General features: G+C 41.0%; 6 protein-coding genes and 1 pseudogene across 15 annotated transcripts in view; 4 read left to right on the top strand and 3 right to left on the bottom strand.

Annotated features, from left to right (window-relative positions):
• sec61b (SEC61 translocon subunit beta) overlaps positions 1-2,127 on the bottom strand; it is a 3,032-nt gene extending 905 nt beyond the window's left edge. Inside the window, exons 1-3 of the mRNA XM_082550919.1 lie at positions 1,987-2,127; positions 1,424-1,521; positions 436-540 (exon numbers count right to left, since the gene is read on the bottom strand). Of these exons, the coding sequence (XP_082407045.1) occupies positions 436-540; positions 1,424-1,521; positions 1,987-1,989 (206 nt within the window). The 5' untranslated portion in view covers positions 1,990-2,127. The remainder of the gene's footprint in view (positions 1-435; positions 541-1,423; positions 1,522-1,986) is intronic.
• A 247-nt stretch (positions 2,128-2,374) lies between these two features.
• On the top strand, positions 2,375-7,057 carry alg2 (ALG2 alpha-1,3/1,6-mannosyltransferase). 5 transcript variants are annotated; one of them, XM_082550917.1, is made up of 5 exons: positions 2,375-2,413; positions 3,211-3,382; positions 3,475-3,612; positions 4,220-4,387; positions 5,328-7,057. In XM_082550917.1, exons 2-5 carry the CDS (start codon positions 3,212-3,214, stop codon positions 6,066-6,068), a joined length of 1,218 nt encoding a protein of 405 aa, XP_082407043.1. In that variant the 5' UTR covers positions 2,375-2,413; position 3,211; the 3' UTR covers positions 6,069-7,057. The 5 variants fall into 5 exon arrangements, with proteins under 5 accessions (XP_082407043.1, XP_082407040.1, XP_082407041.1 ...); XM_082550914.1 differs by having other exon boundaries at positions 2,406-2,518; XM_082550915.1 differs by lacking the exon at positions 2,375-2,413 and adding an exon at positions 2,420-2,536.
• A 22-nt stretch (positions 7,058-7,079) lies between these two features.
• LOC309717998 lies at positions 7,080-8,664 on the bottom strand (annotated as a pseudogene). Its single transcript has 4 exons — positions 8,611-8,664; positions 8,312-8,434; positions 7,936-8,203; positions 7,080-7,179 (listed from the first exon to the last, which is right to left on the bottom strand). The product of its transcript is annotated as an uncharacterized misc_RNA (transcript).
• A 13,818-nt stretch (positions 8,665-22,482) lies between these two features.
• Positions 22,483-26,293, top strand: frrs1l (ferric-chelate reductase 1-like). Its single transcript, XM_082550329.1, has 6 exons — positions 22,483-22,612; positions 22,828-23,052; positions 23,392-23,476; positions 23,742-23,880; positions 25,040-25,286; positions 25,375-26,293. Exons 1-6 carry the CDS (start codon positions 22,534-22,536, stop codon positions 25,545-25,547), a joined length of 948 nt encoding a protein of 315 aa, XP_082406455.1. The 5' UTR covers positions 22,483-22,533; the 3' UTR covers positions 25,548-26,293.
• Positions 26,294-26,476: 183 nt separating this feature from the next.
• Positions 26,477-44,180, top strand: tmem245 (transmembrane protein 245). 2 transcript variants are annotated; one of them, XM_082550328.1, is made up of 17 exons: positions 26,477-29,149; positions 30,247-30,364; positions 30,889-30,984; positions 31,288-31,395; positions 31,745-31,954; positions 32,053-32,222; positions 37,331-37,435; positions 37,517-37,599; positions 37,685-37,775; positions 37,861-37,959; positions 38,051-38,179; positions 38,527-38,649; positions 39,731-39,876; positions 39,960-40,060; positions 40,166-40,340; positions 41,684-41,878; positions 41,969-44,180. In XM_082550328.1, the coding sequence occupies exons 1-17, from the start codon at positions 28,475-28,477 to the stop codon at positions 42,015-42,017; spliced, it is 2,673 nt and encodes an 890-aa protein (XP_082406454.1). In that variant the 5' UTR covers positions 26,477-28,474; the 3' UTR covers positions 42,018-44,180. The 2 variants fall into 2 exon arrangements, with proteins under 2 accessions (XP_082406454.1, XP_082406453.1); XM_082550327.1 differs by having other exon boundaries at positions 26,478-29,149; positions 41,966-44,180.
• An 8,458-nt stretch (positions 44,181-52,638) lies between these two features.
• On the bottom strand, positions 52,639-109,413 carry galnt1 (UDP-N-acetyl-alpha-D-galactosamine:polypeptide N-acetylgalactosaminyltransferase 1). Of its 4 annotated transcripts, none has more exons than XM_082552063.1 (15): positions 108,969-109,413; positions 92,323-92,435; positions 74,047-74,186; positions 73,783-73,951; positions 64,635-64,801; positions 63,914-64,041; positions 63,735-63,814; positions 63,205-63,375; positions 59,947-60,064; positions 59,433-59,613; positions 57,704-57,843; positions 57,507-57,605; positions 57,250-57,384; positions 54,827-54,964; positions 52,639-54,721 (listed from the first exon to the last, which is right to left on the bottom strand). In XM_082552063.1, the coding sequence occupies exons 3-15, from the start codon at positions 74,183-74,185 to the stop codon at positions 54,710-54,712; spliced, it is 1,677 nt and encodes a 558-aa protein (XP_082408189.1). In that variant the 5' UTR covers position 74,186; positions 92,323-92,435; positions 108,969-109,413; the 3' UTR covers positions 52,639-54,709. The 4 variants fall into 4 exon arrangements, with proteins under 4 accessions (XP_082408189.1, XP_082408190.1, XP_082408191.1 ...); XM_082552064.1 differs by having other exon boundaries at positions 109,150-109,413; XM_082552065.1 differs by lacking the exons at positions 92,323-92,435; positions 108,969-109,413 and adding exons at positions 74,282-74,359; positions 74,925-75,019.
• Positions 109,414-119,366: 9,953 nt separating this feature from the next.
• ino80c (INO80 complex subunit C) lies at positions 119,367-122,569 on the top strand. Its single transcript, XM_082552953.1, has 5 exons — positions 119,367-119,656; positions 120,871-120,990; positions 121,095-121,206; positions 121,654-121,721; positions 121,827-122,569. The coding sequence occupies exons 1-5, from the start codon at positions 119,477-119,479 to the stop codon at positions 121,956-121,958; spliced, it is 612 nt and encodes a 203-aa protein (XP_082409079.1). The 5' UTR covers positions 119,367-119,476; the 3' UTR covers positions 121,959-122,569.
• The last annotated feature ends 21,610 nt before the right edge of the window (positions 122,570-144,179 follow it).

The following is a 144,179-nucleotide window of genomic DNA, read 5'->3' as shown; positions in this document are numbered from 1 at the left end:
TGCACTCGATATACAGCACTGTATACGGCGAGCGTGCCCTCCTTCGACTGCTGGAGAGACGCACTCAATAACCACCACAGCACCATTGATCAACCAATGACTGGCTATGGCCAGGAGGCAGGATGCCTCCTCTGCTGTTGGAGGGGGTTGGGCATTGAGGATGGGGCATTGAGGATGGAGCAGAATATAAGTTTGAGAGTTTTCTAAATGTGTACTTTACTCACATAATTACGTGTGTATATACACTCACACTCTTATTAGGCTGAATACATCAACTGCTTTACTGCTGAGTCACGTCTGGCCAATTTCCCACCATTAAACACGGCGAGTGTCGGAAATCCTGAGGATTAGTTTTGGAGTTGCGAGTGTACGAAAGTCAAAATGTCAAACGCTGGATTGGTTTGTGGCTATAAAACTTTTATAAACTATACTTACACTTTGAGTCCCGGTGAGTCTTCAGTGTAGAAGCGCCACATGCCGCCTGTGCCAGCAGATCCCGTGGTCCTGCCACCGCTGCGTGTACCACTGCTGGTAGCTTTCCTGTGCAACACAGATGCAAAACGATTTTTTATTCTACCAATAATCAGCTATTTCTTAAAAAAATTAAAAAATGTCATCACATTACAACACTTTTCCAGAATGGAAAAGAAACTAGATTTTAAAAAACAAGCACAACACAATTTCTGTCAATCATACTGTTGGCAAAGTTCATCAGACTTTAACTTTATTCAACTGTATAAACCAAATCAAAACCTTCTTTTAGGCTGCCATATATAAATCACCAGAAGAGGTGGGGAAAAAAAAAATCAAAAACAACAGTGCGATCTATTATACACTACGGCTTATTATGAATTTAATTTCAGCTACAGCAGCTGTTGATGAAAGAGCACTCTGAGTCATTGCTCCGTCATTCTTTGGATGAGATTAAACAGAGGTTAATGAGGTAATGAAGATGGTGGTAGTAATGGGTAATAATGAGACTGAGAGGAAGCAGTGAGTCTCTGATTACACACTGATTAAGCCAACAGCATAACATCTATCTGCTCTAATCTATGGGAAGGAGCACGCACGTACACACACGTGGACACACACGTGCACACAGACACGCGCACAAATTATCAACACCTATTCACAGGATGACGACATTAATAGATGGGTCACTACTGAGTGAGTGTGTGTGTGTGTGTGTGTGTGTGTGTGGGGGGGGGGGGGTAATTGCAAGCTTTGTAAGGTGTTTGTGCAGCACAGTTATCTTTCTTACAAAAGATATTCTCTCACTGGATGGTGGAAGAAAGAAAATCTGGTGTTAAACTGGGTGTAGAGACAATGAAGGCTGCATTATCTATCAATTCCTCAGGACACCCTCTGTGCCCTTTTGTCATCAGCTTAAAATGCTGATGACATAAAGTGTGTGTATGCATACCTCTGTCTGACTGTGGAGCCTGCTGCACGGGGAGCCACTGTCTTGCTGGGGGATCTGCTAGAGGCTCCAACATTGGTGGCACTTGCTGCTGGTCCAGGCTAGAAAATAACCAGCACGTTTAAAATATACGACAACGTTACAGCGCATTCAATCACAAACCTTCATATCTGTTACATTTTCACACCTAAAACTAACCTACAGCACTCTGTCATGAGATTCAATAAATGCTTCGTGTATAAATAACTTATATTTGGCTTTAAAGTGTATATTACGTCTATATCAGATTACAAAGACTCTGAATGGGTACTTATACGGTTACTATCAAGCATCAAGTACCAAATCTCCTTCTAAAGCAGTCACATATATTTAACATTTACTTAATTAAGTACTACAATAGCCTGAAACTTTGTCTTGAGATCCTTTAATTCGTAGTTAAAAGAGCCACGTCTACAATTGATGAGCTAACGTTAGCATACTAGCTAACAGCTGAGTGCTGAATGAATGCGGTGGACAAGGCTAGCGTGACCAGTAATAGCCGTTCCAGTCAGATCTGAGGAGCTTACCATTTTGTTTTATTTGTCCAGATGCGAGCTAAAACGCTTTGGAGCTCTTCAAGCTGATGTCCACGTCGGAGGAGCGGCACACAGTCAGTGTGTGAAAAACTTGAGAAGAGAGCCCACAAAGCTGACGCTTGTCTAAAAAGGACACGACTGCAAAACACAAGACCAAAGTAGGCGACCAGATAGAAGCCTGAGTAACTGACCGCATTTAGTACAAAAAACACACTCAACAGAACATCATTTCAAGTGTTTATGCATTTTTGAGTTATTAAGTAATAATTATAAAAATATTTATTTCTAATGTTTTGAATTCGTTTATAAATATGTACATTAAATCAAAGGCAAATAATTGATTACCCTCGGTTCTGAAAGAGACGTGTCTGTCACGTCGGAGGAAACGCTAGCCATTGTGGCTCAAGCACGAAGCGGGGTGAGTCTAGTCGTAACGTTTGATTTGAGCCAAGATGGCGTCTAAACGGTAACTTTGTCGGACTGTTGATCGGTATTACAGACAGCTGAACGGGCATAATCACAGGTTGGTACATTTGGACAGGTTAGTGCGGAGACCCGAGCCTAAATTATTTTACCTAAAGATGTGGTTGTGTTTCGTTACTAATTCCGCGGTTGACGGATAACACATTATAATAATAACTGAACAAACGTCTAAAACGGCTTATAATCGTACTAACTGTCATCTAAAGCAAAAAAAAAAGGTATCTGAATCAGGAATAACCTGTTATTAGCTCGACTTTTTCTCTCTGCTATATTGTGAACTAGCTGTTTGTCCTCAAATAGGTGACGGAGGCTGTGACAGTCAGACAGGGTGGTTGCCAGCAGCTGTGGGTGTATTTCCTTGCTGTCAACAGTTCTGAAGTACCTTCAGGGATAAAAGTTATAAATTAAGTGATGGTACAAACCACAAGGACAGATTCTTCAAGTTGGCAACAATGCAGGCCTGAAATCTTTCAAAGATTAGATGCATGAATCCCGGGTACCTTTTGCTGGAGAAAACTGTTTGTTGTTTTCATCAGCATCAAGTTTTGGATTGTTTGAATGCCACAGAAAATGTATTTTTTCTTTAATCTGTCTTTAATCTGTGCCCGAGGTTAACACTGACTTCTTTTTAACCTTAAAGCTGCTCATCTAAACTTTGTACTTCTGATTTGGGAAAATTAGCTATTTGCCCTTATTCATCTCAGTTTTAACTGTATTCCTTCTTGTCTATAGGATGGCACGGGTAGTTTTCCTCCATCCTGACCTTGGTATTGGGGGAGCGGAGCGGCTGGTGGTTGATGCTGCCGTTGCTCTGAAGTCTCAGGGATGTAGCGTTCAGATCTGGACGGCCCATTATGACCCAACACATTGCTTCTCTGAGACCCTCGATGAGGAACTTCCTGTGGTGTGTTAGAGTGCACTATGCTACTAAAGAAAATTATATCACTGGTAAACACAAACATTTTGTCACTGCTCCTGTTATTATTGTTCTAATAGGTGTGTGTGGGTGACTGGCTACCCACCAGTGTGTTTGGCTACCTGCATGCCCTGTGCGCCTACCTGAGGATGATCTATGTGGCCCTCTACCTGGTCTTCCTTAGCGGTGTGGAATATGATGTCATCTTCTGTGATCAGGTGAATTGTATTGCACAATAAGTGCCAGAAACCTTTTAAGAGAGAGGATATAAAAAGGCTTTTTAAAACCCCGTTTGGAGGCAAAGGCAGCATGAATGACTGTCATATATTTTTTCAGTTCTTCTGAGAAAACTGTGTCTCATAACTTACTGTAACTTCTCTGTCACTTAGCTGTTTTTTCAATGAAAAACAGTGAGTGGGTGCTTCCCAGTTGAGCATCTCAAGACGAAGGAGCAGATTTATTTATTTATTTTTAAACATTTGGTACATTAGCTTTAGGATATTTATGAATCCGCACATTTTACTGTTAAAATGGGGTGGAAACTTTGAGGGCTGGCAGAATATATTTAAGCTCTGTCTTGATAAAACACATGGCTTCATTAAATAAGCTACAGTTGGAATTAAAAACCTGCTGGTTCCAAGTGGGTCCAGTGGGATTTGTTTTCCAGATTTGGTGAATTTTATATTGATTGATCCTTGTGCAGTGTTTTAAACACTACAATACCATTTAAAAACAATCAGCCGTTTTATGACTTGCACTTCTGTTAAATGGGCACATGTCACATTTTCTGTATTTTGATCTTATCGTTGTTCCCTTTGACCCCAGGTGTCGGTGTGTATCCCAGTGTTACGACTGGGTCGCCGCAGGAAGAAGGTTCTGTTCTACTGTCACTTCCCAGACCAGCTGCTGACTCAGAGGAAGTCGGCCCTGAAGAAGCTTTACCGTACTCCCATCGACTGGCTGGAGGAACGAACCACAGGCATGGCTGATATGGTGCGTAACATCACACACAGCAATATGGTCAGATTACAGGACTGACTGTTTTATTTCATTTGTATAATAAAAATAGTAAGGAATGTTAACCAATCAGTGAACCAATGAAAGAAGTTCAAAAAACCCCAGCACACTTTTCAATCAGAGTCTGTGGGCCTACCAAAGGCTGATCCGGTGCATATCTGATTACAAATTATTAAAATAATAAAATTAATTTGTAGACTAATGGAATAAAGGGATTGACCATTTTATGTCAAAAGAGTTTTGCTAAATCACCGTGGAAAATTAATCTCTCATTTTGAATTTGATTCTCTCTCTCACACTTTGTCATGTAGATGTACAACCTTGAAAAGCATTCCTGCAGAGCACTAAGTGAATGATTTTATGGCTTTCGTGGGTTGTTTGGGGTGATTTTTGGAAGTCCAGAGACACTATCCTCTCACTTGCCTTATTGGTTTTTTTTTTTTCAATAACTAACTCTGCCGACTTTCACAATCAGCTGTTCCTGAAGACGCTCTGTGCCTGTGTGTAATAAGCAATTATACTAAATACTTACTGTGTAGTCCAACTACAATGAGCCTATCTTTTCATGGGCCAGGAAACTGGACTTTGTAGATACAATTTAATCGGGTACAGAACAGATTACCTAGTGTGAGAGCACACCTAGCTTTTCAGCCTAAAGACGTTTGAGAGAAGTAAATTCTCTCTCCTCGCAACTGCTTTAGCTCTTTAGCTATTCACCGGTGCGAAAGGATTTGATCTCCACATGTAAGCTGGTGTCAGAGCTCAGGCCCCTGAGAGAAATATGATGACATGTTGATTGTACTTTAGACTTTTTGGTGATCAAAGGCCTTATGCTGCTGTTCATGTTATAGGGAATTAAAATACCTCTGATTTATGTGAGATCTTTGTGAACAAATCTCTTTACGCTTTCTTTTAGATTCTGGTAAACAGCCAGTTCACCGCAGGCATCTTCAGGGAGACTTTCTGCAGTCTGAGCGGAGTCCAGACAGATGTCCTCTATCCCTCCCTCAACACGCGTACCTTTGACGAGGCAACCACTGAAGCACAGAGCCTGGAAGGACTGCTCCCCGAGGGAACTACCTGTCTGTTTCTCTCTCTGAACCGATACGAAAGGAAGAAGAATTTAGGCCTGGCTCTGGCGGCTTTGGCAACCCTGAGGAGCAGCCTTCCTCCTGGCCAGAGACCAGGCATTCACCTGGTGGTGGCAGGAGGCTACGATGATCGCGTCACTGAGAATGTTCAGCACTACACTGAACTGAAAGAGCTAGCAGCGCAGCTCCACTTGGAGGACTGTGTTACTTTCCTCCGCTCCCCCTCAGATTCGCTGAAGGTGGCACTGCTGCAGGGCAGCACCGCCGTCCTCTACACCCCTAGCAGAGAGCATTTTGGGATAGTTCCTGTGGAGGCCATGTACTGTTGCTGCCCCGTTATCGCTGTGAACTCTGGGGGCCCCCTGGAGAGCGTGGCAGACGGGGAGACGGGCTTCCTGTGCGAGCCCACGGCCGAGGCCTTCTCTAAGGCCATGGAGAGGCTCGTCAGGGAGCCACACCTCCGCAGGGACATGGGACAAGCTGGGAGGAGGAGGGTAGAAGATAAGTTTTCTCTTCAAGCCTTCTCAGACCAGCTGTATGGATACATTGTCAGGCTGAGCCAGTGATGTGAAAGCTGGAGGAGAGACAGGAGAAAACTTGTGAAGAAATGATCGTCTGCTGAACAGTGAAGCTGAGTATGGATGGCTCGGCACTACAGAGAGTAGGAGCGAGGATGTATGTGTATATGTGCAAGGAGGTGAGGGAAGTATCATGAGGACTTGGAGGACTATTAATCAGCATTCCCCTGGAGAGGTTGCTGTGAGGGGGAAAAAAGGACGGAATTTCTATACCAATTAAGAAAAGACTAACGAGTTTTCCAATCCTATCTTTACAAAAATACCAACCTTGCAAGTGTGTTCTTGTGTGTGAAGTTGAGGATGTGAAGCAGCGTGGCAACCAAGAGCCTCCAAATGAGTCTACCCAAAGGATTGATTGTTAGAGTGAAATGTTTTGCACTGTGTCTGAGTGTGTGTGTCTGTCTGTTGTTTTCTTTTCTACAGCACTCTTTGTCTTTGTGTGTTTTGGGGATGAAGAACAAGAATGTCGTTATCACCGTGTGCCATCAGGCAGCGCACAGTCGCCGATCGATAAGCAGGATGCGTTCCACTACTTCAGCTCGGAGCTTTGTTCCCCGGCGTGTATTCAGAAGACGCCGGCCTGTCCATGACTCTTACTGCTGCATGGAGGTTATTAGTAGATGATAGAGAGTGTTTGGCTTTATTAGAGGTCTGGCTGATGGGCAGTGTGCCTGTGCCTGTGTCTGGGTCATTATCAACGAGGAGAATAGCGGGAGGTCATTGTGTCTGTGCGCTGCCCTCTACAGCCTTCCTACTGTATAGAAATGCTCTTATTGACATTCCTGAAGTCTTAATAAACAAGAGGACACATAGTTTGCTGAGTCTTATGGAGCTTGCTTTGTTGGTAAGTTTTTGGCCTTTAATAGAGTTCACTAAGGATTTTGTGGGTGAGCATGGAGGCACAGAAGCATTCTTAAAGCCATGGATAAATCTGATTGTGCCTCAAGTTATTAAATAAAGCATTCTCAGACAAAGTAGCAGCAGAGGAGTTTCATTTTGCTCATTAGGAAAAGAAATGATAATGCACCCGTTGCTGCATTATCATTTCCAGAATCTGAGTTGTATCCTGGTGGGCTTGATTCTTCTTCTTAAATGAGATCTGAAAAGACTAGATCATTTGATCAGTCAATCAGGTGTACAACTAAAGGTTATTTTCCAGATCATTTGACCATTAATATTCCTCGAAAATAAAATGCAGTCCACTATATTTTAGAACACAAGGTAACATTACCACATATGAAATGTATTCTCTTATCCAAAAATGGCAAAATATCAATTTTCTAGAAAATACTTCTGAACTTTAGAAATGGACATCACCCTTTGATTAATGAACATCTGGTCTGAAACCTCAAGCTGAGACTTTTCACCATCTTGGTGTTTTAAAACCAGATAGTGATTCAGAAACCAAGAACATGGCGAAAAATCAGCCAGACACCGAGAGTCCCAACTCAGCAAAAAACAGCTAAACAATGACGCTATGAAGACTTTTCAATATTTCTGATGCTTGTCATCTGAACTTCACTGCAAAAATCTCTCCAAAATATGTCAGAAAAATGTCGTTTATCGCACAGATTCTGGTGCATAAACTGCAAATAAACAGTGCATTATTTTACCCCAAATCTTTGTGCACGAATGAAAATCGCACTATGTTGCCACACACGCCGATGGGTGCAACAGGTCAGTAATGGGCGATCCCTCACTTGTTAGATGATTGTGTGAACCACTACATCATGGAGCCACTTCATTACTTCATCTTTGAGTATAAAATAAGTCAACTAATCACTGCTTATCAACAACCCAAACCAACTGATTTAATGCTACTCTACTGTATCTTCTCACCCACCTAGTTGAACACAGCGTAGCTGTATTGAACAAAAGTGGCAAAATGCTCACTGTTGAAATTCACCAGGTCATATTTCAACTCCTGGTGCAGGAAACTCTGACAGTGACAGCTTATTGTCTCGGTGTTTGTAGTTGTTGACAACCCTGATTTGGGTTTCTTGAGGCACTTTGATCTCAGTAATGCGTGCGAATTCTGGTCTTCTTCACAATGCTGCCGTTGCTCAACTTTGGAATCATCATCTGGAGGAAGCTGCGGCATGCTTTCTGCGTCACATTTTCATCTTGAAGGGGAGAAAAAAAAGAAGAGGAGTTTAAATAAACGTACTGCATTTTGAGCTAATACAACAGCCAGCTCAACTGCAGTGTGTAGCAGGGAAAACATTTCTTACTTCCACACCCAAAATGGAAAACTTGGCCTTCTCCCATATAAACACTCCAAAGAGCCAACCCAACCATGGGTTTGCAAACTCAATCAAGTGTCCCACCTCTGTTGTGGACACACTCTGATCGATCTGCAGAAACAAAGAGCAGAGCTGGTGCACAGAAATTCAATAAAACCATGAAATTTGGCTGAAAAACAAACAAAAACTTAGCTAATAACTAGGTTTTATACATCCAGTCGCACTGGAAAGCATGACCAACAAACCCAAACTGTTGTACATTTTCTGCATATATTATAAATGTTCACCTGTCTCCATGTCAGTTTGGAAGAATTATAGTTGCACATTCCCATGACATCCATTGCTGCTCTGAGTTGAAGCCAACTGATGGACAAAAGGGCACCTTCCATATATAAGGCTCTGTAAACGGGTTGTGCAATATGTCAAACCTCTTAATTTTTTCCAGATAGACTTGACTCTAAGTAGTTCATGATAATAGGGAGCCTTACATGTTCCATATTAATTTAGTATCTTCTATATTTTTCCACTTTTGTGCAGGACACCGGGGATCTCAGTCATATTCCATATTCAGAAATGTTTCTCTTAGTTTGATTAAGTCGCGCGGTTCGCCTGCACTGAGTTTTCAAATCCCTCATCTCATATTGATTCAGACATTTTGAGTCAATTTCAAAAGCTGAAAGGCAACAAAACCAACAGCGATACCACTTATTTTTCAGAACTTCAAATTATTTGTCCCTATAGGTCCAATTAGTGCTGGTGGCCATGATTTAATTTAAAATAGATAGCAAGGTGTGGAATATTGCAGCGATGCTCCTCGCGTCAATTTATGTATGTGAACCTGATACGTTTGACTTTTGCAAATAGGGTAAAATACATACTCCGATTTAATATTCAGGAATGGTTTAGCCTGAGAAATCCCTGCTTTACACACCTGACATTTGATCTGTTGTCCACTGTTTGATCTGCTGGTGCTTGATTGGAAGTTGATAATCAGTTGGATAGATGGACAATATAAAAAAAAAACATATTTAATGAGTCATTTTTCAGGAAGTAATCAGTCTTTTGCTTTCTGAACTTCTAACAGATATTAGGTAACAGTAAAAAAGGGTTTCTGTGAGACATTTTATGAGTGTTTGTAGCGTGATTTTACTCAAAGGTGTCCACTGTAAGGTTTCCTTTATGAAATTAAAGAATTTTGTTGTTTTAAGATCAACATGAACAACATCTAAAAATTTCTTTGCTTACAATTAAATTACAATTGTGGTTTTTATTTGCAAAATATGTTTTTCTATAAAGAAAAAATAAAGAAGAAGAAGAATGTAAACCATTCATTGGCTAGGAATCAAAAAAGCGTGTGTGTAATTATGTGTGTGTTCATGCTTTGTTTCCACATCCAGAAGCATTAAGAGCAAATGATGAGGAGCGTGTTGCTGCAGTGATTTAGGGCCCCTGCTAGGGTGGATGATAAAACGGTCCTGCGGAGTCCGTAAGCGAGCGAAAAGACACACAAACAAAAGCATGCAGCAGTAAACACTGATCAGGCTCCATTAAGAGTTCCACGTTCTCGCCTACACAGAAACACGGAGTCCGCGGTCTCCCTTCTGTTGCTGTCTGGTTTCCTCGCTCCTTAAAGGTCTTTACCTCAAAGTTGGGAAAGAAGAATCAGCAGTCCCTTCACTTCCCCGTCTCTCTCTCTGCCCTGTGGTGGGGTGGTTATTGAGATCATGGTGTGTCTGAGTGGCAGTGATAACCGGTACCCAGGTGCCAGTGGCACACGGTGTTTAATTAATTAATGAGACCGCGGGGTTGGTTTTCTAATTCCACCTAGCCGGCATCGGGGGTGTGGGGGAGATAGCCGTGAAATGTTTAGGTGTGTGTTTTCAGGCGAGAAAAGGGGAGATGTATGTGCGAGTGCGTGCGTGTCATGGGTGTATATCTATTTTGTTGGCAGTTTGGGAGCTGGCTTCCTTGTTAGTGCGGTATTAAAATATGTATGGAATATTTTTACTCCCACTTTTAATCAAGCCTCTTGATTGGGAGTTAATCACAGGCCAAATGAAGCTGATGATGAAAGAAACACAGTTAGCATTACAGTAATACATCAATCTGAACTCTTCCTCCTGCACAATAACCAGGTCACGGGCCTGAGATATAAACATAATGCAATTACTGGATGGTGCTCAGATGTGTGTGGTGTAGGTTAAGGATCCAATTAAGTAATATCAAACCAAATTCCAAAGAAATCAGTGAGCAAGGATATGAAAAAGACTTTTAAAATAAACTCTATATTAAGACCATTAAATAAAAACAGTTTTGCCAAAACATTTTAATTTACCATGTGCTTAAAGTTTAGCCAGAAAAGTATAAATGATGGTAAAACGTCCATGACATTACAATCAAACATTTTAATGTTATTTAACATTTCAGTGGGAGTTTCTTTTGTGGGGACTCTTGGGTGTTTTTTATTTCTTTCTTAGATGTATGAAAAGTAGCTGTATTCTGCTAATAGTGAGGTAAAATGAATTATAATTAAAACCTCTGTGAGTGAGAGTTATGTCCAAGTGAGATGTGATGGTATTTATTACAAAAAAGAGAAGTCCATCAAAATCCCAGACTGAAAACTGGGATGTTTGGTTTCTTTTAACCCCAACGTTAACTTTACATCAGTAAAAATTTTATTAGATACACCCTGCCAATAATACCCCTTTTTTATTCAGAACTGCATTATTTGTTCATGGCACGGATTCAAAAAGGTGTTGAAAACATAGAGATTTTGGTCCATCTTGACACGATAGCATCACACAGTTGCTGCAGATTCATCAGCTGCACATCTGTGATGTAAATCTTCCGTTCCACCACATCCCAAAGATGTTCTATGGGATTGAGACCTGGTGACTACGGAGGACATTTGAGCACAATGAACTCATCGTTCAAGAACCAGTTTGAGATTATTTGAGTTTTGTGACATGGTGTGTCATCCTGCTGGTAGCAGCCATCAGAAGATGACTGGTACGAAATGTGGTCGTAAAGGCATGGACATGGTCAGCCGCAATACTCAGCTAGTTTGTGTTGTTTAAATGAGGCTTAGTTGGTACTAAGTGAAAATATCTGCCCAACCACCAGCAGCCTGAACCGCTGATATAAGCCAGGATGGATCCATGCTTTCATGTTACTTATGCCAAATTCTGACCCATACAAAATCACAGCAGAAATGTAAACTCATCAGTTTTTCCAATTTTCTGGTGAGCCTGCCTGTAGTCTTATGCTGCTGTAGCCCATCTGCTTCAAGGTTCAGCATGTTGTGCATTCAGAGATGCTCTTTGATTATAACAAGTGATTATTTGGGATGCTGTTTGTCTTCCTATCTGCTTCTCCTCTGATCTCTGCCATCAGCAAGACTTTTTTTGCCCAAAGAACTGCCACTCATCTTTTTTTTTGAGAGCATTCTCCAAACAACAACAACAACAAAAAACAGCAACAACTTGGGATCCTATACTGGAGATGGCAAAGACCAGCCGGTCTAACACCAATAGCCATGTCACATTACTTACTAACTTCACCTTTCTTCCCTATTCTGATGCTCAGTTTGAACTCTCTCGAGCACGTCTTAAGCACATCAAGTCGCTGCCATGTGATCGAGTGATTACATATTTTCATTTTTGAACAGTTGAACAGGTGCACCTAATAAAGTTGCTGATGAGCATACCTCTGAGAGTTTAAAAACATTTAGAATACATACTATACCACCATCAGCATAATAGACCACAAATGATAAGAAGATGCTTTTATGTGTTACAACTGTATCCTAGGAAAAGTTTGAGCGGCCCCGATTAATAGAACAGAAATAGTTAAGAAAGGCAGCTGAAAGAGGTGAGCTCACACAGAATGTGAGGGTCACAGAATCGCATGTGAAGACAGGAAAAAACTGAAAAACTGCATTCAGTGAAAACACTACAAATACCACACTGAAATATGTAATAAGAATTTGTAATTGATGTTTGTAGAGTACTGCTACACATTCAATAGATTTGTTAGAAAATGTAATATTAGTTTTTAAAAAAGGAAAAAAAGAGGTGGCGTGATGAAAAAAAGGTTTATTGGGTTCAGTCTGGCTTTTTTTTTTTTTAAATCAAGCATCTGCAGAAAGAGAATCCATAATCAAAGCAAAAGCACAACAGGATATTTCATTCAGCTTTCTCTGATGCACGTAGACACAAACATTTAATATAGCTCAGCCTTTCTTGTAACTCTAAATATTTTTGCATTTTGCTCCAGGCGCAGGAGTTTTACTGCAAGCAGAAAAAAAAGCTTCCTAGATCATAAATGATAGAATGTGCCTTAACAAAAGAAAAGCAGCATTTGTATTCACAGCTCATCTTTAAGAGCTGTTTTACATGGTACATGTTAACAAATTATGTATTTCATACTTTACTACTTCCATAAAGTACTCAAATATATTAGCTTACACACCGTAAATGTTAACACTGTGCAACTCGTACACTCACACACTGGCAAACAGTCTTAGAAGCTGATATCACAAATGAAGGAAATGATTTATTGACGCTCCATAAAACTCTTCTTTCTGTCGGAGCTCACAATAAAACTTATATAATCTCTGCTAGTGAAATATTATAGATAGGCTCTATAAAAATAGCTTTATGGCTACAGGGGGGAAAAAAGCGCTATAACTTGTTCTATCCTGTATATTGTGGTTTGAAACATCTTATTGCTTAAAGACAAACGAGTCCAACATGAACGATTTCCCAGTTCAGGGGTGGGTTATCACGAAAATCTTGGGAGTCTTGTTTCAGATGTAAAGTTTTGAGTAAAAGTTTAGTTAGAAAAAAAAGCTAATAACACAGTAAGGAAGAAAACCACACAGTGTAAGTTAATGATAATATTTAATAGTAATCTGAGATTTCAAGAGTGGTCGTGTACTGTCTGTATATTAAAGTTTTGCTGGAAGTGACACTGCCCCACATCTCATCGCTTAAAAGGCACAGATTGCCCACATACTATGAACCATCACAGTCATTATTGCTCTTATTTTTGTTTGTGTAGGGACTGAATAAAGAATCCACTTTGATAAAACCAGATATCTTTTCACTTCAGACAGAGCCAGGATACCTGATATCACCAGTTTACAGTCTTTGTAGCCCACCAGGAGTGGGGTAAAATAGGTGAAGGTGTTTTGGGAGCTCCCCCAGCAGCCTGGACCTACAGGATGGCTTCAAAGTCACCTGATCCAGTTCTTTCTCTAAGCTTTATCAAAAAGGAAAGTCTAAGCTTAATTTTAAAAGGAAAGTCGGTGTCTGTCCACTGAATTTGGTTTCCATTGACTTTTACTAAAGTATTAGAGAAACAAGAGGTTTACTAGTTCTCATAAGGATTTAATGGAGATTTCATTTAGCAACTGGCTGTTGTGTGCGTCTTTGGCAGAAAGGTTGCAGGAGCTTCCTCGCAGACTCAAAATGACTTTGGCAGGACGGATACAAAACAAAACAAAACCGCATCCCTACCTTAACACAGCATTACACTAAATCCAGTTGTCTTTTGAGTCCAGATTCATAGTCAATGCAAAAATATGAAATTTAGATCAAGTGTTTCATCAAACTCTCAAAAATAATTGTTGAACTATTCCTTTAACCTGCTAAATGCTCCCTGAGCAGCGATCGATCAAGAAGCTCTTGCACAAACAGCTTTACTTATATCATGAACTTCCTGCTTTAACATCTTTGATGTTAAATTTATACCCAAGTCAAGTATATGCCTTAACACACACAAATACACACACACACACACATCCTGGCTCCCAGGTTGCTCTTCCTGGAGCAGCAGGGTGATGCAGGAGGAGGAGAAAGGGGGAGTGGGGGAGAGCGGAGAGAAGAAAAAGGAAGAGGCAACAGGAGAACAGACCTCCCATTGAACTTGGCTCGCTTCCAGCACTCATTCACCCAGTAATCAGCTGTGAGTCAGTCAGTCATACCGGCTCTAAACAAACACATTAACATTTCAGTGCGCAATACAGCGATGGCTGCTTGCATGCACACAAGCACAGACTGTCACTGCATTAAAGACGCACACACGCACTACCGGAGCACAGTTTACTAACTCTTTGCCTGCATGCGTTTTTGTGAATTTCACTCGGAGAGTGTGTTTTTTTTTCTTTACAGTCTCAGTTTCGCGCAGGTCTTTGATGATCACGAGTGATGGAGAGCTGGAAAGGACAAAGGGTATTTTTTTAAAGTGTGTGGGGGGTGTATTGATAGAGGTGGGGTTGGTGGACTCTCATCAAAGGACGCCATCACTCACCTATGCCCCAAAAGGAACTGTCAGCGTGCAGGTATGATGCCTCGGCACTGCGTGCGAGAAGCTGAGCAGACCCCCGCGCAGCTGGGGAGGATAACCTCCGGTGATTACACTCGCAGGGGTGAATGTCAATCATGCTGGCTGCCATAATGTGTGTATGTATGTGTGAGACAAACCACTCAGTTGTTGATGCAAGTATGCCTTATGTACAACTGTGGATTTTGAGCATGTGTGTCTGCATTAGTGTGTGTGTATGTCTGCCCAGCGATGGCCTGTGAGATTGAGCTGTCAGTCGGCAGGCAGCAGATGAAGATTAATGGAGTGAGCAAACAATAAGAGGCTGGCAATGATCATAAATATGCTAATGGCCATTATCAATACACACTCACTGACATGCATAAGAGACAAAGTATGCAGACGTGTGTGTGTGTGTGTGTACAGTATTCATGCACAAGGGATTTGGGATAGGAGGTGATTTGGGTTACCCAGTTAAAATCATCCTCCCTCCCTTTGGGATACTGCAGCATCAAAAGACACACACACACACACATTTTTATAGTGGGAGTGTGTTGGCTGACTGATGGATCGGGCACCTGAGCTTCCCATGTGTTATGTTTGGGGTGTGGGCCACAAAAGGGAAAGGGAGGAGGGCTCATTGAGTAGATGACATGATTGGTGTCACATTAAAATCTGTTTATTTAGTGCTTGTGCGCGTGTGAGAAGGGCAGCGGATAGTGATGGTGTCTGTGCCAAGCCTCTGATTAAGACTACAGGTTCGGCTAATAGCACAATGAGAAGCTGATTAAGAGCAGATGAGATGGTAAAAAAAGAAAAGAAAAAGAAAGCAGAGAGACATAAAAGGGATAGATATACAGACACATCTATTCACTAAACTGATGATGGGCCTCTTTGTTGTCTCATCCCATTCTGTGGTTCTCTTGGGTCCCTCCTGTGTCTGTATTGCATGCTCATTTTTTAAATGAATACCCTCTTTCTTTATCTCTCCCTGCCTCCCACTCCTTCCTCTTTGTCTCCCTCACCACCCATCTGGGTCACACAGCAAAAAAGAGCAGAAAGGGGTCCCTGATGTGAAACCTGGTCATCCACTTTATCACCTGAAAACACACTTCTTAACCTCCTTCTACCTGGTTGTCTCTTTTCCCGCCTACTTCTCTCTGCTCCATAGGGTATGCAAACTCCACTGGGAGATGTTGAAGGCTCTCGGGGCTCTCCGACCTTCCTTGTCCTTTTAGCGCACACATGCATACACACACACATACACACACACACACGTGTACTCCTGCTGTTACAAACTCACACTCTCTGTCCATTTCTGATGGAAAGCGCAATTTGTGTGTGGCAAGAGGGCGATGGATGGAGTGTGCAAAGTAACACAGGGAAGTGGTTATGATTGGGGCTAATGAGCTCACAGGGGATGCTGGGATAGAGGAGGCGGGCCAATGGCAAGCCTGGTTCAGATACACCACTCCCTGGAGGGTCTCAGCTTAGCTGAAACCCATTTCACCTCATGGGAATTTATTTGAGTATTTGTGTGTGTGCGTCTGGGTAGTTGCTGTTTGAAAATCAGCAGTCCCTGTGGTCATTATACACTCATTCTGCTGAGCTGGTTACTACTGGTCCCCATAGACATCGGTAGTAAAGCATTTAGAAGTCATATCAAATCGTTAAGTCAAGGTCACGAGGACCCGCTTGTTTTTTTCCCCGAGTGTTATTGAGTCTGTAATCTTGCTCTTAGAGGCCAAGCAGAACAAACTCATAGAAACTCAGTGATGATCCTTAACACTGCATCAGTGGTAAGTGTGGGTGTGTGCGAACAGGTGTGTGTGTGACAGTGTGTCATTCTGTGTGTCTCATTACCATGCATGGTGTGTCAGTGTTGTCCAGAAGGCTGAGCTTCCATCCATTGCTCCAGGGGAGAGTTATAGATTACTGGCTGGAGCAGGCAGGGGCCAGGGGAGCCGCTGGAGCCCAGAACCAAGAACTGTAGGCTGGGCACGGCTCTCAGCTCATCAGCCTGTCTCTTGAGGCTGCGGAGCTTAACCTGGAGCAAGGCTCTGATTAACCAGACTAATGACAGTACAGCCCCCAGCTCCCACTGCCAACACCATAATCACTGCTTAAGGCCCCAGCCAGTCGTCATGTCTATATGGAGAGAGAGCAGTGTTACAGCTTAATGGATAAGTCTACGGACAACAAGCATTTTAAGTCAACGGTCAATAGAAGCTTTGAGAGTCAATCGCAGGAGAAGGGACCAATGTATGAGGCTTGAATGAGCTCAAATACTTTTTTCTGTTTGTAAGCTGTATCTATGCAAGAGGCTCAGTATGTGAATATAAATATGCACCACCGGGTTTGTGTGTGTCACCACAGTTGGAGGTGTTTAATGAGCACTGATCGATGTCTCATCTGTGCCTCCTTAGCGCTAATGCAAACATTTCATCAGGACAATGGAACCGTTCAGCCTCTGGTACACACAGAGAACCCAACAGACAAACAGCACAAACCAAACAACGTATGCAAATAAGCCAGACAGTCAAGCTTTTGTTCTTACACTCTGTTACAGACAATTACCCAGTAAGTGCAATAAACACACCACTGGTAACAATTTATATCTTTTTAGCATCTTTGAAGGTGTGAAGGAGGTTGGAGTGCAGTCAGCCTGCAGAACAGGCATGCCAATAGTGCTTACTGTCCTCTGTGAGTAAAGTGATTTCTGACAACTCCTAAATTAATCCCTGCAGCTAGATCACAGCCCCGCTTTATGACTGTTTGTGTGTGTGAGAGGGAAAGTTAGAGACAGAAGTAATAGCTTGGTGTTATAAACAGACTCGAGTCGATAAGTGATCTAGCTCCTGCTGGGTGGAGAATGAGAGAATGATATTCAATTCAGACCCCAAAATAGGTAAAAAAACAAACAAACAAAAAAAAAACTCCTGCAGGTTTACTGCTGCTGCTGCATGAGGGAATAAAAGGATGACACTATTATTTTACTTTTCCTATAAAGCTAATAGCCGCAGAGGTGAGATATAGTTAAAAGGCAAATATGGGGCAGACTTCAATGAAAGGGTACCTGGTTACTTTACTTTCTCTCTCACACAATTTTTTAAAAAGCATTTCCTCATTTAGGACTTCACATCACAGGTGGGGATTCAGCAATATATGAACAACTTCCATCCCATCTCCAAGCTTTCAATATTAACAAAAATCCTTGAATCTGAGGTAATTTTGCAGTTAAAACAGTTTTTATCTCAAAGTCAAAGTAAACTTTACTGTCATCTCTGCTATATACAGTACAGTAGATAGAGAGATGAGACGACGAAGCTCCAGTTCCCTTCAGTGTAAAAGAACAACAATAAATACAGTAAGAGTAAGAATAAGAATAAATATAAAGACTGGGGTAAGGGGAGTATATACACTTTGAGGTAAAGGGGTCAATAACATTCTAAAATGTACAATTTACAATCATGATTTAAAGTGGCTTTGAAGTGGTTTAGATGACCAACATAGCAGCTTTACAGTTTACAGTACGAGTATGAGTATCTGGTAGTAGTCTGGTATCATCATAATTGATTTTTGGTTTCAGGATAGGGCACATACCATTACTGCTGCTAGAGCTGTGACAAATGATCTCATAGGTGTCCTGGACAGTACATTGGGTTGCCTTATTTGTGGATAATGAAGTGTTGATTAAAAAACTTAATAATGCTGGTTTTGGTCCTAAGGCTTTGAAGAAATTCTGAAATCTTGTAAATCAAAATCAGTCTGTATATGCAGAGTGCCATAAATCTGATTTTCTTGAGATAACTACTGGTGTCCCACAGGGTTCATTTAAACAAAAAAATCTGGGCAAATAAAATTTCAGCAAAAATACATCTTTATGCTGACGATATTATCATATTCACACATGCACTCTCTGTAGGGAATGCAATACAAGAGCTTTATTTAAAAACAAAATTTGTGGTATTCACAAAAATTCACCCACAAATCTGACATCTGATGGTGAATCAAATAATTCTTGCCTTACCCTTTTTTCAAATAAAAATACTTGTGGAAGCTACTTTTCTACCTATGATGGTTACAGGGATTCACTGTTTGATATATGGATGTTTCTGCCTCAGCTTTACTGAGCCATACACCTCTATGTTTTATTATAAATGCAATCATCACTGCATTCACCCCTGGACTCTGTGTGATTTGATGGGCTGGCCGTCACTATTTACAAAAAAACAGCACTGGTATATTTTTCTCTGATTCTAAGTCCAGCAGCATACCATATGCTCCTCTAAATGGTTGCTCAGACATAACTAAAGTTCTGACAGATCTGTGGAAAACAGTGTTCACTTACTATGTACCTTGGACATTTAATAATTTCCAGAAAGCAATAAATGAACATGCCTGTATCTGTTGGTGAAAGTTTCATAAGGAATGCAGTGAATGAAACCTGTAGATGTTTTTCTTGTGAGGCCATTCATATTTTATGTAATTGGCATTTTTTGTATTGTATATTATGTTGTACTCCCTGCATTTTGTGTTGTTTATGTGTGTCATTTTTTAAATGTTTTGAGATTGTACAGCATCTACCTTGGCCAAGTCTTTCCTTTGAAAGAAATTTGAATGCAACTTCCTGGTTAAATAAAGGTAATATTAACATAAACAACCGTGTGCATCTGAGATTTTTGGGTCTTTAGTGTATGTGGGAGACTCAAGAATAACTTGCAGTACCCGTATTTGTCCTAATTAAAGACAGCTCTTAAACCTAAAATCTCACCCCTTTTTAAACCGCAGTTGGACAAAAACCTCTATAGGAAATGAGGAATATGCTATATTGAGTTTGGACTACATGAGCAATACTTGTAATATCAGATATATGATCGGTTTTGGCCATCCATAATCCATAGGATGTATGCTATAAGGTGACAGAGGGAAAGAAGAAGGATGCAAGACTTATGTTCCAGTGGCCACTTTTCAGTCTGCAGAAACTCTTATTGGCTGACAGCCCTGACTTAGCCATTCACGTTGCTGCTGATCCTCCATAACATGCAGAGCTTACCTTGTGTGTCCACATGCACAGCTGTGTGCAGCTGCTGAATGGACCACTCATGCAATATTTTCTGTTAGTGTGAGTTAAAGCTGTGGCTTTACAAGTGCTGGTTGACAGCTAAGCAGAAGAAAGATCCAGGCATGCACTCAGAGCAGCTGCGTTTCTGAATGGATCCCGCCGCCATTGTTCTGCTGTCACTAACTCATCTCTCAGGCCCAGGAGACACACCACTGACATTTACCAGACCCACACCACTCCCCCTTCCCCACATATCCTTCCTCTCCTCTCTCATTCTCCCTTTCTCTCTTTCTCTCTCTCCTACCGCTTCCATTGAGTCCCTCGCTCATTCTCTGCGTCTGTCACCCCATCTCTATCTATGGGATGATGTATGGGGATGGATCAGTGTGGACGTGTGTGTGTGTGTGTGTGTGTGTGTGTGTGTGTGTGTGTGTGTGTGTGTGTGTGTGTGTGCAAGAGAGAGTCAGAGTAAGTGTTTGTGTTAATGAGTGGCCCTTTAAGGCTATTAAGCTAAGATTGGTATGCCCAGAATCCCTCATTACCCAGCAAGCAATGCCCCCTACATGGAATGGTAATTGGGAAGGAGAGAGAGAGAGAGAGAGAGAGAGAGAGAGAGAGAGAGAGAGAGAGAGAGAGAGAGAGGGTGAGAGAGACAGGGAGAGAGGGCTGAGGTGGAGGTGGAAATAATAGGAGGATAAACAACGGATAATTGGGCGGATTGAGACCAAGAGAAGCATTTGATCAGGCTGATTTGTGTCTGCAAAGAGAGAGATGATGTGAAGAGCAGAGAGGTTAAAGGTCACACACTCTAGTATGTATGCACACGTATGACACGCACATGCTTTACATGCATGAGTGGTGCTCTATAGACCCAGACCTGACATAAGCTTACAGATACATACATGCATACATGCACGAAGACATACTAAGACATGCATGAAAGATCAGGCTGCAAAAGCAATCTTTTAAAAGGTTCATAGTCCCACAGAAGGTTCATACTATGAAACAAAATTTGAGTCAATATCAGTCTGACTTTGGGAGTTCTGATTTATTTAGAAAAATGTTTTTTACTCTGTCAGGCTGTGCGACCATGGATGTCACTCAGACATCTCTGACAGTCGCTGCAGTCTAGATACACTTTTAGTCAGTTTTACACAGTGATACATCAGCATCACCCACAGGACACAGACATGAACAGCAAAGATTCACAGCATTACTGGTGAAATCCTTACCTGCTGTTGCTGCCAAAAATCTTAAACTCTGATGGATTTCAACTTGCTTTGTTTTAACAAAAACACTGAAGTATTAAATTCAAGTGACTTTCTCTTTTTGGTCTTTCCTTGTGTTTACATTTAGGTAATTTTATCAACCACACACTTGCTGATTTATTTTTAATAAAAATGTAAAATAATACTATCCATTTTGTTTTTCTAAAATAAACTTTAGATTTGCAGATACTTTTGATAAGTGTTTATGTATGGACATAACATTTTGATGTCACCCTTCTGCGTTAGGGGCACTTGGAATGATTTACGGGCATTTATAATTCCCATCTGCTGCAGATCCTCCTGGTTTATTTATTTTTTCGTCTTTGTCTTGTACGTCAGCGACTTGACATTAAATTTGGGACTTACCAGAATTTTTTCATCTGGCTCTTCTTTACAGATTTGTTGATAAAGTACAGCAAAGTAAAGTGTAAGATGCTCTGTATGATTCTATGATGAAACTAAATAAAAGTTCAAAAAAAGAGCAAACCGTGGATTTATGTCGCCATCAAGTGGCAGGACTGTGACTTTGTGCACTCACAGAAAAAACGGGACAGAGCCTCTTTTTCTTTTTCGGTGGGCCGAGGTACCCGACTGTAGGATCTGACTATAGTCAGCTGCGACATAAGATACCATCTGGTCGCCTGTCCAAGGGGAAGTGTCAGGAAGATTACACGGAGTAGACCCAGGACTCAGATACCTGGTAGAAAATGGATGTGTGGATGCAAAAGTACTTGTTATGATAAATTAATGTAAGGTCACATATCTACTCAAAGTATGTCCACGATCATGCCCAGCTAAAAAGTCCCTGCTCACTTTGAATGCTCACTTATATGTAGCTACCTGGACTGACACGTAGTGACATTAAGCACCACATTAATGCAGAGAAAAACAAGTAATTTCCCCATGGGGATCAATAAAGTATCCATTATTATTATTATTATTATTATTATTATTTAGAAATGACGTATAATACTCCCAGAGAGTGCATGTGAACATAGTGGATATGCAACCATTTTTTATGGAACAGAATCTGGACCTTTTAAAAATCGCATATATGCACATATAACAAGCAGAGTGATATAGATTAAAAACAAGAGGAAAAACTGTGTAAAAGGAACAGCTTAAATTCGTGTCTTCAGTAAATAATTTTCGGAGAGAGGAGTGCAAACATGATTGGTAATTTTTAGGTTAGGTTAGATTAGATTACTTCCAAATTTTGGATGAATAAACACAATTTAACGCATAGCTCGTCAGAACAATAGAAGCTCTGTGGTATATTTGGTGTCAGTGACTAGGACTGAAATTCCGATTGCAGCCGAGGCAATAAAATCTTACTCTACAGGCTAATTATTTTACATTGCATCATCTTATACTCCAAACATGTGAAATACTGTGTCAGCTGTTGTGGAAACGTTGTTCAATCTCCAATTGATCGATGGTGACAGCAGCACGTAGCGTCTGCTCATTGGACATTACTGTGATTGACTGAGGAAACGAGAGGAGAGGGCGGCTGGGCGATACCATTCATCCGGCCCAACACCGAAAAATAGCCTATGAAAAGATTAATGAGCTCTAGAAGCCATCAGGACTGCGGTTTCAAAGAGGATTATGGGCGTGTAGCTGAATTCGATGGTAAGATTACGAATCTGGGTAATTTAGAGCTGGATTAGCCTCCTAATCAGACGCGGTGTCCCCTCGCATCCCTGCGAATAAACAGGATGAGGAGACGGTTTTGTGACGCTGCAAGGAAACCTGCGAAGATGCAGAAATTCAAACAGTGATGGACATCCAGTTTTCTTCCAGATCGGTTTAACCGTTTTTGTTTTTTGTATTTATTGTTTTACCAGCGTTCCCTTTTTTGTTGGTCATGATTTTCCTGCGGAGGCTTGTGCAGCTTTCGGTGCTGCTGATCCACGCTGGATGGTGGGGGGTCGCGCCGAGCCCCACCGATGAGGGAGCACTCCGGACTGGCCACGGAGAGCACGGAGAGCCTGGACACCAAGAGCCTCACAAGGACTCCTACAGCACCTTCGCCTCCGAGTTTCTGGAGTCCAGATATCTGTCCGATGATGGTGAGGATGTCACTCAGTCCACTAAAGATGAGCAGCTAGTGGTTTTGTTTGCATGCTTTTTTTCCACACACAAGCACACAGGGCCTAGCACGGGCAGGACAAAGGTTAATATGTGCCAGTGTTGTCTTGCATCCAACCTGTCACCTCAATATGAGGCCTTTCAGCACCCAGGCCAGCACCCCGATGGTAGCTGCCCACCCCTTCCTTCTCCTCACCCACACGCAGAGTGCAGATGGCCTCTCCTCAGTTGGCCTTCATCACTGAATACATGTATCAGCTATTTAGTGTGCAATCAACAAAATTCACGTTATTTATTTACTTATTTGCTGTGTTTCGCAGGTTACCCATTCCCCACAGCACCCCCAGTTGACCCCTTTGCCAAGATCAAAGTCAGCGACTGTGGAGTAACAAAGGGCTGCATAAGGTTAGAGATCCACCTCTGTCTTTCTCTAAAAAGAGCTCGAGTGTTACTGTAATCCCTGGGGGTCCTTCATCCCAGATGCTCCTGACGTCAGAGAGCCAGAGCTAAACATGGGAACGCTCAGCAAGCTAATCTTTCTTCTTTGTAACCTGGATTCAGTTTCTTTTAAAAAGTGTCCTCATTTGTTTAGATGAGCTCTGTCTGCCCAGCTGAGATCTTATCTCTAGTGAATGACTGTGAGCATTTGCATTTATTTATCTGCACTCAGGTACGGGAAGCCGGGGTGCGATGCAGAGACGTGTGACTACTTTCTGAGTTATCGTCGCATCGGGACAGATGTGGAGTTTGAGCTGAGCGCAGATACGGATGGCTGGGTGGCTGTAGGTTTCTCATCTGATAAGAAAATGGTGAGCAGCTCTGCAACATCTCTGACTGCTAAAAGTTACACAGGTCTTGTGTCTTATTTGGGACAGCAAACCATGTGTTTGTATCTTTTGGGCTGCATATAATTATGATTTTTTTGTTTTATCACTTCAGGGTACAGAAGAATTAGCAGTCCCACGTCAAACTCATGGATAAGAATTTTTTTGACTGTAAGAGATTGAACCAATTAAATATGAAATTCAGTGACTCAGCAGGTCTCCACAATAAACTCTCTGTGTCAATGTTTCAAAACTTAAAAAAACATATATTAATTTATTAGCCAGTTTGTTTAATAAAAACATTGTTTGGGTTAAAGTAAACCCTTTCACAATTTAATCCAATGAGGCGAAGCTTGTGCTGTTTTTTCCCCCAGGTCAAAACATTGACATCACAACAGTGCGACTGATACGTTGCAACCACAGTCCTGGAGCAACATTTATGTAACTTTTTGCGAAGACTAAAAGCATGATATTGCATCACATGCAATATCATGCTGCATGCATGCATCACAGTTGCTGCAGATTTCTCAGATGAACATCTGTGATGGAAATCTCCAATTCACCATATCCCAAAGGAGCTCCATTAGATTGAGATCTGGTGACTATGGAGGCCCTTTAAGTACAGTGAACTCGTCATTTTCAAGAACCCAGTTTGACACAATTTGAGCTTTAAGACATGTTGTGTTATCTTGCTGGAGGCAGCCATCAGAGGATAGGTACAGTGTGCCAATAAAGGGATAAATATATTCAGCAACAATCTCAAGAATGGCTGCTCACTGGATATTTTCTTTTACAAGGAATTCTTTGGAAAACATAGAGATGTTTACATGGGGAAAATCCCAGCCGATCAGCAGTTTCTGAAATACTCAGATTAGTCTGTCTGGCACCAGCAACCAAGTTCAAAGTCACTTAAATCACTTTTCTTCCCAATTCTGATGTTCATTTTGGACTTCAGAAGGTCATCTTAATATCTTAAATGTTTAAATGCTTAAATGCACTGAGCCATGTGACTGGCTCATGGGTATTTTTTTTTTAATGAACTGGCCTGGAAGTGTATATTTTACCTTGACTGTATCATAATGGTCAGTTTTTTCAAGAACTAAATTTATGCACATTTTGGAAATAACACTCTTTGTCTCCTTAGGGAGGAGACGATGTTATGGCCTGTGTGCACGATGATAACGGGCGCGTGCGGATACATCACTTCTACAACGTCGGCCAGTGGGCCAAGGAGATCAAGAGGAATCCGGCTCGAGACGAAGAGGGCATATTTGAGAACAACCGCGTCACCTGCCGTTTCAAGCGACCGTTATACGTCCCACGAGAGGAAACGCTTGTGGACTTACACCTCTCGTGGTACTACCTGTTTGCATGGGGACCTGCTATTCAAGGTGAGCGATGAGTTTTTAGCGTCAGATTACACTGCCCATTTTTTTAGCCCTTGCCCGTGACATCTCCTTCATCTTACCTGTCCAACAGGTTCCATCACGAGGCACGACATTGACAGTCCTCCAGTCAGCGAGCACATGATCAGCATCTATAAGTACGTGGACATCTTCATGCCCTCCACAGCTTATCAGACATTTAATTCTCCCCTCTGCTTACTGCTCATAGTAGCTCTCACCTTCTACCTGCTGATGGGGACGCCATAACGAAGCACAGCACAGCACAGCAGAGAGGATGAAGCAGCAATAAAAAAAAGTTTAAATCTGATGCCACATACAAGTGCCCTCTTTGCACAGACTGTGTTAGATATATTGAACATGAAAGACTATATATTCATAACTCACACAGCATCTTGAAGTATTAAAGCAACACTCTAGAGGTGATATGTGCTGATCTGAGTATTAGACAAGAGGGCAGAGTAGTAGTAGTAGTTTACAGTTTTTCTCAAATGCTAAAACACATTTCACAAACGTTACCACCAGGTCCCCCAATGTCCAAACACAACACCCTTCTCTAAAGCTACATAAACACAACCACACCTTCCCACTGCAAAACTCAAACTCCCACACCAAGAGAGCAGCTCGAAGCTGTCAAAACTGTAAACACTATACACAGCATTACACACTACAGCAAAACTATTGAAAACACAATGCTCAATTTGTGAGAAGGTTCTTTGTTTCATAACTGCCAATGCATATTTTAGAAACTATACAGTAACGGATCGTCGTAGATCTCTGCAGAGGATTAGGCATTTAGATTTGTGAGTTTCATATGAGTAGTATAAATCTATAGAAAATCCTGCATGTACGTACACTACTGTAACACAACTCAATGCAAAAACAGAATCTAATGCACACAACAGTAATCTTGAAAACATGAACAGGGTGTGAAGTTTTTTTATTTACGTTATTCACACCACACACACACCACAATCACTGTGCGGCATCATGTCGCTGAGCTGTGGCTCGCATCTCGTCCGTAATGATGGTGCGAGGTTGTCTTGCTCTCCCTCCTGGACCTTCTCCTCTCCCATGTTGGCCTTCTCCTCTTCCTCGTTGGTCGCTCCTCTTCCTCCTCTCATTTGAACTCCTCTTCCTCATTGGCCTGCTCCTCTTCTTCCAGGGCCAGCGCTTCTCCCTCCTCTGCATCAAATTCCTCTTCCCCTGACTCTGCCTTCATCCATTGTGTTTGTTTGGAACCTTCAGCATACTGTGCACTCTGAACTTGCTTTTACATGTGGGTACAGCATTAGCAACAAGTGTCTTCAATTTTGAGTCATTGTGTGTAGTGAATGACGCCAGGTGTGTTCCCTGTGTTCAAAGATTGGTGACTGTGGCAAGCATTTTGCATCACATGGGCTTTCATTTGAGGATATGAGCAGAGTTGTTTTGCAACATGTGTTTTAGCAAGGAAAAATGTGTTTAGATTTATGAGTACAGAGGGTTGTGTTTTGTGAATTGTGTCTTCATGTGACATGTGTTTATGGTACTGGAATATGGTGGCTACATTTAGTAAATGTGTTTAGACTACTGGTCATTTGGGTTACAGGATTGGCTTTTGTGTTTTAACATTTGAGAAAAACTGTAAAATAGGCCAGTCATTTTCAGTGTTAACGATAGCTTCCAGTTATATAAAAATATGAGGACTCCATTCCAACAAATACATCTCACAAGACTTTGAAACCCTGCATGCACTGGAAAATCTGGGAATGGTTTCAGACACCCACCGTGCACTGGTGAATAATGTCAAACTTTGCCAAAACAACGGGTTTCTGAGGATGAAAGGAAAATAAAACAGCTCTCACAAATGCTTCCCGTCTCCTCACCCTGCTACGTTTCTGTGGATCTCAGCCTTAAAAAAATAAAATAAAAATGTTGTTTGCTGGTGTTAGAAATATGGACTGCAGGGTTTCAGGAACAACCCGGTGCATCTACTATGTAAAAGATTTTCGTATACTTTTTTTTTACATCCTTGTCTGATTTCATCATCTCACTTCCTCAACCACAGTAACTGCTTTGTTTATCAGTACTGTGACACTGTGACTTACAGCAAGACTGATGAGAAGAGTTACTACTATTGCCTGTTCAAGCAATAACACGGTTAACAGAAACATTTTGCTCTTATATGAAGTAATATTTTTTTCCCCTGGGTTGCTATTGTAGCTTTTGAAGTGTATTAAAAATGGTTGAATATGTTAAGATGTCTCCCACTGAAACATCTGTCGCTGCTGTGCTTATTGCTAAGAACACAGTCTATACAAAATACAGACGCTGTAGTGAATGCAGAGATTGCCTTCTCACTCTGGAAGTATAAAGCCAAAGGGCATGACTTTAATAGAATGTAACATAATTAGATTTTGAGCAGTGGCTACGTGTAGTATGATGTGCAGCCTGATAAAATGTACAAATTACTCATACATTCACACTCGTGAGAGGCTGGGCAGAAGATAAAATACACAAGAAAGCGCAGAAAATAACAAACCAACAAAAAACACACCACCTTTTACACACCACCTGCTTTTCAAGCACATGAAATGGGCAGTGGGAAAAATAAAGGGGTTGTAGAAATTCTCATAAAAAAGTAAATGAATGTACAAATGCAATGGTATTCATATAAAAACCATTGTATATTTATGCGTGGTTGTTTTGTTTTGTTTTTCTTACCAGTTAACCTAACATGCATGCCTGCCATGGGAAGAAGCTGTAGGGCACAGGGAGAATATGCAGCTTTTGAACAGAAAGACCCCACACAGCCATGAGATTCAAACCCAGTGGAAGTGTAAGCTAGTGTGGTGTCAACTTGAAGTCAACTTACCGTACCATTTAAAAAACAAATGTTTAAAAAAGGATCTCGGAATTTCAGAAAACCTGATCATCATGACTCTAATTGTCTTAAAGACACTTTGTTTAACAATGTAATGTAATTATTTTTATTTATATATTTTAAATAGCTATGATGTGTATTGCTGCTTGAATTAAGTACTTTATAACATCACCTTGTAACATTAATAAAACAATAATAAAAAATAAACCGGAAGAAAATTGGTAAGTTAAAAAAAGAAAAGAAAAAGAAAACAGGAAGGAACGCGCGACATCACCGACACTTCATTGCCCATGAGGCCTTTGGGCATTCGATGTTGCTACGTCATTGTTTTCCTCCCTCACGCGGTGGATCAGTTGGACGGGCTGGCGGAGCTGAAACTGGGAACATGGCAGACGAGGAGGATTCGGCGCCGGATCCCGCCGCTGTCTCTCCCCCAGAGAGTCCTCACGCTGGGCAGCCTCACTTTGTTTCTTTCTCGGAGAGCTTCCAGCCGGCTGTCGGGATGATGAGCCAACTGCTAACCCAGCCCTCCTCCCTGAAGTTTGACAAGAACATAAAACAGGCCTTCTACAACACCGGGGCGATGATATTTGTGGCTATCTGCTGCGGGGCAGCTGTCCTGGTCTATTTCATCCTCGAGGCCTTCCTCCGCCCGCTGCTCTGGGCTGTGCTCTGCGGCACCTTCCTCCACCCCTTCAAATACTCCCTGGCTCGTCTCGGCCGTTCATGGCTCAGCGGCCTGCAGGACAGCGGGACGCCCATAGTGGTGGGGACGCTGCTGGTCCCGGTGTGGTGTCTCAACTACGGGGTGGAGGCGATGGGTAGGGTAGTTCTGGAGAAGCTCACGATACTCCTGGTTATCGGGGCGGGGGCACCGCTGGTTTACTTCCTCTACCTTTTCTGGAGTGTCATCGGTATGCAGGTGATCCTCGGGCACGTCTGTGGGGTCATCGGGAACGCGCTGGACTGTTTCCACTTTATGTGGGTGAGTGACAGTAGAGTGACAATCCTCTCTCTGACAGAATGACAAAGGGCCCCTCTGTCCGTCAGAGTGGGTGCTGTTAGGTCAGCTCTGTGTAAACTGTGGCACATATTTTAAATATTATCTGGGACAGAATGTTAAAAGTTATACTTTAAACGTCAATGATTTTATTACTCGCCTGATTGTGTGGGTCTTACTATAGTAAACTAGTAATCTTACGATAACAAACTAGTAGTCTTTTGATTGTTGGTTGGGTAAAAAAAAAATCAAATATGAAAAGCTCACATCACGTTATTTGCACAGAAAATTATCTACAGAGGGAGTAATAACAGTAATTGTGAATTTCATTCCTACTTAATCCCGTTTTGTGTGTCTGATTAAAATGAACTCAGAATTAAAATGTTGACTGTACAAATGTATAAATGTTATTATCATGTTGTCATAAATGCCATTTAGCAATAGGCAATAGTTGATAAAGAATAATTGGGGGATTAAAGTTGACTGGCTGCTGCAGTGTGTCTCTAATAAAGACTTATTCGATTAACCTAAACAGAAAATGTGTTTCTTGGAATATGTGTGCAAACTTTTATGTAAGTTGATCTAATTTCCTGCAGTTCCAGCATCTGATCGATCGGTACCTCATTCCCAAACAGCTCCAGGGGCCAGAACCCGTCCACCTCATCCAAATTGCATTAAATGTTCTTCTTTCTCTGAATGCGGAGTTCAGCTGACAGAGGGCCTGTGTTTATAAATAGGATGGAGGACACTATATTAAATTACAAAAAGGCATGTCTTTGTGAGGAGCGACACAAGCTGAGATCTTTATGAGCAGTCGATTAAACTTCTAGTGTAGTCTTAAGTGCTGACTGCTAAACAGGAGCAGAGCGTTTGTAAAACTGGATGAGTTTAGGAAGAAAAAACATCAACACAAAGTGATTATCACAAAAACTGTTCAATTATACTTTTTAAGACTCATGAAGTTTAAAGGTTCAGCATCAAATGATGATTATGATGCAATGGAAGAGAATAGAAGTCTCAGTATATTTAATTAAAATACCCTCTGTTTCATTATTGTGCATCTTTGTTTTATTTCGTCACAGGTGGGGACTGTCGTGTTTGGATACTTGCTGGCGGTTTGTTTTAAGTGGAGTCCTCAAACTGAGCGGTACCTGAGGACTCTGGCACTTCCTGTCTGGGCTGTCCTGCTCTTCTACATCGGTGAGTGTGGACAGCGCCCACAGCCAGCCATACAAGCTGCCTCTTTGGACTGCAGGAGATTTCTTCTAGATGTGGTCAATAAGTTGCTGCCTGTACAAATCCACTTGTCTTTGAAACAGAGGGCACGCAGAGTAAGATGAGGATGTCGAAAGTATTTTTAGCACACTTAACACTTGCTCTGAGCTTCAGGCGTGAAGTTTTAAAAAGTGACTGAAAGCTGGTTAAGAAGAAGTTCTGCCTTAAAAGGAGGTTTCTGGGCACATGTGAGAAAATGTTTTCTGCTTTTAAGTTTTTAAAAGTGCTTTCATAGCAACAGTCAACATTGTATGTCATATTTGTTTATGAATATGGTTCAGCTCATCAGGCAAGACTAGCAGAGTCATGCTTGACAAGGAATATACCTGTTAAGCCAGTAATGTCGTCCTGCAGTTTAACTACAACAGCTTTCTCTCAATCTAGTTAAATGTATCCATCCGTAACTCATCCATCTTCTTCCACTTATCCAATTCCTCTATCTGTTTTAGTGTCTCTGACTGGCTCATGGAGAGTCCCCATATTTGTGGTTGTGGTTGGGCTTCTCATCGTGGGCTACCAAGAGAAACCACCTGTCCCTGGCACAGGTGAAAATATACTATCACACCTATACACTGACATACATTGACATTTACCACAATGAGATACCTTTACTCACCATTAACTAGGTAATAAATATGGTCAAATGAGCACAAGTCTATGATGTGCTTAGATTAAGTTGCATTTAGCCACATTTGCCTAAGCCTAGCTTTACGTGAAATATAAGTGACTTGAGGTGACTGGTTGGGCTACGCTCATCAGGCCAGCTTTGATCTTTCCTACTGTGCATCCTCCGCTCTGCCTGCCTGCCTTTGTGTTTCGTTACATTCAGTCTCTCTTGATCTCCCCAGGTGAGCTTTCAGGGCAGGTGCTGTCATTTGCTGCTAACACTATTTACATGGCAATCTCCTGTAGCAACCTTCAACCCAAAACCGAACTCAGTGGAAGCTCCTCCACAGGTAAGCTAGCTGCATTGTATTCAGTCTATTAAAGAAGATCATACAGATGTCCCAGATATCTGGGCTGTAAGGTTTATGAAATGAGAGAACTGGCAGATTGAACAGAGGGAATCAGACCTCTGAACATACTGTTCGATAAATGTTCAGAGCATTGCTAATTGGTCAGAAAAATGTCAAGTTTTAAAACCCAAGATATGCAATTTCAGTTTTACATTCTTTATTTCTTTTTTTACTGTAGCTGCTTTGGCTTTACCAATTTAGCCACAGCGGCTGAAACTCAACTGCTTTGTTCTTTCTTTCTCTTCCTCTTCTGTGCTTCCTCTGTCTGCTTTCCCTCATCCGCTCATAGATGGTGTGCAGTCTGTGGGTCCCGTGCCTTCCACTCCTGGGTTTCCCGGGTTCGCTGGGAGCTCTCGTACATTGCCCGGCCTCTTCCAGAGAGAGAAAAGCTCCCACAGAGCCAGTGATATTTACTTTATTCTGCTGGTCTGGGCTATTGTCTTGGTGCAGGTCTGGCTCAACCTGTGGATACTACAACTGCTCCCTATTCCTGTGGCCGGTAACACACACACAGACATACAAACAGATATGTGCACACTTTCAGTTACTCCTCGTCAGTCGGATTTTACTCATGTGCATGTTGGCTCACTGATCTAGTGTGGGTTCTGAAGAAGCTGGTGGTCCGGTTTGGTATGAAGAGCTTTGCAGAGAGGACTCTTACCTCGTGGTGGACGGTGCTAGAGAAGTTTGGACGTGAGCGTGAAGAGGCACTGCTCCCTGGACCAATCAAAGGCCTGGCTCAGTTCCTCCTACGTATCGACACTAAGGTAATGTAAGAGCTGCCTGTGAAGCTGATGTCCTTATTTCCTCTGCCTTTGACTTTATACTTCCCCATCCAGACACACTTTATCTGCAACTGCTTGATAACAAATTACTTATCAAAATATCTCAGGAAAACTGAAAGTCTCAAAATGCTCTGTTGTTATCAGTCATATTACATATGTTAGTTTCATTTTTAATGTCTAAATTTAGCCAGTGTAAAGATCTGCCAGGTCCTAAATTTATTAAAATGAAATTGGTAAATTCATATTAAATTGCCAAAAACGGGGGCTTTTTAGTTTCCTTTACCTTTAACAGAGGATTTTAGCTGCTGTTTTTGTTTTTCAGCCTTTTAGTTTTGACCCAGTTGCAACAATCTCATCAGTGTCGTTTACGGCAACAGCTGGAAGCTATTTTTAGCAAAAAGCTGTATTAAACCAAGTGTGCGCTAAACTGCCCAGCACCAAATGGTAGACAGACAAAATTAGCACTTAGCTGAGAAACACTTTAAAATCAGTTCATTAAAAAACAGAGCTAAAAGGAGAGTGAATATTAGCCTGATGCCCGCATCACCAGGTGGGCAAGAAAATACTCATGCATCAGTGATGTTGTTGCCCCATATCTGCTGGATGTGTAAGTATGCAGTTGTTTTGTTTCCAATCAAAATTTAGAGGCAAAATATCTCCAAATCTCTCAATATAGACTAAAAATCTCAAAAAACAAAGCAATGCAGAGCAGAATTTTTTGCCGACATATTAGAGTGAGTGACAGGATTAGTGCTACATGGTTTACATTTCTCAGGTTTTATAAATAATGATGTCATTGCTGTAATCTTATACACTTTTCTGCCTTGCCCTCACAGTTTTGGGATGTATTTGTGTTCTGTCTTTGTAATCACATTGATTTGCATCCCACTTGTATTGCCAGTCCACACTCACTGTAGTTAGTGTATCTTGCCTGCCACTTCCTGAGGGGTGTACTACGAAGCAGCTTCCGCAGAGTTTGACTTTTTTGTTTTCATGCATTAGTTGGTCCCATGAAACCTAAAACCTCATTCAAACCTGACGGGTATTTCCAATTTTAATGTTATGGTTTCTGTGACAGGCTCTGTCCTCGCTTACATAAAAGTGGGAGTTGGTGGTGGGAGCATCATTTGACTCCTGTTTAGCACAAAATGGACTGCAACAGCTATACTGGTGCTGCCAATAACTCAAGATGGAACAATTCAGCAGAAAAATATAATCGCATAAATTAATAAATTACTATATTTATTTTACCACTCAGTCCACTCCTGGTGCTGCTATTTAATGTAGAGATCTACAAATTAGAATCATGATGCGTTTCATTATGAAGTGCATTCAGGTTTGACACTGTAATTAGATAACTTTTGTTATTGACCAAATTGAATTAAATAAATTTTCTTAATTGAATAACCTCTGTAATAAATTCCAGTAGACTGCTATCGCAGTAGTGTAAAACGTAGCATTTACACAAGTTCAGTGCCTGGGAACTCCTGTGAAAACACAACATGTACAGTTGTTGTCAGTTTACATTCATCACAGGCATAAACGTCATAGTAAATTTGGACTTTTAACGATTTTTTTGAGCTGTTTTTTTTCCAGACTTGTATTATTGTAGACCATATATGTTTAATGACTTTAAGGGAAAAAAGAAATGGGAGCATGAGTTTGAACTTATTTTAGATTTTCTCTCATCCAAATAGTCTGGAACATATACATACACGCCCAAATGTATACACATACTCAAGTGGTCCCGAAGGTTCTACAGTGCCTTTTAATCTGACAGGGCCAAGGCCTATTAACTCCTCATTAATTATTGACTACAGATGGTAGTTTCTCTTTGCCAGCACAAAAAGGATTTGCTTGGCAGGACTCATTTGATTGACCTCAGACCAATAGGAAACTCAAAGGAGCCCAACCCGAGAACCACCGAGGCTCAAGAACTGGAAACTGTTGGAACACCAACATCACTGTCCACAGTGAAGTGAATTTTACATCGCAGTGGATTGAGAGGGTGTTGACCAAGAAAGAAACCCCTGCTTTAAAATCAACACATTCAAGCTCCTCTGAAGTTTGCAGCTGCTCAAACAGATAAGCCAAATGCCCTCTGGAGAAAAGTTTATGGTCGGGCAAGATAAAGATTGAACTTTTGGGCCACAATGACTAGAAGTATAAACATGAGGAACACTGTACTGAGTGTCAAGCATAGTAGTGGTAGCATCATGCTCTGGGCCTGTTTTGCTGCCAGTGGCATAAGGTACATTACAGAGAAGATTCTTAAACTTGATCTTAAATGAACAGATAGAAGGTTGAAACTTGAACACAGTTGGTAGTTCCAACAGGACAATGATCCCAAACACATATCGAAACTGGTGTTAGAATAGATAAAGTAGGCTAGCATTGAGCTTCTTGAATGGCCTTCCCAAAGCCCCGACCTCAACCCTTTGAATATTCATGGACTATGCTGAAAGGCTGGGTCTGCTCCAGGAATTATGCCTAAAGCTTGTCGATGGCTACCGGAAGCATTTGGTTGACTTGCTAAGAGACATTTAAACAAAATAATAGTGGAGATTTATGTATATATTTTGACCCTTAGTGGATTAGAGAAGAGCCAAAATAAATACAAACAACTGAGTTCAAAGAAATCATTAAAAGCCCCAAATGACCTGTGATTGTATGTAAACTGACCACAGCTGTACCGTTTGCACTGCTGTAACTTAACTGCTAGACTTTGTTCAGTGCTGTTATGTACAGCTTAACAGATTGCATGTCAGCTGATAATCTATATCACTCTTAGGGCAACTTGTTTGGAAAAGAAGTGAAACCGTATCACTTGGAGATGATGTTAGACAAAAACTTCTGAAAATAGCTTTAAAACGAGAGCTGCCCTTCTGAAACCTCTGGCTATAGTCTCAACATACCTTGCTAACACATGAATTCCTCTTTGTAGTACACCGCTCTGACCCCTCAGAGCCTGTACCCACACAGAGCTTGTATTCTTGTTGCACGGGTACATGTGATGACTGCTGCAAAACTCTTTCCAATAATAATTTTCCCAATGTCTCTTTGTCTCCTCCCCAAGCTCTGGCATTGGCTTAACAAGCAGGTAATGATTTGGAGGAGCAGAGTGCTGAGAGAGCGAGACTGAGAGAAAGTGGGCTTGTGTGTGAGAGACATTGAGAAAACAAGGGCAAATAAATAAATAACTTGTATTTATGTGCGGGTGTGTGTGACAGCGTGAGCACACCTTGTAGCGGCTTGGACTGGCATTTTACCCATCCACTGTCATCACCTCTGCCATCCTGTCTAAACATCTGTCCTCTTGCTTCTTTCCAGCTTTTATTTTGACAGTGAGCTACAGCCGGGGTGTTGCACTCAATAATCCCTCAGCCCAGACTCTATCTTCTCTGCTTTGACCTGAGTTTGTCTTGAGTGTGTGTGTGTGTGTGTGTGTGTGTGTGTGTATGTGTGCGAGCTGCCTCAAAGAGTAGTGTTAAATGGGGGGGGGGGGGTGTTTCCTTTTTTTTTCCTGGAAATTTTAATTTTTTTATTTTTTAGGTGTGGCTAAGGGACTGGACAAAACAATGGAAACACGGTTATTCAATGTGAGGAACTAAACTTAGTGAATATATTTGCCACCTTTGAACCATTTGGCTTTGTGGAGCTGGTTATTACCATAGACTGTATATAAAAGATGGAGATTAGCACTGGGCTGTCACTCATTGTTTGGTCTTTGTTGTTGTTGTTCTTTTAGTTTTAAAGTAAGACATCAGAAAAGAGGCTTGGCTCAAATTGAGGTTTTTGTGGAAACTACATGCTCAGTCAGCAGCCAGGACCAAATTTCAAACCCTTTTTTGTCATCTGTTTTACTCTTACATTTGACCATATTGTACAACATACAACATTCTGCTTTTTTTTTGTTTTGTTTTGTTTTTTTGTTTTGTTTGTATTTTAATAAGGCTTGAAACTATTGATGAGACCACAAACTCTCTCTGTAGTTCTCAATTTGAACTATATACAGAATGGCTGTAGCTCCCGTTGACCTCAATGTACCTACAAGCCTGCATTCTGCATCTGAAGGCCACCAGGTCACAATAACTATGGTTGGAAAAAGACTTGCTTTCTGTCTTGACCTCAGTACAAATTTAAAGTGTTTACAATCTATTCAATTCAGTTCGGTTTTATTTATATAGCGCCAAATCACACAAGTTGCCTCAAGGCACTTTATACTCTGATTCTGGCTGTTATTTATGAACTAGAGTGTCTTTTATTTAGAATTATCACAGGTGTTGATTCAGTTCAGTCATTTCTGATGATGTAGTTTATATTTTTAATACAGTGCCGATGTGCTGCATTGGAAATGTAGTGTTTGTCGTTGTGCGGCCTGTGTATAACTTTTTAGAGGTCTCATGCTCCCTGTTGTGATAGTGACTCAAACCTCTTCTAAACCTCTCGCTGCTCAATATTACCCAACTTCTTTAATTTAATTACTTCTTTCAGTATTAAAATCTTTTTGAAGTGGTGTTTCCATTTTTTTGTTAAACAACTGTTTGCTGTTCTTCTTTCAGGTAAGCTAGATGTTAAAGAGGAAGGTATAAGACTCGCTGTAGATTCACTCACCTAAGGTTTTACACAGACTCTTTGCAGAAAATGCCATGTCATGTCACCATCAATATAATAAACCATTACGCCATGGCCTTAGTGCAAAAAGAGAGAGTTCTGCTAACAGAGCTTTGATTTTAATGCAGTTTTGGCGCATTGAGAAACCTGAGTCGAGAACAGAGAGCTCACTTTGAAAGTGATGTCATGTCTGTTTGTCGTTAAACCAACAACCCAAAAAGCCACTTGCATGATTTAATGCTTCAGTGCAAGAATGGGTGCATGCATTGTATGAGTACAGATATGCTGTTATTGTCCTCTGTGAGGACTTTTTACATCTAAAATGACTTTTCACAAGTGATAAGGACACAGGTTTCTCCATGTGCATGTTTTTACCTCCTTTAAAGTTGTACTGATGAGTCTATTTTGCCATCTTCCTATTATCCCCCCCCTTCTCCCTGTCTTTGCCCTCCTCTCCTTTTTATCTGTGCACCCAGATGGTTGTGTGGCTGGAGCGATCTCTGGATAAAATCATCAGTATCTTCATCATCTTCCTCTTGGTCACAGGGACCCTGCTCATGGCTCTGCTGCTCACTGCTATGGTAGGTTTTTGGGTTTTTTAACCTGACTTCACATCATTTGCACTGATGATGGATAAAAAAAATAAACATTAATCTTTGTAGGTTCATCACGAAAGTGCTCACATCATCGACGTAACCAGTAACCTCATCAATGAGACCGTATCTAACCATCCAGAATGGGCCAAGTAGGACAGTCCACTCTGTTTTTCTGTGTTTATTTTTAGACTTTCCTCTCATTTGCTAAAACAACCTTACTTTGTCCTCTGTTAGCCTCCTTCCAGAAGCCCGCGTGGTCCAGAAAGCTCTAAATTCAGCTGCTACTAATGTCTACCAGCATGGGAGAGAATGGATAACACAAAAGGTCAGGACAGTAATTTTCACTGATAATAATGGAATACAGCCAGACAGCGAGGAATGTGACCAATCTGTTTCCTTTGTGTGTGCAGCTTCATAAGATTTTAGGAGATAAGGTGAACCAAACTGCAGTGATTGAGAAGCAAGTTTTAGAACTTTGGGACCGACTGTATCACTCCTGGTTTGTGAAGGTAGTGTCAGAGTTTTGTGTTTAATGTCTCCCAAAGTCTGTTCTTCAGTATTCTTCAGTTTTACATAAAATACTATGGTCACATTTTTCAGAATGTAACCCACTCTGGACGGCATCGTGGGAATAAGATGACTCACAGACAGAACAGCTGGCTGGGGGACATCCTGGACTGGAAGGACATTGCTTCCTTTCTGCAGGAAAATATCGAGACACTACTGTCTGTAAGTATGAACGTATGTAACGTACACTATAATGCCAAGTGTTTCAATCACTTCCATGGCCACAGGTGCATAAAATCAAGCACCAATGCATGCAGACCGCTTCTACAAACGTCTGTGAAAGGATGGGTCGCTCTCAGGAGCTCTGAATTCCAGCATGATACCGTGATAAGATCCCACCTCTGCAGTCCAAGACCATTTTGTTTTCTTAGATCAGGACATCAGCCATGAGAGCACCATGCCAGCACTGCCCCACTAGCAGCATTTGCAAATTTACAACTGTGTGCGTCTTAGATAGAAGTACAGTTTCCTGTGGATGGTGTGTTTATTGTTGCCTCGTCATTTTGCAGATCCTGGAGTCTTTGTGGGTTGTAATGAGCAGGAACGTTGGCCTCCTCATCTCCACCACGACCACTCTCCTCACCGTCTTGTTCCACAGCGGCACGGCGCTCCTCAACTTTGCACTGAGTTTGGTATGAAACGCTGATCACAGCCACGTCGTTTTCTCCATTTTATAAAGTCCAACTGTTTGCAAAATTGATTATCATTATTCTTTTGTAATGCACAAAAGTAAGCAGAAAGTGTTCAGCTTAACTGCAAGTGTTTCTCAAAAATATTCTAATAGATTTATAGAAATCTGAGGCCGAATAATGTCCTGCAGACTCGTCCATAAAAATGTTCTCAGACTTATGTTTAGCTAAAGATCATTCCCAACTGTGTGCTTAGGTTGATTTATAAATAATGCTTACTAACACGTGTCAGTGGTGTGTGCTTGTTTGCTGTGCTTTCTGCAATGGAGGCAGTGCTTCTTTTAAGCATTGTTTAAACTGTTGTGGTACATTTAAACTCCTTCATATTAAGCACACACTCACACTGATGGATGCACTAGGGGCAATCTGGTATTTAGTATCTTGTCCAGAGTCATTTTGAAATGCATACTTGAGGAGCCTGGGATCAAATCGCCGACCTTCCTTTTAGTAGATGACCCGCCCGGGGCACCTCAAGGAGGCGCTATCATTAGCTAACTTAACAAGGCATTCATTCCACTGAAACATCTTCTTAAATAAGTATTTTGCCAGGTCGTGTAAAAAAAACAAAAAACAAAAAAAAAACATGATCCATAACCTGAGATCAGTTTAAATTGATGACACTGGCCTTGAGTTTTTTCTCCTCAATAAATAATGCCAGCACAAATGAGCAGTAGTCTGGAATGGCCATGGACCTTTACAAAGATCAAAATCACCTTAAAGTTAGAGGAGACTGAGGCCAGGAAACATTCACTGGACTAAAATAGTGAGCTGACATTAGAGCCAAACACGCATCCTGGAAGCGTGTCAACTCCACAGTGACCGAGGTGGGGCTTGGACATGTCATCTGTTCCTCAACCACAATACAGGACTTTACTGAGCATTGTTAACTGTGTATATTTAATGGTGTTGCTCTTTCTGTCTTATTTTAATAAAGTAGACCTGCCACATTTACTCTTAAAGATTTAAAAAGCTAATCAGATAGTCTTATATTTAGCACAGCTGCCATTTTTACTCCTTCCTGTAGGTGATTTTCCTGACTACTCTCTTCTACCTGCTGAGCTCCAGTGGAGAATACTACAAACCGGTTAAATGGGTGATCAGCTTAACTCCTCTCTCTCAGCCGGGACCCTCCAGTAACATCATCGGCCAGTCTGTTGAAGAGGCCATCAGGTAGTCGCATGCGTAAAAGCTACAGAATCTAAATTTGTACCTTGGCGAGATTATTTTTGACCATATTTGTGTTTGTTTTGAAGAGGAGTGTTTGACGCCTCTCTGAAAATGGCCGGATTCTACGGCCTCTACACTTGGCTCACTCACACTATCTTTGGCATCAACATCGTCTTCATTCCTTCTGGTGAGTCAGCGTGTCCGCAGCAGATTGTGCTGTCGTTATGTTCGCACCTGCCAAGCCACACTCAGTGTTTTGTCACTCTCTGAATCCCTCTTTCCTGGCCTGAAGCTCTGGCTGCCATCCTGGGTGCCGTGCCGTTCCTGGGGACCTATTGGGCAGCTGTGCCGGCAGTGTGTGACCTGTGGTTGGCGCAGGGTGAAGGTGTCAAGGCCCTGCTGCTGCTCATCTGCCACCTGCTCCCAACATATTTTGTGGATACAGCCATCTACTCTGATATATCAGGGTATGTATGCGTGACCAGCTTATTTGAGCTTCTCTTTATGGCACTGGGACATCTGACAAACAAATCGCACCAAACCACCTGTGACTGTTAACATAATACATACAAGTCCGCTTGCTGGCCTAATGTGGGTTTGAAAGAAAACTGTACAGTTGTACGAGTCTATAAACAGCGTCTCTGTTTGCCTCTGTTTCATAAACTCCCTGTTGTGGACAGATAATGCTCCTGTCTTCGAGCTTCAAGCCCTACTATCTTTACATACAGTTTACATACACACTCAAATGCATACATCAACTCAAATCTTTTAATAAGCAGTGCTGAAGATTCTACAATGTCTTGTAACTTGATAAGGCCAAGGCCTATTAATTTCTCATTAGTTATTATGATTGAGTACATCTGGCAGTTTCTCTTTACCAGCTTAAAAAGGATTTGACTGACAGCACTCATTGGATTGACCAAATGGGAACATCCCAAAAATTCAATGAAGATCTAAGTAGGAGAATTATAGATTTACACTAGTTGTGAAGGTCTCTTGGAGCTATTTCCGAACACCTGCAGATTCTAAGATCATCAGTTTAAGTAGTTCTAGCTAAGTACAAGTTATTCAGATGTGTCACCAGTTTGCCAGGGTCTGGAGGAAGTCCCGAGCTGCCACCCTCAGATGAGAGGAAAATGGTTAGGATGTTTGAGAACAATCCAGGACCTATCAAGGTTGAAGCCTGTAGGAAACTGGAGGCACACCAGCGTCACTTTCCACAGAGAAGCCAGTTTTACCATGAACTGAGAGGATGACGACCAAGAAAGAAGTGCTCAAAAATTGACGTCTTCAAGTTCAACTGAAATTTTCAGCTGCTCACATGGACACGCCAAATCTTCTAGAGAAAAGTTTGATGGTGAGACGTATCAAAGAGTGAGTTTTTGTCCACAATGACAAGAGGTATGTTTGTAGTGAGTGAAAGCGAGGCTTACAAACCTAAGAAGGCTGTACCAGCTGTCATGCTCCAGGGCTGCTCTGCTGCTAGTGGTACTAGTACATTGCACAAAGTGGCTGGAATAATGAAGGAGGATCTCTAAATTCTTCACCTCAAATCAATCGTTGGACACAGTGGTTTGTTTCAACAGGACAGTGACCCTCAAACACACATCAAAACTGGTTGTGGAATGGATAAAAGCTCAAACTAACCTTGATGGGTGTATATAAACTTCTGACCACAGCTGCGGTTTGGGGAAAGCTAACTTTTTAGCCTGTTTTAGCCTTCGGCTGCATCACATGTGTGCACTGATACAGTAGCTGCCTGCCAGCCTTTCCACTGTGTTTTAAACCATTTCTTTTGTCTTTGTCTCAGAGGTGGACACCCATATTTGACAGGCCTGGCGGTGGCAGGTGGTGCGTACTATCTGGGTCTGGAGGGGGCTATTATCGGGCCTATCCTCCTCTGCATCCTGGTGGTGGCAGCCAACATCTACAGCGCTATGCTGATGAGCCCCAGCTCTGCAGTGCCCACACCAGTGCAGCCAAACTGGCCTCCCCACCCTATGAGGTAAGACGCATGAAGAACAAACAGCAGATTAGATGTTTTTAAAAAAATGCAAACCAACCAGTCAGTTGTCTTCTTGTCTGTGATTAGTAGGACCTTTACGGACGCCACTCCCTCTGTCCTGAAGAAGACCTGTGAATGAGCACATGAGGAAACGACATCCAGCTTCCTATAGGCTGATTCCTCAGGGGAATTGCTCCCCTCCCTGAAGCTCCTCCCTGTGTGGCCTGACTCCATAGGGACGCCCTGACTGAAAAAGAGGCATAGCAGCTGGTCACCCATGATGCTATGTGCTTAGCTGAACGGTTTCTCAGAGCGATATGGCACCAGCTCCTTTCATTCAGCAGCACACAAAAACTCCTGTAAGCATGCACCCTAATCCCAAACTTGGACCAATGACATCACATTGGGTTTACGATTGTGTAAGGTGGAGCCATCGATGCTAATCGCATCATCGCTCAAAACTCAGTGCCTAATTTGTTTTGTGATATTGAGAAATGCCTAAAAATTACTGTGTCATTTGTGGTGAACTGTAAGATGATATATTTTATCTACAAGACCCCTGATTTCCAGCCTGCACTCCTTGGCTGTATCTGTGCTACCGTACGTGGTTGTGCAGTATTTGTACTCCCTACCTCTCTCCTAATGGAGGCTCAAGTAGAGTTTGTAGTAAAGGCAGGTTTTCTAAAAAAAAACAAAACTTCTTGCCACAGTTGTTGTCTCATGTGACTCAAGTAACTGAGTAATTAGACAGGGACCTGTTATTATGCTTATTTCTAGCTACATATTCGTATTGTGAGACTATAAATGAGTATTTCGTTAAAACTGACATCACAGTCTCGAAGCATTGGCCACTGTATGTGCAGTGACATCGCCACAGCTCTGTACCAGTTACACCAGCGCCGAGGGTGCAAGGACTCGCTACAGTATTCTCCTGAACGATAGGTGTCGCTACTCAGACAAAAAGTCCATGTCAGTGCTGGTAAGAAGTCAAAACCAGAACCAAAGAAATCAGAAGATTTCTTTTCTCCCTTTCAACCTGCTGTAACATCTCCCTCTGTGTAATCTGTGGCAGCTGCTGCACGAGGTTACATAAGTTAAGCGGTGTAGCACTGGCCAAAACGACATCAAAGCTCGGCGTTGTTCACAAGGGCGAGGAACATAAATGGACCCTGACACAGCTGCTAAGTTCACCTGCTGTTTGAAGAAGCCCTCTTTCTTCTGATTGGCTTCCCCTCGCCTGGCTTCCACACAGAAGCCAGTGCTCATAAACCCCGCCTCCTAATCACCATACAAGGAAATCTGTGCCAAGCTGATGTCAGGAGTTGGCAAAATGATTGCCTCTCATAAAGATTAGTTTTATATACATTTACCTCATTTTTTGATGCACATTTAATATGATCACTGTAATTGGATAGTAGTATAAACACTATGATACACGACCGATAGAAAATAAGGATAGGTCCCATTTAACCGTTTTCATTTTTACTCTTTAGTTACTGTGTTATTCACGATTCCGTGATCGTAGCTGTGACATTCTCAGCTTTGACAACGGTGTTCACTCCTGCTTTACTGAACCAAGCTTTGTTACCACTGTTTGTCTTTTTTTGTTTGTACGATTCAGTTATTATTAATAATAAAAATAATCTATTTTTATTGGCTACAGGTTTAGACTGATGATGATGACTACTTCTAATGGATCAGATTACACATCTTACAATCAGATTTTAGTCTGGTTCCATTATCAGAGGATGTTTTTTATTTTATTTTATTTTGAATGTATTTAAAGATTAAGATTGTTTTGTACACATATGTGTGAAACCAAGTTTTTAATTCCTTACATTCTCTGCTGATCTCTCACCTTTGCACTCAGAAAATCTTGATTGAGTGATTTTGTGAAGCACTTTCAAGTTTTTTTGTTTCCTTTTAAGTTTTTTTTAGGGCTGCGACTGTTGTCCCGGTCACAAGATTTCATTGACAGTTTAGACTTCACACACCTCAAATCCTATTTTAACCTCTTTTGCTCTTGCACTTCGTGCGCCACACTGTAACTCGAGTCAGAGCACTTGTCTGAGAGGAGAGTGTAAAGCAGGTCACTTGAAGCTTTAATAAAGAAGCAGATGACTCGTATGCAATGTGACTGATCAGACATGGCTACCATGTTAGCTGTCTGAGAGTGGGACAGTGTGATGTGCTATGAGTTTCAACCCAATACTGTAGTTTTCCTTTTGTACTGATGCTGTGGTTTTGTTTTTTTTATTAATACTGGACATGCACTGATACAATAAACATGATCTAAACTGCAGTGACTTTGACTGTCTTGTATTGTCCTTTTTAGATTAAATAGATGAAACTGCTTGCTAAGTTTCGTGAAACTGGTTCAGTGTTGTATTTGCCAAAGTGTGGACGCAAGAAAACTGTCACTAATGAAGAAACATCAGTGGCTGTCCTAGCGTCATTCAGCAAGAGCCCACAGCGTAGCACTCGCCGCATGTCACTGGAGAGTGGCATTAGTCGAACAGCCCTTCGGCGGATATTAGCTACTCACAAATGGCACCCATACAAACTCCAGCTACTGCAGCATCTCAACGAGGATGACCCAGATCGGCGCACAGAATTTGCAGAATGGGCAAAACAAAAATTGGAACAGGACCCTCAGTTCACGCAGAAGATTTTCTTCAGTGATGAGGCAAACTTTTATGTGAATGGTACAACGATAGTGGGTCCATTCTTCATCAATGGAAACCTCAAGGCCACTGGATATTTGAAATTGCTACATGATGATGTGTTTCCCTCTTTATGCACTGAAGCTGGCACGTTCCCTGAGTTTTTCCAGCAAGATGGTGCACCACCACATTATGGGTGCCAGGTCCGAGCATTCCTAGATAAACAGTTTCCTGGAAAGTGGATTGGTCGTCGTGGGCCAGTTGAATGGCCCCCAAGGTCTCCCGATCTGACCCCCTTAGACTTTTCTCTTTGGGGTCTTCTGAAGGCAATTGTCTATGGTGTGAAGATACGAGATGTGCAGCACCTGAAACTACGGATACTGGATGCCTGTGCTGGCATTTCTCCTGCGGTGATGCTATCAGTGTGTGAAGAGTGGGCAGCACACAATGGGCAGCACACTAAACACATTTTATAAGTGGTCAGAAACTTGTAAATAACTCATGAAAGAATAAAGTTACGTTGAAACCAAGCAGACCATTGTTTTTCTTGTGACATTACCAATAAGTTTGATGTGTCACATGGCCCTCTTCCTATTGAAAAAACAAAAGTTGGCCGACTTGTAAATGGCCACCATGGTCACCACCCATCTTGAGGAGTTTGCCCCCTCACATATACTAATGTGCCACAAACAGGACTTTAATATCACCAAGCATTACCATTTTATTACCGTGTATCCATATAAAAGGCCCACCCTTTAAATGTGTAATGTTTATCTGAAATGTGTTATCACCAGTGTTGGGACTAACACGTTATTAAGTAACGTGTTACAGCAACGACGTTATTATTGTGGTAACGAGCACGGTAACTAGTTATTATGCCAAAATCAGGAACGTGTTAGTCGTTACTGGGATTTAGATAGGCTCGTTATTCATTACTTCGTGCGGTGGCTGTCGCGGAGCTTCCACAGATTCAGTAACATCAGCAAGCGGTGGAGGCCAGCAGGTGGATGAGGGAAGGGGAGGCAGGAGGAGCAGAGACCCGAGGCAGCCGCTGGTCCAAGTGTGAACTGAACTTCAGGTAAGAAGTTATAACCTGCAGTCCATCTGGGTCAGATATGAACCAAGTTTAGGTGGAGTTTATTTTCGTTATGCTGACTTTTTCATACTGGGTACTAGCGAGCCTGACTGAGTTTCTATACAGCTGGGTGGGTGCTATGATGTTACTGATGTTGAACTTTATTTTGTTCATAAGGTTAATTATTAGAGTTGCCAACCGTCCCCTAAGAGAAAATATTAAGCGTTTCGTATTGAGGTGAAAAAGAATGCAGTTTGTCCCGGACTTCAGCTACAATGAAAAAGACACAAAGCTGGAGTTATTCTGTCTTTGCTGCACAGCTGCCTCTTCTTCTCTCATTCTCTCCCCTCCCTCTCCTGTTTCTACTTCAATCATGAAACTGATCAATGATCAGCTGATCGGCTTTTCTCTCTTGTTTGTTTATCGCCCACTTTGCGCCAGAAAGAATAAACCAGTGGAGGTCGTGTTAAACAACAGCAGCACGTTTAAGCTTGATCAGCTGTTGTTAGAATTTATTTAATATTAATTTCTAGTATCAGCTGATGTTTGCTGGAGCCACAGCTGTAAAGCTGCTGGTCATGATATCGGTTTGGTTATGTGGTGAGAGGGAAACATGAAGATGAAACCAGGAGATGTCCTTACTGAATCATCAGAGCTGAACAGGTGATGGAGAAACAGGTTTACCTTTTAGGTCACATGAATGAGTTGAAGGGAAGTTATGAACTGTTTCTGAGAGACAAATAACACCAGGATCCTTTTTTTATGTAGCTGACAGCTGGTAACTGTGCAGGGGCGGGTCTAGCAAAGTTTTGCCAGGGGGTCCATGTAGGGCATTAACGGGGAGACAACACAAAGAAGTACTTTTCTTTCTTATTCTCATTTAAAATATCTAGCTTTAAAAAAATAATTATCTGAGTTTTACAACAAACGATTGATAGATTGATGCATATATATATACCATCAGAACAGTGTACATCACTGTCACAACAGTGTTTGTTTTCATTCAAAGGCTTTATGATTTTTCCTATAATGGTGAGCCAGTCTCTAGTCAAAATGCCCGGGCCGATTTTTTGTCCCAGTCCAGCCCTGTATGCAGCTCATCTGCAGTCTGGTGTTACCTACATCTTCCTATTCGGAAGGCAGAATTTCCGAGTTCTGAGTACAATCGAAAGCACCACGACTGCAGTTTTTGTGTTGGATGTAAAAGGCGCACATGACGCTGTGACGTAGGCTAGAATCATGGCAGCAGTCAATAATAATGGATTGGATTTATATAGCGCTTTTCAAGGCACCCAAAGCGCTTTACAATACCACTATTCATTCACTCTCACACACTGGTGGAGGCAGCTACAGTTGTAGCCACAGCTGCCCTGGGGCAGACTGACAGAAGCGAGGCTGCCATATCGCGCCATCGGCCCCTCTGACCAACACCAGTAGGCGGTAGGGTAAAGTGTCTTGCCCAGGGACACAACGACCAGGACAGAGAGCCCAGGGATCGAACCGGCGACCTTCCGGTTACAGATGCGATTCCCAACCCCCTGAGCCACGGTCGCCCACAATGACGGTCCAGGCGTGGGATTTCTCTCGTGGAAATGTGCACATTATTTTTTCATTTCTATTGGTAGGTGGCGCAGTGCACTTGTGGCAAGTAAGCAAGCTAGAAGACTGGCAAAGTTATGGAAGAAACACATTAACAAGAGAATTCAGAGTAAAACCAAAGTTACTTTCCCTAGTAACTAGTTACTTTGAAAGTAACGAGTAACTTGAAGTAACTGAATTACTTTTGATAGAAGTAACTAGTAATGTAACTCAGTTGCTAATTTAAAGTAACTTACCCAACACTGGTTATCACACTCATTTTAAAAGCTTAATAATATGTATTTACTCTCACCGGGGGCTTCATTGGGTACATCTTGGTAGTACTGGGTTGGGATTCCTTTTGCCTTCAGATCGTACTGTTACATTGTAACCTTGGTTCTCTGAGTGAGAGACTCTCCACTCTGTTCTTGATATGATAGAGAACTGCTTTTATTCTTCATGGCACAGATTCAAAAAGCAGTTGGAAACATTCCTCTGAGATTGATGGGACTCACTGTGGACTGTGGAGGCCTTTTGAGCACAGTGAACCCACTGTCATGGTCAAGAAACCAGTTTGAGGTGAATTGATTTTGGTGTGTTTTCTGCCGGAAGCAGCCATCAGAAGATGCACACACAGTGGTCATGAAGGGATGGACATGGTTGGGTAGCCTGTTTAAATTAAGCTCGGCTGGCTCAAAGTGTGCCCAGAAAATATCCCCACCACCATCACACCAGCAGCAGCCTGGACTGCTGATATGTGGCAGGATGGATCCATGCTGTCATGTTTTTACACCAGATTCAGACCCTACTATCCCAGTGTTGCATCAGATCAGGGAACTCTTTTCTAATCTTCTGTTTGGTGGTGGGGTGTGAATTGTAGCCTCAGTTCTTAGATGACAGTAGTGGCATCTGGTCTGGTCTTCTGCTGCTGTAGCCCATCTGCTTCAAGATTCAACATATGTGCTCAGAGATGCTCTTCTGCATAACTTTCTTGTATCAAGTAGTTATTTGAGTTTTTGCTACCTTCTTATCAGCTCTGATTGCCAAGGCATTTCCACCCAGAAAACTGCTGCTCACTGGGTATTTTCTCTTTTCTGGACCATTCTCTGTAAACCCCAGAGATGTGTGGGAAAATCCCAGCAGATCAGCAGTTTCTGAAAAACTCCAGTGTGGCAGAAACAACCACATCACGTTCAAAGTCACTTAAATCACCCGGTGCTCAGTTTGAACTTCAGCAGGTCATCTCAATTGTGTCTGTGTCAGAAAGAGTTTTGGGTTTTATTTTGGAGGCTTTTATGGTATCAGTGTATATAAGTGATGAATCATTTAATTTTTAAGCCCTCAAATGAAGTCAGATCTGTTCTTTAAAGAAAATATTTGCTTTGGCTTTTGTTCCTACTGCGTGTGCAAAAATCACGGAGTTCAAGCAAACATTAACTCAGCTTGTGTGGAGGGTTGTGTGATTGCTGAATGAGAGGGCAGAAAAAGATCAATGAGCAAACAGTGTCTGATATTAGTCTCGAAAATTCATGTTAAAATATGTGGAATTTTTCTTTTTTTTGAACTTGTTTTTGTTCTGAGACACATTTGAGAAAGAGTCAATCGCAAGCAGTGAATTACTGGTAACATATGAGTACCTGTCTAAAAAGTAAGATGGGGGGGATTTGCGTGGAAATCAAGTAGCCAAGAAGCTGAAAGAATAAAGTTCCTGAATAAACAGACATGAAATCCTCCCTCTGTGTTTGTGTGAGTTGAGTCAGATCGTGTCATCTGTTCTGTGAAGGCTTTACAGATTGTCAATGTGTCAGCAAAGCTCAGGACAGATGGACAGAATAAATATCAAATCCACACTTTTCCGGCTGCTGCTGAAGCCAACAGTCGGTCTATTTAAACACACTGATTAAATCCCTGTCGTCACGCTCTTAAATCATAGTGAAATCGTAACACTGGTTTTTTCCTGTTTGTTACTGGAAAGAAAAGAAGCTCTTCATAAAATGAAAATATGTAATTTAATTCCACTTGATAAAGGTGGTTTCTAAAGTGTCAGTGTTAAACACACGCAGACCGCACAGCATTTGATGTGCTGTAGCAAAAGGCACAGAGTGACATCTGAAATGACAGCAGATATAATCCCCCCCACCAGACTGCTGATCTTCACTGAAACCACAGGCTTCCAGGGTTTACACTGTTTATCTGTTAAAAAACAAACAGAATTCATTCAGTCCTGGGCCAAACTGAGAAAACAGATTTTCTTTTTCTTACCTTGGTTTAAGTGTTAAACACTTGGTTAAGTGTTAAACTTGCGTTTTTTTTGCTGTCTTTTCATTGGAAATCTCAATATCAGGTCCAAATACATGTCGAGTGCAAGTAAAAGAGACCATCATTAGGCTGACAAACAAAAACTAATTCTGTCAGAAACTTTAAACGAGGCCAAAACAACAATCTAGCGCATCCTTACAAAGAATGAATGCACCGACAAACTCCAAAAGGTCTGGAAGACCACAGAAAACAACTGAAGTGCACAATAACAGAATTCTGGTTAAGAAAAGCAACTTCACAACATCTAACTGAGTCAGCAGCACTCTTGAGGGGGTCTCCAATCAAGAGACAGTGTCATCAGTGTGAATGCAGGAGAGAAACAGCTCATGATGTGAAGCATAACACATCATGTCTGTGAAGGTTCTCAGTCATCCGGGTCATCGTAGTCCAAGGAGCTCGGAAAGAAAAGCATCAGGACTTCTTTAAGAAGTGTCTTCAAGAAACTTAAAGAAGTCCAGACACTTTTTTGTCCAAGATCCTTAGACCATAACACATCATCTGTCAAACATGGTGGAGGAATTGTAATGGCGTGTGCATGAATCGTAACTGAAGAGTTGTAGTAGAGCATGCTTTTCATTTACTAAATACACAACTGAAGACAGAGAGACCCAGAGACAAGCAGAAACTGTAGTAAAGGCCTGGCAGAGATGTAACACAGCACCCGGTGATGTCTGTGAGTCCAAGACTAAAAGCAGTTCTTATAATTATGGTAATTTTCCCATTTCTTATAAAAATGAGGGACTGTGTATAAACAGAGCTGTAATTCCCAAACCGTTAATGCAATTCTTCTTTTGTTAAACCCCTTGAATTAAAGCTGAAAGTCAGCACTTCAATAACATCTGCAACATCTCCCTCTGCATTTTAAAATCCAAAAATGTAGCGTGTTGGTTAAAAAACAAAACAGAAAACAGAAAAAAACGACTCCATAGATAAAAATCAACAAAAGCCTTAAACAAACACATTTGATGAGCAGACTTCTAAGTTAATAAATTCACTCTGCTGCTCAAAGCGCACTTCAATATTCTGTTTTTTCTCTCGGTTTCCCTCTGGGCTTCAATTCAGCTTCACTTCTTCAGATCAAAGACTCCTCCCGTAGCTCCCATGAACTCACAACGCTGCACATAAACTGGAGCAAAGTCTCTGCGAGCTCGAAATCTCCTGAACGGCACAATCACTTCAGAACCACAGCACAGGCGTCTCCTTTCAGGCTGGACCTGACGTGAGCAGAGAGATTTGCTCCTGAGCCTCTGCTTCTCTGACCAGCTGAGAGATTCATAATCTCACTTTTGTCAAAACCACAAAACTTTGAGATGCCGATTGTCTTTTTCTGCTTCTTGAAGACAGAGAAGCTGCGCTATTATGAATTCGCCCCGGTGCTTTATTTACCACAGAGATGCTTTCAGGAAACAAATTCCATCGCCGCGTTTATCAAAGATGAGTATGCAACGCGCTGTTGTCTAATATGTCTTCCTGGTGGCTCTCAGCGGGCCTAATCCTGACAAATGAATAATTCAGCAGATCAAGTGGAGGAATTTAAATAATCCACTCTCCACAAAACACTCTGCAGCCCGACTCGGCTACATTCACACTACCCTGCGGTGTTTATGAACAGGACCGAGGACAGCCTCTTCCCCACAGGTTTATCTTGATGTTTCGGTCCAGACTCACCGCTCCTGCAGCACTTCTAGCAGAGCAGAAATGTATCTTTTCAACACCCACCAGTGTCTCCAGCAGCGCCGATCTCAGCTCAGACCCAGTGAACAGTGGAGTCTGTGAATACGCTTCCATCTTTTAACCACTCAGTTCTTCAAGGGGTTTGGCAACAGACTGTTAATTCAGGATTTCTTATGTAACATAATCAATATGTAATAAAAACTATGATAGCAATAACTAGAATCAGCAAATATTTCAGATACTATAAAAAGGTGTTCTTGAAGGAAATCAAAAACTTTTGTTATTATATTACTAAAAATGTTCAGTTTTAAAAACTTTCAATGTTTAAATCCATAGTAGGATAAGACCTGTAGTCATTTTAAAAGTAGGAGATTTTCTGTCATTAATAAAAACACATTTATTTATTTAAGCCCAAAAGAGTCGTAGTGAGATTTCATTTGTTTGCAGCAGCATTTCTTTGTTATGCAGAGAAACTGAGACGTACTGTTGCCATTGCGCTTTTCTTTCTAATACTAAAATATCTCTTTACGTTGATACAAACAGGACTTTTAGTGGTCAAGTGGCTGCATGTGGCTCCCCAATGTCAAATGAGTTTGACGTCCCTGTTCTAGAGCTTTTGAGCTAATCTATACTGGGCAGCTGCACTAAAACCACTCTCCGCTATCTGTAATATTGTGTGGGTCCCCCTAGTGTCAGTGAATTAGCTATTACCCATCAGAATAAGGGCACTGGGCCTTTGTGAGGTGGACCTAGCCGTTTCCACATCCATGACTCTCACGGACATCAGAGCAGATTTGGATCCAGGAACTCTGGATCATTAACTTTTCCAGAGCACATGACTACCAGGACCCGAGATTTCCTCAGTTTAACAGTAAGAAGTACAGTGAACTCATCGTTGTGGACAGCAGTTTGTGCAAAATACAGTACTGTGCAATGTGTCCAAAGTTTGAACTCCTGTGCCATTTTAGTTTGGGGAACGTGAGGAATTTAAAAAGCAGCTGGCGCTTAAGATCCCACAAGTTATTACCTGCCTTTTCACACAAGTGAGTTATTTGTACGGTGCACATGGCGAGCAATGGAATATTCCAGTGATCAGGAAAAGCATCATAAGAATAAACTGCAATACACAATTCAAAGCAATTAAAAAAAGCCACTTTTTTATAAAGTAAAAAAGAAATATATTAAAGTAAATAAAAATGTGTTTTGGCAGGGGAGACCAACCGTAGACACAAATTTCAAGACACAGACAACGAACCTCCATTTTTGTATATGTAAGACATTACTGAGCATCTGCACACTTACTTTTTAATTAAGTGCTAGATGTTTTTAAACTCTCGGTTATAAATATCATTGTAAAAGTTCAGTATTGGTTGGGCTACGTAATTAAGGGTTAGGGTTTGTGGTGCGTCTGTGGAGACAGAAGGAGGCAGAAATCACCAGGCACCTCAAAGTTTTCTGTAAACGTTTTCACTTTTATTTTCTACATTTGGATCAGCTCAGTGTGGAAGCCTGGACATGTCAGTTCATTTCAAACCCACCCCTTAACCCGACTCCCGAATTTAGAACAATCGATACGCTCCCCCGTCTGTCCTACAATCAAAAAAACTCTCACGTCTTCACCACAGTCACTCGATCAGACATGAAAAAAAACCCCCCAAAAAAACAACCTGTTGATGGCCTCCACTCACTGCCATGTCCATGGCGAAGATGAACTGATGTCGTGTCCTTTGTGTAAACCCTTCCTCCATTGGAGGAAGCTGAAATGTTTAAAAATCCTTTTTTGAAATCACCTCTGGTGCCCTGACTCGCAGCGGCAGAAGCGATTAAAAAAAACAACAACAAAAAAACAAAGAATAAGAATAAAGAAGGCGTGATAGTGGAAATGAAAAAGACACGCTGTCTACCTCTGACTGAGATATGAATAGTGAAATGCTGCAGGTGCGCTTGCCAAGTGAGAGAAATGTAGTAATGGATTAAGATATGTCATCTGCTGTGCTCTCTGTAATCACACAGTTCAACCCTTTCCCTCCTTTTGGCTCTCTACAGCTTTTATTCTGTCCCTGATTAATTCTCATAGCGGTGCCACGTTCCTGCTGTAGATATGTCCGCAGGGGGAGTGCAGGGAACCCGGCTCTGTGTAAAAAATAACAGCGTTTTGCTCCTTTAGTACGGCGGAGGAAGCAGGGGTATGCTAATCTGCTGCCAGTCTACGCTACGGGTGCTTGCTCGTCCAATAGCGAGGAATCGGAGTGCCGTTTGTTCTAGTAAACAGGGATTAGTACTGAAGAAACACACGCTCACACCCACACAAATGCAAACATCCACACACTCCGCTGGAGGAAAGAAGCCCTTGGAGTGTTTTTGTTTTTCTTTAAGAGGTCATTGAGAAGACGATATGACAAAAATGGACTGAAGTATCAGGCTTAGGCAGCCTTTTTCCTATATGTATACAGCATGTGTGTCTGTCTGTGTGTTTATGTGTGGCAATGTAGTGCCTTACTGGGGAGATCCACGTGGTTGAACACTACAATAGGCAGTGAACATCAGTAACAGACTCATGTATCCTCTGAGTGTGTGTGTGTGTGTGTGTGTGTGTGTGTGTGTGTTAGCTCTATGTTAAATATCTTTAAAGACAACAGAGACGTACAGACAAACTAGGGTTACTGAAACAGTAGAAACAGACAAGCCATGTAAAAACTGGACATAGAAATCTTAAGATATCACAAACATCATAATTCTCTATCTCTAGATTTCTGCTGACGGCAGACGTCGGGTCCTCGTGATCGCTTTCTTGTTTTGTTTGTTTTTTTGTGTGTATGCGTCGTCCCTCTGCACGGAGGCGTCAGCCTGTAAGATGAAATGCTAAACTGTAACACCAGAGGGAGACACACACTGCTGCAAGACCATAGGACTGGCTCTGACGCACACGCGCGCGCACACACACACACACACACACACACACACACACACACACATCACAGCTTCTCACACATGCACACGTGCACAACCTTCTTCACAGGAGTACATTTTCAAAATCCATAAAAAATTAAATAAAACAAACATGAAAAAAGAAAGAAAATCAACAAGGAATTCAGTCCCCTTCTCAAAGCATACATTCATCTCAGTACACGCGCACACACACACACACACACACACACACACACACACACACACAAATAAGTGCACACACTCTCGTAAGAGGCAGTCAGTAAACGTTAAGTGATGAGTTGAGCGGTGGACTGCTTTGTCCGGGGGAAGCTGTGATGACTCCACCAGTTAGTTCCTCGTATTCGCGCATGTGAGCGAGTCAACTCTCCGCGGTTAAAATCTCTTTTTTCTTTAAAAAAACCCCCAAAACAAAATGAATGTAAAACAACAGCCATCGTCTCTCTCAGAGGGAGGCTTTTCTCTCTTCTCGCTTTAAGGAGGCTTGTACGCACTCCTCCCTCTGACGTCCGGCAGAGGTAGTACCGTCCAATCTGTCCTCCTTCCTTCCCAAATCCCAGTGTAGGGAAGTCTTTTTCATTCCTGGTGCTGGAAAAAAAAAAAAATCACATCCGTTCGCCTTTATTTCTTATTCTGGGCCGCTGTGTGTGTGAATGTGCGCATTTGGAAGTGTGAGGAGTGTGGTCAGAAGACCTCTGGTAGTGTGACATTGCGGAGCAGCCACTGTTGGGAGCGTGTGTGCGTGCAGTCTCTGACGCTGGGCACCTGGCTGTCCTCCTCGCTGGCCTTGTCCAGACACTGGTTACTGTTGACGTGGATCAGGGTCAGCTTCTGCACAGCACAAAAACACAAATCACTCTTTAGAAAGGTTCATTTAAAGGAACATGTAAATGTCTTTTTGGTTAAAACAGCACATGGACTTTGTTATACTTTGAATATCAAATTCTGCTGTGCGAGTCTATGAGGCTCAGTTTTAGCTCTCTGTGGTTGGGTTGGGTAACGAGTCAACGATGATATATCTCCAAACTGTGGCAAGAAATGATGCTAGGTTGAATTACGTGCACTGGGATTAGAAAAGATTCATTATTTATATTTTAATTTAAAATCCATTTTGATAGATTTGCTCACAGTTAACTGTAAACTGCTGCAAAGCAGCGTGTTTATGTGAATTTACCTGAACATTAATTTGCATTTTTAACAATGTGACTATTTGTTTGTTTATATTGCATTTTCTAGCTTTGGAAAAAGCTCATTCTGAAAGAATCAGAATGAGCTTTTATAACTTTCAGAGCATTTTCTATTGCGGCTCCTTGGTAATGGACTAAATTGTCTTTGCAATTTAAATAGGCTCTGTGAGACTACATGTTGTGAAGAGGCAGGACGCAGGCACAGGTGAACTTAGAGTGAGCTGGTATTGAATGCAAAAGGTAAACAAAAAGTGGAAAACTGGAAAACTAGGAACTAAAAATCAGTCTACACTGGGGAATACAGGCTAATGAGGGAAAGGAACAGGAACACAGAGCAAAACCAGGGATAAACAGACGATCAGACAACGACAAAGAGGAAGACTGCAACTATAAATACAGAGAAGGGTGATTGGGGCAGAGAGGAAACACGTGGGGAACACAACTGAAACTCACAGGGGGGAACTGAGACTGGGGGAAGTAAAACTGAACACTAAACAAACCTAACAAGAGGGGTGATGAAGACTTGACACAAAAGAGAAAATATACAAAACTAGAGACTAACTACACTAAGAACAGAACAATGGAAAAATTGCATGAATGTAAACTCAAACAAAACCAAGAAACATAAAACTACAAAGTCCATAAACCTCAAAACTCACTAGGTTTCAGACCCGGGACCCTCACAGGAAGCTACACTGCCCAATAATATACTGTCTATACCCTTTGGGCTTTGACCCAGTGTGACACATTGATCTCATTTGCTTTTTATTGTATGATGGTCATTTTTACTTGTGTCGTTTTGCACCCTTTAGTTCCATTTTACTGTCCATCCATCCTTGTTTATCGTGCTGGGTGGGCTGTGCCCTATCCCAGCTACCAAAGGGTGAGAGGCAGAGTACACCGTGGACAGGTCGACAGTGTGTCGCAGAGCACAGCAGAGCAGAGCTGTGCCCATTATATTTTATTGTCTTTCTATTTTATTTATTTCTAATATACATCACTGTGTCAGCCGTTGTTGTTTTAAAGTGCCTTAAAAATACAGTTGGAAGGGAATTTAACGTCCTAGGTTTTCCTGCTGTAAATGAACTATTTTCTGTGCCTGTCAAGACCTTTGTGAGAGCTCACAGTATTCAATTTAATTCAGTTTTATTTATATAGCACCAACTCCCAATAACAATAACCTCAGTGTGTTTATACTGTAAGCTATAAACCTACAGTATAATGGTACGACCCTACAGCATTCAGGAGAAAACCCCAACAGTCAGGGAGAAGGAAAGAGAGAGGCAGGACGAAGGACACACTATGGGAGAGAACCAGAGTTTAATAATTACTAATGATTAAATACAGCAGTGGTGAAGAAGACAAAGTGCATCATGGGAACCTCCCAGCATCCTAGGCCTGTTGCTGCATAATTAAGGAAGTCTTCAGGGTCACCTGACACCAACTTCCAGTTTTCACAAAAAGACAACATCTGATGACCTCCTCTGTACCCTTAATGTAGAGTTTCCAAACCTACAGAAATGCTCTGTCGACCATTAGAAATGTTTTTCCCACTGGTAGCCCAGGTAAGCTGTACAGGCAGAGATCACCCTCATTGGCTGTTGTTTTATTTTGGAAGCAGGCATAAATATGAAATCTGACAGAAACCCCTCAGTTCAGAAAAAAGAAATAAGAATTACCCCTAGTAGGCAAAACCTTGATTGTTCAAGGTTTTATACATGAACAGGAAGATTTTAAACTTTGAAGAGAAGCTAATATGGGAGAAATATGATCTTTAACTGTAGTGTTGTGGTTTAACTGAAGGCTTTTCAGGCTGCTTTTATAATAAGATGATAATAATGACTTCTAACAGTCCAGGTGATGAACATATTAACCAGCTTTTCAGAATCACTTTGAGAAAATGCTTTTTTTATTATGTCTTCCACTTACCAGAGGGTCGTACTCCCAGAGCTGGTTGCCTTTGAGGTGATGGCACTTGAGCATCATGACGGGTCCGTTTAGCTTGGACACGTCTAGACACAAGTCATCTGTCCTGATCTCCTTGTTGGCCGTATAGGAGAAAACCTGCACACATCACCCACAGACTTTCTCTCTTTTTGTGCCGAGAATAACTCTGATGTCAACAGTGATCAACATTTACACTTTAATTCATGTGTAGTTACAGCGTTTTGTTATTTCTCTGTTACCTGGTTGCCTCCCATCCCGTGACAGTTGAAAATGCCGACCTTCTCGTTCTCCTTGCGGGCCATGTTGTCCAGACACTGGTTAGTCTCCACATTACGGATCTGAGCCAAACACACAGGAAGCAGGTTCATTGCTTGAATATACACCCACACCGTTTGATCCATACAGATTCAAGTGTTGCTTGTGTGAGCGAGTGTACCTCTCCCAGGGAGTAATAATGCCGAGGGATCTGGGAGTCAGGGTAGATGTTCTCCAGGTACCAACTGAAGGGTTTACACTGAAGCTTTTGCCTCAGAGCAGTGCGAGACGTGATGTCACCGTAGTCTACTTTGGTCACACCTGGACACGCAGACACACACACACAAAAAGGTCAAACAAAACACTGCATGCTGCCATTCCCCCCGTGTGTATAAGCTTTATTTAAACTGTGTTAGGATTGAGCAGAAAAACCCCACATGCTGATCTGAAGCAGCCAAACGTTCAAAACTGCTAAATCGCTTTTTTTTTTTTTTTTTGGAAAAGAACATGAAATACTGTAAGTTGTAACACCTGGGCTGAAAATGACCCAACAATGACAACAACAGTGCCTGATGAAGAGCAATGGAGGTCAATCATCTTTTTCATATAATAACTGATAGTAACTACATCGAAAATGGAGCTAGCACACTGTGGAGGTCCAGTTTCTACTTATGTGTTTTATGCTTACAAATAAAAAAACAAAAACCCTGTAACGCTGAGATGCTACTCATATCATTTTGTTGAGTTATGATTGAATTGTGTTTAGAAACGGTGCGGCCCTTTGGCTTGAATTCAGTGAAGTCTGGCCCGTCTAGCAAGACAGTCCACTTCTTGTTTTTTCAGTACAGTACCTTTACATACTCAGTCAGCAGGACGGGACCATGGGAAATCATGCACTCAATTACTTCAATTATTAGCTTTGTCTTTTAACTTTGGGCCACTATTACAACTATAACTTTCCCTTATATCTGTGCTTTCATGTATCCATTCAGGTTAAAAGCTCATCAAATTTGGATTCAGGAGACAGACAGTCTCTCTGCTTTTAAGATTAGGCTTAAAACTTTCTTTTTTGATCAAGCTTATAGTTAGGGCTGGAGTGTTTCTTCTTAACTTTAATCACTTTTTTCCACTCTATTTCTTTATACACCACTCTGCATTTAATTCTTAGTTATTATTAATCTGTGTCTCTCTTCTGTCCTGTCTTCCTTGTCTAATTCCAACTCGTAACAGATGGCTGCCTCACCCTGAGCCTGGTTCTGCTGCAGGTTTCTTCCTGTTAAACAGAGTTTTCCTTTCCTACTATTGTCAAGTGCTTGCTCATAGGGGCCGTCTGATTGTTGGGGTTTTCTCTCTATTACTGTAGTGTTACAATATAAAGCGCCTTGAGGCCACTGTTGCTGTGATTTGGTGATATATAAATAAAACTCAATAAAACAGAACTGAATTATGATCTCATTGTTATGCCCGGGAACTGATCTAATTAGGGCTGATGCTTTCTTCCAGCTCTGTAAGACCTCTATTATACAACTGGTCAGGTTATTGAAACAAGCGTAAGAAAGACAGAAGAGCGCCCCCTGTCAACAAAAGTGAGAGAGGTATAAATGTGTTCCATGAGGTGCTTCGCATCTAAAAATATTCTTCATTTCAGTAGCTCTGCTTCTCTTTTGGTTGCTTTTCTGCTGCAAGCTTGTGTGTGTGTGTGTGTTCATGCAAGTTAACGCATGCTTTGTAGCGTGAAATTACTCCCCGCCTCCCCCCATCCTGCACTGTTGGGTCACCACTGCAATATCACGCAGTCAGCGGGTTAATGGATAGATCACACCTGTCACAGAGATTAACCTCCACACACGAGCACATACATGAACGCAAACACGCGCACACACAAACACACAAAATGTGGCAAAACTCACCAGGAGAGATGATGTAGAAGAAGTTTTTAAATTCGTCCATCCAAACTTCTGCCAGACGCCGGTTGTTTTTGTTGATGATCTGTCCCGTTCCTCCGGGAAACGTATAGGGCGTCGCCTTTCTGAAGACGTGACCCACGTGAGAGCACGTGACAATCTCTAGCGTCCCGCCACACTGCCAAATCTATGAGAAACAAGCCTTGTCAACACTAATTTAGAGAATAAATTGCAGAGTAGACACACTGTAAGTCCTGGGCGCTGAACGAGCTAAGACAGACCAGTGAACTCAGCTGGGAGATGGATGACGCAGACTGGTCCCGGCTGTGCTGTGCCAGTCTGAATAAATTTGACTCGACGCCAGCCGGGATGACGTCTGACGAAGTCTTAGTCAGGTCAACAATTTATTCAGTGAAGTCAATCTAGAGGTGTAACATCTGTGTGTGTTTTTGAACCCTAGCTGACACTTCTGAATGGAAGAATAGAGTCATGTCAGTTGTCAGTGGGTGTGTTCACTCACTCTGAAAGAGATTTCCAGGTTCTCTCCTCCCCAGATGTCCATGCCTGCGTCATATGTGCCAATCTCCTGGAAATAATCTCTGTCTATGGAGAACAAGCCGCCTGCCATGGTGGGAGTCCTGAACAGAGACATCAGAGAAAAGGTAAATTAGGAGAAAGGCAGGTTAGTGCCACTTAAATCACTGACGGCCGGCCTTTTAAAGGTCATCCAGTATGTACACATTCCATCAGGGTTTTATATTTCACTCCTCTCACTCCCTGTTATTTGCTGATTTCCTGTTTTTTCTCCTCTCTTCTCTGTTGCTGTGACAGTCATGTCAGAGTTAAACGGCCTCGAGACCTCTTTCCATTTTCCCTCCCGCTTACAGAACGGCTTCCTCCTCTTTAGAGCTTATTCTTCTCCACTGCCTGTTTTCGCTTTTGCTTAAAATCTCTTACAAGAACACAAACAGACAAACATATCCTGAACATGCACAGATTGATGGTGTATGACCAGCAATTGGCTAAGAGCGGGAAATAATAAGCAACCCAGAAATGGAAAAACAGTTCGTCAAACAGTTCGTAAAATGTGGCTTTATAACAAAAGACAATAACGACGAAGCCAACACAACAGATCTATGTATCCTTTCCTTTTTTCCTGAAGAGATATCAAAGCTTTCTAAATGCCCCAGCTTACAATAAATCACTTTTTTCTACGACACTCAAACACGTCGCAGTAAAACAAAGAAAACCCACTAATTTACAGCAAATCCTGGATTCTAATTAAAGTCATTTATCTAAACAGGGACCGGCCCTTACGTACATAAAAGCGTGGTTCATCATCTCAACATATCACAAGACTGAAATAAACAAACACTGCCACTGTATAAAGCATCAAAAGGCAGGTAATACTCAGCTTTGTGTTTGAAGCATACAATATCAAAATGACACATTTAGCAAGTTCAGAGAATTTCTTCAGATCTTTTCTGTTTGTTGTATTTTTTTAAAGTCCAACAGTGGCAAATACAACCTTCCCAAGTGAGTAGACTTCTGCACATTGCCGTAAATTACAAGGTAGATGAGCCCATAATAACTAGCTTAGCTGCTGATTTCCTCCTCTGCTGTCAACATATGCAGCTCCTCAGAGAGTGACAGCAAAAGACCTGCAGTTTGCATCGTCTAATGAAGAGAAATTCCCCCAGCAAATGCACGCGTGGAAGCTTGAAACCACATCAGCATTATTCGTTACAGTTTTTTTCATTCTGCAAACTCCATACGTGCAATAATGTGAAAGCGCTCTGTGGCAGAACAGGGTTTTTATGTAAATCGTGTCATTAGTGGAAATTAATTTTCTGCCCTGACACAACAACCCAGTTTTGTTTTTTAGGCCACTTAAAAGACACCCTGAGGAAAATTTTGTCAAGCAGAACTGAGAAAAACAACCGAAATCGGGGGCGCGGGGTGTTACATAAGCTACATTATGTGTGTGTGTGTGTGTGTGTGACCTTGAATATTGGCATCAAGCATGCTTAGAAACAAGAGCAGGAAAAAGAGATGATAGACAGGCAAAAATAAGCTCTTGATTTTAGTTCCAAGGTCTACAAACAACAAAAAAAGCCCCCCAAAACAAAAAACACAATCTTACATAAACATCTTGCATTGAACAGAAGTTGAAAGTTCACTCTATTCTTTCAGTATTCCTGCCTTGAGAACCTCTTATGATGAACTGCAGCAGCAAACTGAATGGTAACATATACACTGTTGTAGCAGCCATAGAATAAACAGGGATTGAAAAAGATAAAGAGTTCAGAATTTTTGTCTGCTATAGGAAGGCTTAGGCGCAGTGCCTAAGTGTTTCTGATTAAAGAATGTAAAGGCCTTTAGGCGACATATCACAATCAGTGAGTTTTATGCAGAACTGGGCAGCCAGGAGCTCACAGTGTGAGCAGAGGTCCTGGGTGGCTCCTTCTCTACGTAAAAGCAGGTGTCAGTGTTTAAAACATCTATGAACGGGATGAGGCTTATCTATCCTTTGAGTCATGATAAGAAAGATTAAAAAAAAAAAAAAAAAACACTTTGCTGTTTGCTTTCAACCGCTGTGCTGTTTCTGTGTCTTTGTGCCTGACAAAAGCGAGTGTGAAATACAGAAATAAACTAGTATCCTGAAACGGTAACCTGTGTTCATCAACTGCAACTTGGAAAAGATAACTGCTTCCTGTGTGTAAACGTGTCCATATGCAATTGCACAAAATAAACTTTTGGCTTTAATGCCGCAATATACTATCGTGAACTGCTGGAAGCAGTGATGAGAGCATAGGTAGACTGTGGTCATAGAGGGACGGACATGATCAGCAACAATACTCATGTAGGCTTTGGTTTTTGATGATTATTAGTTGGTACTAAAGGGAAAACAGTTTGCCAAGAAAACATCTGCCACACTATTACATCACCACCTGCAGCCTGAATGCTGATATAAGACAGGATAGATCCATGCTTTCATGTTGTTCAGACCAAATTCTGATCCTATCATCAACTGAATGTCATAGCAGAAAGTGAGACTCATTAGACCAGGCAACATTTTTCCAATCTTCCAATCTTGTTTTGGTGAACACAAGCAAACTGTAACCTCAGTTTCCTGTTCCTAGCTGACAGGAGTTGCACCCGGTGTTGTCTTCTGCTGATGCAGCTCATCTGCTTCATTCAGAGATGCTCTTCTGCATATCTTCCAAAATACCTTAGTCATTTGAGTTACTGTTGCCTTCCTATCAGCTCAAAGCAGTCTGTCTATTTTCCTCTGACCTCTGGCAACAACAAGGCACTTTCCCCAGATAATTTAAACTCACCGTTTTCTCCTTTTTGCTCTATATTGTGTAAACCAGATGGTGGTTTAGCAGATACTCCTTCAAAGTCACTTAAATCACCCTTTCTCCCTATTCTGATGGGGTGTACCAAATTTAGTGGCTTTTGAGTGTCGGACTCATTTTCAGGTTGAAAGATGGAGCAAACTGTTTCAAAGGATGGAGGGTTGCAGTAGGAGGACTGTGGTATCAGCTGTGACTGTATGGCAAAAGTAATAGTTTACATGGATCAAAGGGTAAGATTTAAGGGCCTCTCTGCAGAATTTAGTTAGGTCAGGACTAGCCCAGGGTCATAGATGTCCTTTGGTAAAATGAAAAGACTTAACTTGAAGCATAGAAACTGCTGTCAGTCTGTTTTATAAGTATGAAAAGGATAATAGCAATGAAATTTAAAGACTCATCTTGCTGTGTGTACCACCCACCTGACAGGCAGCGTGCGGTCTCCTTTGCGTCGGTCCATCTCCCTTTGAGGCACAGGGTACCAGCGGAAGTTGAGCTTCCAGTTGAATCCTCCGTATGTCATGTCAGAGCCTGCCATGTACTCAAAGGTATCATCGCTGATAACGTCGATAATGGGGCACACCACTGTTTTCCTACAGTAAACAGAAAGACATCAGCACACAAACACAGTACATCAACCTGCTGTTCATAACCCTGGGTGGACATCAACCAAGGCTAAAAGCTCATCTGCAAGATGTGTCACCTCCAGAACCAACTTCTCACCAGCTGTCACTCATCTCTCATTACACCTTTGTAAACCCTGTGCGTTTTCTCCATGTGCTGGTGTGAGTGTGTGTGTATACCTGCTTACGGGTAGCAGTAAACAGAGAATGAGTAATTAAGCGTAAGATAAACAAAAGGGCAAGCCCCCTGCAGGCTCAACAATACTTTATTGATTTTCTTTTCCAGGCTTGCCAATGGTCTGCGTATCTTTCGTGTTTGTGTGCCTTACCTGTCTTGTTTGATGCGGGCAAGCAGAGGCTCCAGCCATCCTGTTGTGCATTCACAGTGAGCATCCAGAAAGGTTATGACCTGAGAACATGGAGGGAAAACATAAGACAAATCTACAGTGCAAACACAATATGGAGAGCAGTTGCTGTGGATGTCTCGTATGTGGACATGCGCACACACCTGGCCAGTGGAGATAGACGCTCCCTTGAGGCGTGCGCGGATGAGCCCGGACCGCTGCTCCATCCTCACGACTCTGACGGGGACTTCCAATTTTCTCACATACCTCTCCAACTGCTGTTTGAGGAAATCTAATAAATGCATATATAAACAGATAAGAATGCAAAACAGGCGCCTACAAAACAAAAGCTGGATTACAAGCTGTTCCTCCAACCCACTCCATTTGTAGCAGCAGGGATCAGAGATAACTGTGCGCTTGCGTGCTTTCTTTCACATATGTGGCCTTCTCATACGATACCTCTTGTACCTGCTAGGAGCTTCTCCATCAGCTTGAACACAAGTGCAAACATAAACACACAATCCGTGACCTGCACCATCTAACCTGAGGTCTCGTAAGGTTGCTTCTGCTGGTGGTAGTTGGTTGGGGTGGGGGATTGAGGGTAATAACAGAGTGTAATCCCTGCGTCTGGCAAATTAAAGACCTAATCTCCCCCAAACAGGGATTAACAGTATTGCACAGGGTGGAGTGGCACACACAGCCCTCATACATGCACTGACTCTCTCTTGGGCACCAGCACAGGCACATACACACATGTGCAAAAACATCTACCTACGCAGAATCCAGCAAAAATCATAGCTCTAAAAAATAGGCTAAGCCTCAAACTAGAGAGAGACTGAAGGAATTATCTGCAGTGAGTGTTACTGTGCGTGTGTGTGAGTTTACCTCTCTCGCTGGCATCATCCACCAGAACAATCTCCTCCAGCAGTGTGTGTGGAGAGCGGTCAATCACGGAGTGGACGGTTCGCAGCAGCGTGGTCCACGCCTCGTTGTGAAATACGATCACAATGCTGGTGCGAGGAAGATTATCGGGGTATAACTTGTTCTTGCACCTAAAGCGAGTAATCAAAAACATAGAAAAAATAATCAAAAGGGTCAACTCCATGCTGCAAGAATACAAGAATATTTACAAGCATATTTCTACATATATAAATCTTTGGTTGCAAGTTTGGTCTGCTACCCATATGAATTAAAGCAGAAAGAAAAACTTAGAAGGCCCAGAGACATGCTATTAACTAACTGCATCTCTCAAAGAGATGCCACAACAGAACTGGTCCAGAAGACATACAGTAGAACTGACATGATATTAAAGCCAGAATCTTGTACACAGAATATATGATATCAACCTGAAGCTTTCATCTACTTCTGGAACAACAGATATGATTCAAAAAGAAACTCCTTCAATTTTTTTTAGATGTAGACTCTTGGTCTGAAAAGTGAAGTCAGAAATGCAGAAGTTAAATAAACCTAATGGACAAAAAGAAGTCTATTAGAGAATAGAAAATAGATTGTCTCACGTTGTTTAATACTTCATTAAACATGTTCCTCATGAGTTAATGGTCTAAGCCAAATGTTTAAAGTGACGGTCAAACAAGCATGATGTTATTTTATATTTGTCTGGCCCATTTAGGGATCTACGCTGCTACTGTTACCTAAGGCCACAGGCAGTGGGTAGTGACTGAGAGAATGAGACTCCCGACAGAAGAGGCAGAAACGAGCTCAAATGGTGTCTGGTGTCTGTTCGGGAGGTGCTCAGAGTAGAACGCTCAACCCAAAACAGAAGTAAGAAAAACTAATGAACGATGTCAGAGTAGCTTGGTACATCATTTATTTACAGTATTCTAAAAGACTTTGGGCCAAAAAGTTTGGAACTGGTTAGAAAAAGGTTGATACAATGTATAACAATTTGTATCTATAAAACAGACGGCATTATTTCAGAGATTGAATTATATTTTAAATTAGTTATTAATCTACAGTCTGCTTATTTTAATTAGTTCTAAATTTCAAAAAGCTTCAATGTCACCAAATGCTTTGTGTGTAGAATGATACAAAGTTGCTTAGCACAAGGCAAGCTCATTCAAGGGGGCATAACTGCACAGCACAAATGATGAAACAGCTGAACATACAACATGAAGCAGAAACAACAAAAAATACAAAGGAGCAAAAAGAAAAGGTGTGCGAGATGCATCAAAAACTAAAAGCAGACAAGGCTTCAAAAAAGGCAACAATACAGGCAGTAAGTGAAAACGCAGACTTGATTTTAAACAGACAAACATGAACTTGCAGAGACCGAACAAAGAAAGGAAAAAGAAAAATCCTAGGAGACACATAACAATCCGGGCTCTGTGCGACTGTGAGAGCTGCAGCTACATCGACTTTATATAAGAGTTAAAAAAAAAAATCAACTAAACCACATTAGACAGTCCTAAAATCACTCAGATCATTATTTTGCTTCTTGTGAAAAATCATCGTAATCAACTTCAAAGAAAACTGAGAGTGAATAATAAACGAGTATCCGAGCGTAAATCCCCAGATTTAGACCGAGAAAGACAGAATTAGTGGGTCAGCATGATCACGCTTGATTAGTGATATTAATTAGAGTGCGAGTCATTTTCGTTGCAGTGTTGAGTGCACACATCAAACTCTCTTACTGAGAGACAGTGAAGGATGCAGTTGTCTAACACAGGACAACAGGCACAAGACGACAAATATTAGCACAGTGAAGACAGTCACATCTTTTTAAATATCTCTCCACAGTATTTCCAGAGAAACACTTCATTTTAAATGGTCAAATTGTCAGGTATACACTCCTTAGGCGAGGTGTCAAGCTTATTTCTGTTCATGGCTGGGCCTCACACATACGCAGTTTGATCTTTGATCTCAGTAAAAACATTGCATAATACCCAATTATATATAAAAAAAAAAAAACACCCCCAGATTTGCCCCTTTCTTTTAGTGCAAAAAAGTCCAAACATATTTTGAAAAGGCTCACACTTAATGAACCATCCAGCTATAAAACAGATGATTCACGTTCAGTCAGTCCACTGTCATTACAAAGAAACGCTCCTGTCGTAAATCAAAATAATGTGTGGGCACGGCTCCTTGGCTGAAGCATCCCGCTTCAGTGCGGCATGGCAGGCCATAGGTAATGTCTTTGTCAGGCTGTAAAACTGATGATGATTCAGACCTCTGGCTCCAATTAAATTAACAGTTCAGACAATCTCCCTCAAGACTTGATCCATTTCTAATGATTTATGACAAAATACTTCCTGGTGCAAAACAATAAAAAGTTATTCTCTTCTTATCCGCAATTTCCAGTTCGCAAAGCAATCCAGTCCCCTGGATTGGACCTTTTGTCGGCTGAGTTCTGGCCTGTATGTCTGACGCTTTAGGATTTAGGCACTAAGTTTGCACCGTTTAAATAAATCTGACAATTTCAAGGTTGATTTCAGTTCAGTATGAAAATCAGCCTTCCGATGTCTTCTTGTCAGCCTTCTTGCTTGATGTAGCTACTCCAACACGGTCTCTTCACTGTAGCTGCCTTTATTTGCTCATAACGTTTTATTGCACTAGCTGTAAAGCAGCACAGATACCCGCTCCTACAAATAAACGTTTAAAATGAATTTCCAGAAATTCTTCCACTATGTTTTAGGTTGCCTTGAGTTTATAAAAACCATCAAAATCAGTTTAGGGGTCACATTAAAACTCCTTACTGCTGGCCTTGACTGCTTTACTTCAGTGTTACACAGACTACAGTAAATGCTGCATAGAGGACTACCTATTCATACTACATACAATATTCTTTTTTTAAGTAATTTCTTTACAGGTTTATGTTTACCAAAATTAAGCAACATGTTCCACGAAAATCCCTGTGAATAACATATATTAAGTATGGGTTTGTGGGTCACCTGGTTAGAGTTAGAGCAGACCGAATCATCTGTACACACATCTGTAGGTCAAGCAAAAATCGTAGCCTGCCATGACACCTGCATGCAAGCCCGATATAAAACTGTCTCACACTCTAAGTGTTTTCTAAGTGTTGGAGGACGAAACTGAAAGCAGCCCGACATCCTTCCTCTAACAAATTCAGCTCTTACAAGAGCCAAATGGAATAGGATCTGATTTCCTCCATCTTTATAACTCCCCCTCCTGCTTGTGATCATCCTGAGCGCTGGAATGCTTCCTCGCTCTCTCTGCGGTTGATTCTGACTCAAGGAATGCAAGAGCGACAGAGGAGAGGAGGTCAAGAGTGTATTCTCTCCTGCAGCTGCCCGTGGAGCACGTTAAAAACACGAAGTAATTCTCAGTGTTTGGGGTGTGCATGTTCGTATGCTCGAAAATAGGGAGGTCGATGAGCACACAAGATGATTCACTGTAAAAAACAGAGACAGCCTTTGAGTCTTTTAATGTTTTTCTAAGGCGGCTCATTATTTCTCGCTCACATGAAAAAAACATGAGTTAAGGCATGATCTTTGGTGTGTAGCAGAGGAAAAAGAAGACCGTGTGTCTATACACAGCCAGTTGCAAACATGTTTATTTGTATTAGCATTTTTTTTTTTAAAGAGCAATTGTAGGGAGCCCTGTGCACTCGAACAGTCAGGGTGGCGGAGCAACATTTGGCAACGGCAAAGCAAGCTAATGAGTTACAGGCTGCGTCTTCAAGCAGGGAATTGTGGGGATATTTAAACATGGGCGTGCGCGCTGGCTTTAATTAAACAGCATTATTGTTGCAACATTACACACACACACACACACCAATAAAAGTCTGCATTCTCAAAAAACAACAAAAACAACAATGTAGTCATCACCAAAAAAAAAATCTTTTCTGAAAGGTGTGGTCATGAAAAGTATTTTCACATACTGTAAATCCACCCAGACACATATAGAATTACACACACACAGGCGTGACCGTAACGTCAGAAAGTAGCGATCTTCGGCCGGGGCGTGTGGATGTCATAAGGCCTGCTGCACAAAAAAGATCCAGATCATTTCCTTGGCCGACTACATGGTGCCCTTTAGAGTGACCTGACAAAATATAAAGCTCATCAAATTAAATCTCTTGCACAAGTTTGTTAAAGTCCAAGACAAGAAAATGGTCATAATTCTGCCAAGACTGCATGTTACATTGAAAATGCCTGACTTCCTGTTGGGCCTAAGGTATGGCTCAAAGCTCCAGGCTTTTTGTCTATCTTAAGACAAAACAACATAAATGCAGATTAAATATGGTGCTGGGGTGGCTTCACTGAAATATTGTAGGTGGCACAAAACAGCCATTTTGCCACACTGACGTGTAAAAGCCATTAAATATAAACTGCACGAAAGGTGATTCATGGAGAATTTCCATGGCCCTAGGGTGGACTGCCATAATCTTCACACTAAAGCATAATCAAGGCTTTAAGCGCCTTGATGTAACTATTGTGATTTGGTGCTATGGAAATAAAGCTGAGCTGAACTGAAGACTTGAAGTTTACTCGCAGAACCTTTCAGGTGAATATGGTGAACCTGTGAGGAGTTCATCAAAGTAAAATTGACATTTCCTGTTCCCACTAGCTGGTGCTCAAAATATCATTGACTATTGGGATATAGATGTCTGAATCTTATTAAGTGTCAAGTTTGGAACAGACTGAACAAAAGCTATTTCAGTTATACTATTTTGGCTCCTCGTGGCAGCACATCAAAGTCTGGAATGCCACCAGCGGATCCACCATTTAATAAAAACTCACAGCCCTCATAATAACGTCACATCAACTCTTTGAGGGTTATCTGGTCAACATTTAATGCGCTGATCCTGCCTCGATCAGAGTGTAAAACATGTTAAATACTGTCATATATGAACTCTTATAAATCACGTCAAGCTTGGGGCTAGTTGGACAATTTATGTGTGAATTACACATTAAAATTTAATGCTGAATGACTAAAACTCACCACTGCATCACGGACACGGCAATCAAAAGAAAGTCAAAAGCTTCACAATTTAGCATGACCAAAGTCTTTAGTTCAAGACTGATCAAATATGAAGATGATTACATTAAACTATGAGGAGTTTATTAAAGTAAAATCCCCAGATTCATTTGACAGAAACATAATAATGCAACAAATTAATTACAATATGGCCTTCGCACTGTTAGTGCTCGGGCCTTAAAAAACCATAAGTGAGTTTTTCCCCCCTTTAAAGTATCAGCTAATGACAACCTCATTTGTGATGAATTCAGCCAGTTTCCCTAAACTTGCTGATCCACACACAAATACGCAGTGAAATAGACACAAATGCATGCACTCCTACACACACGCAGCCACACGTTCCCTTGCACGATATTGACTCCGTCTTATCTACTAATTGGAAAAGCAGATAGACGGGGGGAAGGCTGAGTGAAAACACACCTAGTAATCAACTCTCGCTCAAAGACTAAAACCCATTTCACGGATCAAGGTCCTCTTACTCTCCTGCCTGTCTACTGTGCATGTGCCCCTTCCTGTCACTGTTGCGCCTCTCAGTCAGTCTTCCTCTCCATCGCTCCAAAAACCTTCATTTCTGATGCATGTTCCTCTACTGAAGCAAAAAAAAAAAAAAAAGACGGGGGGTGGGGCGGGGGGCTGCTTTCCACCTCCCTGAGCTAACCTTTACATATCTTTTCAGCTGTTGGCTGGATGCACATCGTCTGCCTGTCTGAAGACTGAACAACCTTCAACCTAAAACCGCTTGCACTCACACACAGACACAGTCAACATTGAAATTCTGCTCACATGATATATGAATTACACACATAACTTATATTATAAAAGTGTTGTTGAAAAAAACATTACATCACTAAAATGATGCTTTAGCTGTTGTGACAGGGTTTAGGATTTATTTATGGGCAGCAATTGTGTAAATATGACTGCCCACAGTCACCACATGTTCATTCATGACTTTACAGAAACCTTGCAGAATAAAGGTGCTCAGAATGGTGCTTTCATTCACTGATTGCAATATTAAGACACAATTACTGTTAGGTTGGCTATGTCAAGCAGTTTTACAACACATATAATAAACACAAGCACGGCTCTGCTTTACTTCTTTGTGACCGTGAGCAATCAGACAAAAATCCCTGTGTGATGTGCTAATGAAAACTGTTCTGGTAGCACTTTACCATCAGCTGGATTTAACAGCAGCCTTGAATGAATGAATCGCTCTAAAACCACATGCAGTCCCAAAAAGAACATTTTCACAGGTATTCACACGCAATCCTGTGAAGAACTAGGTACACCCTCACTGCTTCCATAGGAATTAAGAGTGTAAATAGCAGATGGGTGCACTTGATTAACTGATCATCAGCAAGTGTGAGTGTGAGCAACTCGAGTTGTTGATCTGGAGCATTCAGGTGTGTACAATGTTCCCAGGACTGGATACCCAGCCAATTCACCCCAAGGTCAAACTGTGCCAGTGCTCAGAGAAACTGGCAAAAACCCAAGAGTTTCATCTCAGACTCTCCAGGCCTCAGTTAGCATACTGAATGTTAAAGTTCATGACAGCACAATTACTAAAAGACTAAATAAGTATGGCTTATTTAGTTCCCAGGAGAAAGCTGCTTCTCTTTAAAGGGAACATTGCAGCATGGCTTACCGTAATTGTCGGGCTATAAGCCGCTACTTTTTGCACAAGCTTTGAACCCTGCGGCTTTTAGTCAGGTGCGGCTTTTCTGTGGATTGTCCATGATTTTTGTCATATCGTAAGACGATTTGTTTTGTTTGTTCCGCTGTTGTACGGCACTACGTTGCCTGGCGGAAGGGCATGTGATCAGACACACAGTATCGGGGTTCAAGAGTGGTATGTTGGTCACATGTCCATCTGCCAGGCAACATAGTGCTGTACAAGTAGCGTGAAAAACAAACTTCAAAGTAGCGCTATGCGTTCAGCGGGAGTCGTGGATGACGAGCGGCGATAAACTTGCGAAAAGCAAGTTATGCTCAACACCACCGGTGGATTCTGACAGCGTGGAAAAGTGTGAAAACATCCATGATCACCAACGGATTTCGAAGGGCTGGACTGCTGCATGATGAAGAGGAGGACACCGCCACGGCCCTTCTGAGGGTGTTCGACTCTGACACTGACAACGAGGATTTCTTTTGTTTTGAAAGTGACAACGAAGGAGAGAAGCGGAGAGTGGATGACGTAGGCATCCTGAGCCTGTTCGTATCCGACACTGGAGAAGAGGACTTTGGTGGTTTTAGTGCGCAGGAAGATGGTGGTGAATGACTGACTTTTCTTCTTGTTAAAGCCGTGTCGCTGCACCTGAGCCTAAAAGGTAGTCTGAATCTATTTTTCTGGTGTGCTGTAGGTTATTGTTATGTACTACATTTGTTACTCATTTATGAAGCACAGTACATGTTTCCTACTTGTAATTACCGCTACTTGTACATATACCTAAAAAGTTATGCAAATATGTACCCATAACTTGTTTTTCAAAATATTAAAAAAAAGGGGTGTGTCTCCAAACAGCCATCTCTTTCCTGACAATTCCCTTTGTGCATATTCTCTTACATATGATAAGTCAACATTGAAACACCTGCGGCTTTTAGTCAGGTGCGGCTAATGTATGTACAAAACAGGATTTTCCCCTGATTTTAGCTTGTGTGGCTAATATTCAGGTGCGCTTTGTAGTCCGGGAAATATGGTAATTTTGCAAAGTTGCATCTGAGAGAAAAAAACCCACACAATTGTTTTGGAACAATATCTTTTCAACAGGCAAACCAAATGAGGAGATGTTTGACCATAATGGTCACGTTATGTTGTTGAAAACCAAACAGAGCACATCAGCAACTATCAGCACAGCTGGGCTTGTTTTGCTTTAACCGACCTGGGCACCTTGCAGTCACTGAGTAACCTAGAGTTAAATGTGAGGACATCTGTGTGATAGATAAAACTTGTCCCAAATTGGGTCAGGCTAAAGGACAATGATCCAAAAACAGCAACAAATCTACAATAGAGCAGCATTAAAAAAAGGATCATGGTGCTGAAATGATCAAGTCAGAGTCCAGACCTCAACCTGACTGAAATGCAGTGGTGGGGCCTTAAGACAGCTGTGAAAAAACCCTCACAAACATCAATGAACTGAAGCAACATTGTGGGCAATAATTCTTAAACACTGATGTGAGAAACCTATACAGTCATAGAAAAACTGATTACTTCCAGTTACTACAACTAAAGGTGGTCCTATAAGCCATTTAATCACAGAGCCGTGTGTAAACTTTCCTTTTCACATGACTGTATCTACTGTCATGAAATCCTGCACACTGATTCTCACCAGAGCTCAACTGGCAGTTTTGAAACCAACACAAATGGTGCTCAGCAGAGTTTGTTTTAACACAGTGTGAAAGCTCTCCAAAAACATTTGTCTTTTAAATGTTTTTTTTCCATGAAAACCATTTTCAAATGATTTGCAAAAAGGAAAAACAGAAGCTGGTTGAAACTGGAAAGAAAATAATAATATGAATTGTGGGAAGCTTTGTGAACACCACAAAAAAACCCAAACAAAACCCAAACATCATACATCTTTGGAAAACATTCTGCTGTCTGTGCGATGTTTAGGTGGCACTGGATAGATTTGACATGTACAATTTCCTGTTATTAATATTAACATATAATGATTTATGTTTATACTTACTACACAACATAACACAAAGAGGATATTTAGGCCCTGCTTCATACAATATGAATACCGAATTAGGAACTCCTGACTGTTTTTCAGGAAGTTCAAATTCCCTTGAGATCTTTGAGGGCACCACACCCTCTCTGCTCTCCGAGTATCAAAGTTTAATAACTTCCTAATGAATACTCAGAGGTGCTTCTAACCTACATTTATTTTTGTATGTTATTCCATTTTAAGATATGACATTTTTACTAGACATTTCTTTAAATCTCCTATCTAAAGTTTACCTAATTTTGCTATACTGTATAGGTCATGCCATTTAAAAACAATAACACTAATAAAAGATGTATTATTGTTATTATCATGACAAAACACAGGACTTGTTGCTGGGAGAGGCAGCTCACCCTTCTAGGCGGACGTCAGGCAGCGAACGATTGAGAGCAATCATCTCCGAGGCCATGAGGTTGAACTGGTTGATCTTAAACATTTCCTTCATTTTCTCCTGCTGCTCTTTAGGGATCACCACAGGTTTCCCTCCTTCACCAGGCCCATCTCGTGGTCTGGACATGGTGTCTACAGAGGATACATATTCAGCTTTTCAAACTTGATGCTTGACAGTGCCATAAAAATGTGTCTGTGTATGGGTTTGTGTGGTGATACACCCTCACCGTCTCTCCCGGGCAGTCCTCTCGGCTTCTTGTCATCACACTTGTTGCACTCGCTGAAGTAGAGCAGAATGAACATGTCCAGCATCACCCAGACCAGAGAAGTGGCCAAAACCACCTTACAGTAGGCGAACCTCCGCATCCTGAAAATGTAGAGTGAGAAGTGGGGGGTAGTTACCATCAGAGGGTTTCTTTGAAAGCATGGTAGAGGAGGCAACTCTTCTCATATCTTTCCCACCTTTCTACTCAGTCCACTCAGCGTTTAGCCTTCCTGCAGCTCTGAGCCTCAGAGTGCTGGAAACACTTCCACCTAGAGCTGGGCGATAGAACGATAACGATATGTATCGCGATATAACTTTTACTCGATAGAGAAATTAAGCTATCGCGATAGACCTCGCCGCTCTTGTCCTCTTAAAAAAAAAAAAAAAATAATAATAATGTCAGCCAATCCAAATTAAGTAGCGCAGAGCCGAACCAATCACAGCCGCAGCGTCACGTCGCGTGACTTGTTAGTACAGCACAAGTGCCAAGCCGCACGTGTGTTTGTTTGGGAAGCAGCCAGCGCGTAATGGAGGAAATGAGTGTGCCGACTAGAAAAATCAACCGAGCGTGACCGAAGAGAAAACAGATGATGGTTCCAATGCTGGAGAGATTGTCGAACGGAAGAGCCATAGAAGTTCCGTAGTGTGAAGGTATTTCGGCTATTTCAAGTCTGCCAAAAAACAGAGTAGCGTGCACTGTAAATTGTGCCGAAAGCAAGTCTGGAAATACAATAAACTGGTGCATGCGTCACACTGTGCGCCACGTTATTGTTTCAGTGAAATGAATTTCTACAATACTGTTACTGTTAATTCTACTCTCTGCAGTGTTTAAATGCTTACATATACACACAGTTACTGTCCCTCCACACATACGACTCGGTTCTGCTTCTATGCCCCAGCTTTGTTTACTTTTTCCCACCGAGGCTTCTAGACTTCTGATTGGCCAACATTTAGGCACGGTTAGGAATCTAGCGCCACCTGCTGCTTTGGCATGTTCATAGCAGCGTTTTCCTTAATTTCTGCCTTTATGTGTGGACGGGATTATTTTTTAAAACGAAAACGGAAAATCTCCGTTTTCAAAAACACCCGTGTACGTGTGGACGTAGCCTCAGTCTCTGACTGGAAGCGCTAATTCGTCATTCGGCTTTTGTCAGACTAAAGTAACTGTTAAAACTGTTTGAAAAGCTAAGCTATACAACAAGGAGAGATTGAGAATTTCCTTTTAGTTCTCAGTTTATTTGATATTGAGAAAAGTTAGTCAATTTTGTCTGTTCTTCTGTAAAACAAACTAAGATTTATTTTTAGAATTAATATTTTGTTTCTAAGTGGAATTGACAATTTAGTCTGTTTCGTTTGTTCTATTTTGAAACTTAAACGCTTTAGCGGCTGCCTTTTGTGTAGTTTGCAATATTTGCCTTTTATTTATCTGAAAAAGTCTCATGTTCCTTAAGTACATCTACCCTGTTGAACTTATTATGGGAAATAAATATTTAAATAAAAACAAGCTGCTGATTATTTCACATTTTACTTGTGAGCAACGGCACATTTAAATCTTACAAATATAGTTATTTGGCTTATATCGTGATAGATATCGTTATCGCCTGAAATGAAAAAAACATATCGTGATATGAAAAAATCTCATATCGCCCAGCTCTACTTCCACCTGTCCATCAGTCTGCCTGACTCCTGTCTCCTATCTGTCAAGCTTTTTATCAGGGCCCCTCTAAGTGGTCGTCTCTACACTCAGTGAGATTCTCAAAATGACGGACTCCTGTCTTACTGGAGAAACAAAGCAATAAATCTAAGAACAATGAACGTTTATAATTGTTTATAGAGTCGATTTTGTTTTTTAAAGGCAGTGGTTCCAGAATGGGGCTGCCAAAGAACATCAGTGTACTAAGTCCAAGTGTGCCTTGGGATTTTGTGACAACCATACATAAATATTGCATTACACAACTGCACAAAGACAAACAAATGAATTTTTAATTTCCTGTGTGTTGACAAATTCTATCCACTAAAAAATAAACTAAAAAACAAAATCCCAGAAAAGTCTGTTTGTACAGTTTCTAGATGGTGCATATTACAAATATTTGACACATCAAAACCTGACAGCAAGGGGGGGGGAATTCATTTTTATGGCAAGCTAGCCACAACTAACCAATGCCAAGGACCCCACAGCTAAACAAAAGGGAAAAATGAAAACTGCATGTAGATGGTGTCCTGTAAGCTGGCCATCTTATAGCTTCATTGTGTCAACCCCCTGCCCTCTGGCCTGCGTGCGTCATCTGTTAGAAGAAGTTGGCTAAGGTTGACATGCCAAGCAAGTTAAGGAGGCACTTGGAAACCAAACATCCCTTTTGAGAGTCGCTTGGCCCGCTTCAAAAAGAGAGCTGGATTTGAACCAAAGGAAGCTAAACTGTTTGTTGGATTGCGGGAACGTGTCTGATAAGGTGTTGGAGGCAAGTTGCATTCCAGAGGACCTTGTGACACATTCTTTTAGAATATTACAGGTGTTGTATGGTAGGTCCAGGTGGTGCAAAAAAATGCAATCAAAAGAACTGATGACATCTCAGATGACACTCAGAGGCTGTTATACAGGTGTGACTTGAAAATCTGTCTTGCCCTTTGGGCACAAAAAGTTTAAAAACCAATGTTTTACGATATCTAAACAACACTCTAACTACTGTCCAGTTCTACACAACAACCATCTAGTATATCAGTGTTCCCAAATACCTTGCAGGATATGAGCCAATCTACCCTTTGTACATTTAACATACCAAATCCCTGTGTTCTAAAGTGCAGTCAGACACCCACTCAAAGGTAAGCACAAACACACACACACACGGACACACACACACACACACACAGCAGAGAGGGGAGCTATGATAGTAATTGCTTTTCGTTGGCAGGCAGCAAGAGACAAGACACAGCCACATTAAAATTCCACTGCTCCCCTTTCCTTCTCTCCTTCAGCACCATCTCCCTTCTCTTTGGCTGATTCTCTGCCTCAATGATCCCTCAGGTTGCAGCAGCACAAGCAGAAGGGAGAAAATTAATTTGGCCACGGTGATTTCTCTCGTGCCCCCGGGAGGGAAAAAAACGATGTTTGTGCACAGCTAGCTTAGCTTAGCTTAGTTTAGGTTTGCTTAGCAGCCAGGGAAATAAGAGAACTGCAGAGCAGCGTTTCTAAATTCCACCTGATAGGATTCTGGAAGCACAAAGTGCCGTGTACAGCAGAAAACAAGAGGGAAGATTTAACTGTTTGTCTTTCCTCAGACTTCTGTTCCTGTGAGTCAAGTAGTTTTAGTGTTCAGGTTAGAGCTGTACTCTCCGTATATGATGTGCATATATGTAGTCCAGGGATGGGATTCGAGAACTAGAATATCTAATCTATCAGATGCAGCTCCAGAGTAAGAAATTATGGCATCAGACTCAGAGCAGTGCACACATGAAAGCCGTTTTTATCCTGCTTCTGTTTCAAATAATAAAACATTTGTGGGCCTTTTCCTCACACAGAAAATTTATAAAGAATAGATAAGCAAATAGATAAAGAATAAGGCCTATTAGCAGAATCAATAATGACACTGGTATTGATGAAATCTTATCAATAATCATCACTAATGTACTCTCCAGCAGAGTTGGGCAAATTACTGTTCTCGGATTAAAAGCTGACTCAACTGGAGGCGTAAATTTAAAAAGGTCTTGTCAGCTTGTCTTCTACTTCACAGCGTTTTGTAACTTTGCAAGATTTTATCTCTCAGGTTCACACGCGAAAGAAAAAAAAATTGGTGCAGGGCATCCATCCACCAGCACATACATGCTTAACTGTGATCTCTCACCCCCTGGGGAGAGAAAAAAACATCCAATGAAATCTATTGAACTGCTGCACCACCACCAACTTTTGACAAGGTTAAAATGTAACATGTTACATCAGTTTATACGTTCCCACTTAGCCACTCGACCAGTTTCAGTTTGAGTAAGGTATAAAAGAAAACAAAGCACTTATTGCAAACCACCTCATATCAGCCTTTAGAAACATTTCCTGACCATCACTTCTGCAGCTCCGTTAGATAACATCAGACACACAAAATAAATATTAATTACAAGATTTTTTTTAAAATAAGAAATAAAAACATTTTAAAATAAACATTAAACATCTGTTTTTAATATCTGTAGGGGAAAAGCAAGTTCAGGGAAACTCTCTTGTGAGGATATAGTAAGTGGGATATTGTAAGCTAGTAACATAGAGCTTAACATAGATGTGTAAATCATAGATATTTATACATAAAACACACTTCAGACAAATACGTTTTGTGTATATCATTACTGTTTAATCTATCATATTTGTGAAGGACTACTTTAAGACGTAGAAAAATAACTGTGTTTTAAATATTGCCACTAAACAGCAGAAAAAATGTGAATGTGAATAAAAATGTAAATGTCGTATTTCTGTATGAATGATAGAAAAATATTACCGGTAATATAACAAATAAAAACTGTTTAATTGTCATCAAATGGAAACTTCCTGACCTGGGATGAAAAAACAAATACTCAAACCAGGAAGTGAAGCTCTTTGGATGTTAAAACCTCCAGAGCTATACCAGAAATAAACATCTTTACAATCTGGTACAAAGAAAATGTTTGGTCTCCGTTACTTTTCTTTGAAAAGGCAGCATGTGTACAGGAAGCGAATCTTTACATAACCAACAAATTATGTTCCATTAGGGTCTAATTAAGTCATAATTAATGCAGTGGCTGCCTTTAGTTACTGGTGGCTACTGACGGGCTAATCGACTGCAGCTAATCAAGTAACAGAACTGGACTTCTAGATCATGTTTGTGGTGTTAAAGCAAATTTACCGCACTTCTCTGACAGCGGGAAATAGAACCATTTAGAGTGTGAGAATCTTTTAGTTTTGTTTTACTCACACTACTGTACAGTTTGACCTGTTCATGCTCTCTGCAGACTGATATACTTTAGATGGTCGCTTAGATAAGGTCTGCATGCTAAAAATGGGCCACTTTAGCCTAGTGGTTGCTAGGACACATAATGACACCATGATGTCTGATATGGATAAAGCTCGTCAAGGGGCCTACAATGCATCTGTGTGGCAAATTTGTTTGCACAGATTTTTTGTATTATAGTAAGATGTTAAAACTAATTAGCACACATATGTGAGTGTGGATGCAAAAAACCTTTCTAGCATTAGTTACCATAATAACATAATCATTCATTACATTCTCTTTTAACTGGCTCCAAAACGCCAAAGACACAATGGGCAAAATGCCAAACCCAAGACTTCAAAATCATCTCCAGGTCTATCTTTTATATACAGTCTTGCTATTGTCCCTAACATCTTTATATACAGTTATACAAGAAACTAATGTTTAATAGGTGATCATTGTGGCATCTGGCAGTCTGCACTCATGCGTGACTGAAGGAGAGCTACAGGGGTTGCTGCGTTCTGTAAAGCTGCTACCGTACTGAGTGTTGAACTGTGCAGTATGTTCACATTACTAACATTAGTTATGGTTCACAGCAGAGGTGCTAGAGGTTTGTGCAGCGATATTGGTGAAAAAGCTGAGCGCACTTACAAAATCACCATGCTATAGGATGTGTTATTGTATCTCTTTATAGCTCTCACATTTGCTTTACCGTTGATGTTATCTTCTGTTGTTTTTTCCTGTAAGCCACAGTGCAGGACCCGACCACATCTGTAATGCACTTTAAACTCAAACCCAGCTTGGTCTTTTGTCACAATTTGGACTGAAAACCATCATAAAACAAAACATGCCAGTTATAAAATCGTTCCTAGTAGATTCCTGGAAAATAACGATTTGGAAAATTCAGATTCCCCCGGATATCCTGAAGGAATTTACTAGACTGTTTATCTCACTTTTTTCCGTCCTCTCAAACTTGTTCAAATTCCAGGACTAGCAGGAAGGCTGAATTTCAGTACTCGCTCTGCAATCTCCGTCCTTTCTGTTTCACTGACAGCTGCTAGACTGCGTCGGCCTTGCTTGACCTTTATGAAACAACAACACAAAACCACACAATGTAGCAGAATCTTGGATATACTTCTCTCTTCACCGTTTCTGGTGCAACACATACATAGCAGAGCTCTTATATGAATAAGGACACCAACATCGGAGCTTTCCATCACAGAAAAACTTACATATTCCTGTTCACAGCATCATGTCAAAAATGCTGTCGGATGGATGTCAGCTTCTTTCCGGAGATGCCATTTGATCACAGAGAATGTAGACCGCAGTGCTTCAAGCAACAGATACATTAAATAAAAGCATGCGCACGCACACACTCCTGCTTACTGCTGTCTCTCAGCCATGCCTCTCCACTCACTGTATTTCTAATCAGGCATGGCAGAGGACACCTCCGGTCTCCCTGGTGCTCTGGGCTCTGCCTCTCTGTGTGAGTGTCTGTCAGTTTAGTTTATGTTGGGTGCTAGTCTCTTTGAAGTCTCTTTTAAACAGCCTGGTTTCATATGACGTTAAACAGACCCACAACTCTCCATTGTTCTTATTAAGCCATTAGCATACTGCACTTCCTCCATCTTTCTTTTAAACCTCCATCCTGGTCATCATGCACTCTCGTTCCCAGCCGCCCCACCCCCACTCCCTCCCGTTTCTCTCTTAGTGATGTTTTCTCCTTTCAATAGCGGTTGCCATCACTACTTCCCTACAAAAACACAATTTCCTCCTTCACATCCTTCTCTGTGTCTCGCTTCATCTTCCCCTCCTCTCCTTTTCTCCACAGGCTTAATCCCCCTTTAGAGATTGCACAACCACTATTTCTCACAACCATTTGGAAAAACTCAGCAAGAGGATCCAGCACTTCACTCGCTTTAGAATTTATGACTGCGAGCGAGGATCCTCCCTTCTAGGGATTTCATGTTTATATGTATAAAAGAATATTCAGAGGAAGGCAGGGAGATAATACTGTACGTGACTGAGGGCAAATGAAAGAGATGATGAGTGTTACTAATAAACACAAAGTTTGTCCTGCTAAATATGTTAAACGACAAATGTGGACCCTCTGTATAGCAGTTTTGTTTTGTTTTGTTTTTTAAAAATCATAATATACAACCAGGTGTATTTTGTTTCTAAAAGTGTCTAAAACATGCTGCCTTTTTGAAGCTTCCTTAAGAGGAAAACCAGAGACGGTGCTATTCAGGTGTACGAGTTGTCCTTGGGTCATATAGGCTTGATAAGCTCAACAGTTTCCAAGACAACGCTGATGGGAGCGCTGATTTTCTGAACAGTCGTAATGCATCTCAATTGGAGCAGAACAAGGCTCAGGCTAACATTAGGGGAGGGAAATAGAACAGAACACGGTGGCCTGAAGCCCCGTCTTCATGCTTCTCTAAGGAGTACACAGTCGCCTGAGGCAAATCAGCTGGGTTCGCTTAATATCCAGATCATAACCTTGACTGCAGAATATAGACTGATCCCGTCGAGGAAATAAAAAACCCAAGGACTGGGACACGACTGAGAGAGAGTGAAAGAGACCTGCCATCAGTTAACAAAAAAAAAAGGGAGAGAAAATACACGCTCTGCCCATCTGACAGTGGACTTAAAAAACATACCGAGCACTGTACCTCTTTGGCATGTTGCTCTCTTCACCATGAGTTACAGGCTACATTGTATGATTCAGACTAATGCAAAATCCAAGACACTTTAATGAACAACCCAGAACACACACACATACACACACACACAAAGAATTTGTTTAGGCTGCAATCTATAATTAATTAACCACAAGATTCATTGGTGACAGTGTTTTAGTTAATATTAGTGCGAGCCTGTAGAGCTCGAAGAATTCAATCATCACTTAAAAATCCCCCATGAGTCAAGATATCATTTTCCCCGTCGAATCACGACATGCTCTTAGCTGCATCAGTGGAAATAGATAAGGGGGATGGAAACAGTGTCAGAAAAGGGCAGAGGAGGTCAACTCAATCCTGTTTGCTGCGTAGATGCTCTCTGCTCCAGCGGAAAATACATGCAAAGTTAGCTAAACTAGTTTCTGAACTAAGAGCTACAAACTCTAAGGCACTAAAACAGGTTCAACTTTCTATTAATGTAGCATGTCAGGAGTCAGGCAGCTGCTCTGCAGGTGGACAGGACTGCGTTATTAATAGGTTATGAGCGAGGCTCTGGGATTGATTACCGATTTATGTTCTACATTTTTTCTCAGTTTTTAATTTTTTTTTCCATTCAGACTAATATATTTTAAATTTGAATGGGTCTCAATGATCAGTGTTAGGTGTTTATTTAGAAAAACTCTTTTATTATTTTATTCAATCCGTTTTTTAAAGCAGCTCCGCAAACTGGCTTACTCACTCTGATTGTCTTCCACATGTCACGTGAATCCTTAATGATTTTAACTTGGTGGACATTATTGTTCATTGTTTTGTTATTTATTTATTTTTTTTACTCATGTGTGATCTTTGTTTTGAAAGGGGCTTAAAATAATAATAATTATTATTATTTATATACACTCACCAGCCATTTCATTAGGTATACCTGCTTTAACAGTAATCTATTGGGATTTTCCCACTAAACCATGTGGGGTTTACAAATAATGGTCTGAAAAAGAGAAAAGATTGAGTGAGCAGCAGTTCTCTGGGTGAAAATGCCTTGTTGATGTCACAGATGATATATAACATATGGTTGAACAGCATTATTGATAATGGCCTTGCTTTGGCCTAAATACTGATATTAGTAACGATCTAAAAGAAATCAATACACCAAAATCAAAATGGTGCTATTCTCTTTGCAGTGATGGTTGTGAGCGTCGCGGCATTTCAGCATGAAAGTCACCTCACTAAAAGAAAAAGGTGCCACTTAGAGAACATTTCATGATTTCCACAGACCATCTAATAATTAAGATTAACCTGAGTACAGAAAAGGAGTGCCCAACATCAGCTGATGTCAAGATTAACTGTCGTCATCTCAGACACAACATTTCCAATTTCACAACACTCACAACAACAACAACTAAATCAAGCCAATAGACGTGCTTAAACACAGCAGCGCTGAGCTGAAACAGGCCCTGCTTCAGTTGTTTAGTTTCATTCTCCCGACAGTTCTATAGTCTGGTTGTTTTCCTGAGATGTGGAGCCTGGGGCTTTTTTTATCCCCACTACAGAGCTGAGAAATATCAGACCGCACGTACTACTAAGCCACTTGTGTAAGCAGAGTCAATCCCCCAGTATTATCAATGCCTGGTTCCTGGCCTTATTTATTGAAAACATTCCCCTGAGCAAACCCATATTGGCTTTTTACCAAATCACGGTATTACTGGCCACATTTACACTCTACACACTCTAATTAATCAGCACGTACGCCACAAAACAATGGTAAAATCTTTGCATGCTTTATTGATTTTTAGAAAGGCTTTCGATTCCATTTTGCTAGAGGGTTTAAATTAAAACATTCTCTGAATAAGCACAGCAGGTAGACGTTTGAAAACAATTAAGTCGACGTAAAGTCTTATTCGAATGACCATCAGTACATGAGGAATGCAGAGGTTGTCAATAATCCTAATCCATAATTTCTAATGTTAAAGAAAATCTTTTTTGCGTGTGTTTGGTATTTTATCAAGACTTCTTTTCTGCTTCTTTAAACACAGCATGGAAAGTCATTCACATAAAGGTCAAGATGAAACCTCTCAAGTAGGATGGAATGGCTGATATATATGATAGTATCTTTCAACAGTTTTATGTGACAACCTATAAATAGTTCAGTCTTCACCGAGGGGCCAGACAGATTTCAATCAATATTTGTCAAAAAATAGCCCACATATAAGCCTGAGGACTCATATCATTATTCAAGCTTAATGTCAAAGGCCTGCATTCAAAATATAAAATAAGATTCACAAGTTTAAGTATTATTAATGTTTTAAAGCACCAGAAATAAAAGCAATTGCTGTGAAGAATAACCCATTTCACTCTGATGTTTACTTTGTTTTTGGATGACAACTAGATTTTAGTTATTGATGCATGAACAGGTTCATGTTAATGTTCCTGCAGGTAAAGGTGGGGCTGACTTGAACCATTTCACATACTGCTGGGTAGCGTGTGAATTCCCCTTTGGGCATCATAATGTTAGTTATTTCAAGCTAAACACTAGGGCTGCACGATTAATCGTTAGAAAATCGCAATCTCGATTCATACTTATGTGCGATCTCATTTCCAAATGACAACGATTAAAAAAAAAAAAAAAAAAAAAAAAAAAGACGATGACGATTGTACCGCATTTTGATCCGGGACGTACTCTGCATGAAAACAAGCGCTCACTCTTCCTTCTCAACAAATGACAAGGGCGGAGCCTTATACCACGTGATACAGAGGCTGTGCCGTGTGAATTAGCAGGGGAAAACCAACGGAGAGCACGTCAGGGATGAGGAGAAAGTGACAGGAGAAAATCCGTCCCGGTCAACCACCCAAACATCAATAACGGGAACCTTATACAGCGCTTCCCTATACACGTCGAACTCCCGCAGGCACAAAGAAATTACGGAGGCTATCACTTATCACCTGACCAAAGATATGGCTCCCATCAACACTGTGCAAAACGAGGGATTTAGGAAAATGATCAACACCCTAGACAAACGCTACACAGTGCTGTCCCGCAACTATTTTTCTATTGTTGCACTACCTGCTCTATACACGCAGTGTCGAGCAACGGTGGAGACGGAATTTCAAGCAGTACAACATTTTGCAGCAACAACAAAACGTGAGACATTTGTTGTTTTTATGTTTATTTATTGTTTTTATGTTCAGTCTCAACTGTTACGAAGTTGATGTGCAGTTAATAAGTGCAATAAATATTTATACTGGAAAAGAAAATCGTGAGAGAATCGTGATCTCAATTCTAAGCCAAAAAATCGTGATTCTCATTTTATGCAAAATCGTGCAGCCCTACTAAACACAGACCTTGCTTTTCCTGTGCTAGGTGTCCCTCCCACACAGATGTGCGAGGGTAATTTCTAAATCGGACAAGTTATGCTGGTAATACCGATCCTGAGCAAACAGGGCTCATATCAGTAATAAAAGCAGGAAAAAAATTGGAAGAGGCTAATGAAGGGGAAAAAATTGAAAGAAGAAAAAAAAAGCAGGGACAAAAACAGCACTTCAGCCTCCGGCAGCAGTATTGACAGTCAACTACAATGAATTTAAAATCATGAGCTTAGAAAAAAAGCCCAAATCCCAGGAAAACAAATAGAAATTCAAATTAGGGAATACCCAATGCAGTCAGTACCTGGCGTTTAAAAACACTGCTTTGGTAAACTATCATCTGGCAGTGAATGCACTGAAACAAAAAGCATTTTTGGCATTTAGGAGAAAATCAGAAACTTCAGCTATCTCCCAAGTTAAGTCAAACCTGTCTTGGACGGACCATCAGCTGTTAAGAGATCACTAGATGTCAGCTACCCATCAGAGTTCTGCATGCAAAAAACTGCAGGTCCATAATAAACATCCCAGGTAATACCCACTGATTAGCAACACTGAAAAAAGAACACCTGAAGTCACAATGAACAAGGACCAAAGGAACCTTTTTTACAATTCTAAAGACATAAAGACCTTTAGCACTTCCTCCAAACTACATGGGGCATCAACATGAAAATCAAAGCAAATTAAATCTGGCATAATTTTTTGGACACAATCCTTGGTCACGGATCAACATAAGCTGCAGGCACAAATGATCTATTAACTGGCTTTTGTAAGTAGTACAGGGAGGAAGCCTCTGTCTACAGTTAACAGCTACCTGTAAACTTAGCACACAAAGAAATAAGTCATTTTTAATGCTGAGTTATATTGGTTTCAGTTGCATGTCTCATTTCCAACTCAACTGTTAACTTTAAACCATGAAACACAACAAAGACACACCTCCAATCATGGTACTCCCTGGCTTGTTATTGTGGTTGTAGCCTAGCTGTAGCCATGCCAACTGCCAACTCCCAACTGGCTATTTAATCATGTTGGGATTCCTACTGGCATTGGGAATGCAAGCAGAAAACACTCTTTAGAAATGTAGTTCTCAGGGGACCACACCTGTGAGTCGTTAAACCTTGGGGAGCCCCCAGAAGTGTATTAGTCAGAATGTACCATTACTGAAATAAACCTCAACACTGTTCAACCTCAGACCAACATGGCCTTCCAATAACCAAAGAAAGTATTTTTGGATGCTCCCAGAGCTGGGCGATATGAGATTTTTTCATATCACGATATGTTTTTTTCATTTCAGGCGATAACGATATCTATCACGATATAAGCCAAATAACTATATTTGTAAGATTTAAATGTGCCGTTGCTCACAAGTAAAATGTGAAATAATCAGCAGCTTGTTTTTATTTAAATATTTATTTCCCATAATAAGTTCAACAGGGTAGATGTACTTAAAGAACATGAGACTTTTTCAGATAAATAAAGGCAAATATTGCAAACTACACAAAAGGCAGCCGCTAAAGCGTTTAAGTTTCAAAACAGAACAAACAAAAACAGACTAAATTGTCAATTCCACTTAGAAACAAAATATTAATTCTAAAAATAAATCTTAGTTTGTTTTACAGAAGAACAGACAAAACTAACTTTTGTCAGTATCAAATAAACTGAGAACTAAAAGGAAATTCTCAATCTCTCCTTGTTGTATAGCTGAGCTTTTCAAACAGTTTTAACAGTTACTTTAGTCTGACAAAAGCCGAATGACGAATTAGCGCTTCCAGTCAGAGACTGAGGCTACGTCCACACGTACACGGGTGTTTTTGAAAACGGAGATTTTCCGTTTTCGTTTTAAAAAATAATCCCGTCCACACATAAAGGCAGAAATGAAGGAAAACGCTGCTATGAACATGCCAAAGCAGCAGGTGGCGCTAGATTCCTAACCGTGCAGAAATGTTGGCCAATCAGAAGTCTAGAAGCCTCGGTGGGGAAAAGTAAACAAAGCTGGGGCATAGAAGCAGAACCGAGTCGTATGTGTGGAGGGACAGTAACTGTGTGTATATGTAAGCATTTAAACACTGCAGAGTAGAATTAACAGTAACAGTATTGTAGAAATTCATTTCACCGAAACAATAACGTGGCGCACAGTGTGACGCATGCACCAGTTTATTGTATTTCCAGACTTGCTTTCGGCACAATTTACAGTGCACGCTACTCTGTTTTTTGTCAGACTTGAAATAGCCGAAATACCTTCACACTACGGAACTTCTCTGGCTCTTCCGTTCGACAATCTCTCCGGCATTGGAACCGTCATCTGTTTTCTCTTCGGTCACGCTCGGTAGATTTTTCTAGTCGGCACACTCATTTCCTCCATTACGCGCTGGCTCCATTACCCAGGGCAGCTGTGGCTACAACCGTAGCTTGCCTCCACCAGTGTATGAATGTGAGAGTGAATGAATAGTGGCATTGTAAAGCGCTTTGGGTGCCTTGAAAAGCGCTATATAAATCCAATCCATTATTATTATTATTATTATTATTATTATTATTACCCACTGCCTGCTTCCCAAACAAACACACGTGCGGCTTGGCACTTGTGCTGTATGTAACAAGTCACGCGACGTGACGCTGCGGCTGTGATTGGTTCGGCTCTGCGCTACTTAGTTTGGATTGGCTGACCTTTTTTTATTTTTATTTTTTATTTTAAGAGGACAAGAGCGGCGAAGTCTATCGCGATAGCTTAATTTCTCTATCGAGTAAAAGTTATATCGCGATACATATCGTTATCGTTCTATCGCCCAGCTCTAGATGCTCCCTTATTTCCCATGGGTTTGTCACAGTGGATGGATCTGCATGTTTGACTTGGCAAAGATTTCCTGGAGCAACCCTCCCATTTATCTGGGCTTGGGACCAGCACTAGGAGTGCATTAGCTTGTGACCCCCTGAGGCTGGGTTTGTATCTCCTCCAAAAACAAATCAAAGTAAACTAAATTATTAAAGTGATAAAAAAAATGTGTATCTAGAACAATAGGTAAATCAAATGCAATTTGTAATTGTCCCTAAAGCATGAATATAAATTGGTAGAGTAGCATAAACTGTCTGAAATGCAAAACATAAACAGTTCCTGATGAAATACAGACTAAGCGGACACAGTCTAGCCACAGAGAACCAGTGACACAAGAAAGCTGGCCTATGAACCGAGGAAGAGGCACCGCAGAACAGTTCTTCTTAAAATATAACAATTAATATCAGAGCCAAATTTGGTTTGTGAATCTTCGCATAGGTGGATAACAGTGAAAAACAGCTGATTCTGTTAGTTGAGGGACCTGCAGCATCTATCTAAACTATCTATTGGGGTTTGTGATACAGCCTCAAAAATCATATTACAATATTTAAAGTAATTTTACAATAATGATCATTCTGACAATATTGGACAAATAAAATGCTGATAAAACGTTTTCCATCCTTCTTTTCCAATGAGCTACTGTCATTGAAGACAAACTACCTTATTCAAAGTGTGAATCTTTCGCCACAAGGTGAAAGCAGAAGCAGCATTAGAGCGTAATAGTAGTGACACAGCATAAGTCAAATACTGGTGGTGGAGTTTTCCCTGTAATTCTAAGTGAAAGTATAACACAACCTGCACATCACCACCTGATAGTATCTCCTCCTCCTGTACGTTCATACCCTGGTTTTACATGGTGGTGTCTTTTTGCCCCAAGTGATATAACAAGTTAGTTTCCACGTTTATCAGGAACAGTTTTCTTGTATATTTTGCAAAGAATTTTTTTTTTTTTGGAGTTTGTTGAAATAGCTTCCTTTTTACAAAATCAGAGTTTGCCATCCAGCTCTCTATGTCAGACATGCCTGTTCTTGTCAAGTTGTTGTGTTCACTAAGGAACATAGATGCCTTTTATATCCCATAAAAATGTATTCCCCATATTATCGCAGAGGATTCATCCCTACTACTTACATAAAACATTGTTAAATGTTCTAAAAATCAGTTTAAAATACAAAGAGGAGTACAGAGAGAACTGCCCATGGCAGCGTAAAAGTCCCAGCTAAAATTGATTACCAATGCAAAACTTGGCTCACAAGCAAAGTGGAATTAAATACTTCAATCTCCAATCACTGGGGCCTTTTTGGCCAAAATCAATATGCATTACTGTCACGAGGGGTGTTCCCCTGATGGTTGGAAAGAGAGTGGAGCTTTTTTTGTACACGTATTAAAATAAATTGATCACAACACACCTAAGAACACATAAATGACTGCATCATCCTGGTGGTCCATTTGATGTTAGTATGCTGTAAATGATCTTTTAACAACTATTAACTTTTTTGCACTTGCCTCGCAAAAATGCAAAGGTACACACAGTGGAGGCTTTGATCACACTGGCTGGCACAAATAATACAACAGTTTACACAATTAAAACATCATCGCAGGCTGTGTGTTAATTGGTGTTAACACGTACTCACACAGAAACTCCCTAATCACCCTGTAATACTTAAAGTCTGAACCATTAGGCCCAGTGGGTTTGTGTGTCTGGTCTCCCCTGTATGTTTGCGGCTCTTTTCTACTATTACAGCTGCTGCTATTCCTACTATAACTCATGCCAAGCAGGAGGGATTAACGAGTCTCTGACAGCACAGCTGGATTTCTCTGCCTACTAACCACTTTAACAATATGCTTTGATTTTTTTTTTTCATATAAAAATATGAAAAATTTTAATATTTCTAAGACTATGTTACAGTGCAACCTCGCAATTTTGTGGCTGCTTTCATCTGTAAAACGTCTTACAGTACCTTAGGCAAAAAAAAAAGGAAAGAAAATGTCTTTAAAGTTTATATCTGAAGCTACTTGGAAGAGAACTGCATTGCTGTCTATTAAGCATGACTTCTTAATAGACTGTACAATGTCAGCATGTCTATTTCCCCAGCACATAATATGTGATATATTTGTCATATTCTTTGGACTTTTGTGGAGCTACTGGTCAATTTTCATACATACACAGTGTAAAAACCAATGTGCAGACATATGTTTAGCTGCCCCCCAGGTAACACACAATAACAAAAAATCAAAGGTTAACTAGGCTCTGATTCCTCACTGCATTAAAGTATCTGTTGTGTTACACAATTTCTAATCTGTATTATAAAGCACACAGACATACAAGAGTAAACAACAACAACAAGGAATCAGGAAAAATACTTTGTATTGTTGCATTGCATTCCTTGCATTATGTTGCATTGATGGTTCTTTTGCAACCCTCTTTTCATCGTTATGCCATTGTTACGATTTTTAGCATTATTGATGATCAGTGTTCTGACTTTCTCATTCTCATTTTAGAACCAAACACAGCAGCGCTTTAAGTGTCGTTTAAAATTCCTTAAGAAAACTCTAATGCAATCTTCACATTAACTGAATTTCCTGGAACAGAAAAAGCTTGATAAAAGTTGATTTATAGTTGCTGTTACAGCAGCTGATAAGATCAAAGAAACATCCCAACAGAGTTATGTGCCAAAGGTAGTTTGGATTTTTCAAATATGGTAACAAATCAGATATAATAAAGCTTTGTAAATTTTAGAGAAGGGCATTGCTGGATGTCAGCAACAGGGGGGAACAGGGAACCACAGAAGCCAATAACACTAATCTAGTGTTGCAAATGAAACTTCTGCTAACATTAACTTCCCACACTGACACAATATGACACATTTTGCCTTTGGATTTTCAGATTTTACTCATCTCTGTATTTAGGACGTTACCCTTTTTCACACATAGCCACCAGACAGTAAATAGTCATAAAGAGAGCAACGTGCTGCAAAGACACGCGTCACTATTTTGGGGACTTTCTTTTAGTTTTGACACATTTATAGGCACAAAATTGATAACAGGAGCAATTTACAAACTAATCGGTGATTTCAATCCTTACTTATGTACCTATGACCCTTAATTTTTGTTTTTCAACAATTGTTTAACAACACTTTAATTAGAATACTTAAACTTGTGTATACAAATAGTGTGCTAGTATAATAATGTGTGACAATGGCATAGATTTGTTCAAGGGTTCAACACACAGAGCATAAACAATAGATCATAGCAAAGTCTGAAATATGAAGACAATACGAGACAGTTACATAACTGTTACAAGCTGTTTCTATGACGCATTAATGAGTTACTGATAGTAAAAAATGAGAGAAATAAGTGATATGAGATCGGATGAAGCAGTGCTCTCCTACATGCATTTTACAGTTGTAATAATACTCTAGCCATTATTCTTGTTATATCTTCATTTCTCATTCTTTCTTTTTACTCTTCTTTAACTTGACCTCATTTTTATTTTTTTGGTTTTTTTAATCACTGTTGTATATATAAAGACTTTGCCCTCACAATGAGCCTGTGGCACTTTAACTATTTTGTTTATTTATTTCAAACTATACCTTTTTTTTCTATCCTGCTATGGTAACAATGTAGCTTCCCTTGTGAGATCAATAAAGTATCTATCTGTGTAGATATGTATATTCTTCGTTAAATATAGCTGCTGTAACTTGGGCTTTCTACATGATTGCACAGCTGAATGAGGCTAATAAATGGGGACCCCACCATGAAGCTTACAAAGAATTGCATGCCCCGCTCCCGCTTCACTCAGGCAACAACAAGGCAGACCCACCTCTCCAATGGAAAGCCTTTCACTTTGCTAACCTCTTTGACAAAGGCAGCAGAAATGCAACATGAGCACCAGAATTGAGTCAAAGTGAATGCAAATGTGCCTAATTTGCAATCAAAAGGGTCAGCACACAAAATCAAAAGAGGCACTTTGCTGTTAATGGGGTGCTGAGGTTTATGTTTGACAATGTAACATGTAATTTCTCAAAAATAGTTTAAGCACACATTTTGATTTTGCCCGTAGGTGAATAAATCTAGTTTGTAGTATACATCAGGATCATATGGGGTGCGATGTTAAAAGGTTATATTTAGACTGAATTTTATCCACTGAACTTCTCTTGTTAAAGAAATTGGATTTTTCAGCCAGAAGATAGACTGGCTTATTAAAACAAAGAAAGGGTCACCATAGAGGAGCTGAGGTCAGTAAAAGAAAAAAAAAGAAAAAGTTGCATATGCATGAACCGGTAAATTTGTTTAATATATCCAGTTCAATACACAGTACAATAAAAAAAAATCTCAGCCCTTTAGGTTTCAATATGAACAACCCTATCTACAAAAACGGTTGTGTTAACTGTTCTTTGTTGCATCACTTTGTGTAGCCATTCCTTAATTCGTACCTTTCAAAGTGAGTTAAGGGGTCTCTGGTCAGATGTGCAGGGTGCTCCACCAGTAGAGGGGGCGGAGCTTCAGAGATCCCACTTCCTCTTTTGCTCGTCACTCATACATGCTCCTTGAAGAGAAAAGAGAAATAAATTTAGAATAAATATTTATTGTGCTAAGGATGTTAAAAGACACCAAACATGCTGGCTAGAGGAAACTCTTGTGCAATCTTGAAACTAGAATAAGGAAATGCTTTAAAACAGCTCTTCATTTATTTATTGTTTTCAAAATTCATGCATCGTACATAGGGAGAGTATTTTTTCAAATGCCTGGGAAAGGAGACATTTTCTGATCTATGAAAAAACCACAGGAAGCCAGAAACACACTTCTTGTCTTTGCATGTACAACAACGGTGCTATTCTTTCCTGCAAGATTACAAAGTTAGCGACACAATCTCACAGGGCAAGCTCCCACTCAGCAAATTATGCAAATGAGCCAAGATTCAGTCAAACGTGCCAGTATAGTGGACTTTGGAAAGTTCTCAGTCAATTAAAAATTGGCATCCAAGGTCCGCATCTCTTTTTATTATGTCATAAACCAATCATCGTTCCTCTTTCCAGCGGAAATCTAAAGGCCAAACATGACCAAAGACGCCGCCAGCTTTGCAGCAGGATAAAAAAAAGCAAGCGGGGAAACAGAGGGATGATGGGGATGATGGGGTGGAGGGAAGCAGGGATAGGCAACTGACGAATTCTCAGAACTGCTCATTTCACTGGATTAATCTGCTATTTTTGAAAAGTCCACAGAGAGCAGAGATGAGAGCGAATATGACTCAGAGTGGGCCTGTGTGTATGCGGGTCTGCGTGTCCTTCAATCCGGCCCTTGGCCTACTTTAAAGCCAAGTCATCATTCTGGTCCACTGGGGCCTCATATTGCCAGCCAGTGTATATATGTGTATATTGAGGAATTGTATTACAAAAGCAGCCATACCATAAATCTCTTCCTGCCAGCCCACACACTTCTGCATTAGTGAGTGTGAGGAGGCTGTGCTGCAGTGCAGGTATGCCTCAGTATGAGAAGAGTCGTGGCCACCAAAGGTGTCTGCCTGTCTCCTTCTGGGTGAGTCATCAATCCTCATCTCTCTCTTACTTTATCTCTCATATACGTCGTAAGCCGTCTCTGTCTGCCCTTCTTTTCTCACTCTTTACATGATTTAAATGAGCCTCCATGAAGTTTGAGTGGAATGTAATTCATCTGCAAATTGGAAGCAGGACAAGCAAGAGCTTCTAAAAATACTCATCAGATTCCCCTGACAATGACAAAATAAAACTACAGAACACCCACCACACACTCACACATGACCACACAACACTGCAGTGCAAATAGCAACGCTCTCTGTCTTTGTCTGTGCAAACCTCTTGCTCTTTTTAAAGTCAGAATGCTTTCTACCTGTCTCATTCTCTGCGAGTTTATGAGCTCTACATGTCTGGGTGGAAAAAAAGATGACAAAAACCACAAAACCCAAGACGGCAGACAGCAAGCACAGCAGTGATGATGAGAGAATGAATATTGTGAGAAAAGTGTCTGGCAGTAGTGCCCTTTGTTACGCTCGTGATAATAAACTAGCCTCAGTGTTCATGAAGTTTTGAATGACTGTTTTTTACAAATGTAAACTTGACTTTGTACCTTTACAACCACAAAATGATTTCGTAATAGATACTCCTGCTACCAAGGCATGCCCCATTTCAGAAATGAAGCACACACAAACACAAACACACTGTTCACAAGGCATAAAATATAGTGGCACATTGTTTTGGCTTACATATGGACAGAAGTATGAGGCAGAGAAAGTGAGCATGCAAGGACCCGTCCAAACACTGGCAAACACACAGTTGTGCCAGTGAAATCTGACATTATGTAAGCCAACACAGGAACCCTAATCCGGGCAGGGATAGCTCAGTAGGTAGAGTGGTGGCCCCATGATCGGAAGGTCGGGGGTTCGACTCCACTGAACGGCTACCCTGAGGTACCCCTGAGCAAGGTACCATCCCTACACACTGCTCCCCGGGCGCTGCATTGGTGGCTGCCCACTGCTTCACTGGGTGAATGGGTTAAATGAAGAGGAACTATTTCCCTATGGGGACTAACACGCACACTTTACACTTAATCCAGAGAGCAGAAAGAGAAGTCTATGCCGTGAGTGTCCACTTTGTTGCATGCTAAGAGGTGTGATGTGTACTTATAGTAAGGAACTTTTTTATTTATGTTTGGGGATATAGCCATTTATTTTTTCCTGCTGCACCAAAATCATACCAGCTTTTACCTTCGGAAATGAGATAACTCCAAAACACGGCCTGCATATATTGTAGCACTGACACTGCTATGCACATGAGCCAGATGTGACTGAGCCAGTTTTACTGCAGTGAGCTAATTTTATCGCTGTAAGGCCTTACATAAAAATATGGAAAAATGTATCTGATTATGGCTGATGCATTGTAAAAAAAAAAAAAAAAAAGCAGCAAAATTTTTTTTTTCTGGCACAACTTCACCTGCTTCCAAGGTGCATGGAGAGGATGAAAGAAATAACATAGCAGGAACTCCAGCAACGCGTTTTGGCTTGTGGCCTTCATCAGGGTCATGATGACCCTGATGAAGGCCACAAGCCGAAACATGTTGGTCAAATATTAAAATTGTTCATCTTCCCTCAACTGTTGCTGGAGTTCCTGCTAAAAAAAAAAAAAAAAGAAAAAGAAAGAAAGAACAAATTGCACCATGTACATAAAAAATACATAAAAATTTAAAGTACAGTTGAAAGTTGGTGTTTTAGTACTAATATATGAAGGATGTCAATGAGTGAATTTGGCAAAAGAAATTCCTCTCCCAAAGGTAAGCTTTTGTGAAGGCAGATCTCCTACTACAGACACCACAATCAGTATCAGGAGGCAAAAGGTTTGTGCATTTCGAATTTTCTGCAGTCTTTGCCATTCCTTTGTTTTGTACACCTCCCTTCTTCTTTGTTCCAGCTGTGTGAACCAAACCAGAGAATGCAGGATAGGAGCCAAAAGGCTGTGTCTTCATCCCACCCTACTCTTGCCTCTATCTCAGTCCCTACAGAACACCCTCTGTTATTAATTCAGTGTAACAGTCTCTTCTCCCACTTAGGCCTCTTTCCATTCAGCTTGACCCGACGTAATTCCTGTCGTAAATCCAAAATACCAGTGACTCAGGCGGACTAACAAATGCAGAGGTGAGGAGGTGCTCATGTGCGGACTAATGAAGAGATTTCTGCACGCAAGCATAAAAGCTTCTCTCTCTGTAAGCAAGACATTTTGCAGAAAGAGAATATCATAAGGTCCAACATGACACCTTGCAAGATAAAGCTGGCATGCTTAAGTGTGACAGCTGCAGCCAAACAAGGTTGAGGAGCTCTGGAACAACCTTTGTTCTGGACAATTTAGAGTGTAGTGTGGGTACAGCTAAAACTAACAGACAGTCAAATCAGTCTTTCACAATCCCCCAAAGCTCAGTGTGAGCACACTGTGATCAACCAGCCATGTCTAAGCATTAGACCTAACTGTTCCCCTCTCTCCACAGACTGCCACAGAAAGTCACAGAGTAGAGGGGAGACACTCATAGACAGGAAGAATGGCCTCTTCTTTTAGACTATGTGATAGCTTAGTAAGAGCATGAAGAATGTGTGTGTGTGTGTGTGTGTGTGCGTGTGCGTGCGTGCGTGCGATATGCGACTCTGTTTGTAGCATATGCTGTAACAATGGGAGCTTAAAGATGGCATCTTTGGTCTTAGCAACAACAAACAGTGCTGTGCCAATCCTGAACAAACTACAACTTCCGTCCAAATCCTTTCAGCATTCCCTTTGACCTCTTGCTCTGTCAATCACCTCGTGGTTCAAGTGGTGTGGGAAAGGAAGGCTTTACAGGGCCTGAAGCACACCATACACACACAAAAACCAAATCAATGCTAAATAGGGACTAGAGGAAAGGCAACAAAAGATGACAATAACATTATCACAAGTGATTGCAGCCGTAGCTCACCATTTCTGACATCTTTCCCGGGGAAGCCCAGGAGGGAAAAACAGGAATGCCAAGAATAGCGTGAGGAGAAAATAGGTAAGAAGCAGCTGGCCCAACATCCCTGAACATGTCATACTTATCCTAGATGACACAGCTCACCATTTTGCCTCTTTTGCTTACCTTACTAATGACGTGCATTGGGACCTACATGCCTATTCCTTCCACACATACAGCTTGCACTTGCAGAGGAAGGCGAGTGTAGGAAGAGGAAGAAAGAGGAACCAAAGGACAGACAGAAAAGGACAGAGCGAGTAACAGAAAGACAGAGATCTGCTTCCTGTTTACTGACGGCAGAGATTGCAGGAAACAAAGCACCAGGCCACAAGACTGTTAACAGTAGTGACAAAGAACACAGCATAGATACACACTACCTTCCCTCTTCTGTGTCCTGAGTGATTAGACAGGCCAGATTTATCATCAACTTCCCCATCCATCTTTGTGTATCTTGGTAACATCTGCATGTTTGTGATTTGTTCTTGGTTTCTATCTCCCTCCTGCCCTTGTTCTAGCCAGCCGCCGTGCTAACAGGATCAAGCTTAAGCGCATGCACACCCCCAGCTGTGTGCACAAATGCTCCCGGCAACATTCACCAATCTAAGACAGACTTCCCAGCAATTCCACGTGGCGCTGCAATGCACTGCTTTTGTGGTTTAGTCAAAGTGTGGATTTAATGCAGTTTCCTATCACATGAGCTGGCTTTTAGCCACACTCACTGCAACTACATTGTAATTTCTGGAAAAATATCTTTGGAAACACTTGAAAAGAAAAATGAGAAGTATTTATAATTACTTTATGAAATTTAGAACACATTTCTATCTTATGATTCAGTCACACTAGAGTAAAAATAGGATGGCAAACTCCTTATGACTAGTGACTCAGTGGTTGCCTTTTTTTTCTGTTGGAGTGCAAGCAATGCAAGCATACAGGTAACCTAGTAAGAGACAACCTGCCTGAAACCAATTGCAGCCCCACTCACTGATCACAATCATTGAAGGACAGACTGGTGATGGGTTGCCAATATTTGGTGTCTACTTCAAAAATGCAAACATACTGCTAACACATCACAATAAGAGTGAGGCAGTCTGTTTAGATAAGTGCAGTTTGTGAGAAACATTTCTTTGAAACAGACTCGACTCAACTAGTTGCCAACTTGTTGTGTTGTGGTTCTGTTCCTATATAAAATCAAGACTGGTAAGCGCTCATTTCATTTTGGTTTGGGCAGAATGTACGAAATTTCCAATTGAAATGCAATTTTTGCCAATTTATCAGTTACAACTGCTGTATTATCACAAGAGATTGCAGATAACTGCCAACTTAGTTCCATTCAATATCAAACTGACAGCAAACTGACTCTGTCTTGTTGCCACGTTAGTTTAACACTGTCACACAAGTTGCTTTGAAGACAGCAACTGACTGCAAGTGGTTGCAGACCTGGTTCCTGTCTTCAAAGCAACCATTTCGAAGCAACCTAGGCATCAAGATCAAAAGTGGACTGCACACGGTCAAAATAATTTTGGTTTCCAACCACCATATGACTAACATTAAGAGAGTTGCCTCTCATTTATCCATTCTCTCGCTCTCTCTCTCTTTCTGAAAATAAGCTCTGCCTGACAATACAGTGCAGCCCTGTAGAAAATAATTCAACAGCAGGGATGTTGGACTGGTGATGTTGTTGACTGATTCCTTACGCCGTGTTTTTAACAACTCTACTGGATGAAAATATTTTTGGAAATGTTAGCAGCAGACTTCCAATTTGACTGTATTTTTGCAGCTGTGTTTTTGGCATTGAGAACAACTGAACTGCACTCACAAATGTTCTTCTCTTTTAGCAGTTGGCTTCACTTACTCTTAGCATAAGGAAGTGCAAATCAGCACAAAAACAGCAGAAAACTAAACAGTTCTGGTGGCATAAAAAAGATCCCTTCTCTACAATACATACATATAAACAGCACAGGTGGCATGGAAAAGCATGTTTGGTCCATAGAAGTAAGGCTGTTATGAATACAATCGGATCCAGAATAGCGATAACTGAAATCCGAACATTCATGTTTTTATAACCACTTTCTGACAAAAATTAGAAAACACATAAACTAAAGAGTCTGAGGTTAAGATGCATGAAAGAAATCATCTCAGAAAGGAAGTTAACAAAGACATTTTGTCCCTTCTAATGTCCTCCTCTGACAGTGCACAGCCTCTGTGTAGGTGTTGCTGCTCTCTGCTTTCGGTCACTAGGTGAACAGAAAAGATGGAGAGAACCGGAGAGCAAGACATCCGCTATCACTACCTGCTTTTTTTTTTTTTTTTGGGGGGGGGGGGGTGTTGAAAGGATGTGAAAAAGTCACTAAAATGATAACAATGTTGTGTTGTAAAGATGTGGGTTGCAGTATCTATGGCCTCAGGCTGCAGCAAAAAGCACACCTTTTACAAAATAAAGTGAAAATTTCACTAAAGCAACTTTTAAACAAGAAAATAAAGATGGTAAATGGCCTGTATTTATATAGCGGTTTTACTAGTCCCTAAGGACCCCAAAGCGCTTTACATATCCAGTCATCCACCCGTTCACACATACATTGTAGCCACAGCCACCCTGGGGCGCACTGACAGAGGCGAGGCTGCCGGACACTGGCGCCACCGGGCCCTCTGACCACCACCAGTAGGCAACGGGTGAAGTGTCTTGCCCAAGGACACAATGACCGAGACTGTCCAAGCCGGGGCTTGAACCGGCAACCTTCCGATTACAAGGCGAACTCCCAACTCTTGAGCCACGATCGCCCCCAAGACATTCTCTATTAATCGTTCTCTAGGATTGGCGCATAACCTGCCTGTCTGTTTGCATGATTTGTTCTCATAATCCTCAGACAAATTTAACACCACTGGGCCAACTCAAGTTGTTTGATCTATGACACACTACTGCCTATTGGCATCTGCAAAATGCACAATCCATCACAGAGTAAATATATCTGAATACACACATACAACTCTGCAGATGCGCACACACATAAACACACACTCGCATACACACACACACACACACACACACACACACACACACACACACTAACAAAGCTAGCAGTATCAATACTTCATTTAACCAACTCTGTCATGAGGTCAATAGCCCCTCCACCCACACACAAACACACACACACTCACTCCTAACACCCCTCGTCACACTACATAACCTCCAATAAGTTTCACTGTGGGTTCTAAATGTTCAGCAATAACTTTGGCTTAATTACTTCAGGTGAAATCCACTATGAGCGGCAGGCATGACTAATCTGGTCATCCTCTTTCATATCTAACCTTATTAAGAAGTCATGTAAATTTTCATCTCTATTTATATCTCAGTATGCCTCTGTAGACTCTATTCTTGTAAAATCTACCACACAGAAATTTAGGTGCCCATAAGTAACACTTTTAATCATGTAAATATACAGAAAACGGCTTGAACAACTAAAAATACCATGGTATTTTTGCTTGAGGCTATGTTAAAAAGAAAACTCAAATCAGATCTCAAGTGCAGCTTGGTTCTTCTTTTATTTTCTACTGTTGTGAAATATATTTCAGGCTAGCCCATGCGCAGCAAGTACAGAGGCAGCATCCCTGCTGCTGTCTCTCTCTGACCCGTGGAGCTGCAGCCACAGTGACCCACATCCAAGCCTGTGGCAGATTATACTGCATCACATGCAACACACACATTCCCAAGATACATGAACACAGTGCATCTGACATTCGTGGCTTGTAGAAATGCAATTTCTGATAGCTTAGCAGACACACACACACACACACACACACACACACACACACACACACACAATGGACAATGGACGAGTAGTTCTGCAGTCCATCAGCCTAGACTAACTGTTGATATGACTATCAGTGTGCCTGGTCTACAACAAGCTCACTCAGAGACCTAGCACAAAAAAACCACACAGACCCACACACATGCACACACTAGATAAGAGGCAGAGATGGACAGTTTTGTGTATGTTTGCGCAGAGGGGAGAGCTGTGCCTTCGTGAGGGTGAGCCCCAGGCAGATAGCTCACTCTGTCACACGGCTAAGACAGAGCACAGAGCTTCCACAGCAGTGTCAGTCCTTTCTGCCCTCCTCTGCTTCTCTCTCTTACCAATAACTTACAGACAAATTTCCATATAGGACACAAATGTTGCCTTCAGTTATATTTGCATCAATTAATTATTTATACAACCTTGAGAATGGCACTGCGGTCACACCTTTGAGAGTGTAGTGTCCTTCTGTAGAAACATGCGGAAACTAAGCCAAGAACAAGCACAATTTACTCCCAGTGGAGTTGAAAACATTTAAATGAAGAATATGAAGAGCAGTATCAGACTGCCTTTGTTTATTTATATTTTTACTACCTGTGCTGCCCTTGAATAATTTGGCCAAGACAAACATCAGCCTACAGGCAAACACAATGAAAATTAGCGGCTAAATGTTCAAAAAGCGAAAGCATTTGAGTATTTTTTATTGCCACCAAACAGCTTGCCTGAGGTCTCATATAACCATATTCATATGTCACGAAGCAAACATTATATCCCCCACCCATTATTACACAAGATATACAAGCACACAGAGAAAACCCCAGGGTTTTAAAAAGATTCCTCAGCAATTAACTATATAACACTCAAACAGCAAGCATATTTGGCAGCAAATTTCAATTCATTTGTAATCTACATTCCTGAAGGAAATTAAAGTATGAACTAATACTGTTATTAGTCAACTAATACTAATACTGGCAGTATTAGTTGACAGTAATATTAATTACAGTCAACTAATAGTGCCAGTGACTACAGTATTCCAACTGTAGTCACTGGCAATCCATCTGTTATCTCTATACATTTTGTTTGACTTTTGTTTGAATTGTAACCTCTTTACCCACATCCAGTGTGAGATAACTGTTATTTGTTTCATTGGTTGCTGTTGTCAGGTAATAAGAGTGACTAAAAGCTTTTAATCACTATCATTTAAGGAGGGTGACTTTTTCCACAACAAGATCTTTCGTTTAACTGTTCAAAGCGCTGCAAACAAAGACACATTAAGAGCTGTCATCCGAGTACAAACAGGCCCTGCTTTAGCCAGTACTGCAGACCATGAGGCACTACACAGACTACAGAAATGGAGTTACTCTGTACAGTGGACTGTAACTGCCAGCTGCTCCAGGACAGTGAGGCTGGATTAAATGCTGAAAACAAATATCCCCACAGAGGTCAATTATACACACAATTTAGCTAGGCTACCGTGCACACACAAAATACTCTTAGACTGCTCAAGAGTATTTAAAACGCTTATTCTGTGAGGCCTATTTTGTGCTTGAGATTCACTGGACTGACTCTAATGTAGTACCCTGATTAGAAGTGGACGATAAGACTGAAGCCTTTTCTCGGATGTAAGTAAAACATGAAATATGATATCTTGAGTAGCAGTCATGCGCACGCACTCATCTGCCGGGCTCTTGGAAGCAGTCAGAATGATTTTCTCAGTCAATTTTCATTTTGAGCTCATCAGCTGTGGGTTTCATTACTGTAAGACAGATTTTCTCCCTGGTTAATTTCAGCAAGTATAAAAATGTTTAGAGATTCTCTGAGCTAGTTTTTGGATGACAGAACTTTCAACCATTTCAGTGAGAAAATGCACGAGTTCAGTGGATCCAGGGTTAACACCTTTGACTTAAGCAGGGATTATAGTACAGTTTTTTTATAGTCCACTTAACACAAGCATCCATGCAGATGTCCAAGTGCCTGGCTGTTTTTTGATCATGCTGAGAACTTACATTACAGTGCACCACCTACACATGCTCACCAAGTGGTGGACTTGAGGTGTATAACATAGACCATAGGTGTCAAACTCTGGCCCGCGGGCCAAATTTGGCCCGCAGCCTAATTACATTTGGCCCGCGAAGCCATACCAAATTACTATTAGAGCTGGCCTACTGGTATTATACAGCTAATATATATATTGTTTAGTATTAAGCTTTGCTTGTTCCATATTCAGTTTTTCAGCAAAACTTGTTTGAGTCCATAAGAAAAGATTCATTCTTATATCTGGAGGAAGATTTTTTTTTCTCCAATAAATATTAACGTTAGCCCACGACTTTGTTCCAGTTTTGAATTTTGGCCCACTGTGTATTTGAGTTTGACACCCCTGACATAGACTGTATGTGTGCTTGGCTAAGTAGATGCTTCCTGACAAAACCTACCCAGCCCTAGAAGCACTGGGTGGGTTGTGTCGTGCTGTCATAATACTGTCGCAAATAAGTATCTAATCTGATAGAAGAAGGAGCTACTTAAATAAGTCCTCCCTTATTCACAAGAGGCCAGATAGCCCTAAAGGGAGTTACAGCTTTCAGGTTTGCACTGGTATTTCTCTCAAATTAGACTTTGCACATGTGCAAAACTATTTCTCCAAGTGGTTCTCCCTTGCTCTGGACTTTTCACTAGGACTCCAGCAAATTAAACTTACTTTCCAACTGCTGAGAGAATTTGCATGAAAGGACTTAAAAGCTAGCACTGTTTGTCTAACTTGTGTACTGTGAAAGAAGAACTGGTGTTTATAATTTGTAAAGTTCCTACAGGAAAAACGTGCATACTTATCAGATTCACGCTATAAACAGAAAAAGAAAAAAAAAACCCTGTTGCTAGCTTCCTTAAGTTCCTGACAGTTTTAGAAGATCATGTTACATCAGTGTGTCCCACTTTTTTAAACCAAATTTACAGAAATCTTTTTCTAACTTTAACAGCATAATCAGTCAAAACAAGCAGGGAAAACTGTCTAGAAAATTCCCTTAGCAGAAAAGTCTAACAAAACAAACAACTCTGAAAGACGAATACAGAAGCCAAAACACACGCAAAACAAACAGAGTGTAAAATATTAAAAGGGACACAAACTGGTTCCAAGCCAGACAGAGAAGAGACGTGTCTGTCTAATTATGGACCACACTACTGTTTCTCCATGAGTCAGCAGTAATTGAACGTACACCACTTCTTCCTATGGCGAGCAAGGAGGGGGAGGGAGGGGGGGGGGGGGGGGCAAGGAGCACGACTGTCACCATGGAAACTACCTCTGTCGAGTAGTATCTCAGAGTGAAACAGATGCTTTGAGCGAGATACGGACACACATGAACAGGACACTTTTACAAAGAGGGGAATTGTCAGAGCAAAGCTGATAACAGCATATACTGTTACTCAATGTGACTATGCTGAGCTGCTGCATGCTGTATTAGCTCATTCTACTGAGACTTTCAAGGTGACTTTTAAAGCTAGGTACTTTGTCTGTGCAGCAAACAGTAGCAGGCTACCGGCACTTGTCATTAGGCGTTTAAGTTGCCACAATTTCTTAAAACCAATAAACGCTCACATCCCAAAAACCGACTTGTTTCAGCCTCAGTATTCCAGCTTCCTCTTTTCGCCACTTAAGACGAACACAACATAGACATAGACATAGACATCTTTTAAGTTGATGTGTATGGCAAACTTAAAATCAAACAGTCGTGCATGCAGTGGACATGAAACTGCATTAGTGTATTTCTGGATACCTGATAAATTAATTATAACATTCAGGGTTTTTTTTGTTCTTCACCAAGTCATGAGGGAAATCTTTGGCTTTTTAGCTGTACAATGGTCCACATGTTGACCAGCCTTTTTCCAGTTTGCCATTTTGTGTTACATTTCTGTAATAATAGCAATAATAAAAAACTTTTTCAAACATTTCAAACTGTACAGATTATTATTTGAACAAATAGAAGCTTCAAATATATTTGAAGCTTATTTGAATATTTGAGAAAATGAAACCAGTAAATGTTTAGAATGCTCATCAGAAAAATAAATACACTTATGAATAAATAAAAGTAATTGTCAGTTAAGTTGATTTTTATTGACTAATTAATTAACTGACTAAACGCTACTGCTCAGCAACAGCAACAAAAAAAAAAAAAAAAAAAGAGTTGTGAACTATAGACCAGACTCAATGAACTGTAACAAACCATGCAGAGAGAAAAACTGCAGAGTTGGCAGATCATATTTTGTGAGTTTACCACACCCATTAACACATTTACACAGCACACTGTCACATTGTGCATAAATACATGGTTCAAAAGCTTCTACACAGAGCCGCTATGTTGGATGGATATTTGTAGCATCTTGTGGGGAACACAAAACGGAAAAAAAGCACTTTGCAACACTTTAAGCATCACTGAGTTTACTGTAGCACTAGCTTTTGTATTTGTATTTGATAAAAGTCACGGGTGACTCCCGACAAACCGTGACAAACAAAGTCTTCATCTATGCAAATATTTGGGTTTTTTGGTGCTACCTTGTGAAGACTTACATACGCAACTGAAATGAAAACAGAAATAGACCATTAATTCCTTGTCAAAGGAGAGCCAGAGCAGAAAACAAGAGACTGCAGCTAGGAGTTGAAATAAACCTCTGCTGAATGCTGGGCTAAATCCTATTTCCTTATCATTAAGCCAGCAGAAACACTGTGTCCATCCAGCTGAGACACTCTGGCTGTGACAGGCTCTGAATCATCTGTAGAGGTCCTATATGCAGTTTAAACATACTGCGCCACATATAGGCGTGCTGCTCTTTTTGCCTTCACAGTTACAGTTTTTTTCCACCAAAGCATATTTATGAGGAGTCAAAGTGCAACAAACGAGGAAGGAACATGTTCGGTAAATGGCTGATCCAGCAAAGGTCGCTGAGTGTGAAGGGTGTGATTTTCACACTAACATGTAATTCTCAGAAACAATCCTTACATATGTGGACGCACACTTTTTGTGTAGGCCTTCAGTCGGTTCAATGCTGAATAGGAGCAGAGAGCTGGCAAGACTCCCCGGTGGCACTGGCTGACCCACTTCTATGCAACTCTATCCCTAAAGTGACCCACTGTAGAGCCAGAGGACACACACGTATAGCCAAGCACCAGCACACACATTCACACACACAAGAGCACAAAACTAAACTTGTCTGCCTAAACCCTAGAGGACTGAGAAACAGGGAAAAAAATCTGCTAAATGCTGCCAATATCCCCTCTCTCTCCTTCTCGTTACACTCTGTTTTCAGCTTCTCTTACTTGTCTGAAGATCAGCCATTTAGGTCTCTGCTATCTGATCTAGCTAAACTAGCTACAGGGCCACACTTGCCTTTTTTGAGCAGAACAGATGTTTAGATCCACCCCCTCAATCAAGTTGACGTGTCGGCTTTTGCTAATTCTCTCTGATATTGGGATAGATATAATACAGGCTAAATAATCTTGTAGCATGCTCAAACTGGCTTTAATTCGACCACCATCGTCTATTTTTCAAAAATAGTTTAGATTTTTGGCAGCACAAAAACAAAACCCATACTTGTTTCACCACAAAAAACAAACATATATTATACATAATAGCTCCAAGTTGGTGATGTTATTCCAATTTATGGCAACTCTACTCTGCTCTGTGACAAGAAAATGAGCTTTCAGCTGCACTGCCAATGCCAGAACCAACTGCTGCAGAGGGTAGAGATAATTCTGTCTGATGTGAGTGTGATCAGACAACATTATTAACAACAAAACCCATCTTAGTGGAGTAGCTGGTTGGTAAGCAGGCAGTAATCAGCTCATGCACTGACAGCTGATGTTTGTGCAGTCCTTTTCATGTGAGAGCGAGATTCCATTAAAGAAAGCAAAAGTGACATTTGACAAGCTACAACAGATACCACAAAATCTGTCGCCGCCAGTGGCTTTTGTCTATGACAATATGCATCCATATGATTAAAGTGTCCCAGTTATTTCTTGTTCTTGCAAATAAACGGTTACCATCATTATGCATATTTAAATGACTTATTGTTTTAGCAGAAAATGACAAAACACTGAAAAATGCTCATTATGGCATCCTTGAGGTGATGTCTCGTCTTTGTCTAAGCAGCACAGCAAATCTTAGAAGTTAATTAAAATAAATAAATACAAAGACGACACAGATTTGGCTGCCAGTTGTGCACACTAGAGAAGCTGCTATCAGAATTTTGCAATGACGGGCAAAAAGACTGCCAACTTGTGAGAAGCAATAACAAAATGATTAACTGGGCAATTTCTTCAGTTCTAGTTACACTTTATTAAATACTTCTCACCTACTTTGCAGGCCTATGTTAGGTGGTAAGCAAGATGAACAACGCACAAAGAGTGGAAGTGCAATAAATTTTGCTCACTGATATTTAAAGCACTCACACGCTCAGCAGCCACTGCCAGGTCATGGTGGCTGTGCATGTGAGTAATGCCAATGTAACAAAGCAGGGTGACCCAGGTTTTGGGGGGGGAACAGGCAGGCTGGTATGAGTCCTCTCGCATGTATCTCTTTATGTGCATGTGTGCGATCCGGTCTTAGTCTGGAAGTAGGAACAATGGCATTCCTGTGCTCTGAGCTCCAGGTGGCTGTGGAAACCCAATCCCAAACCAAGCCTCACTGGCACACAGATCGCCAGGGTCCCCGAATGCTGCTGCTTCCCTCCGGAGACACAGATCAGAATAGAGCTATTGTTCCAGAGCAGCTCGGAGTAATAAATGCGCCACAGCCACGCTTGATGACAAACACTAGCAAACACGCAAACAGGACGGCAGTGATTTTCGCCTTCACTTTCCAGATTATTTACTCAGCAGCAAAGCCAATGAAAACGTGAGCTACTAATTTCTCACTGTGATTAAAAATAGGGAAAAGGTTAAGACACTTTGTTTGTAACTGTCCCTTATAATTTAGATGTTTTGTAAAAACATGCTTTTGCAATGACTATATCATACTCACTATATGACTTAAAACCACAGTGACGTACTTTCCCCACACACTTTTTCCCCTCCTCAATTAATCTCATTCACTAAAAAACTATTTTTGTTATATTCCCAATGCTGTACGTCCCACAGATTGGCCAAAATGTTCCCAGTTTGAAAGACTCTCAAGTCAGCCATAACAAACATGGTTACACAAGCATACACACACGGATGCAAATCTGCTACAGCCTGAACACACAGTCAATGCAACACAGGGCAGGAAACACATCATGCAGACTCCACAGCCTTGAAATGAGGAACATGATTCATTTCCTTTCAGAGCTGGATAGTCATGCCTTATAACACAAGCCTAAGTTTAGATATCCAGCTCTGAGGCAAAGATCCTCAACATGGCACAAAACCCCAGTTATGATTCCACAACTTCAACTTCCCATATAGATTTCAAGGAAGCCAAGCACTATGTGGTCAGGTTATTTCTTCTTCTATTTGGTAGTCAGCGCTACCACACAGATAATCCTGTTGAAAATGATCAAAGCCTTGAGCTCGCCTGCACCATGGGACCGCTGCTACAGGTAGTGAACAAGGTACCGCACAGCTTCCCTTAAGCAACACGGCGTATCTGCACTCTTACAGGCAATGCCACACGAGTGTGTGCACGCACGCACGCGCGCACACACAGAGAGAGAGAGAGAGAGAGAGAGAGAGAGAGAGAGAGAGAGAGAGAGAGAGAGAGAGAGGATAAATAATACATGCTTCCTCTTTTCTCTCCCTTTAAGGAACATGACAGATTAATTTAATTGGTTCCCTGTCAATCCTACAGCTTCATCAGCTCTGCTGTGCAGAGCTGCCGAGTCTTGCAGGATTGATAGTGGATCCATTTTCTTATCTCTGAGATAATTACAGCATTGTTAATGCCCGCACATTCTCTCTTCTTTCACTCATACATACACGCACACATCAGGCCCCACATGCTTTAAGTAACCCTTTACAAAGTCTTTTTAGTGACTGCGTTACATTCAAAGTGACTAACCTCTTCAAATTTGCACTGGCTAGTTTTCTTCTCTTTTCCCAGCTAAAGTCATCTGACCTCTATTAGGCGCACAACAACAGACCAATCAGAGGTTAAATTCCGGGTTTACACATCATCTTTTTCGGGTTGTGATGCAACAATGAAGCATTAAAATGTTCAGAAAGGAGGAAAAGAGCAAAAGGAAGAGCAGATACACATTCCACTGTAACCATTATGCTCTACTTTAAACAGACGCTTTCTTTTGATCTCACTGGGTGAGATCACAGAGCAGTCAGGAAAACTTGATAACTAGCACTCATTTGAATTGACCGTTAGTAGGGGGAAACAAGTCGCTGCAGTCAAATGCGGCAAGTGTGCGATAGCACTGACCCCGGCAGTGGCCCATTCGCGCTACAAATCAACAGTCACGGTTGAACGCTAACGCGGGATGGATAGAAAAAAAGTATTTATGAGCACCGTTATCAGGGAAGCAGCTTTCCCTTCACTTGGCGTGTTTCGGTGCGGTTGTGGAACAGCATCTACCGGTTAATTCACCTGAAAGCAAAGTGGCAATCTGTGCCTTAAGCGGAGAGTCGCATCGCATCCCTGTTGCTCGGCTGCTTCTGTCAACAAGCCCCGCTTTGCCATAACGGCGGCTGCTTGCCTGCTACCAGATAACCGTAGGGGGGTCACTGGGCAGAAGCAACCCTCCAAAAATGACTATGTGGCTAAGAGAGGAAACAACAATCACTGCAATTGGTGTTAAAACAAGTATTTTCACCTTACCTAGAGTGACTGGTCACCTCAATCAGCCGTGGCGCAAAGAGTCCGCAGGCAGAAAACTGATACCGACTCGATACAAAGTATCGCCGCTAAGTTAGCGGGCTAGCTAGCTTAGCAGGCTAACGATGGAAAGAAAAGGGGGGTGAGTATGGCTCTCTCTGTGTCGTCGAGAGAAGGCAGTTACCTAAGAAAACAAGCAAGGGATGAGGTGTTTCTCACGCAGCTACAGGAGCACCTTCCGGTGTCAAAAGGCATGAACGGAGGAGACATCCATTTGAAAAGAGCGTGCGGTAGGACTGTCGGTGTCAGGCGGCTGTAGCGCTATGCGGTGTGAGCTCTCTCTCCCGGAGCGGACGTACAACCTCTGCCTGGGTCTGTGCGAGAGAGAGAGAGAGGGAAAGAGAGAGAGAGGAGCAGGGCTGCTGATGTGCGGAGCAAACACAGGCAGCATCACTGCTCATCCCTCCTTCGACTATCACAACCCGGAAGAAATACTGTAACTGATCCCTGTTTTTATTTTTACACAGTCCAAAAAAGAGAAAATTTCAGTTCATTGATCACCACTATTTATTTACGCATATTTTCATTGATTGAAACCTACTTGTTAGTGTGAATGATGCATTTTGGAGCTCGTGTGACGTGAGTGATGTGTTATAAAACAAACATTATAGAGGTCATAATTATAGTAATAATGATTTTAATAATAAGCCCAAAGTCAGATCAGTGAGATGGTGCTTGTAATGAGCCTATAATTATTAACCACGCGGTATAAATGAGCAGGGGGTGATTCCTGTGAAAACTTCTGGAACTGCAACACTTGTAACACGGTATTAACTGGCCCTCTCCTTCCTACAGCTCCCTTGTGGGAAATATTCATATTTAGGAAGAAAACTAAGTAAATGTCTGTTTCTCATTTGAAATTAATGTCCAACTCAGGAGTCAGAAAGCACTGAGTATTGTAAATCTGCAAGGCATGGACTTTTTTTTTTAAAATTTCAATTAAATTATTATTATTATCATTATTATTTTAACCAAAGAAGGAAGCTTTAAGCAACACACCTGTCAGGAAAGCTACTGTGTTTCCTTCAAAAAACAGCTCTTTTAACTCAATTGATCCTATCTCAACCTGTCACAAGACCAAAACAGAGAAAAGGCAATCAACTTCAGACTGCAAGACAACCCATGCAGGCACAGGGAGAACATGCAAAATCTACATAGTTAGGTTTCAGTCGGTGAGCAAAATTTAAAAGCAAACCCTTTTTGCTGTTTCATCAGTAGGGGAAAAAATACATTCTGAAACTTTGCAATGTTAAAAACCTGCCTTACTTACTGTTATAGCCCTTAGTTCATCAGCACAAGCTCTTTAATCTTTTACTGGGTGGGTTCATTTACATTTAGTAAGCCAAATTCAAGACATTCAAAAGCCTAAAGCAGATGCAGAAAGCCCTTCGTTTTCAACTAAAGCTTTGCAGAAAGTTTGGAATAATAATTGATTTAAGTGACTTTGAATGTGACGTGATTGTTGGTGCCAGAGGAGGTGGTCTGACTGTTTCAGAAACTGCTGATCTACTGGGATTTTGCAACCATCTCTAGGGTTTACAGAGAATGGTGTGTGAAAGAGAAAACATCCAGTGAGTCATTTTCTCTGGGTGAAAATGCCTTTGTTGATGCCAGAGGTCAGACAAGAATGGCGATGATAATGCTGTGGAGGATATTTTCTTGGCACACTTTGGACCCCTTAGCACCAACTGAGCACTTCTTAAACACCATAGCCTGCTGACTGCCTCCATCCCTTTATGACCACAGCGTACCAATCTTCTGATTGCTGCTTCCAGCAGGATAATGAGCCATGTCACAAAGCTCAAACTCTCCCACTGGTTTCCTGAACACTGTGGTGAGTTCACTGTACTCAAATGGGCTCCACAGTCACCAGATCTCAATCCAGGAGAGCACCTTTGGGATGTGATGGAACAGGAAATTAACATCATGGACGTGCAGCCAACAAACCTGCAGCAGCTGTGCGATGCTATCACACAGGAGTGTTTCCAGCTCCTTGTTGAGTCTATGCCACAAAGAATTAAAGTAGCGCTGAAGGCAAAAAGGGTCCAAATAGGTATTAGGAAAATGACCAGTGAGTATATATCCGTAACGTATCTATCCCTAATAATAGAAGCTGCTTCCATCAGGACGTTAGTTAATAGTGTCTTGAGGATGCAGGGAAGTTTAATATCAACTGGGAAATATTGCTGAAAGCAATATATTGTATCAGGCCATTTACTCACATTTTTCATCCTTTCTGTCACAGTTTTAATAAAATATAGTTTTATATGAATACATAGGAATAAACAACAAATTGGTCATGAACTGATGGGAAGCACTAATAGGTAATTTTAAAAGAGGGCTACCTCAGCTTGTTTTTATAGGCCACTACTTGCACACATACCATCAATCCAGTGAGACCTCAGATCCAGCTAATGGCTTTTCATGTATTGCTATATAGAGAGGATAAAAAGCTGCACAGAAAAAAGAAGGAAAAGCAGAGAAAGGTGAATGGGCGCTTCTTTTCTGGCAAAAGGAAAAGGGAGAAATGGGACACGCTCAGTTACAAGAAGCTATAAATAAGATGTCAACAGTATTGCTCACCATTACCTGCTCCATCAAGAGTGTTTAGATGCCTTGACTGAAAACATAACCTTTTTTGTCACAATTTATTACCAGAACAAGAGAAGCAGTTGGGAGCGCTCACACCATTTCCAGTGCTGGGCAGAGCTAGCTGTCTGCCTCAGTGAGTTCATTTTCTTCAACTCATACCAATTTATTGCTCGCACATTGCCTACAACGGTAAATTCTGTTTCACATTGGCAAAGCAGACACGGATGTAATTTTGAAAGATACACCGCGGTCAACATATGTTGTGCAAGATATGGTGTTGGTTCACTCTCTCAGGGTTGCACATGCAAATTGGTTTGTGTCAGCGCGGGTGCCAAACTCCCGTTGGACTTAATGAAGTCAGCGAGGAGCCAAGTCTCATTTTTATGAGTCATCGCTCTACCTGCACAGACAGAAAACACTCTGCCTCGACTTGATGAGATGTGAATAGCAATACAGCTGCACTTCTAGGTCAGGACATGCACGGTGTATTCAAAAAGCAGCATTGAGCACAGTGAATGATTAAATATGTGATACACACACACACATGCTCAACCTATTTGCATTTTCCCCGGACAAGCTTGCCATCTTGTGTTAGTCATTATGCATTTACAAAAAGTTCCTACAATCTTGTTATTTTTTCTTTTCTATATTTAAATCTCACATGTGCAACCCCCCCCCCCCCCAAAAAAAAACAAACAAACCCCAAAACAAAACCAAAAACCCAAAAAACAAAACAAAACAAACAGATAAATAGCCTGAATCAGCATGAGATGCAAATAAACCAACAAAAAAACCCCAGCTTAAAGCCTGTGGGATTGGGGGGGGGGGGGGGGGGACGACACTGCTGTTTTAAACTCAAACCTTGGAGTAGGAAAGGAGAATGTCACCTGCTAAAATATCACTGATGCACCTCTTAGAATGACACTAAATGCAATGCAAGCATTTGTTTATGCAATACAAAGTATAACTAAGGGGGAAAGGGGGTGGTTTTGTTTTGTTTTATTCATCTTTCTACTGATACCACAGTCAACATTGGCCAGTTTTGGAGATTTTGCATATGCATTGATTATTGTATCCTAACCCAGCATCATTTCACAAAGTAGAAGATGTTATCTTTTAAGTTAAGTCTTAAGTCATGCATTTTGGTTCTTAGAGTTATTCTCTTATATGATTTCCATTTGTGTATGCCAAATGGTAAAAATCCATTAAAAGTTAGATGTAAACATAAACAAAACCTACCTTTACCTTTACAACAGGTTGCCGGTGATCTTGCGGATCTTATGATGGTTAAAGCAGCCTTTTTTTCAACTGTACATTTTTTTTTTGCTTCAACACGTGCGCTCATTCATATCTAAGTGATAATCAAATATATACAAATGCACATAAGCTAGGAAGGATCCAGGCAGGCGTACAGGCCTGCTTGTGCTCAAACACACACAAACGCTATCCATTCCCATTAGAGACATTGACACACACCCAGCACCAGTCAATGGCCTGCTTACATAGATCAATAAGTTTTGCTTCAGGTTGCGGCTTACATGTTTGCCTCCCATACCACACAGAGCCACTAGAGCAGAGAGCTACCTCACTGGCTTACACAACGTTCTATAAAATTGCTCACAGCATGTGTGCATTTTTCCACCAGAAAATCCCCAATAAAAGCTTTTGTTTTTTCTCGTTTTTTTTTAGCAACAGGATACTTGAGAGCAACAGAAAACAGCTTTCCTTGTTGAAAAGAAGAGCTCTGTGTGGCACCCAGGTGAGTTTAGGCTGTACGCTTGACAGCTGGTGCCAAATCTTTTACTTTGATGTTGGTGGTTCTGCCCTGCTGCTCCAGACGACTGTTTGACCAAATACAGCAGGTGATGTGTTCATTAGAAGTAGCTTGTGCAGGTCCAGTGCCCCACAGCTACATCTCATAACTTGAGCCATAAAACATTCATATATGTTTGCAATTGAGCTTAAGTAGAGTCTCTAGATATACTTTATTGATGTAGCTGGCAGCAGCAGTGTCTCAGTACTGAAAAATGAATGAGGCATTTGGAAAGACCTTCTGAATCAGCATTTCCCTGGTGAGCCTCGTCCTCCAGTCACAGTGAGGACGGGGAAAGAAAAGTAGCTGAGCAGCAGCAGTCTTCCTCTGTGTGTGTCTAAAATACATACACACAGCTTGAGTTCATCAAGGTCTTCCCAGCAGCTCGGAGGGCACCGAGTTGAATTTGGATGTGGTAGATCTTTGTTGTGTAAGCTGGCTAAATGCTGACAGGTTCTTCCCTGGTGGGCCAGCACAGAATGATGGATTTGCTGGAGGCACTTCCCCCTCAAAGGTGTTTGTGTAAAACACAGTGACTGAATGACAAGAGCACAAGCATGTACTTCCCAAGGCATGGCATAATGCTCTGATCAACAAGTAGATTACTGTAGACCAGTTCAGGCTGCAGACACACACTGAACAGCAACATAATTAAAAGCACCATCAGGTGAAGTGAATAACATTGATGTAGTGTTTCCAATGTCCCAGTGTATTCTCCCTGAATGATAAGCATATAGTGATAAACTAAATTTCATAAGAATTGCTTGAATGAGTTGGGTCAAATTGTGCCCTTGACTGTTCAGTAGAAATGTATTATTATTTTACCATGCTCACTTGGATAGGCACATGTGAGGGGCAATGAAATGTATGGGAAGTAAAGGCGATTACATTTTTGGATTTCTTTAACCGCTGCATAAATATATTTCCTTTCTTGTGGAATTTCAGTGGAATACTGTGACGGGGTTGCAAGCAGTTAGTGCTTCATTTCACAAGGGAGAATGCCTGGAAACCACATTATATGATAAAGAGCAAATGGGCTTAGATTGCTTGGAGATCTAAAGCAGTTGCGGTTGACCTAGCTCTTGTGGACATACCATGACTGAGATGCCTGATAATCTGTACAGACATCAGCCTATATGTTTGTATGTAATTTGTAGAATGAGAGCAGATAGCAGCACAGAACCTTATGACTCAAGATAAGAGGCTGTAAGCTGGTGCAGAAATCTTTGCAGGAAGGAAAAAGTTAAGCAAGCAGTACTATGGATTTCTTAGGAAATAAGAGAAAGTCTAGTCCCACAGTTCATGTAATCTTATTGCCAAAAAGAGAAAAGAAAGAAAGAAATACTGTTGTCTTTGGAAATTTGTACGAACATATCTGGAGCTCAAATAGAGAATAAAACATCTGAGTGTGGAAAGATTACGAGTTTGTATAGTGTAATCAAAGCCTCCAAAGTAAAATGAAACAAGGTCACGAAAAACTCACTGTAACCCTTTGCAGCATTATTATTTGAGTCTACTGAGAATCTAAAAAAGAAACTTTCCTTAAATAGGGTGACCGGATACCAACAAACTGAATGTGGGCCACAGACTATTTATGTGGTGCAATATAGGACATGTTACTATTGCTGAGAGCTATTCTGAAAAATCTCCAATCTCTAACTTAAAAAAACCCAAAACAACAAAATTATACAAGTTAAAGGTTTAACAAATGTACTGCATTTTATCTGAATGCAATTTTCCCAACTCTTTCACTAAGAAACCACAGGAAGTATTCAAGAAAGCCTAAAATTTGCATTAAAGGTCTTACGTACACATGTACAAGTATGTACATGTGTCTTTGTGCATTTGTGTATTCCTTGGTTCTAATTCAATAATTCAATAACTATTAGCTGTTATTTCAGCAACTGTTGTGCGATAATAGCCGTTGAGTTTCGGATGCAACTCATAAATGTATTTTTGCAAGTTAGAGCTAATAAAAATGAGGGTCATTGTTTCAATGAGTGCAAAGGGGCACAATGATTAAAGATGCTGTACAGTCCCACGTATACTGGGCACCTGGCCGCCCTTCAGTATGTATTTTCACTCAGTATAACCCCTTTTTATAGGGATTCTTTATGGTTTGCCTCCAGTTGTGTGGTACCTCCTGAACAACACATGGTGGCAGCAATGTTCCACTGACAGGATTTTTTCTGTCACTGCTAAGCCTACTGACAGCTATATTGAAGGTGGTATTGGTTTTAGGAGAGTCAAGTCTAACAATCAAATAATAACGCATTCTGTTTCTTGGCTTCTTTCAGATACAGTGGATATGTTAACTTACATTCAAGAAGAACACTGACAACAGTACTGACATCCCTTTGTGATAATAGTTGTAATGTTTAACATTAAAATGTTCAATATTAATAATTTACTACTGCTCTTTTTAGTACAGGGTTGAAAATAATGAGCAATATTTTAAAATCCTTCAAAGGAATTAAGTTGAATTTAGAGAAGGCCCAAAAAGGGACACATTATCATTTTTCCATCTTATAAAATAGGCTGATTCATACTTATACTTAGCGGAGACTAACAGAGTCTCTACTAATTTGCAGGCATCCATCCATCCATCCATCCATCCATCCACGGTATCTGTTCTCCCAGTACAGAATCACAGGGGTGCTAGAACCTGCAGCTTGACAGGGCAGGGGGATAGGTTGCCAGCCTATGACAGGGCTAACACAGAAAGCACAATATTAAACTGAAATTCTTAATTCAGAGAACCTTACAGTCTCGATTCCCCCCCCCCCCCCCCCCCCCCGTCAGATCCATAGCTTTTTAAAAACTATTACACTTTCTGAGTAAATGAGAAATTTTGTTTCATGATTCCAGAATCCTTTCTACATAATTTCAAAAATACATGTGAACTGAATTATTACAATGCAAAATGATAAAAGAGTTTGATGAGGCTCACAGGTTAAATGGAGTAAATGCTGGAGCTTCATACTGATTGAAGCTTGATGTCATCCATTAGGGCAGCTCACTGGTGAAGCAATAAATACTGTAACTACACACAGCAAGGACCTGGTGAGTGGTTTATGAGACTCCAGTTCTCTTGTTGTGTCGTTTTCATGTCCATGTACAGAAGTGTGGCCACACTATATTTCCCCTCGGGATTAGCAGCGTGACCATAAAATCTGTAGGCTTTTAATGTTCTTGGTGGAATCAATCTCTCCTCTCAGCGTCAGCTTCAGTGGCTCTATGATGTTGTCACAGTAAAATCTGCTTGTTTTATTATTCGTTTAAAGTCCTTCTGTGGAATATATGGAAGGTAGGCCACAGCAAGGGGAACACTGTCATTTTTCCATCCTCTAAAAGTCAGTGTTGATTATATGGGAACTTCACATATTTTCAAGTAATACATGTTCTTATTTCAGAGGCCATGCATTTCAGAAAGAGCCTCTGAGTCACCAGTGACCTTATATCCAGTGGTTGTACTTGTAGAATGCAAACATTTTTTGAACACAGGCTTTCAGGGGAACAAACAAATGCAAAATCTTGCACAACTACATTATTAAAGAACAAGGACGCTGCAAAAAGATACAGGACCTGTGGCTGCTCAACTGAATGCAAAGTGGCTCTTACAATGTTTAAAAGGGGAAACATTAGTTAGACAGCTTTGGAGTTAATAAATATATAAAAGAACTATACAAGATCAAAGGAACCCCAACAGCCTTCATCAGGAACTCAATGGGGATGTGGTGAACAACACTAGAGGCCAACTTCAAGCCAATTGATCTACCAAAGACACGTCCCCTCTGCTGTTCTGCATATTCTGTTCTGTTCTGAACCAGCTCAGTGAGATCATTGACACGAGTGGTTAAGGATACAAACTATGGAATGGAGCAACTATCAGGCACCTACATGGACGGCATCAAGCTGTTTGCCAGGAATGAACGACACACTGATTCACTCATCGACACCACTAGGATGTACAGCAGCAACATTGGAATGTCATTGGGGTTTGAGAAGTGCAGTCGGATGGTAACAAAGAGAAGAAAGGTAGTCAGAACTGAGGGGATTGCACTATCAATAGGCAACATTGCAGACATTGAGGTCTGCGAAACTTACAGGCAAATGGGAACCATGAAGAAGCTGCTAGAAAAGCCGGAACCACCAAATACGTGCAGTGGGTCAGGCAAGTTCTGGAATGGAAAGAACAAGATTAAGGCATTAACACCTATGTCCTGCCGATAATCAGGTACCCTTCTGGGATGATAAGCTGGCCAAAGGAGGAGATAGAAGCCAGTGACATCAAGTCAAGGAAGCTTCTGGCCATGGTTTCACCCCAAATCCAGCACCCTGAAATTGTATGATAAGAGAAAGAAAGGGCATAGAGGACTAGTGCGTGTCAGAACCACTATCCAACAAACATCCATGGGTACATCAGGAAGACGGCCACAACAGGCCGTGTGCTTAGTGGATACCTCAATCAGCAGAAACCCAAGAAAGAATAGGAGCAAGGAGAAGAACCATCGTGGAAGGACAAGACCCTGCACGGTATGTACCACGAGCAGATGAAGGAAGTGGCTGACATCCAGAAATCCTACCAGTCGCTAAACACAGCTGGACTGAAAGACAGCACAGAGGCGCTAATCATGGCAGCACAGGAACAAGCCCTAAGTACGATCAGGCAAGACCCAGGCAGGCTGTGTAAAAACGCCCCTGAGACAATCCAGCACATAACAGCAGGGTGCAAGAAATAGCAGGCACGGCATACATGGAACGCCAGAACCAAGTGGCCGGGATAGTATACAAGAACATCTGTGCCGAGTAGACCTGGAAGTCCCGAGGTAAAAATGGGAGACACCCCTTCTCAGTGGAATTACCATCCCCATCCTAAATGACCACAGACCCCTTGTATACAGTCCCACAATGTTTCTGTTTCAATGTTTCTACACATACACCATGTATATAGTTTACTCACATATACATATATATTGCTTCTTCTTCTTTGTATATTGTTTTCTTTACTTTCGCACCTTTGTGGTCCTGTTATCCAAGTTCGCTGTGCCAGAAACTGCACAATGACAATTAAAAAAAGTTTGAAGTCTAAGTTCTAAGTTCTAGCTAAGATAGCTGAGACCGAGGTAAGATCCTGTGGGAGTTCCAGATACAGATGGACAAAATGGTGATGGCGAACAAACCAGATATAGTAGTGGTGGACAAGCAGAAGAAGACAGTCGTAGTGATAAACGTAGCTATGCCACCAGGAATCACATTGATTTCAAAATCCTTCTGCTCACTTTTAAAATTCTGAATAACCTGGCCCCTAGGTACCTAACTGATCTCCTTGATCTGTACAACCCAAAGAGAGCACTTAGATCCTCCAGCCAACTGCTCCTAATGCGACCAAGTTCTCGTTTAAAAACCAGAGGTGACCGTGCTTTTGCCATTGCTGCCCCTAGACTCTGGAATAATCTCCCAGTTGATATCCGTACATCGGAATCAATTCAATCGTTCACCTGTTCACTTTCGATGCAAATTAGTTTGACTTTCATTCAGCCTGCACTACACCATGTAATGTAATTTTAACTATTTGTTCCTTGTTCTGCCCACATTGCGGTTTTATTGTGAAGGACTTTGATGTACACTAGTCTTTTAAATGTGCTATAGAAATAAATTTTGAGTTGACTTGACGTGAGGAACCTTAGGAAGAAGGAACACCAGGAGATGGAAAAGTACTAAGGGCTCACAGAAGAGCTCAAGAAGATGTGGAGGGTGGAGGTAACATAAATATATATATTTATTTGTATATTATTTATATAATTTTAATAACATATATATGTTATGTTTTTACAATTAGTGGTTAACACAGTATAGTTTATAATCATCAATAAATATTAATGTCAACTATTTAGCGGCTTACGTAGGCGGAAATGAATTGATTCCACATCCGGGTGAAACGCTGTTTACGATCAGGATAGTGGTTGGCTCATGCTAAGTGCCGAGGGAGAAAACAACGTTTATAATTATATATTATAGGTACTTTGCTCCAGAATCACCACCTATGGCAACTCAGATCCCTATAACCGTCAAGACTCCCCCGCCAGCCGCCAGCACCGCCGCTTTCCGTGGGAAGAAACGTCCCGGCAGTCCCGCTGTTTCAGCCACTCAGCAGATCACCGGGAACAGCAGCAAGAAGAAGAAAGGGCAGCCAGTGGTTACTACAGCAACAACCCAGGCACAGGTAAAAGCTAACCGAGGCACAGTAAAACACCTCAGGTGTGTTGCAACGTCTTTTTGTCATTATCAAAAACTCGCACCAAGAGTTAGGTAATAATAAAAAATATGTCCATAAAAAAACAAACAAACCAACAATCAGCACGATCAAACTTCAAAGGCAGAAATGCACCGACTCGGATTGCCAATTTTTAAATTGTGACCTCCGATTTTCCTTCTCAGAACTATAATTGACTGCACATGTAAACTAAAGTCTTCTTTTCTTCTAAATATTATTTTCACAATAAGAGAAGTGATTAAAGTTTATAGTTGCCCCAAACGGCAGCAAGCTACAGGATCTTCTCTCACTCACACAACGAAAAATAAAGTGCTTTGCTGCTGGAAACGGGTACAGATGATTAACAGGAAAATGAGCTGATGCAGACCAAGCTTTACCTGACAGATTTTAGTTTACCAAAGAAAGCGGCTGCAACAGATTTATGTGACAAAACCAGTGTTATGTACTTTTCTTATTTTCCAGCATGTTTACCAGGCAATAGGACATCATCCGTTTTCTCTTTCCTCTCTCATTTTTTTATATTTTGCTCATACTTGATTTGGTCTTTTGCACATACCAAGGCTCTGAGCTTTGACACCTGTTATTAGGTTTGTTGTTATGAGGATTTTCATACTAGTCCCCCTGTGGTTAACTTTGGTGATCTTCATGTCCTCGATCACAGTGAGGAGCTTCCACGCTAACGACATGTCATTGTGTGTCTGTGTGTGCACGCATGGCTCACAACTGGTCATGTGGGAGGCTGATCAGTCATCGAAAAGGGCCTTAACCACTGGAAATCATCCAGTCCTGGGCCCTGGCCAATCAACTAGTGCATTTCTAGTAAATTTGATGTTTAACAACTCTCAGTGAATTAAAGTTTTTTAGACTTTTGGATTTATTCATTTGTTTTAGTTGTGTAAAAATGATTTTGAGACATTCCTGATATAATTTTTTTTTGTCATAGATTATGTTTGTATTTTGTATTTTCTTTTTAAAAAAACAAATTCTCTTTTGCATTGTTACTCCTGCTCAGGTATGATTGTAAGCTATTTTTCTTGTTGTAAGCACCTGAGGTTTCAGTCTAAGCTGGGTATAGCCAACTTTTGCCATTTATGCATAACATGTTGAACATGTGAATTAAGTCAAACATGTTTGCTGTATATCTAACTGTTGTGTCTTATCAGATGACAACAGTAGAGACGGTGGCTGAGGTGAAGGCCGTGGGATCGGCGGACAGCGGTCCAACCAGCACCATCACAGAGTCCACTGTAAAGCCTCCACCATTTAAAGACCACACATTCATGGTGGGTGCATATGTCTGCATGAATCTGAGTTCATCCTGTTCCTTTGTTTCTCCTTAAATTTTTATTCTCCTTCTTTTTTCCCTCCGCTTTTCTAATCTTGGCAGCATTCGGGAATTGGCGGAGCAGCAGCAGGCAAAAAGAACCGGACCTGGAAGAACCTCAAACAGATTCTGGCATTGGAGCGTACCTTACCCTGGAAGCTCAATGATCCCAACTGTGAGTTTCTTCTTTTAACTGGAGTCATTTTTGCATTTGTCAGCTATAAACAATTCCAGCTCCATTTCCATTTTATTAAATGGTGGTGAATTAATACCAAAACACATTTTTTTGTATTTAAAATGTGACTAACAAAGCTGACATTTTAAATAAAAAGAGAATGATTTGCCATTTTAAAGCAAAAGCACAAATTACCACTTACCCCCCCCCCCCCCCCCCCCCCAAAAAAAAAGGATTTGTTTTGTCCAACAAAGATTTGCTCTGTATTTTGTTCTAGTCATCTGCATCCCACCTGCAGCGACTCTCATCTTTAATGCAGTAGTTTGAGAATTGCTGCATTAGTAATGAGACTGATGAGACTTTAAAAGCCACTTCTCTGTGAAAATAGTGCAGATAACAGTACATTTCAAATTTGTAGTTCATCTTATGACCCTTTTGTGTTTGTAGACTACAACATTGATGCTCCGCCATCCCTAAAACCAGCCAAGAAATACTCAGACATCTCTGGACTCCCTGTGAGTAACCGTTCTGCTAAAAAAAATGTTTTAAGTTGGACAGTATTACTTTAGCCAAGTCTTGTACAAAGAACACACTGAGTAATCTCTCTTGTCTTTCCTCAGGCAAACTACACAGACCCACAGACAAAGCTGCGCTTCACATCTTCTGAGGAGTTCTCCTACATCCGTCTCCTGCCCACTGATGTTGTTACAGGCTATCTCGCTCTTCGAAAGGCAACGTGCATTGTGCCCTGACAGTCGAGCAAGGCTTCAAAGCTAAAACAGGTTCAAACCTGAACTCACCTCATGTCAGCGTAGGAAGCTGTCAGGCCAGCGAGGAGAGCAGGTAGTCTAGACAGTTGCTGGAGATCAAAAGCTGACTGTAGCTAACCGTTTGCACCGTTGTTAGTAGCAGGGTGAGCTACATCTTAATTGTTACTATGTGACAAAATCAATTAAACAAAATTGATTTTCCTTTCATCTAGAAAGATTGTGTTGGGCAATTGCTTATTCTTTTTATGAGGCATGTTTCTGTCAGTAGCTGGATGTTACATTGTAAATATGCCAGTGGGAAAAGTTCATTCAGAAGTCAGCAACAGGATGTGCTTCTGCTTATTCGTTAAAAAAAAATCTCCTCAAATGTAAATGTTATGCTCCCATTACGTCTCCCTTCTTCCTCCTTCCTCCCTGCTGTAGTAACTGTTTACACGCAAGTTTCTGTGTTCCACTTTGTTATAATGATCTGTGCTTTCATTGGTGGAAATGAAGAGTAGAAGAGCAATGTTTAACCTGTTTTTTTCCCCCCATCTTTTTCATTGACCCAGTTACTTTTCATAATGTGCCTATTAAAACTAGCTTGAATGTGGTACTAAAGTTTGAGTCTCTTTTCCACCCGCGCTCTCGTAAATGAAATTTGTGTAAATTTACATCTTCATTTACATCTTGGATAGTCACACAGTCAAAGAGAGATGAAGCCAAAAAGGTGTAATCAATATTTTTATAAGCAGCAAATCATCAGATGGACTTAATTTCACGCATCATTTACAAAAATATAGCGTTGGTTCCACAAGCAGCATTTTACGTACAATTTACCCCTCTACCTGAGTTAGAAATCGCACTTGGCAGGCAGCCACAATCATTTTCATAAGATATTTCATGGTGCTTTATGAAAAATTAAAAAATAAATTCTGTTGTGTTTCTCATGAGAGGGATTCCTATTATGCAAATAATAAAAATACAGGCTAAACAGCACAAATAAGGATATGTGAATACGACAAGAACCACTAAGCTGTGAGTCCAACCTGTTGAGACAGCGAAACAGGTGCAACAATCTAAATAATTTCCTTCAGTTCCTCCTTGATTTTTAAATTTAATTTTTTTTTTTTAAAATTTGCTCAAGATGTGTAATTACACTTTACCCTGTATCCTCCCTTCAGTCTTGAAGCCCAATACAAACAATAAGCCATGTGTTATCAATGAAGGACAAGCTGATATCTATTATATACAGATAAACGGATCCCACTACTGCCTGTTCAGCTAAAACCTGTATATAAAGCATATATTATTTCTCGTAAGATCACCATTGCTGTTTAACAGCAGCTAAAACACCAATAACACTATCACACTGGGTGGTATGTTCCAGAAAAACAAACACAATGCTTCAGTCCTTCTGCAAAAGACTCGTCTTACTCGTGGCTGAGTGTTCTTCCAGCTCTGGGCTGGAGTGAAGCTGATGAAGGCAGTATAGTTTATCCATGAGCCGTTCCTGCTGTGGCATCAAAACCTCAACACCGTGATTAATGAACGTCATCAGAGCTTTCTACTACCCAAGCACACAGCCCAGCAGAGTGTCTCCATGCGTGTGTGCATTTACATTTCGGGCCCTCTTTGCTGCGCTCACATGCCAGAAGCTACACAGTATTATGTTGTGCTTAGAGTTAGGATTTATAGAAGGCCTCAAACATGCTATGTGAGGCTTTTTTGCATGACTTATATATGAATATTTGTGACATATGCATGCATAAGTGAGCGTATCTCACGCAACAGAAATGGAAACCAGCAGGTTTTGTGGTGCACTTGTCTTTGCAGTCACAGTTCATCTCCACTTGGGTGCGCCAGAGCTCTGCCCTTTCTGCCAAGTCTGTGTCCCATGATGAGTCATGGATGTCACAGCAGGGTGTCCATTTCTGAGCAAAACCTTGGCTTCGTTAAGTCGAACTGCGGCAGGAGAACTTATTCAGCCACTGTGGTGGTGGAGGATAAACACTACCATCTGAGAGGTCGTCATAAATTCAAGTTTAAGAAGAGTATAAGGAAAAATTAGAAATACTTCTGCTATAGTTGGGCTAATAAAGACACAACAGAGTGAAAGCTTACACTGACCGCCATGCAGACAGAATCCATAATTACCTTAAAGCATGTAATAGACTTTAATAAACACGAGCACACTGATTTAAACAGGCTGATGATAATTATCACTAATTTCAGTATGGGCATGGCAAAGGATGTAAGCAATCGAGGACTACAGCTCAATCATATAATAACCGTCATTAAGAAATTGATTGTGATGTGCCTAAAAAGGCTCATCTCGCTTTGATGGAGGATTTGGCACCTGCTGCACTGCATAAAATGTGCGTTTTTGGAGAACACACACACACCGGCTGAAGTCAATGAGTGACTTCTCTGTCGGTTTTGTTTTCTAGTACTTCCCTCGCTGAACTTTTGCAGTTTTCTGAAAGTTTCTGATACCCTGTGGAGACACACTCTATGATCTAAAATCATCTTTATGTCTATTTTCATCCAGTTTGTCTCAGTTTTTTTTCAGTGTCACATTTTAGTGGTGGTGGAGCTGTACTTATTTATTTCACATCCAGCACATGGAATTTTTTTTACAGGGCAGCTTTTCGCCTACGTTATTGGGCCTATTGAACGTAAACAGGACATGAAGCAAGGAAAGCATCATTTGGGACATTTAACTCTTCAGCGGATACATAGTTGTTACCGCATATGTCCAGGTTTGCAGAACTTATTACCAGATCAGATTCACAGCTTCACTGGCTTCACCTGTGCTCTCACATTCAGAGAGGAGCCCTCAGAACTATGTGGACACATGGGCAAGCCCTTCACAACAGACAGGGAAAACTCTAATGATAGCGGTCATGTTACATTATTCATCTGCAATCTTAAAGTATGTAAGAAAAATTCAAGAGAGCTAGTCTCAAATGCCAGGTCAGAAAAATGGACTAGCAGCTCTGGTAGGCTGATCAATAGACAAACTTCAGCTCCTGCCGAGTCAGCAGGGAAACTTTCATATTTATGTTTCTGACCTATTGGAACAGCAAACTTAGCAGAGTGAACTTTTTTACTCCCTGTAAACAAAGACTTAGCAGTCTGTATCCGTTTGATGCTACTTCAACACCTGAATTATTGTTGAAGCACAATGTTTATATTGGATATCAGTTTCACAGTAGATTCAGCATGAAGGTAAATATCATGCCGATAACAGTGATCAACTGTTATTGGAAAATTTCAAGATGAAAATAATTCATTTTGATTCCACAGCTTCTCTCCAGACAAAATAATTTAGTAGAGCTGAAGTACTAAAAAATTACAGAGATAAAACAACTAAAGAAAAATATAGCTTTGATTTTTTTTGTATCTTCTAGAAATCAGCTCTCACGCTGATCACATGTGGATAGATCTTAAAAAGGGCGACGTTCCCAATGTCCTTAAATTCTAGTTTCAATCTTCACGTAACCACACTGTTAGAGATGTGAGTAGTGCCACTGAATCCAAATCAAGTTCTAAACAACAGATTGGAAAGATCTGACTGGTGATGACAGACAAACTCTCTGCGGACGGCCTCTTTTTCCATCACAGCTGGCGTTCAACACACACCAGAAAATGAAGCTGCCTGTGGACCATTCCTGTAAATGCAATATTTAATTTCTCTTGTCTGTTTATGGATTTTCTTCACTAAGAAGACGGCTTCCAGTTCGAGAGTCGCTCTTTTTGATCTTGTTGAGATTATATATAGAAGCTCTTTTTTGTCCTCGGGATGATGATTTAATGTGAAAAGAATGTATCTGAAATGCAGTGAAACTCTTAAATGCCCACGTATCAAGTATAGATTGTATAAAAAGATGGACATAGCTAAAAATAAAGCTAACATGTACTACATTGTTTCTGGTTAGGAGGCACGAACTGTGGTCTAAAAAGACATTTGGAAATCAGGGAGACAATAAAAAACCGTTCATGATGAGGTTATAGTTTCAGTCACCAGTTTCACATCTTACTGATTACAAAATCCTTCTCATTTTGTAATTTACTGTGCTCATCTTTTAAAACATCTTTTACATTCTAAGATAAGATAAGATAAGATAAGATAACCTTTATTAGTCCCACACGTGGGAAATTTGTTTTGTCACAGCAGGAGTGGACAGTGCAAAAGTTATGAGGCAAAAATTAGAATACAATAAGAATAAATACAGTACACAACTGTACAGAATAGAATAAAATAAAAATACTATATACAGTAGAATAAAATAAAATAAATATACAATAAGATAAAAATAGAATACAAATACAAATACTATATACAACTGAGTAAAAATACAACGATGACAGAAAGGATTATTGCACTTAGTATTATTGCATATGTATGGATCTGCATTATTAACTGATTATTAGTCTTTCACATAACAACTTGTGGATGATGATGGAGAATTTTCCCGCCTGTTGCTCAGCAATATAGCTTTCTGATACTGCTCATCTGCCCCACTTGTCCAATTTCCTCAAATTTCTTTAAGGCCATATTGGACACCATGCAGAGATATCCCAGGTTTTCAGCTAACAGCTCTTTGCAAATTACCTTATTGGTGCAAAAATGCTGTTTTATATAATATTTTATAACATTTTATAACAAACAGTATTATTATTAGAATTTTTCATACATTAAATGTAAAAAATAGGAATAAACTAGGTTTTTGTGACCGTCTGCTAACAACAAAGCGAGGAATTAAAGTTGGTTCTTTGCTAAATTTTCTGTTATGTGTAGACACAACACTGATGCATCCCTTGAAGTGGCTGTAGCTCAAATATCTTTGGTTAGGTTAGTTGCTTTCTGATGCCTGGTTCTGAGTGTGAATGTTAGAAAGTTGTTAAGCACAGGGAAAAAAGTGCTTGTGTGAATTAAGCATGTCGTATCACAAGCCTTTTAGTGCTCAGGTAGAATAGAAAAGTACCATATGAGGTACTAGTAGAAAAGTCAATTTTTTAATGCTCGAATGATTCACGGGTCAGTGTTTAGTGTCTATAAGCACACATATAATAATCAGAACCAAACGAACATTTTTTCATCTTTGCTTTGGTCTTGGAAGAATAAACAGATATAATGTGCTAACTGGTGAACTTAAGTTCTGCCGTTCTGTCAGATGCCACTACTGTTGCAGACATATACAGACAGTATTCAGTGCCTGGATGCACTGGCTGCTCAGCATTGGACAAAGAGAGATGATGGTCCTCTTTCGAAGAGCAATAAAATCTACGGTGGACATTTCTAGGTGTGCCGGTGCAATAAGTCACAAGTTTCTCAGTCAGGACTGTCTTTCGATTTTCCTTGCTGGTTAGCTGTTAGGACCAAAAATGACTTTGAATATCATAATTTAGACCTCCACATTGAAAGCTTACACAATGCTTTTAAATGTGATGCCAAAGGGTCCTTTTCAAGTTGACATATGGGATGAGCTGGGAATGAGACCCTTCTCACTGCTGCCATAAACCTGGTGTGTTATGGAGCTGACACCAAAGGACACCTTGTTTATATCTGTGGTCAGTAAAACGGCAATATTTCATGTCCTGAGAATGAGAACAGGCTAGGCAGACAGCAGCAGCACTCATCAGCGCATTCCTTTTATCATTACCAAAATTTCTTTTGTTTTTTGGGGGGATTTTATTCGCCTTCTTGGGAAGCCTTTGCCCTTTGCCACTGCTTGTGTGATTTGGCACTGTCCTAAGAGGGACAGACCATGGGAAAACAGATTTTTAACCATAGCTGATCATGCTGTGGCTGCCCACACAGTGACACAGTTTCATGGTTCATTTAGCTAAGAAGAAGCCCTGATGGCTGCCTCAAGGAGGCCCACGGTAGCAATTTTTCACCCCCTTGTTTGAATGCAGCCTCAGTGAATGCAATGAGTTACCAGGTGTTCTTGTGCTGCAGAGGTCAAACGACAGTGTCATCAGATAGCTAATCAACTCGTTCAGATATCATTACACTGGGCTAAATCCCTGTTAATCCCACTGAAGATTCAATCAGTGCTCCCTCACAGGTCAGCTTGCTCCCCTCTGTGTGTATGTGCGCTCACATGTGGGCATAAGGGACAGAAAGAAAGGCAATTCTTCATGCTGATAGACAATGATTGTCCTTCAGTGGGCCACATTCACCGTCTCCTCTCCGTCCTTCTTCTCCTCTTCATTTTGGTGTCCTGTCTGCTCCTATCTCTCCTCAACTTCTTTCCCGTCTTCTTTCTCCTCTGCCGAATCTTCTTGGGTTTCTGATTGATATGCCTTCTGCTGTTCTTTCTCTCTCAATCTTAGCAAGCACTGCCTATACCGAAAGGCTCTGGCTCAGTCCTGTTTGTATGTGTAACTTTCATCCATCTGTTCATATATTGTATCTACTTTTACTTGCCCTCCTCCCCATCTTTCTCCTTCTCAGATTAGCTCCATCCATCGAACACTGCCAAACCTATAGTCGGGTGAATAAAGTGTCATTGGACAGAGAAAAAGGTAATAGGCGGGGTGTGACCCCACAACCTTCTCTACAACAGATGGAAGCAATCTCACAAATCCGAGACAGACCATCTATTCATACCAACCAAGCGTGGTGTGTGTGTGTTTGCTTGTAATGATAGTGTCCATCCATTCACACTGCTTCTGGTGACACAACTCAATGCCTCACTGTGCTTAAAAGCTATTACACATCAAGGCTAGATTTGTCTGCTTTCAGGTGTGTGTGTGTGTAATTTCAAACCTGTGTCCCAAATCTGATGTTTTACCACCAGCTCAGCTCCAAAAGGCAGTTCACTGTCTGAGCCAAACTGTGCAAATTTCTGCTGCCAAATTGGAAAAATAATCTCAGAAGGATTTGCCTGTACTGAAATATTCGGTTTCTCCAAAGGGTGCAAAGATTTTATCACACAATTATGCACTCAGATCTATACAAATGAATCCATAAATGGGAGCAGTACGCTCACAGTTATTGTTTCCGTGTAGCAAAAACTAACTCAAAGTAAAAAGTAACGTTTAGCTGCAAAATTCTCTATTTTGTGGCTGTATGAAAGAAGCTGATATTGATACTGCAGAGGCTTTATGAGATACAGTGTCTCCAATATAAAAACTCTCCCTTCTCTCTCTCTCGCACACACACACACACACACATTCTGAGACACACTTTTATTGCATGTCTCCGAGCCATAGCCATACACACTGGATACACCGCAAAGAGAGGAAAGAGATAATTGCATTCACTTTAGAAGTAAAACAACAGTTACAGACTTAGTGGGTGTGCATTTGTGTGTAATGTGTGTTTAAACCTCTCAACCATCAATATCAGTGCGCATTAAAGAGAACTCTGGCCCATTCTGTCTTATGCTCTGCTTGCCCTTGGAGAACAACACAGTACCTATTGACTCCAGCTCCTCTAAGCTGGTTTCTCATTCACTAATTAAAATTTACCCTTTAAAGTGTGTCCATCCATATATATTTATGTATGGTGTGTACGTATGGGTGTGTGTGTGTTTGCATATGTACAGTAAGAGAAAGACAAAGAGTATTTAAAAGGAGAGAAAGAACAAGCTCAAGTACACACACACACACACACACACACACACACACACACACACACACACACACACACACACACACACACACAGAGATGCACCACAGTTAGTGTTTTAGGAGACTGTGGTGGTAAATGAAGCGTGAAATGAAGAGTCAGAAATGTTAGAACATTCCTTCCCCAGGGAACCTCTACAGCGGACTGACACAGACCGGGCCAAGATAGATCAGGACAAACGAAATCAAACCGTTAATGTCACTGCATCAATACGCCCCCTGGTGGGTAGAGCATGATATGCGTGGTTAAGAACATCTGTGAGTTACTTTACGTCTTCTTCTTTAACTTAAACAGAATGTAGGATTGATTTTTCATTTTCTTTCTCTAGATTACAAAGTCTTGTGCCATACTGATGTTTGCCACTTTGAGCTGATGAGTTTTTTGTGTTTCTTGCCCTTTAACAAATCAGAGGGAACATCCTAGTCCAGGAGTACTGATATTCAGCCAACACAAAAGGTGTGGTAGCCAGTTCATATTTTAATGGCAAATCAAATCAAATATATGTGTTGATTAAAGTCCCCGTCACACAGGCAGAGACACAGGTGAGCGACCTGCTGCCAACCTCTGGTACCAACGGGCAGGGACATATGGGTAGTAGTAAACATCTATGTCATTGCTTTGAACCCTAGAAGTTTGCAAAAGTCACTTGTGGTTTGCATTGAAGAGGCTAACACCTATTTGATTTATGGGGGGGGGAAACAAAAAGCAAGTTGTGGGTAAATAGAACTTAACAAACAATTAATTTTGGTTATATTCTTTTAGTCATATATAATGTACACTTACAATAGCAGCAAGTTACTGATCTAGCCTGGTACTGATCATTAGCTTTGATGAATAAACCCCTCTTCCATTTTCTCTTATTTTGTGTTTGAAATAATATATGCCTTACTTTATCTTCTGATTCACTTTGTGGCCCAAACATCCTTCTTTGGACCCCTACTCCCCATATCTTCAGTGTACAATATGCCTCCTCAGCTCTGACAGAAATCTAATGTCTCCACTGTTCTGATTCATCTTCATGTTTTCCTGGTCTGTTGTGTTTGTGACAGCTTTACAGCCTGAAGTAATTAGCCACCTCCAGTGCCTTGCAAGTACTTGTTGGGTTAATGTGTCTCCTATATCTATGAGATGGGAATATGCACTAACACAGACCTCAGCAATATGAATGATATAGTCCCAATATTAAAATTAAGTGGTATTTCCCTTAAATAGCCATTGCTAACATTATTATCCCAGAGTTGACCACCGTAGCAGGTCACCTAATTCCATTGGAGGCAACGTCAGCCTTTCTCTCCTCCCCAACCAGAGTCCATTACAACATCGGGTCTTATCTTCTCTAATATGCTCTGCTGTTAATGAACAATCAGTCCTGTTAATGTCCTCCTAATTAATAGCCCATCAGCCTCTTCAGAGTGGTAATTAAGTGCCAGTTGAGGCGTCTAATTGGCATGATTTCTGATTGGATCAAGTCACGCTTGACCCTCTGGGACACAGGAAGTGAATTACAGCGTTGTCATCGTTGTGGAGAGGACTTTTGCAAAGACTGCTGACTTGCTTGCTTAAGAAATAGAATCATCTTGTTAACCTGAGTGGCAGTGAGATGCAAGACAGTTTCACTTGAGTGACTCTGTCAGCGGACAGATCTCTCATATCTGAGTCAAACAATCACTGATGCATTTCTGTTTTCTCATCAACTATGGATCAAGATCTGTTTAAACTGTCTTTTCCAGTACATAAATAATTATAGTGCATTAGCAAATAAATAAATAAATAAATAAATAAATAAATAAAATAAAATGTTGATTAACCAACTGGGACCCTAAAAAAGCCTTTATAGCTTGACATCTAACATCCTTTGCAGTATTGTGAAAAAATAAAATACAAAAACCTAAGCTAATACACCCAGGTGCTGCTAATCAAATGTACATCAGAAAGTGTAGTCATCTCTGCAAAAGTGGAGGTTTTGGTGTTTTGCTGGTCTGGTTTATTCAGCTGTGCATTAACACAATAGCACGGTTTTCCCAGGAGGGGAAACTGAAGCAAATTTAGATTTAGACTTTCTTTATTGTCATTGCATTATAAATATGAATTTATGAATCTCACCAGTGTGGTGTTGTCAGCAAACTAAATAATGGCATTAGTGGGATGGACTGAGGGGCAGTCAGTCACAGTGCTCTGGGGAGCCAGTGCTGATAGTGAGGGTGGAAGAGAGATGGGAGTCAAACTTGGTTGGTGAGAAGGTCTTTGGCCCAGCAGCAGGTATAAGAGGAGAGGCCAATGTCAGACAGCTTCCTGATCATCTCTCTGGGATGATTGTGTTAAATGCTGAGCTGTAGTCAACATAAAAACAACCTCACATAGTTTATACTATGTTCCCGATAGTTCAAGGGATAATGCAGAGCTGTGGCGATGGCATCCTTTGTGGGTCTTTTCACTTTGTTGGCATAATATGAGTGTGGATCAAGAGTCAGTGGAATACTGATTTGATGTCATTTGATACCAGCCTCTCAAAGTACTTAATGATTATGGGTGTGCAGTAAGTGGGTGGATGGAGTGTCTGAGTTGGGTCTTTTAAACTCAAAGTGTAAGAAGCGGTTCAGCACCTCTGCCTGTGGTCTTCAGTTATCCTCTTATAGTCCTTTTAGGCCTTCCTGATGTGTACTTTCAAGTCAGCCCTGTCCCAGGTCCTGTCTCTGAACCTGAATGCAGAGGCACTGTTCACAGGGAGGGTCTGGACATCCTTGGTGATCTAGGTTTTCTGGTTTGAACTGTAACATTTTCTGCATAACTGAAGATGTAAACGCCCAATGCTCAGAGAAGCAGCAAAAAACCCAAATGCAACATCTCAGACTATACAGCCCTCAGTTAACTTGTTAAAGGTAGCAATAATGACAGTACAGTTAGAAAAAGACTAAAAACGTACTGAAGGTACTGAAGGTGAACCAGAACAACCCACTTTTCTCTCTAAAAAGAACATGCCAGCACAGCTTAGGTTTGCAAAGTTGTGTCTGAACAAACCACATAATGACAAACAAAAATAACAAATAACAAAACAATAACAAAAAAAGTGATTTGATTTGATTTGATAATGCAATGATGTTCTTTGGACAGATGAGAACAAAGTAGAGATGTTTGCCTATCAGCACAAACACCTCATACCAACTGTTAAGCACGGTGGCGGAGCGCTGATGATTAAAGCTTGCATTGTATCCACAGGACGTCACCTTGCAGTGATTGAGTCGACCATGAGCTCCTCTGCATACCAAAGTATTCTAGAGTCAGAAGGGAGGACATCTGTCCAACAGCTAAAGCAGACTTTTTCTGTGCACTTTTTCTTACGACTTCACAGATGCAAATCCAGGATTTTTATTTATTTATTTTTTACTGTTTTTGGCTCTGGTTTTGCTTTATACCAAATGTTTAAACCATTAAATGTCTCACTGTGATCTCTCACCAGTTGCTACCTGCTGCGAAGGTAGAGAAGGAAAGAATTCTCTGTGGGAGTGCCACAACGAATAACTTTCACACTGCAGTCATTTGCTCCATTGTTAAATGATAGATAATCATTTTAATTTACTACTTTGAGACATATGAATTTAAAATGGCACCTATGATTTGTGGCCAATGGTTTCGGTGAGCCAGATTGATGGTGATTTTGTTCACTAATTGGCTACACTGAGAAGGAGAAAAAAGGATAATAGAGAAAGGATTTTCACACAAACACGAGTTTAAAACCAGCTAGAATTGTGAGATAGATTCACACGGCTGGAAACTGGCTGCGAGCTGCTCGGTTAATTAGTTTGACTGTTAAAAAGAACAGAAATAGCCAAAGGTTTCGGGCAAAGTTAAAGGCAGAGAGAAGGTTCGATATAATACAAGCTAACAGTGTGAGGTGGCAGTTTTCACTCACATATGGCTGACTGGTTGCTTCAAGCTGTTGGATAATGAGTCAGAGAAAGGTAAAGAGAAGGGGGGGGAGGGAGGGGGGAGAGAAAAAGGAGGGTGAGAGATGAGTGGAAGGAGAGGGAATGAAGAGGACGAAGGAGAAAGGAGAGCGAGAGATGTAAAGGAGAAAGGGGTTAGATGGGAGTGATGTGGCTTTATAATGAGGGGACAGAAGAGACAAACACCTGAGTAGAGTGAGAGAGAGAGAGAAGGTTGGAGGCAAATGAAGACTCCATTTGGCAGCTACTGTACAGACACACTCACACCCTCGATGCACAGAGTATACTGGTTGCTCGGAGCAGCATGGGATAATAGGAAACACAATAAGGTGGTTTTTATAATGAGAAACAACAGCTGAACCACCGATGGCAGAGACGAGAGTGAAGAGGGTTGTGGGCAATGGACAGCTCCACTTACTGTACAAAACAAGGTTCTGCACAGAAATAGAAAGTTGTTATATGATATACTCGCTGACAAAGTATGGTAAGTGAAGAGGTCTGATACATCCCTGACTAAATGTCCGTCTGCAAATGATGGGTAATGCAGGAGTTCGAGATGAATTGTGCTGTTTTGTCTTGGCTCTTATGAATAGGTTGGATGATGTCACAGTTAATCAAGGACAAGTAGACATTAAGGACACTGGAAAACATAGAGTTTGCGGGTCTTTTGCGCACAGTTTTTATTTGTGGAAAAAAGCTGAAAGATGACATTTAGAAAAAAAAAATAGCACTTTACAGGTGTAAACAAAATAGTGTGTTTATACACCACTCTGCATGTAATCATTATTAATCTTTATCTCTCCTCCACTACAGGGAGTGCAGAATTATTAGGCAAATGAGTATTTTGTCCACATCATCCTCTTCATGCATGTTGTCTTACTCCAAATGAGAGTGAGTCTTGATGGGCCAGATGGATGGGCCCGTGGCTGGATTGGTAAAGGGCAGAGAGCTCCAGTCCGACTCAGACGCCAGCAAGGTGGAGGTGGAGTACTGGTTTGGGCTGGTATCATCAAAGATGAGCTTGTGGGGCCTTTTCGGGTTGAGGATGGAGTCAAGCTCAACTCCCAGTCCTACTGCCAGTTTCTGGAAGACACCTTCTTCGAGCAGTGGTACAGGAAGAAGTCTGCATCCTTCAAGAAAAACACGATTTTCATGCAGGACAATGCTCCATCACACGCATCCAAGTACTCCACAGCGTGGCTGGCAAGAAAGGGTATAAAAGAAGAAAAACTAATGACATGGCCACCTTGTTCACCTGATCTGAACCCCATTGAGAACCTGTGGTCCATCATCAAATGTGAGATTTACAAGGAGGGAAAACAGTACACCTCTCTGAACAGTGTCTGGGAGGCTGTGGTTGCTGCTGCACGCAATGTTGATGGTGAACAGATCAAAACACTGACAGAATCCATGGATGGCAGGCTTTTGAGTGTCCTTGCAAAGAAAGGTGGCTATATTGGTCGCTGATTTGTTTTTGTTTTGTTTTTGAATGTCAGAAATGTATATTTGTGAATGTGGAGATGTTATATTGGTTTCACTGGTAAAAATAAATAATTGAAATGGGTATATATTTGTTTTTTGTTAAGTTGCCTAATAATTATGCACAGTAATAGTCACCTGCACACACAGATATCCCCCTAAAATAGCTAAAACTAAAAACAAACTAAAAACTACTTCCAAGAACATTCAGCTTTGATATTAATGAGTTTTTTGGGTTCATTGAGAACATGGTTGTTGTTCAATAATAAAATTATTCCTCAAAAATACAACTTGCCTAATAATTCTGCACTCCCTGTATGTGACTTTGTCCTGTCTTCCTCCCGTCACCTCCAAACGGCTGCCCCTCCCTGAATCTGGTTCTGCAGGGAGTTTTTCCTTCCCACTGTCATCAAGTGCCTGCTGTTAGTGGGTATCTGAATGTTGTGGTTTTCCGTGTATAATTGTAGGGTCTTTATCTTACAATATAAGCACCTTGACTGTTGTTGATATTTGGTGCTATATAAATAAAATTAAATTGAAGTCCAACCATCCATTCAAGTAAAAACTTGTTTTGTAGATACTGTACAATATAAAGCACCTTGAGGTGACTCTCTCGGTGATTTGATGCTATATAAATAAAACTGAATTGAATTCTAAACCTGACTTTAACAGCACTGTCCCCTTCATGGTTATATCCCTCTGAGGCTGCATTGCTTACTGCTGAGCTTTTGCAATGCACTTGGGGCCAACAGTGTAGTTGCAGGGAACCAAATTTGGCAGGTATGACTGTTGGTGAGCAACCTTTGTGTTGGTCTGATAAAAAAAAAAACGTACTAAATTTTTTTTTCATATTTTTATTGAGAGACAAGTGTACATTAGTTTACAATGACAATACAATCTGTTCCCCTCACATATTTTTTTCGTTTTTCTTACATGAACAGATACGATAATACAGGCACACCCACACACGCTTAAATAAAATTGAAAAAACAAACAAACATAACAAAACCTAATAAGAAACCCAAAACAAACAACAAACCCCAAAACACACACACACACACACACACACACACACACACACACACACACACAAAAAAAGGGGGGGGGGGGGATATGATATTAATCAGCTGGTAGAGCGTTTAATGACTTGCAATAGTCTACGAAGGGGCCCCAGATATGATAAAATTCTCTGTATTTGCCCTTCGCCACGAGGCCTATCTTTTGCAATTTAAGAAATGACATCACATCTCTAAACCAAAAAGAAACTGAAGGTGGCTTTGAAGATTTCCAAAGGAGTAAGATGCAACGTCTATCCAAAAGTGATGTAAAGGCTAATATTTTGAAGTGTGTAGGGTCGGTTAGACCAGTGTTGACTGGAAGCCCAAAAACAGCTAGAAAATTGTCACGTACTCAATTTTTAATGTGCTGTGAGTGGTGCATGATGGCACACACCACAGTTCAGGTCAATGGGACCAAATGTTCTCGCTCGGATCCCTGTGGATTTTATAGGAAAACTCGGTGTTGGGGTTGAACTCACAGTGCAAAGACTGTCTCCTAAAAAAGACAGAGAAAAAGATAAACATGCTTGTGGTCACATTCCTGCAAGTGGGCTACACTTTACAAAACGACAACCTCGAAGTGCACAGCAGCTAATTTCAAATCAGGTTTAATTTAAGTACTTTTAAGATGTGATTCTCTTTGTTTGACTGAAAGGTTTTTACAACTCTGGCCATGGTCACATGAAGACTAAGCTCACTGTTGACCCATAATCTATTTAATTGTGGCTTGTATAGCTTACTATACAGTATTTATTCATCTGTTGAGTCTTGTGAGCATGGAAGTGAGTCAAAAGTAGAAAATGTTGCAAGAAATGTATCTTTTTCCGGTATGTTTTAATTTTTAATAAATATAAATAAAAAATCGAATGTGCTGGAGAGGAGAATTTGACAGAGGTAAACACTGCATGGAAGGAAACAGCTTTTTCTCACAGTCTATTTTTTTTGTTGCTGTTTTCGTTTTTAGGTTTTTAGCAGCAGGAAAACCACAGGAGGAGTTCAGTGCTAATTCAGTGTTGGTATTACTGATGTTACCCCTGACCAACCAGGACAACAAACAAAATAAAATACAGAGAAATAAAGACAATAAATAAAATAAATACAATAAAGAAGTATTACTCCCAACTTAGCATAACTTACAAATGGTATATAAGATAGAGCATAAGTTTAGAAAGTGTAGAGGGCTGTGGAACCTATGATGGGTAAGACACCTTGTGCTCCTGTGACTGACCAGCATGTCATGGAGTGGGTGGGAGGTGTTGTCCAACATTGTTTTTATCTTGGACAGCATCCGCCTCTCCGACACCACCTTGAGGGAGTCCAGCTCCATCCCCACAACATTACTGGCCTTACGGATTAGTTTATTGAGTCTGTTGGCATCTGCGACCCTCAGCCTGCTCCCCCAGCATGCAACAGCATAGAGGATCGCACTGGCCACAACAGACTCATAGAAAATCCTGAGCATTTTCTGGCAGATGTTGAAGGACCTCAGTCGCCTCAAAAAATAGAGACAACTCTGGCCCTTCCTGTAAAGTGCTGTGGTGTTTTTAGCCCAGTCCAGTTTATTGTCCATGTGTACTCCAAGGTATTTATAGTCCTCCACAATGTCAACACTGACCCCCTGGATTGAAACAGGGGTCAAGTGTTTCCTGGTCTTCCTGAAGTCCACGATCAGTTCCTTGGTCTTTGCCACGTTGAGCTGCAGATGATTCTGCTCACACCACGTGACAAAGGAGTCGACCACAGCCCGGTACTCTGTCTCATCATCCCTGCTGATGCATCCAAAAGGCACAGCTTATAGTGAATTGTATGTGAAACTGAACACTAGGATCAAGCTGGAAAGGATGTGCAGCAGGCGAGAATGATTAACCCAAGGATGGAAATGTACCAATGAGTGAAGGCAAAATGAATATGAAAGAGAGGGGAGAGAAAAGAGAGTGAATCAGAAAATGCCAGTCAGGTATGAAAAGGACAAAAAGAGGAAACATGGTTGATAAAGATGATGAACCTGTGGAGGTATGGAATTATCTATTGAAAAGGGAACATGTACTGGCACTGATTTTCAAGAACAAAGGTGATGAAATAAGTATAGAGGGATAAAGCTGATGAAACATACCATGAAGACCTGGGAAAGAGTTGTTAAAGTCAGGTTAAGAAGAGAGGTGGCAATCAGTGAACAGCAGTACGCTGTCATGTTGAGAGAGAACGCTACAGATGTGACGTTTGCTTTGAAAGTCTTGATTGAAAAGTACAGAGAAGGCAAATCGTATATCTTGAGCAAAAGATGTTGAATATGGAGCTGCAAGGCAGGAGGAAGAGAGACTGAAGGTTTCTGGATGTGTTGAAGGAGGATATGCAGAGTGTTGATGTGACGGAGGAGAATGCAAGGGATGGGATGAGATGGAGGTAGAGTATCCACTTTGGTGACCCCTATGAGGAGCAGCTGAAAGAAAAAGAAAAAGATTTTATTTTATTTAAAATAAATATATTTCACCAATAACCCGTAAAATGTGACTTTTGAATTTGCTTGTCCTCTATCAGATAGTTTGGACATTTTGTACTTGCTTATATTTCAGTACTATTTCAAGATTTTGCCCTGCCCTGTGGTTCAGTGCCTTAATAGAGGCCTAACTGGTGTCTGTCAAATGTCATCATGTTCTGATTTGCATTAATTCATTCATTCTGTTCTGTAATAGTATGGTTCAAATTAAAATAACCACAGCCAACTGCTGTTTTTAATCTTTACTGGAAGTTTGTTGCATAACTCTGCAAACATTTGTTTCATTCACAAACACATTTTCAAATATACAGGCTAACTCCATGACCTCAATCTTCCTGCCCTTCTTTTAAATAAAAAAGCAGAAAATAAGCAGATAGAGAATGACAGGCTCTGTAAGCCTGAAGTACAAGCAGGAGCTGTCACTCTGATGGTGGCCACAATGTTTCAGGAAGATCAAATGCAGCTGGACAGATGGGTGTCAGATATAGATGTGTCTGCAACATCAAGATCCAAGATTATTAGACCATGGAGTAGGCATGCTTCCCGACCCGAGTCCACAGAATGTTTTGTTGCTTCAGCCAAGGTTTCTCTGAGAAATTGCTACATCAACAAGGAAAGAAGATATATGTACACATCAAACTGCAAAATGCAGCATAACTAATAGAATAGATAGATGGTTACCCTGTTATGTTATTCTGGTTTAGCATCGCATTGGTTTCTCGTGACATCATGTGCACATTGCTCAAGTGTTGTTAAAATGAGTTTTTTCCCCACTGTTGCCAAGTGCTGTCTGATAGCAGGTCATCTCATTGTTGGGATATTATTGCAGCATCTTTATCTAACAATATAAAGGCGACTGCTGTCGTGATTTGGCGCTGTATAAACAAAATTGAATTGAAATGAATGTCTGGTCCTAGTTTTAAGATTAATCCATTGAACACCTCAGACTAGCTGAGCCACAGTTAGCTTTTGGCTTGTGTTCTCTGTATGTTTTAGAATCAAAGAATTCAAAGAATTAATTGAACAACTAAGATACAGGCACTGAGATTAATTCCCATGTATTATGAACTGCTATGTGGATATTATGTTCAATAAAATGCTCATTATCTGTACACACAAGACAGTTTTAGCTGCTGTAACTCCAATGGCTACCGTAGCCACTTTTCCAGCTAGCTGTACTTGTTGGTGTACTTCCTCTTTGCTGTAAATCAAATCCAATTTTTCCTTTAGGTAAAGGAAAGATAAAGAAAGTAAAAGAAAGCTATGGTGTTATTTTTCTGTGTCTAATACGAAGGACAAAAACAATGTATTTCATAATAAAAGGCTAAAGGAAAAATACCACCTGATGCTGTCCAAACAGTACCTCACCATGAAAAATATCATCCAGTCATCCTGAAATGTGGTGCCACACTGTGGATGACATTATACACAAGAAATAAAGGGCTGTCCTATTTTACTGAATGGACTCAGTTATACTGTTTATAGCTCAGCGTCCTGCTTAGATAAAGAATTGAAGAAGAAATCTGAAATGATTTTGTGTAAGTAGAAATAGTAATTTAATGTTGATTTTATACATGGTAACATCTTGCATGCTTAATGTGAAATGTTACACCAAAGTTACCCAAGGCAAACACTATAAGGCCTTTGCAACAATTATTTGACTGTGTGTGTGTGTGTGTGTGTGTGTGTGTGTGTGTGTGTGTGTGTGTGTGTGTGTGTGTGTGTGTGTGAGTGATCTGAGAGCTCTACAGCCTTCCTCTTTATTTCTCCTGGATAAGCACTTTGTTGTCCTTGGGAGACTGCTGGTGCTTGGCTTCTCGTGCACAGTCGCCAGGCGCTGTTTCACAGAGCTGTGCACGTGAGGTGACCTTCCTTTGCCTCTGGCTCAGTCACGCTTCTGTGCACCACGCAGGCACACATACCTTTGGGATAACACACACCGTCCCCTGCGATGTTTCAAACTGACAGACATCCTGTGTTGCTCACTTTAATGGACCAATGGAAACACAAACTACAGCATTTACACACATGAACCACCGCACATTACCCTGCCCCCATGACACACACATGCACATACACACAGAGGGACATATAGCATCCATTTCTATCTCCAGGGGCTTTAGCTAGAACCGGCCACACAGGTGTCCAAACAAACACAACCCTCATTTTCCAACAAATCCACTGATACACACACACACAGGTTTTATATGAAGTGTTCACACATGCACACAACATCACAAAAAGGGGGACTTTGTCAGAAAGTACAGATTAGCACAAGTGACACATCATATGTGTTTATCTGGGATAACTCAGTTTTTATCCGCATACAGCTCAAAACATAACCATGTCATCAAAATATAACAGCCACCGAAGAACTGAGATGTCAGTGGTGTCTCTGAACTAACATCTTCAGTCAGCTTTTGTGACAGTTTGGAGTCATGAAATGCTGAGAGGTGACTCAGTCTAAAAAAATATAAAAACACCATCTTATAGGCACTGATAGCTAAAGTGCTGCTCCCATGGTTTTGCCAGCCTCTTCAAAGAATATCCTTACTCATCACAGACTTTCTAGTTGCAACAAATGGTGTTCAGTGTATTTCCCCGAAGAGCACGTCATTATATTGAAACTTGATTCTGTTTCCTTTTAACATAATGAGGAAATGTTGTTAATTAACGTGTTGAGAGAGTTTCAAGTGCATCAGAGACTTCGCTATTCACTGACAACATATTCCTTTTGGACTTTAAAAGCAATATCCATGCTAGTGTCATCCAGCTATAATGGCTTGTGGGTAAATAATGTAGGTAAAGAACCCAAACCCTGATCTTTATGTAACTTTGGCTTCCTCCAACAGTCCAAAGACATGCACTGGGTGTTTTTTGTCACTCCCATTTGGGTCTGGCTGATGGTTTGGTGAATTCTATCTGCTGCTTTCAACTGTGACAGCTGAGCTTCATGATCAGGCACAACCTGTCTGCAACCTGCAACTTCAGATGCATCGTAGAACATATCCTACATAATCTAATCAGGGTGATGCTCTACATGAATGATAATTTATACAAGTCATATATAATCATCAGCCACTTTATTAGGTACACTGTTTAACTGCTTGTTAATACAAATATCTAATCAGCCAATCACGCGGCCTAGAAGACCTGCTGAAGTTTAAGCACTGCTTAAATGCCACGACTGACCAGGGTGTGGTTGCTGACCGTGTCTATCCCTTTATGACCACAATATCTCCAGATCACTGCTTCCAGGATTTAACACCACCACAAACCTCAAATCCTGTCGAACTGGATTCTTGAACATGACATTGGTTTCAGTGTACTGTAATGACTCCATAGCTCCAATAGAAGATCTTTGAGATGTCGCGGAACAGGAGATTTTCATCATGGATGTTCAGCTGACCAATCTGTAGCAACTGTGTGATGCTATCACATGAAGCAAAATCTCTGAGGAATGCTTTCAGCACCTTGTCTGTGCTATGAAGACTTGAAGCATTTCTGAAGGCAAAAGAGAGTCGAACCCAGGAGCAGCACAGCAGAATTAATAAAGTGCAGGGTGCAGGGCGTGAGGGCTGTTTTCTTTCAGTCCAGATGTTGACCCCTCTGTAGAGCCTGAGGGTGGCTGCGAATGTGGGCTGAAAATCACCCCGGGTGTAACCGTGGTTATCATGTCTGTTGACAGATGCTCATTAAAACAACCAAAGCACACGCTTACTCTCTCACATAGTTTAACTCGATAGTTTCGTCATACTTGAAAGGCCGTCTTTCTTCCTTCAGAATTTGTTCTGAGGTAAATTAACTTGTCTCATTAAGGATTTATACTTTTCACTTAACCTGGAAAATAAGAAAATATGAATGTCAAGATTTCAGCTATTTCAGCTCTGTGTTTCTGAAGAATATGCGTAAACTGATTTGATGCGCTTGGCTTGGTTTCTTCTGAGAATGTTCTACTCATTAATGTAAATTTACAGCCAATATCAGACAGCGTGCGGGGGGGTTGAACCGCGACTTTGACACCCACTACACCCAATTATTTCTCCCAGAAGAATGATAATAATCTGACAAATGTTGTTTGTTTGCCTGCTTTGTTTATTTGGGTTTTCATACTTTTAATTCACACGTTTCATCAAAACACCTCTTGATGAAACTGTTGGTTTTGATTGTGATTAAACTGTCATTTAAATATGGCCCCGGGATATGTTTGTGTTTGTTTGTCTTTGTTTTCCGCTGTTTTCCTTCCTTTTTCTGTTCTCTTCTCTTCTCCTTAAAAAATACAGGAAAATGTGATCATTACAATCTACTGAGGGGATATATTTATTCATAGATTCAGTCTATAAATTTTTAATGTAACGGTGACTTTTGGCCACCGTTTTTGACTGGATTTAACTAGAAATAATCTTCAGACTTTTTTTTTATCCCGTCTCTGCAGCTTCACAATACACCCGAGTTTCATTATTCCACTTTTAAACACTACTAGCAGGTCATAAATGTACAACATATTAGCATACAGTAGTGGCTGTGAGCAGGCAGACAGGTGTTAATGATCCTCTGAGGACTTCGATATTTATTCATGGATTCGTTTCAGCTTAATTCTGTGTGCTATATCCAAATGCACCGTGATGGCTCACCCAGTTTTTACTGCGTGTAGATGCACCTGTACTGTATATCAGGGACAGTGAGCAGACAGGAAGTGTCATATTGCATTTTCATCATCGTTTAACAGCAGCGGCTGCGTGCTCTTATTGTACAGATGTATTTATGTGGAGAAAAACATGAATAACATAGTTTTGTTTTTTTAGACATACTGAGAAAATCAGCTTTTCTTCTGATTTTCTTTCCAGCTCTGACTGTCATTTTCCTTCAGATCATTTTTACAAATTTATATAAATAATTGCTGGGACTTAAATATATAACAAGTCATTAAAGTGTGCTGCGTTTGAAGGTGTTTTTAAACGCAGAACAAAGGAGAGAAAAAAGAGAAAAGCTACAATTGTGCTTTTCTCTTTAGATATTTCTGCATTTTAAATGCTTATTTAATCAGTCACATTCAGTAAAAACTTCTTCCTATTTCAAGAAACAGCCCTGGGAAGAATTTTTAAATTGAGTGGTTTCTTCTTCAGGCGTTTCTTGCGAAAATTAATTAGAGGTTAACACCCTGTTAGTATACAGCAGTTTATGAGAAGGAAGATGATGTGAAATTATCCTTTGTGGAACAATATCTTAAAATGCAATTCATTCTTTTAAAGCTTTCCTGTGCATCAGCGCAACAGCGGAGCGCTGTAAACGTGCAAACGGCACACAAAGGACATTTTAAAATATAAGATTAATACAGCTCCATTAAATCACAGCATAAAATCAGGCTGTGTGTCTATGAATTGCATAGAATTAAAAAAACTAAATAAAAACAAACAAACAAAAAACCTAACAGAGCAACAGAGATTTTTTTTAATGGGTCACATACGTTTCTTGTACAGTAGGCACAGTAAGCAGACAGATGGGTGTAAATAATCCTTTTTTTAAATTCATAGATTCAGTTTATTTTGCCGTTTCATTGTTGTGTCTGTTCCAGGCTCCTCCCTGGCGGCAGCAAGGCTC

This window comes from Aulonocara stuartgranti, assembly GCF_965226115.1.
Source record: "Aulonocara stuartgranti genome assembly, chromosome: 11".
NCBI classification, from domain to species: domain Eukaryota; kingdom Metazoa; phylum Chordata; class Actinopteri; order Cichliformes; family Cichlidae; genus Aulonocara; species Aulonocara stuartgranti.
This window is presented reverse-complemented; position numbering and strand designations above follow the sequence as displayed.

Excerpts from the sequence above, each read along its gene's own strand:
- alg2 (XM_082550917.1), top strand. The coding sequence starts at position 3,212 with ATGGCACGGGTAGTTTTCCTCCATCCTGACCTTGGTATTGGGGGAGCG. Across the intron at positions 3,613-4,219 it reads ATGTCATCTTCTGTGATCAG|GTGTCGGTGTGTATCCCAGT; the intron begins GTGAATTGTATT and ends CTTTGACCCCAG. Across the intron at positions 4,388-5,327 it reads CCACAGGCATGGCTGATATG|ATTCTGGTAAACAGCCAGTT; the intron begins GTGCGTAACATC and ends GCTTTCTTTTAG.
- frrs1l (XM_082550329.1), top strand. The coding sequence starts at position 22,534 with ATGAAAAGATTAATGAGCTCTAGAAGCCATCAGGACTGCGGTTTCAAA. Across the intron at positions 22,613-22,827 it reads GCGTGTAGCTGAATTCGATG|CGTTCCCTTTTTTGTTGGTC; the intron begins GTAAGATTACGA and ends TTGTTTTACCAG. Across the intron at positions 23,477-23,741 it reads GTAACAAAGGGCTGCATAAG|GTACGGGAAGCCGGGGTGCG; the intron begins GTTAGAGATCCA and ends ATCTGCACTCAG.
- tmem245 (XM_082550327.1), top strand. The coding sequence starts at position 28,475 with ATGTTGCTACGTCATTGTTTTCCTCCCTCACGCGGTGGATCAGTTGGA. Across the intron at positions 30,985-31,287 it reads ACCACCTGTCCCTGGCACAG|GTGAGCTTTCAGGGCAGGTG; the intron begins GTGAAAATATAC and ends TGATCTCCCCAG. Across the intron at positions 37,960-38,050 it reads ATCACTCCTGGTTTGTGAAG|AATGTAACCCACTCTGGACG; the intron begins GTAGTGTCAGAG and ends CACATTTTTCAG.
- galnt1 (XM_082552062.1), bottom strand. Across the intron at positions 59,614-59,946 it reads ACCTGGAAATCTCTTTCAGA|ATTTGGCAGTGTGGCGGGAC; the intron begins GTGAGTGAACAC and ends TGTTTCTCATAG. Across the intron at positions 57,385-57,506 it reads ACGGGATGGGAGGCAACCAG|GTTTTCTCCTATACGGCCAA; the intron begins GTAACAGAGAAA and ends TGATGTGTGCAG.
- ino80c (XM_082552953.1), top strand. The coding sequence starts at position 119,477 with ATGGCAACTCAGATCCCTATAACCGTCAAGACTCCCCCGCCAGCCGCC. Across the intron at positions 121,207-121,653 it reads GAAGCTCAATGATCCCAACT|ACTACAACATTGATGCTCCG; the intron begins GTGAGTTTCTTC and ends TTGTGTTTGTAG. Across the intron at positions 121,722-121,826 it reads CAGACATCTCTGGACTCCCT|GCAAACTACACAGACCCACA; the intron begins GTGAGTAACCGT and ends GTCTTTCCTCAG.